At 47.6% G+C, this 144,179-nt stretch overlaps 1 protein-coding gene across 1 annotated transcript; it reads left to right on the forward strand.

Moving 5' to 3' along the window:
- The first annotated feature begins 26,433 nt into the window (after window positions 1–26,433).
- On the forward strand, window positions 26,434–117,426 carry LOC147711502 (phospholipase A2, membrane associated-like). Its single transcript, XM_086922193.1, has 4 exons — window positions 26,434–26,589; window positions 94,626–94,770; window positions 109,826–109,932; window positions 117,193–117,426. Exons 1-4 carry the CDS (start codon window positions 26,550–26,552, stop codon window positions 117,336–117,338), a joined length of 438 nt encoding a protein of 145 aa, XP_086778319.1. The 5' UTR covers window positions 26,434–26,549; the 3' UTR covers window positions 117,339–117,426.
- The last annotated feature ends 26,753 nt before the right edge of the window (window positions 117,427–144,179 follow it).

Raw genomic sequence — 144,179 nt, forward strand, 5'->3', positions numbered from 1 at the left:
TTTGTTCCTGATCATTCCCCGCTGGGTGTCACAGGCAAATGACTCTGGGCAAATGACTGATTCCCTGTGGGGTACTCTGTGAAGTGTCACCACCAGGGGATAGAAGTGTTTTACTCCAGCAGGATGTGGCAAAATCTCCACGGTTGATGTATTTTACTGCTGGGTGGAATTATGAGGGCCTGCGTTTATAACAGATTACAGTAGTTGAGGGTGTATAATGTCTTGCACTGTAATTGATTTAGCATCACTGACTTCCTGCCCCTCAAGAGCTTTGTCCTCCAGCAACCCTAGGTCTACCCTAAATTCAGGTTTGTGTGAATCCTGTGCAATATTAGCTAGTTTGGTCTCCCTTGACTCCTTCTTGCCCTATCCTGAGTCCAGAGAGGGTTGAACTGATGCAGTTGTATACAAAAAGAAAGATGTAATAAGACAGTCTCTGGCTGGTGACGAGAACCCCCCATCTGTTTCTAAATTGGAGAAAGCCTTACTTCTGGTGACAATCTTTGAGCACCATGAGGGCTTGATGAGTCTCAAGGTTCTTACATGGGTCATTGTTCACCAAAAAAGAAACAATATAGGAAAAAAGTGAAAAACAGAAAAAATAGAAATGAAATAAATATTGCCTTTGCTCACCAGTGGCCACCTCCACCCGCAGTCTTGGGCATGGTTCAGAAGTTATGAGATAGTAATCATGATGGTATTGTTAGTTGGGACTGTGCAATATTGTCCATCAGTTCTCATATGAGTCTAGCTGGTGGACCTCTTCTGTAATGAGTATCAGCTTTCTGGTCACTGATAATAATCCTCTGTTCCACAGAACAAACTACTCTGCACCTCGAAGCCCCTTCGCCATCTTGTTGCATACCCCAACCAAGCCGGGCTAACCGAGCCTGAGAAGAACAGTGACATAAATAACTAAATATGGTGAAGACTCCTAAGGCCTAAGGCCTGGAGGTCTGAAAGCCAGCAAACTACATAGTGCCGATATAGACAACACTGCCTATGCATGATGAACATAGCCTGCACTGCAATAAATAACCACACAAAACCAGGTTTGTTGGAAAACAGTTTGCTGCAGGTTTATTTCATACAAGAAATATGCCAATGTTGTGGGTTAACTTACAGGCAATCCAAGAGCAAGCAGCGGTTACTGACCTAAGCAGTCCTGCCCGCCTGATGAGCTAAACTGCACCTAGTCCAGCCCATATGTGCTACTATCTACCTGGGGAATTTTGCAGCATTCATTACTATGGACCCCCAGTCCATGACCTTACTCATGCCTTTTTAGGGGCAGAGCATTGCAAGGCAAGCCGCCGTTTGCAAAGGCTTACAACTGCCCTAAGAACTAGCGGGGTGCACATGTTTTCATCCAGGGTCCTGCCGTAAAGACTCCTGGGGTTTGTCATAACTGCCAGTTGTGCTCCTGAAGAGGATACTCTTATGTACCAATTAGTCTCCGGATTGCCCTGTAAGTCCACCTGCAACACAAATTAGCATGTGAACATGTTTCCTACCTGACCGCACCCTCCTGCCAGTACAACGGGTATGCGGTAGGGAGGTAGATGGCGTGACCAAGAGGGACAAAGAGGAAGGCCTGTGGATGGCGGCAGGTATAAGTACCTCACCCTGACCCTCTGAGCGCCGGAAGTGACTCTGGGGGACTCTCCGGGGTCCCCACAACTAGAGCGTGGTGATGTGCTGCATGCGGCACAAAGGTGGGCACCCTTTAAAGTGATTGGGGGTAAATGTTTTGATTTGTTCTGCATTTCCGTCCATCAATTGTGTGTCTTTTGCTTTCTCGCCCTAAGTGTGCCGGGTATGCCCAGACGTGGGTCTCGGGCTTTCTGTGCCACTGGATTCAAGCTATCGTGGCTGATGAGCAGTGAAACCTCGAAACCGATCCTAGGATGCTTGTCTCTGGTCCAGGGAGGACCTGGCTTGGGAGTTCGGGCTGGACTGTTCCCATCAGGCACAGGGTCAAAACTGATTTGCATATGGCCAGATCTAAACTGGGGTGGTATGGTGAGCAAAAGATTGATGGATTTAACCCAGATATCTTAACTGGGGGTGAATGATTTGATTTGTTCTGCATTCCAGCCATCAATTGTATGTCTTTTGCTTGCTCACCCTGATTGTGCCAGGTATGCCCAGACGTGGGTCCCGAGCTCACTGTGCCAATGGATTCAAGCTATCCTGGCTGATGAGGGTTGAAACCCTGAAACCAGTCCTAGGATGCTTGTTTCCAGTCCAGGGAGAACCTAGCTTGGCAGTTCAGGCTGGACCATTCCCATGAGGCACAGGGTCAAGACTGATTTGCATATGGCCAGGTCTAAACTGGGGTGAAATGGTGAGCAAAAGATTGATGGATTTAACCCCGATCTCTTGACTGGGGGTGAATGTTTTGATTGGTTCTGCATTCCGTCCATCACATGTGTGTCTTTTGCCCTTTTAAGTGGGCACACTGCCCCATTGGGGGCAGCCTCATAGTGCCATTATAGGTAACCCTCCACAAGCATGAGGAACATATCATGCACTGCAATAAATAACCACACAATACCAGGCTTGCTGCAGGCCTATTCATGCAAGAAGTATACCAACGTGGGGGTTAACTAACCAGCGATCCAAGAGTGGGCATCTGTGACTGACCTAAGATGCCCTGATGAGCCAAACTGCACTTTGGCCAACCCACTATGTGCTACCATCTACCTGGGGGATTTTGCCCCATTAATTACCATGGACCCCCAGTCCATGACCTTTCTCATGCCATTTTAGGGGTGGAGCATTGCCAGGCAAGCTCCCGGTTGCTCAGGCTTACAACCGACCTAAGGACTAGCGGGGCACCGACGTTTTTAGCCAGGGTACTGCCATAAAGACTCCTGGAGTTTAACATAGGGCACCCCTATTTTGCTCCTGAAGAGGGTATCCCTTTGTACCAATCAGCCTCCGGATCACCCTTTAACTCTGTCTTTGCTCTGGATGTGGCAGCCGTCACATCCAGGGCTCCCGCACCAAGGCAGGCAACTTTCTTCACTTACAACCCGCAGTCACGGCTTCGCCCAAGTCCAACAAGAACAAGTCAAAGCCCACCTTTGACAGGTGTACCCCGTCTTCCTTAAAATACCCCTTGGTGTTGGCATCAATCAGTCCATGCCTTATGCAACCAAAACCCCTCTGCTCCATGAACTTGCGCATGTCGCCGTTTACCCTTATGCTGGAATGTTCGATGGCCTACAGGACTTCAAAGAGCCACACACACTGGGGCGAGAAGCAAGAAGGAGAATCAGTGCCTCAAGTAAAGCCAAGTCCAGAATGACCCAAATGCGCCAAGAGCGCTGCCCTAAGACAACGGAGTAGCCCCGTTGCAAAACTAGGGCAATTGAAATGCTGAAAATACAACCAAAGAATATGCTACAAAAAAAGTTACCAAGAAAAGCTGGCGGATAAATTTCCCACAGGCCACCATCAACTGACAATGGTGCTTACTCATCCCAGATGGATCCTTGTTACACGCTTCCATTATCTCAACGCTCAATTCTGGTGTTCATGCCAGCGCAACGTTCCAGCTGTCAAGAAGTTTAGTGGGTATGGGGACTGTAGGAAGGGGGAGTCTCTAGTTGGCGCAGTGCAACACTAGCGACAAGCAGGGACTCTCCTCTTCCTCGTCAGGGCTGAGGGTTACCTTCCAGACAACCTCTGCTTACCCTCTAGGTAGTGTGGCTTAAGCAGTCGCAGGCTAATCTTTGGGGCATATAGGTTAAACACTTGCGATAGTACACCTTTACAACCAACCCACCACACAACGAGACCAGACTGTATTCTGTAAAAATATATATCTTTATATAGATTTTAAGCAGTCTTGTGAATACAGTCAACGTACTTTATGATAACGGTTGCAAATTACTCCGTTCAGGTTACCACAGTTCTTATAGCAGTTCTCTTTGGGCCCGTAGGCCGGTGTTAACCAAAGTTCTTGTGGAACCGGTGGCTTCCAGGGGATCTGTCCCACGTCGCGTTGCCTTCCCGGGGTCGCTGATCGTTGCGGCTCTTCAGCCGAGCAGGTCACTGGTCATCCAGGGCGGCGGTGTTCTGTGGCGGCAGGGTCCTCTCCTCGTCGTCCGCTCCGACCCTGGAGGCGGCGGCTGTGCGGTGGTGGCAAGTGGCAGTACGGTCCCCAAGTGCAGGACGTACCCAGCCAAATGCCGGTGCAGCTGTGGGCTCACAGCTGGGCTGTCGGGCAGGCTACCGACCTTGCGGATCCTCACAGGGCAACTGTCCGTCTTTGCAGGTGAGTGGCTGCGCGTTATGCAGTCACCTCGAGAGCTCGGACCGGACGGGTCCTCCTTCGCTTTGCTCTCGGGCTCCCGGTGCAGTTGCGGTCACGGTGTTCGGGCCAGCGGCGGCTGGTCCTTACTTTGTTCTCGCTGTTGCTTTGGGCCCCGGTCACGGTGGTCAGGTGGATGTCGTTGCCTTGGAGGAGATCCCTCCGTCGGTGCTGCGGCGAAGGTCAGCACCCGCAGTCGCTTTCTTCCAAGGGGGTAGCGTCCACTGGTCCTGGGACGCTGGTCAGGGCGCAAGTTCAGTTGCAAGCCCTTGGAGATCTCTTTAGCAGAGTTTGGCACGAAGTAAAGCAAAAGTCTTCTCGTAGTCTTTTCTACTTCCTCTCCTTCGGCAGCAAGGCACCAGACACAGGCAAGAGTCAGCACCCTTCCTTGTCTCTCACGGTCCTTCTCGTCGGGCAGAGTCCTTCTGTGGCCCAAACCGGATCTAGTTTTCAAGGAGCAGGGCTCCTTCTTTTATAGGCCAATTCTTTTGTTCTTGCAGGCCAGGGGGGCCTTTGCATAGCCACTGTCAGTCCTTGAGTACCCCGGCGGGTGTATTCCGGCTTCTGCTTTCAGTGTGAGGGGCAGGCGCATCAGACGCCCCACATGGGGTGGAGCCAGCATTGTGCGGACAGGGGCGGCCAGAGTACCTTGTTGATGGGGGCTTCGCCCTTCCTGGGCCAGGTGCCGGCAGAGTCATCCGCCGCTCCCCCGGAGGGTGGAGCCCGCATTGTGGTGGCCAGGCACAGCTACAGTTCGAGTCAAGAGGCACTCCTACCTCCCACTAAGGTGTAATCTGCGCATTCACCACCCGTCATCCCTCCAGCCCTGTCACTCACACATCCCAGACAGTCAGATACACATACCAGCAGAGGCGGGCTGAAATGGTTAAGCAAGCAAATGCTAACTTTCTAAAAGTAGCATTTGCAAACCCAGGACACTAAAATAAACTTGACTACAAGAAATATTTTATCATCCTGAGTTCAGGCATACTAAACGTGACTCGCTACCATGCTCCTTGAGCCTGCGGGAATTATAGGGTGTAATAATTCCAGCAGCTCAGTCTGGCCTAATGGAGCAGGTAGCCTTCAATAGTGAAATACGGTCTTGGTTGTAAGTCACTACTAGGACATGCCACACACATCAGGGCTTGTCCCACCTTACACCTACAACGCACCCTGCCCGCAGGCCTACCATAGGGGTGACTAATATGTAGTCAAGGGAAGGGTCGAGGCTGGCAAGTGGGTGCACTTGCCCAGCTAGCGTGACAGTACGAGACCGCACGCGGGTTCTGCGGTCGCAGTTCCCAGACACAACTTTACGGCTGCTTCGGTGGGTGGCGCAACCAGCGCTGCAGGCCCACCAGCAGTATTGGCATCTACAAGCCCCGGCACTCTCTAGTGCGCTTTACTAGGGACTGACAGTAAATCCAATGCACCAATCATGGATACCAATCGTATGTACAGTTTTTACAGTAGGGAGCACTTGCACTGCGGCACGGATCAGCCGTGGCGCAGTGCCCTGAGTATCGGAAAACCAGCAAAACATCGGAGGCACATCAGCAAAAAGTGGAAGGGAGACTCACGCCAAGGTGCCAGGTCTAACATGTGTCCCCTCCAGCTGAAATGTGGGGGGAACTACCCTTCCCCAGGGAGTTCCACATCACTAAGGCGGAAAAATCTGGACAGACCGTCAGCGTTGGCGTGATCGGTGCCAGGGCGGTGTTCCACCGTAAAGTCCATACTCTGTAGAGAAATGGACCACCTCAACAGTTTCGGGTTCTCACCCCTCATTTGCATCAACCATCTGAGGGGCCTGTGGTACGTCTGAACTCGGAAGTGAGACCCAAACAAGTAGGGTCTTAGCTTCTTCAGTGCCCAGACCACAGCAAATGCTTCACGCTCTATTGCACTCCACCTACTTTCCCGTGGAAGTAACCTCCTACTTATGAAGGCTACGGGTTGGTCAAAGCCCTCCTCAGTCATCTGTGAAAGAACAGCCCCTACACCATGCTCTGAAGCGTCTGTTTGCACAATGAACTCCTTGGAGAAATCAGGGGCCAGGAGCACGGGCGCCGTGCACATGGCAGTCTTCAGGGTGTCAAAAGTCTTCTGACAGGTGTCAGTCCAAATCACATTCCTGGGCTGCTTCTTCGAAGTCAGCTCTGTCAAGGGGGTCACGATCGTGCCATAGCCCTTGACAAACCTCCTGTAATACCCAGTGAGCCCCAGGAAGGCTCTCACTGCAGTCTGGGTCTTGGGGGGTTCCCAAGCCAGGATGGTCTCGATTTTGGGCTGCAAGGGGGCTACCTTGCCACTCCCAACTTGGTGTCCCAAGTACACCACGGAACCCTGCCCAATCTGGCACTTGCTTGCCTTGATTGTGAGGCCTTCTCTGCGCAGGGCCATCAACACTTCCCAGAGGGGTCGCAGGTGTTCGGGCCAGGTACCGCTGAACACTGCAATGTCATCCAGGTAGGCGGCACTGAACTCGTCCAGTCCAGCCAACACCTGGTTGACCAATCTCTGAAAGGTGGCAGGGGCATTCTTCATTCCAAATGGCATAACCCGGAACTGGAAATGCCCATCTGGTGTAGAGAATGCCGACCTCTCCTTTGCCCCATCGGTCAAGGCGATCTGCCAGTACCCAGACGTTAGATCAAACGTGCTGAGGAACCGGGCAGCCCCTAGCCGATCAATGAGCTCGTCAGCTCTGGGGATGGGGTGCGCGTCAGTCTTCGTGACTGAATTGAGTCCTCTGTAGTCCACACAGAACCGGAGTTCGGGTGTGGCTCCCGGCGCAGCAGCCTTCGGAACCAAGACCACGGGGCTGGACCAAGGACTGCTGGAAGACTCAACCACCCCGAGGGCAAGCATCTTGGAGACCTCCTCCTTGATGCAGGCCCGGACCCTGTCAGTCACCCTGTAAGCCTTATGCTTCACTGGTAAGCTGTCTCCAGTGTCCACATCATGGACGCACCAATCTGTGACACTCGGAACCAGGGAGAACAGGTCTGGAAACTGCCCCAGCAACTGGCGGCAGTCCTCCTGTTGTTCGGCGGTCAGGGTGGGTGAGAGGTTAACTCCATCCACTGACCCATCATTCTCACAGGCCACCAAGAGGTCAGAAAGAGGCTCCGACTCCTCCTCCATTCCGTCATCGGTTGCCAACAACATGCCCACTTCGGACCTTCGCAAGTGGGGCTTGAGGCGGTTGACATGCAGGACCCGCAAAGGGTTCCTGGGCGTCTTCATGTCCACCAAGTATGTCACGGGGCTCTTGCGCTCCACAACCTCAAATGGTCCTGTCCACTTATCCTGAAGGGCACAGGGCTCCACTGGGGCCAGGACATACACCTCTTGTCCAGGCTGAAGCTCAACCAGAGTGGCATTCTGATCGTACCACCGCTTCATTTCCTCCTGGCTCGCTTCCAGATTTGCCTCGGCAAGTTGTCTGAAGCGTCTGGTCTGGTTTCTGAAGGCCAGCATGTAGCTATATACATTCTGGGGAGGTTTCCTGGGAGATTGCTCCCAGCCTTCCTTTACCAAACTCAGCGGTCCTCTCACGGGGTGACCGTACAGTAGTTCAAAGGGGCTGAACCCTAGGGACTTCTGTGGCACCTCGCGATATGCAAAGAGCAGGCATGGTAAGAGGACGTCCCACTTACGCCTCATCGGACCTTCCAGGCCCATGATCATGCCTTTGAGGGTTCGGTTGAATCTTTCAAAAAACCCGTTACCTTGGGGATGGTAGGGCGTGGTGAACTTATACGTTACGCCACACTCCTGCCAAAGGGACTTCATATACTTCGATATGAAATTGATCCCCCTGTCGCTCACCACCTCTAGAGGGAATCCTACTCGAGAGAAAATTCCCATCAGTGCACGCCCCACCACGGGAGCCGTCACTGTCCTCAGAGGGATGGCTTCAGGGTACCGGGTGGCATGGTCCACCAAGACCAGGATGAACCTGTTGCCCATGGCTGTCTTGGGGTCCAGAGGCCCAACGATGTCAATACCCACTCGCTGGAATGGCGTACCGACCACAGGGAAGGGTTGGAGGGGAGCCTTGTTCTTCCCTCCCGTCTTCCCACTTGCCTGGCAAGTCGGACAGGTTCTGCAATACGCATCTGAACTCTTATGCATTTGGGGCCAGTAAAAGTGGGTGACAAGCCTGTCATAGGTCTTGTCCATCCCCAAATGTCCTGCTAAAGGCACATCATGAGCCAGACCCAGTAGGAAGGCTCTGAACTTCTGGGGTACCACCAGCACACGGGCTGACCCAGGTTCAGCAGCCTTAGGCTCCGAATACAGGAGGTCGTTCTCCCAGTACACGTAATGTGTTTTGGCCTGAACACCATTGGCCTGGTCTGCAGCCTGCTGCCGCATACCCGAGAGAGAAGGGCATTCTTTCTGCTCCTTGCAGAATTCCTCCCTGGAGGGTCCTCCTTCTTGCTGCCAATGGGTCAGCTCAGGCAGGTCCCCCAGTTCGGCGATCTGTTCCCCTGTAGGCTCCAGGGCATCCCCCTCGAGGTCTGCTTCCTCCTGGACCGTGGGAACTTCAGGAGCCGGTTTCCCGCGCCCCCTGCGCCTTCTCCCTAAGGCCGGTTCCTGGGCCTCTCCTTCAGGCCCCAGGACCTCTTGATCACCCCTACTGGCTGCGATTGACCGGGTGGTCACGCACGCCCAGTCAGGCAGACCCACCATCCGCAGGTGAGTCGTCTTCTCCACCTTTTCCCAAGGGGAGTGCTCCAAGTCGTTCCCTAGCAAACAGTCAACAGGCATGGTTTTTCTCACACAGACCTGCAGAGTACCAGAGACCCCCCCCCACTCGAAGGGAACTTGAGCCATCGGACACTGACTCTCTGAATTATCAGCGTTGATAACCCTACAGTAGGCATGGGGTACAACCTGCTCTTGAGACACCAGGTGCTGCCTCACTGCAGTCACACTGGCTCCTGTGTCTCTAAGAGCCTCAGCTTCCTTACCATTGATGATCACCACCTGCCCATATTTCTTAGTGTTAGAGGGCAGGTAGTTCGTAGGGATCATCTCGCTGTCTCCTAGTGAGACCAGGGTCATGTGAACGGGATCTCCACCCACCGGGACCATCATTTCTTCTCCCAGGTGAACGCTAGTCACTTGTCGGGGCGGAGCACCAGTGGGTGCGGGTTGTCCAAACAGGCGACACTTGGGGTCACTGGATATGTGCCCAGGCTCGCCACATTTGAAACAATTGAAGGGCCCCTTTGGAACAGGTTTACCTGTCGGGGCCCCATTCTGCTTCGGAGGTGGGGGAGGCTGAGAACCCTGCTGCGGGCTCCCTTGGGAACTACTTTGGGGGCCTTTTTGGAACCCTTTCTGTTTTCCCCCCTTGTCCCCCCCACTCTTCTGCTGGGGACCCTGCCCACTCTTGGCGGAGTCTCCCACTGGACCCTTGTGGACCCTGGTGCTGAGCCAGCGGTCCGCCTCCTCAGCAAGCTTCCTCGGGTTGGACAGCTTGCTATCGATCAGGTGTTGGAGTAACTCAGGAAAACAGTGATCAGACAAGTGCTCCCATGCAATTAAATCAAAGAGACCTTGAAAATCATTAACTTTGTTACCTTTCACCCAACCATCCAGTGCTCTGCAAAAGTAAGTCACATACTCCACATACGTATTCCCAGGCCGCTTAGTACATCCCCTAAACTTCTGTCTATACATTTCAGGGGTAAGCCCGTACCTGTTCATTAAAGCTTCTTTCATGTGGGCATAGGATCTCTGATTTTCAACGGGCAAATCTAGCAAGGTATCTCTCCCTTCGCTAAGGAACCTTCCCCACAACCCCGCTCCCCAATCCTTGTCAGGGACCCGGTGGGAGGACATGGCTACTTCGTATGCCCTAAACCACTGTCCTATGTCATCCCCCTTAAAGAACTCCTTAACTACGTCCTTCGGGATGTGCACTCTTGACTCTACCTGCACTGGCGATGCGCTGCCACCAGAGGGAGGACGATCCAAGTCTCTCTCCTTGAGACTTATCTCCCTCATTTTTACTTCATAATCCATTTGGTGCTTTCGCTCTTCCAGCGCCATTCTTTTCGTTTCAAGCTCCAGTTGGATTTTCAATTCTGCCAACTTTCTTTCGTGATTCCTCGTTTCCTTCCTGTCCGCCAGCTCCTCTGGCGACAGGCCTTTACCAAAGCTGTGCTCGCTGTCTTGCCTCTCGAGGTCGATCAGATCCCCAAGTGCATTCTGCTCCTCCGTTGCATTCTGCTCGGCGAGGGCGTCTTGATCCTCCGGGGTCTTTCGGGACTCTATCCAGGCTTTCAGGGCCTTGGAGAGCTGTGTCTTGTTTTTGCAGCCAGCGTGCGGGACCTTGAGTTTCTTGCAAAAGAACTTCAGTTCGTCCTTGGAATATTTATCCACTTTGGCGGGGTCCCACTCCACCTCCAACACCTCGGAGCTCGTGGACTCTGCTCCATCCAGGCTCTTTGTGCCCGGCATGGTTTCTGCACTCGGAATCTTTCTTTCGGCAAAATTCAAAAGCAAAGTCTGTGGCTACGTAACTGGACCGTAATCCTTGTGTAGTGGTCAGAAGCTCAGGTATAGATATCGCAAGTGTAAATTCGAAAATCCTCACCGCTGCGTCCAATGTAGGAAGGGGGAGTCTCTAGTTGGCGCAGTGCAACACTAGCGACAAGCAGGGACTCTCCTCTTCCTCGTCAGGGCTGAGGGTTACCTTCCAGACAACCTCTGCTTACCCTCTAGGTAGTGTGGCTTAAGCAGTCGCAAGCTAATCTTTGGGGCATATAGGTTAAACACTTGCGATAGTACACCTTTACAACCAACCCACCACACAACGAGACCAGACTGTATTCTGTAAAAATATATATCTTTATATAGATTTTAAGCAGGCTTGTGAATACAGTCAACGTACTTTATGATAACGGTTGCAAATTACTCAGTTCAGGTTACCACAGTTCTTATAGCAGTTCTCTTTGGGCCCGTAGGCCGGTGTTAACCAAAGTTCTTGTGGAACCGGCGGCTTCCAGGGGATCTGTCCCACGTCGCGTTGCCTTCCCGGGGTCGCTGATCGTTGTGGCTCTTCAGCCGAGCAGGTCACTGGTCATCCGGGGCGGCGGTGTTCTGTGGCGGCAGGGTCCTCTCCTCGTCGTCCGCTCCGACCCTGGAGGCGGCGGCTGTGCGGTGGTGGCAAGTGGCAGTACGGTCCTCAAGTGCAGGACGTACCCAGCCAAATGCCGGTGCAGCTGTGGGCTCACAGCTGGGCTGTCGGGCAGGCTACCGACCTTGCGGATCCTCACAGGGCAACTGTCCGTCTTTGCAGGTGAGTGGCTGCGCGTTATGCAGTCACCTCGAGAGCTCGGACCGGACGGGTCCTCCTTCGCTTTGCTCTCGGGCTCCCGGTGCAGTTGCGGTCACGGTGTTCGGGCCAGCGGCGGCTGGTCCTTACTTTGTTCTCGCTGTTGCTTTGGGCCCCGGTCACGGTGGTCAGGTGGATGTCGTTGCCTTGGAGGAGATCCCTCCGTCGGTGCTGCGGCGAAGGTCAGCACCCGCAGTCGCTTTCTTCCAAGGGGGTAGCGTCCACTGGTCCTGGGACGCTGGTCAGGGGGCAAGTTCAGTTGCAAGCCCTTGGAGATCTCTTTAGCAGAGTTTGGCACAAAGTAAAGCAAAAGTCTTCTCGTAGTCTTTTCTCCTTCCTCTCCTTCGGCAGCAAGGCACCAGACACAGGCAAGAGTCAGCACCCTTCCTTGTCTCTCACGGTCCTTCTCGTCGGGCAGAGTCCTTCTGTGGCCCAAACCGGATCTAGTTTTCAAGGAGCAGGGCTCCTTCTTTTATAGGCCAATTCTTTTGTTCTCGCAGGCCAGGGGGGCCTTTGCATAGCCACTCTCAGTCCTTGAGTACCCCGGCGGGTGTATTCCGGCTTCTGCTTTCAGTGTGAGGGGCAGGCGCATCAGACGCCCCACATGGGGTGGAGCCAGCATTGTGCGGACAGGGGCGGCCAGAGTACCTTGTTGATGGGGGCTTCGCCCTTCCTGGGCCAGGTGCCGGCAGAGTCATCCGCCGCTCCCCAGGAGGGTGGAGCCCGCATTGTGGTGGCCGAGCACAGCTACAGTTCGAGTCAAGAGGCACTCCTACCTCCCACTAAGGTGTAATCTGCGCATTCACCACCCGTCATCCCTCCAGCCCTGTCACTCACACATCCCAGACAGTCAGATACACATACCAGCAGAGGCGGGCTGAAATGGTTAAGCAAGCAAATGCTAACTTTCTAAAAGTAGCATTTGCAAACCCAGGACACTAAAATAAACTTGACTACAAGAAATATTTTATCATCCTGAGTTCAGGCATACTAAACGTGACTCGCTACCGTGCTCCTTGAGCCTGCGGGAATTATAGGGTGTAATAATTCCAGCAGCTCAGTCTGGCCTAATGGAGCAGGTAGCCTTCAATAGTGAAATACGGTCTTGGTTGTAAGTCACTACTAGGACATGCCACACACATCAGGGCTTGTCCTACCTTACACCTACAACGCACCCTGCCCGCAGGCCTACCATAGGGGTGACTAATATGTAGTCAAGGGAAGGGTCGAGGCTGGCAAGTGGGTGCACTTGCCCAGCTAGCGTGACAGTACGAGACCGCACGCGGGTTCTGCGGTCGCAGTTCCCAGACACAACTTTACGGCTGCTTCGGTGGGTGGCGCAACCAGCGCTGCAGGCCCACCAGCAGTATTGGCATCTACAAGCCCCGGCACTCTCTAGTGCGCGTTACTAGGGACTGACAGTAAATCCAATGCACCAATCATGGATACCAATCGTATGTACAGTTTTTACAGTAGGGAGCACTTGCACTGCGGCACGGATCAGCCGTGGCGCAGTGCCCTGAGTATCGGAAAACCAGCAAAACATCGGAGGCACATCAGCAAAAAGTGGAAGGGAGACTCACGCCAAGGTGCCAGGTCTAACAGGGACTCTCTTGCCACAGTTCATCGTTCGAGCGGATTGTTTGCAGCGCTTTGGAAATGGTCCTTAGAACTCACGTTGCTTGAGCGGATTGTGTCCAGCGTATTGAATTTGGACCTTTGAACCTACATCTCGCGGAAGCCGCTTCGCGGGTCCCGCATCGCCTGCATTGTTCCTTGGCACCTGGAAACTGCTGTGGGCGTGGTCAGAAGCACAGGGCTGCGAGCAACGGGTCCGGGACTCTGTTTCCCAGGAGCCCCGGTAAACCCGCGCCCGACCCACCTGGGCTGCTCTCCCTGACTGCCCCGCCCACTGATTAGAGCTGCAATAAACCACCTGGGCTTTTACAACTGTGTGGGACTCTCTTGCCACAGTTCATCGTTCGAGCGGATTGTTTGCAGCGCTTTGGAATTGGTCCTTAGAACTCACGTTGCTTGAGCGGATTGTGTCCAGCGTATTGAATTTGGACCTTTGAACCTACATCTCGCGGGACCCGCTTTGCGGGTCCCGCATCGCCTGCATTGTTCCTTGAGACCCGGAAACTGCTGTGGGCGTGGTCAGAAGCACAGGGCTGCGAGCAACGGGTCCGGGACTCTGTTTCCCAGGAGCCCCGGTAAACACGCGCCCAACCCACCTGGGCTGCTCTCCCTGACTGCCCCGCCCACTGATTAGAGCTGCAATAAAGCACCTGGGCTTTTACAACTGTGTGGGACTCTCTTGCCACAGTTCATAGTTCGAGCGGATTGTTTGCAGCGCTTTGGAATTGGTCCTTAGAACTCACGTTGCTTGAGCGGATTGCGTCCAGCGTATTGAATTTGGACCTTTGAACCTACATCTCGCGGAACCCGCTTCGCGGGTCCCGCATCACCTGCATTGTTCCTTGGCACCTGGAAACTGCTGTGGGCGTGGTCAGAAGCACAGGGCTGCGAGCAACGGGTCCGGGACTCTGCTTCCCAGGAGCCCCGGTAAACCCGCGCCCGACCCACCTGGGCTGCTCTCCCTGACTGCCCCGCCCTTTTCTCCAACTAAAACCAGCCCTATATAATTAAGCAGCATTCACCGCTGCGCGGTAGCGGGTGGGAGCGCCCGGGGCTAAGCCCGGGCAAAGGGCGGGCCCTCTGAGGCCCTCAGAGGCACGAGAAGGCTAGGCTAGGCCAGTCCCCCAACTTCCCAACACAACATATCTATCTCATATAGCGGGACATACGGTATTCATAAATTATTTGTCCATAGCCCCCCTGCCCCTCCCCTTTCCCGGTATCCAGACGGGGGTCAGCTGGTGGTGGTACACCAGCCGCCGTTGAATCGCCCAGGTCCCTGGGAAGGGGAAGTAACTCTGAGGAGGTTTTACTACTGTTGCTTCCTTCCACGAAGCTTTTGGAGGGGAATTAGGGTCGTTCCTGACTTTGCTCTTTATGGGCGTTGGGAAGGGGCCCTCTTCTTCATCTCCTATGCCCTCTATGGGCAAAGAATAAGGGGGATCACGATCCCTATATGTGTTGTGTTGATATAGTCTGATTGTTTTTTATTTTCCTTTGTTCTCATTTTAACCAAATGATCAAAGAGGTAGTATTGTACTTTTTGCATGTTGAATAGTACGTTTCCTTAATTATTTTGAATTATTTCCATTGAGTGAGATGATGGCAAATAAATTAAGGTCTGGGAGAATATTAGTAGGAAGGTCATGTTCAAAAACCAAATCTAACCCCCTTCGAAATAAGACTAGCCAGGCTGCCCATTTGAAAGGCACTTGTCAGCTTTTTAACCTTTGGGAAAGGGGTAAGAATAAAGCCATAATGGTGGATACCATATCTGAGGATATTAAGGCTTCTGAGGCAAATCATTCAGATATGCTATCTAATACAAAGGGAGCGGTGCCTATAAACAGAAAGGAAAACGTGGATAATTGTTTAGTCGCAGTAAGAGCAGAGCCTACACCCCCTGAGTATAGTTTTTCGCCTCCTCTGTTCTCCACAAAGGACAAAAATATTGCTCTAGTTCCAGAAGTTATTATAAAAACAAGGAAAGAGATAGAACATGATCTTTTGCACAATGTGATAATCCCCCATGATGACAACCACCCCTCATTGAATGCCTCACCATTGAGAGGCTCTCTCAATAATGGCCTGTCTCCTATGGTCCTAGATAAGGAACTCTGTCGAAGATACATAGATACTGATCTAGACAAGGTTCAGATTGACCTAAAAACACTGGCAACATCAACCCAGGCAGGCCTCCATCTTTATAGTAGTACCCCCTCTAAGACCTCACACTCAAATTTTTCAATGAGTCCCAACCTAAATCTAACTGGGATAAACGCACTTCAACCCCGTGGGATGGACAAACCTATCTCTGATGCTTTTTCTTCATTAGAATACTTATTGTCGTCTATTTTGCAATTATTAGAAAAATTTGTGGGGGGCTCCGACTGTGTATTAGAAACAGTGACCCAAATTCTGAAAGTTTTGTTGGGCAATCGACATGAGAAGGACATTGTCCAGGACGTAGTCCCAAAGGAGCAGACCCCTATGGCACTAGATGATGTAGCTCCAAAGGATCTGTTTCCTATAGCCAAAGATGAGCCAAAAATGGTAAAAGAGGAAGCCAACTCAAGTTCTATCCACCCAACTCCTACCTCGAGAGCTCCTTCATTAAATTGCTCAATAGATATTGATTCTGAAATAAAGTTCTTAGGGGAGTCCCCTCCAAAAACTGGGAATGATCTCTTTCCGATCTTTAAGAGGCAACAAGGAGAGGGAGATAGGGAGACAGTTGTCTTAGAGGAGAATAGTAACAAAGGGAATCTAGAGAAACCTAAAAAGAAAGGGAGGAATAAGAGGAAATTAATAAGACGGATAGAAAAAAATAGGCGGAGGAAAATCCTTTTTGGAAAACATCTTAATTCCTCTACGAATAAAGAGGTACGCCAAATACCCCAGGCGGCAACTGAAAATGATACCAATTCTGAAAATAAGAACATAATGGAAAACATCATTTCCCCGCCCTCGGCTGCACCTCTAGCAGTTACTCCGTTTCCCTTCCTTCCCATAACAACTGTCACAAATCACCTTTGCCAACCAGTTAATTTTAATAGGGATACAATTGGAACTATTAACTCGATACCTCTGGGACAGGAGCTTAACCCCCCCGGACATGTAATTCCATTTCTCAATCCCTTAGCAACATCCTTTGCGGGAGCAGTTACACGAGGCATTTCGTTAAAAGAAACTAAGGAGAAAAGCATTGACACCATGTGGTTAGAATTCTCCCCCCTTTTTGATGCTGAATGCACTTTGTATAGATCTCTTTTACTCAAATACTTCCAAGAATCGGCTAATTTAACACTAATACAATCTGCTGATTTAGACAGGGTATTGATATTAAAGTCCAAGATAGGGATGATAACTAGGGTGAAGTTCCAGTGTAAACTAGTAGCAAATTTAATCCTGCAACGCTCTGAAGATCTCCAGAGCAGAGGGATAGACGTAATCCCCTTGCTAGGGTACACTGGACAAAATAGAGTCTCTAAACCTTTAATCCCTTCAAGGTCCCCTTTCTCAATGTTGCAAGGAGCAACAGGTAGCACAAAACAGGCAGGTGATCTTGCGGATTTAAAAATATGCAAGTCTAAGGACCTCCGTCTAGTGTCCTATGTTAATCCGCCTTTGCTATCTCGCCAACCTGATTCCGGAGATGAAAGCCATCAATGGAACTGGCTACCTGGAGTTCTTGCAGGAAAACCCCTAAACAACCAAACGTCTAATCCGCATCTTTAGCGACAAGATGTCTATAATATCTTGGAACACAGCTGGTTTAAAAAATAGTCCGGAAAAAATGCAATTCCTCCTGTCTCTGGAGGCAAATATAATATGCCTCCAGGAGACATGGTGCCCAGATAAAATTCAGGTAGGGAAAGATTATTTTGTATTGGAAGGCAGTGCCACCATTAATAAGAGAGGTCATGCCAGTGGGGGGACAGCTTGTCTTTTATCGAACCAACTAAATTGGAATTATGCCCACTATATGGACCCCTGCAATCTTTTTCAAGCAGTAACTCTATTCAGTCGTGGCAACACTGAAGCTTTTAAACCCTTAGTTTTGATCAATGCCTACATTCCACCGGAAGCTGGCTTTAATGTAACTTTGAAAAAGGTTTTCTCTTACGTTCAGAGTATCAGGGAGAAAGACCCCACGATTGCCATAACTCTAGTAGGGGACTTAAATTGCAAAATCTCCAATTTAAGCATGAATTTATTTCGCGATAAATTCAAAGAAGAAACTCTCCATATTCCTCCGGCATCATTCCCTGAAAACATTAAAACAAATAAACGAGGGAAGTTACTCCTAAATGAGCTGGCAGATATGGATGGAATTATTGTAAATGGGAGACTCCCCTCGGATTCCCCTGCCAACTTCACGCATAAATCCTATCAGGGTGATTCGATTTTGGACTATGTAATAGTGGGGACTCACTCATTTGAGCTACTGAAGGATCTCAGCATTATTGAAACGCCGCTCAGTGACCACAAAATACTCTTTATCTCTGTGAATGTAAAGCCCCCTAAATGTGATCAGTGGTCTTTAAATAGTGAGTGGATAAACTTTGGCGTTAAATCAGGAAGGTGTCATTGGAATGCAAGAGCACAACGAAATCTGGAGGGAATGCTCGATGTAGCAATAAATGATCTTCCTTCCTGGTACGGTTTGGAAATTGAAAACTTTTCTTTGTTTATGAAGGCAGTAATAGCGGCGGCTAAAAACTCTAATAAGAAAAAGCCTGCTAGAATACTTCCAAGCCCCCTGAGATTGCTCAATATAGAAATCAACAAATTAATAAGGGCTCAATATTTAGTTAGGTCTGCTGATACAGCACGAACAATATCATCGATAAAAAGGAAAAGGAGAAGGTTATTGTCCACAATACGTAAAGAAAAAGAGGATTCCATTTGGATAAAAATAAGAGAAGCCTCTATTAACGGTGAAATGAGGCAGTTTTGGTCCCTTATAGGCGAGGGGTGTGGATTGAGAACAAGACCTCTTCCCATCCCAATTGAGGAACAAATATGGGTGGGCTTTGTTTCTTCCCTCTATGCAAGTAATAGCTCTGTGGCCCCACAAGCATGGCCAAAGGAGAATAGTCTGCCCTTGGTACCATTCTCAGAAAAAGATATAGACCTAGCCATCAGAGAAATGCGGCGCTCTGGGGCAATGTGTGGTAAATAAAATATTACCCTGTCATAATTTCTATACTTAAATGAAAGTTCATGCATTAAAATGAGAGGCAGAGTCCGTGGTGTCCGATTCAAAAGGGCTTTATTTACAATAACCCGGGTTAGCGGAGAATCTGTTCCATCACCACTAAGGTTCAGGAAGGGTCTTCCGAACTTTATTCACAGAGTACAATATTTATACATTGAATCTCGTACATAGAGAAGGAGGAGCGCTCCAGGCAGAGCAAGAGAAAGAGAGAGATAAGAAACATGTGGGCGTACATGTGGGTGTTCACTTGAGGAGTCATAAGTGAGTCATAGGTGGGTGGATACATGGAGGGGGTCTGCATGGCCAGCTGGAACCTCTGCCCTACTTGTGTGCGCAACTTGATAATGACGTGTGATTGACGTGTAACTGGGGAGGACTGGGGGAAGCTAACTTTCGTGCTAGAAGGGAAGTCTTCGGTGTCAGAACGACCTGTACATCTAGTAATATCTGATATCTTGGGTCCGGGGATGTTTTATCTGAAGTAAAGGTCACTCAAGCAAAGGTTGCTCATCTCCAAGAGCCAGTGCGGGCATACATTTCTTCGTACATTACATGGGGCCATGGGCTTTCTATGGACGTGAGCTGTGCAAATCACTTAAACGGAGACAGAAAGACTGGGCTCTATCTCTGCAAACGGGCTCTGTTTACCTTTCTTCACTAAGCAGGAATGTGATTCTGTAGGGCAGGCAGATAACTGTGTGCAAAATACTGTCTTGGCACCCTCGTGCGGGGCCTCCTTGGCTGGCTGAAAGTATGCGAGAGGTCAGGGATGCGGAGCTGCAGCCCTCAGAGTGTCTGGAGGCATGAAAAACCTTAATTCGGATCAGGGCTCGAGCTGAGCCACAGAATGGGTTCATCTTGACTTTAAAAACGTGCACAATGCAATTACATTGGCAACATAGGCCTCATAGCAGAAATATCGTTTCTTTCATGGAGGGCCTGGTAACTGACATGTTAACGTTGGACGCAAATGCATAGGCGTCATCATTTCGGCCATAGAGGGAAAATGCATGGATGTCATGCACATACACTAAACGTTGGGGTAGCGCAGGGGACATATAGGCCATATAAAATTTCATTTTCCTCAAATGGGCCCCGATGAATTGCCCATTTCTAAACTAAAGCAAAGTGGGGCCAAATGGAGTAAATTACTCTGTCCCGTATTTAATATCTGCCTACTGAGAGGCAAGGTTCTACCTTCCTGGAAGGGAAGTATCCTGGTTCCATTGTTTAAGAAGGGTGATCGCTTGTCCCCTCAAAACTATCGCCAGGATGCAATCGGCAAGGTCTTTACAAGATGTTTGCTGAAGCGAATAAATGATTGGGTGGATCATTCAAACATACTCCCACTCGAACAGACTGGTTTTAGGAAGAACCACTGTACTATGGATAATTTAACAGCCCTCCAGGTAATAACCGATAAATATATTAGAGCCAGAAAAGGGAGAGTCTATGCGGCTTTTATAGATTTTTCCACAGCCTTCGATAAGGTCGACCGACCACTGCTGTGGAAAAAACTATCTGCTCTCGGTATGCCACCCAGGCTTTTAGACTTGGTACAGGACTTGCATGACAATACCTGGTGTAGAGTATTATTGGGGGGAGAAAGGGGTCTATCCCAGCCCATCCCCTCTGCCAATGGTCTCAAACAGGGCTGTCTATTAGCTCCCCTTTTGTTTTCTCTTTATGTTAGTGACCTTCCCCGCACTATATCCCTCTGTGAAGGAATTGCTCCGCGCTTGGGAGACACATACATTTCTTGTTTAATGTATGCAGATGGCATACTAGTCTTAGACCTTACCCCAAAAGGCCTTAATACCCGTCTGCATGCCCTACACGTATTCTCCGAAGCACACTATCTGAAAATAAATATTTCTAAGAGCAAGGTAATGTGTATGGAGGGGAGGGAAAAACCGAAATTGGGTCACATTAGTTGGGAGCTGGGAGGTCAAAAATTGGAAAGGGTACAATCATATGTATTTTTAGGTAAAATAGTTAGTAGCAATTTGAGTAACAAACCCCATATAGATAACAGTTCCCGCAAAGCAAAGTCGCAGGGAAATGGGCTGAGAGCCTTATATAAATCAACCGGTAAAAGACATTTCGTGCATCTTTCAGAGGCATTCCGGGCAAAAATCCCTGCAACCATGCTCTACGGTATAGAACTCATTGATATAGGTGAATGGGGTTTTTTGGACACTACTGAGGGTTCCCTCTTGAGAAATCTAACATCAGTCAATAACAGTTGCACTGTAGCATCCCTTCGATTAGAATTTGGCTTAAGAAGTAGCTGGGTACAGGGTTTGGCAGGAGTGATTCGCTGGGTTGCCTGTTTGATTAAAGGAAATCCAGCCACACTAAGATCTCTCATTAAAAAAGAGTTAATGGGCCCCCTAAAAGAGTACTCGTTACTCATAAAAAACTTTAGGAAGGCTATTACACTCTTGGATCTGGAGGAAGCAACCCTTTTTGACCTTTCTGCGCAACAGCTAAAAACGACATTAAAACAGGCAACATGGAAGTTAAGCTTCGAAAGGGATCGCAACTCTACCATTTTAAAGAAGGGGGTTACTCAAGTTGTTAATTCATATCTATTTAGACAGTTACAACCTTATGCCTCTTGGAACATGCCCCATGGTTTGCGACGTTTTTGGCTACTCTTAAGGCAGGATCTCCATCCTTTGAATAAGTTTTGGCCAAATGGTACGGTATCTCCAACATATGCAGTTTTTGTAATAATTCGGTCCAAGATACTGTACATGTTTTGTTTGTTTGTCCTGCCCTAATGGCTTATCGTCGTTCGTGGGTGAGACCAGTATGCATACAATTGGGCATTTTATCGGCAAGGTCTTTCATTGATGCTATTTACTGTCCTCCCAATGAAATTTTCTGCAATAGAATTTTTAATTTTTTTTAATGCTTTTTAGAATTGTATTAAATGATTTGCATGAAAATTTGTTATATCATGTCAGTAATAAGTTGGTTTAATATGTTGTTTTATTTGTATACTGCTCTTTTGTCACTTTGTTATATGTGGATCTCTATGGAGTTCCAAATCATATACTCAATAAAATTGAAATAAAATAGTGGGTATGGGTGCAGCTGCCTTCCTGATTCACCCACCTGCCTTCCAGGATGTGATTCCAGCATTGAAGCCAGCGTGGTGTCGGAGTCGACAAGAAGAGTGGAGACTCAACAGCAAGCTGGTGTCCACCCCCACCCACCTCGCCGGACACACACTCGACGCCGTCTTCTCATCCAGCACAGACATCGACTTCAGCCACGCCACAGAGCTTCAATGGACGGACCACAGCTGCGTCCACTTCACCTTCAAGAGAACGACGACCCACCAACACCAGCAACACACCGCCCGCAGAAGCTGGAACAAGATCACAGCAGACCAGCTCGCCACCTCCCTGAGCCAACACCCTCCTGCCAGCTCAGCGAACCCCAGCCAGGCCGCCGAGAACATCACGAAGTGGATCAGCAACTGCGCGGACGAACTCGCCCCGCTGAGGACCCCGCCTAGCAGACCCGGCAGCAGGAAGGCCCCATGGTTCACCGACGAACTCAAGAGCTCCAAGAAGAACTGCCGAGCCCTCGAGAAAGTCTGGAAAAGGGAACCGACACCGGACAACAGGACCTCCTACAAACTTGCCACCCGGAAACACCACCAGCTGATCCGCGCCGCCAAGAAAACAGCATACAAGGACCGGTTGGACAACAACACACACAACAGCAAGGAACTCTTCAACATCGTGAAAGAGCTCTCCAACCCCAGCGCAGGAAACAACGACATCACCCCATCGCAAGACCTCTGCAACTCCCTCGCCTCATACTTCCACAACAAGATCACGGACATACACAGCAGTTTCAACAACCAACCAACGCACACCACGACCGACCAGCCACCCCCCCCCACCACCACCCTCCACGCCTGGACCCCGATCAGCACCGAAGACACCATCCGCACGATGAACTCCATCCACTCCGGATCACCGACCGACCCCTGCCCTCACCACGTCTTCAACAAGGCCGACACTGTCATCGCACCCCACCTGCGAGAAATCATCAACACATCCTTCGACACCGCCATCTTCCCCGAAAGCTGGAAACACGCCGAACTCAGCGCTCTACTCAAGAAACCAACAGCGGACCCCACCGACCTCAAGAATTACCGCCCCATCTCGCTTCTCCCGTTTCCAGCCAAAGTCATCGAGAAGACCGTCAACAAGCAGATGGCCGCCTTCCTCGAGACGAACGGATCCCTCGACCCCTCACAGTCCGGCTTCCGAGCCAAACACAGCACCGAGACCGCCCTCATCGCCGCCACCGATGACATCCGAGCCCTGATGGACAAGGGAGAAACAGCGGCCCTCATCCTCCTAGACCTCTCCGCGGCATTCGACACGGTCTGCCACCGCACCCTAATACAGCGCCTCAGCAACATCGGAATCCAGGACAAGGCGCTGGAATGGATCATCTCCTTCCTCGACGGAAGAACACAGCGAGTCCGCCTACCACCGTACAAGTCAGAGGCCTCCGAAGTCATCTGCGGCGTCCCCCAAGGATCATCCCTGAGCCCAACCCTCTTCAACGTCTACATGAGCCCCCTCGCGGCCATCGTACGCAAACACCACCTCAGCATCATCTCCTACGCCGACGACACCCAGCTGATCCTCTCCCTGACCAACGACCCCGCCGCCGCCAGAGCCAACCTGCACGAAGGGATGAGAGAGATAGCCGAGTGGATGACGACCAGCCGCCTGAAACTGAACTCGGACAAGACGGAGGTCCTCATCCTGGGCTCCTCACCCTCCGCCTGGGACGACTCCTGGTGGCCTCCCGCCCTGGGCACCGCACCCAAACCGACAGACCATGCACGAAACCTGGGCTTCATCCTGGACTCCTCCCTCTCCATGACCAGGCAAGTCAACAGCATCTCCTCGGCGTGCTTCAACATCCTACGCATGCTACGAAAGATCTTCTGGTGGATCCCCACAGAGACCAGGAAGACCGTCACCCAGGCCCTCGTCACCAGCCGACTGGACTACGGCAACGCCCTCTACGCCGGGACCACCGCCAAGCTCCAGAAGAGACTCCAGCGGATCCAAAACGCCTCAGCCAGACTCATCCTCGACATCCCACGATCCAGCCACATATCCGGACATCTGAGAGACCTTCACTGGCTCCCCATCAACAAGAGAATCACCTTCCGCCTCCTCACCCACGCACACAAAGCCCTACACGACCAAGGCCCGAGCTACCTCAACAGCCGAGTCAACTTCTACGCTCCCAAACGCCACCTCCGATCAGCCAACCACGCCCTCGCCGCCGTCCCCCGCATCCGAAGAGCGACTACAGGAGGAAGGTCCTTCTCCTACCTGGCCGCCAAGACCTGTAACTCCCTCCCGTCCGACCTACGCCTGACCCAAGACCACCTCTCCTTCAGGAAGAAGCTGAAGACCTGGCTGTTCGAGCAGTAGCGGCACCCCCCCCCCCAAGCGCCTTGAGACCCTACGGGTATGTAGCGCGCTTTACAAGTGTCACTGATTGATTGATTGATTGAAGCTATTCAGTGGCTAGGAGGACAAGTGTGGGACCTGTGGGCGGACATGAGCACGACTGTAGCAAATCTTCACTCATCCAATGATCCTTATTCACTGGAAGCATAAGCAGTTCATTAGCCACTGTCGACTCAACAGCTTCTCTAAGCCCACTATCAATAGATGTTTCCTTTTCCTGCAAACAATGTATCATAATCTTTCTTTTAACCAGTGTACCTCGTTCTTCCCATTGTTAGGATTCCCAGGTTACCCCTGGATACAGTGTTCTATTTGACATTCTATAAGTGTCCCCACCACAGTTTGTAACTTTGAGACCACATCTTCCCACTATTCCTCCAATACTTCAAAGCTCCGTACCATATGTTGGCCTCGTCCCCAGACACGTATCCTGCGTGGTAGGTTATATTTATAGATGATATTCAGTGACAGGTACAGAACCCAGAGCGTGGATGATGAGCTATTGAGTGCATGAATGGACGGATCAGTGACTGCATGGATGGAATCTCCAAGCATTTTAAGTTATAAGTCGAGGCCTATTGGATTTGGCAGTGGTTGTTTATAATATATTTGCTAAGCCAATGGGGATAATTTGACAAGCCCAGGGACAGCACCTCTAAAAAGAATGAGAAAGACTTACTTAAACGTGTCCAAGTTTTTGAATAATTAAGCAAATTTTAAGGTGACAAATATCAATCAATCAGGAGGTTCTAATAAAGTGTGACTTGTCACTCGGGGAGGGGTCTCTTCATGAATGCATTCTAATATTGATACAAGAGCACAGTGTAAATGTATATATTGACAAAAACATCATGTACTGATCTACTATCAGAACATGATAGCATTCATAAGAAAAACATTGAAATCCACCACTGATGTAATGCTGGTTCTGGTATAATAATTTATATATTGTGGGCTTTCTTAAATAGAGAGAACTAATGGCTTTGCCAACGCTTGTTCCAATAGCGGACAGAATGTTGGGCCTAGGAAAAAGGACGTTTTTTCCTGGCACTGGTATCAAATCACACCTGTGGATGAGAAGTTGAAGCCGCTTTGTACAACCTGGGTGACAGGCTTGCCAAGTGCAGGGATCAAAGCATTATGGCAAGCTTCTTAGAATCTTTTGCACACCACTGTGAAATCTGCACACGCGAATGGAACCTCTTTTCTGCCACCCACACGTGTTATTGGACCCCTTTCATGATGGCAAAGATGATGAAAAATGAGGCAAGCAGGTGCAAGAGGTGCAGTCCACCTGACACAAATTATATACATATGTTCTTGGACTGTCGAGCTTCGGGGTCCTTCTGGCAAGATGTGGGTACGGTACTGTCCTCTGTTCTGCATTCTGCCATCCTGGTGAGCCCCATCCTGCTTCTTTTTGGCATTAAAAACTGTAACAAAATGGAGGGGAATGTTGTGAATGCGGATTTGATAAGGTTGCTCTTTTACACGGAGTTGCTGTCTAGGAAGGAAATCTGTAGGAAGTGGTCACAAGCGGACCCTCCATGGATGACTCACTGTCTTGGAGCGGTTAAAGGTGTGTATGCTTTGAAGGAGGCAGGGGATGCAGGCAGGTCTCACAAGTGGTGGGTACCCTTTGAGAGATGGTTAAACGTTATGGAACCAGCTAATTGGGTCCAATGATTATACCTGGCTCCCATGAAATATACATTTGATGGAGATGAGAGCATGTGCAATGAGTACGTGGTGTATTAACAGTGGGTGGGGCTCCGTGGTAGATCCAGGGTAGGACGTCTCATGCGCTTTTGGTATTGGTGACACTTTCAGGGGGATGTGAGAACAATAAAAAAAATGCTGGTTCTAATAGCAGCGCTGCTTCTGGCCAAGCACAGATGTACGATAGGGAAAGTTGATTAACTGACGCTTCAGACTCCTGTGAAATGTAATAACTCGTGATAGGAATGTATTTGCATGGATTAGCAGTGGGTGTTGTAATACCGGGGCAAATACAGGAAATAGGCACTGGGAAAATCCCTGCCCAGGCCTTCAAGTATGTGAAGTGTCAACTCCACTTAACAAAAGAATTTTTAACGCTGTTGTGGTCCACCTGTCACCTCATCAAGTGGGCACTGGCAACGGTTATAGGTCACCCATCAGTGCCAACAAAGCCATCCTGGAACAGTACACAGGGCATGACATTTACTTTGGCATGGTCGGGTGAAGGGCCTAGCAGGATCCGGGTCTTTCGCTTCCTGGTCATACAGTCCTTCAAAGGGACCCTATACACCGCCTTGATGCCCGTATGTTCCTCCTCGGTGCCCGTTGTTTGCTCAGGGTCTCCGATAACGTTTTTAGATGACGCCGCCACAGACTGTATTTAAACCCGGGCAGCATCCGCTGGGTAGAGCACAGGCGGTCTTCACCGGTGAACAGAGAACTTGCTGTTGTCGCCGTCGACCCGGGGGCAGAGACTGTCTCACGATGAAGGCTGCCTTCCTATTGGCCGTGTTCACAAGCTGCCGTGAGTACAGTGCAGGCGGGCAGGACTGTGGGGACTGGGGAGGCTGCATTAGAGCTGCCAGATAAACGCACGAAGAGCATCAACCTTCATAGAGCAGTGCGTGGCAGGATGCGACGGTTCTGAAGAAATATCGGGCTCTCCAGATAAAGACGGTGGTGCTGAAGGTTAGGTCTCTACCAATATCCTGTGAAGTCCCACTCTGCTGCGGCAGGCTGGATTCGCAGTAGAGTGCTATGGGCCCTGCAGGGGCTGGTTCTGTAGGAGTGCAAAGGCTTCACAGGAGGCCACTTATCTGAGCTCGAAAGCAAAAATGTAAAAATGTAAATGTATTGGCATTTATATAGCGCACTACTTACCCGTAGGGTCCCAAGGCGCTTCGACCGCTGCGAAACCCTTCCTGGCTTCCCTGAGAGATGGTCCCTTAATGGGTATCTCCAGGGTGAGACCAGGCATCCCCGGCGGTCTGGTGGGGCCGTTAGTGAATATGAGGCAAGCTAATGCCCAGAGTTGCCGAGTGTGATCGCTGATCAGAGTGGGCACCGAGGCGAGAGAATTATCAAGTCCGCTGACCCTGGTCCAGAAACCTGCTGCGCCGGGAATCGAATCCTGGTCCCGGGCCGTCCTCGGGTCTGCCGCCTCTAACCAGTGAGCCACACTCATTCGAATGAGGAGGACAGGTCTCTTCTCTGTGCAGAATGAAAGGGGCCTCTGCAGGACGCCATGGCCGTCAGATGGGTCAGATGGTAGGAAACAGGTGTGTGCAGCATGGTGTGGGAGGGCGCGCATCTATCTCTGTAGAGACTCCTCGTCAGAATTCCTGTGGCTCTCTGGTGCTCTTCACATCTCCAAACAGCTGGAAATTTAAAACTTTTAAAATAGATTATCAAACTAATATTTTCAAAAATATTCTTTAGTTCCTCTGTTTTTCTGCTTTTATATTCCTTAACAGTGAATTCATCATTAACAGACAATCATTTTTGGGATATTTTCTTTTTTACATTTTCTGAAAAATTAGACTTACCCTTTTTCAAACCTCTCTTTCTGTACCTCACAATGCATACATACCCAATACCCACCAAGAGGACCCATGTCAAGTGTAATACCTTCCGCTAGCCCGGACTGTGAAGTTAACCACGCTTTGCGGCAAAAAAAACAACACCGGCACAGTGGTTGACTGTAAAGTGTGTACTGACATAAAATGAAATGACGAACATGGCACAGTGCCACTTGGTGGCCAGGGACCCTGCACCTCCTGCGATGGTCACTAGGCTCTGCGGACTCTCGAGTAGTGACCGTTGATTAAAACTTCTAGTTGTATTTGAGCTGGCTCTTGGGAGCTTGAAAGCAGAATCCAGGTTCATACCTCCACGAACATTGCTAAACTCAGCACAGGGCACCTTCAACCAGAGAGCTATGGCCAGTTCATGATCACTCTGGCCTTCCTCAAAGACCACAATGCAGAGTCCACAGAGCCAGGCTTAGGGTGCAGGCAACTGTGATAGCACAGAGACGGAGAGTGTAGTGCTGGAAATAAAAGTTTTTTCCCTCCTCCATTCTGAGCAAAGCTTCCAATCTCTCTCCCTACGCATGTTTGCAGACTCCATGTCCAGCCGGGCTTGAGCCCCCAAGCTTTGTGTCTCCCTGTGAGACAGAAGAAGCCGTGGCATGCCCATGGATTCCTAACATTTATTTATTTGTAGTAAAATGTTTTGCATTGTTTGCAAGTTTTTATCATTGGGCGTTCTATGATCTCTGCGCCGTGATCACATTTTGAAAATATCCCACAAGGACACCATTACGAATTCCCCGGTATCTCCACAGGGAGATAATTGGGCTGTGATACCTCGCGGTAACTACAGATGAGATCGCGGGGATTACGAGTTATTTCACCTGGAATGAGGACTCGGAGTAGCATGTGCACCCGATAATAATGGGGTCCAATTTCGCATGTTTCCCCCTTTCGGGGAAAATAATAGTCTCAGAGCTGCAAATACTCCCCAGCTGGGTGGAGCAAGTGGTAAATGTTATGGGACTTTTTTTGTCCCATGGGGAAGAGTTGGGCATGCAGCGGCAGGTGAAAAGATGATTTTTTCTTCGGCTAGGGGAGTTACTTTAGCCCCCCAGCCCAGCCCACCCATGCTGAAAGATGCAGTAAGACGGGGGCGGCACAACAGCTGCCTGCAGCCCCTACGGCTCCCCAGAGCCCAGTGACACTGGGAAACTTGTAGTTGCCCCCAGGGGACACTGCTCTGTGCAACTGGCAATGGGCCCCATAATCTATAGTCTTCAATAGGCTATGTTTACAATCAGCACATTTTTCTAGATGAGTAAATACTGCCTTGTGTTGGCTGTATGGTAAGTTTAGGGACGCCTGAACGACTTTAGGTCTCTAATGAAAGAAGAAATGCAGGTTGAGGCACCCAGAGCCTGAAAATCTTGAAGTACAACCAGATGAAAACAGAGAAAAATGTAATCCAAAGTTTCCAACCTTATTTTTTGGACTGCAGGTTATTTTTCTCGGGAGAAAAAAAACACAAGTGACAGGGGACCCATATAAGAATCCTCCCAGGACTTGGCCTTCAGGACTGGACTCCTCGTGAAGTATACCAGCATGGGCGTCCGCAGGGGGTGGGGGGCAAGGTGGGGCGCTTGCCCCCCCCCCTGGAGCGACCCTCCTTGCCCCCCCTGCGGACGCCCATGAAAACCGTGACTTCAAGACGGGGTTCTCACTCTCTTTCCTCTCCTTTCTTTTATTTGCTTCCCTGTAAAATGGATCCAAAAAAGAAAGACGCTTTAGCTGGAAATGCCATAGTTTTCTGACATTTTAATTCCAAAGTGCAGCATTGGGAATAAAAGGCTACAAATATGAAAAATAGATAAATAAGTAAATAAAGTAAGACAGAGTGGTAGCAAACTAGCCAAACTGATTTTGTTCACACTGAACACATTAATGCCACTTTTACAGAGTTTGCCAGTGAAGCGGTATTTTTGTTTTCTTGTCTTTGGGCCAGATTCACAGAACTAACTTAAGATACAATCCTAAACTTACTACTTTTGGTATTCACAGAAGTTAGGATTTTGTCTTAAGTTTGTCTTAAGACAGACTTAAGAAAGACTTAAGTTAGAATTTTGTCTTAAGTCTGTCTTAAGTCTGTTTTAAGACAAAATCCTAAATTCTCTGAATACCAAAAGTAGCAAGTTTAGGATTTTGTCTTAGGTTAGTTCTATGAATCGGGCCCTTTGTTTTCCCTGGACTTGGAACTAGTGCACCAATCCTGGAGGTACTGCAATGTGTGGATTGGAAAACAAAATGTGTGCTGCGGCTCTGCGCCAGGGATGTGATCTGGTTTTACCATACTGCTTATGTTTTGTAAGGATATAAGCAATGGCCATTGAAATGGGTCAATTCAGGGCCCTGTAGTCTTGTCCTTAACTTTTCAGGCAAAAACACTCACTGAATAGTGAGTGTAAAAGCATTAAGGTAACCTTGTTGTTCCTTCTTACATTTTCCATGGTTTGCTGAAATTTGCATTCCCTATAAGTGTTTGCTTTGTCCAGGATGGTGTTACTTTTTTTTTTTGGAGGCCGCATATTGCTCTTGTCTAGGCCGTAATTTAAATTGAAAACAAAACAGGTGATGGACCGAATGTGGATCAATGCCACACATTCATCCCAGTCAAAAGATATGGGCCCAAATCCATCGTTTTTTTGCACTCCACACCACCCTGGGTTAGACAATGGCGATATGCAAATCAGCTCTGACCCTGTGCCCCATGGGAACAGTCCAGTCCGAACTACAAAAGCCATGTCCTTCCCAGAACGGAATCAAGCATCCGAGGACCGGACCGGTTTCGAGGTAACACCTCTCATCAGCCCGGCTAGCTTGACTCCAGTGGTGTGGAGTGCCTGGGACCCACGTCTGAGCATCCCCAGCGCACTTATGGCGGTATTGCAAACAAAACAGGTGATGGACCGAATGTGGATCAATGCCACACATTCATCCCAGTCAAAAGATCTGGGCCCAAATCCATCGTTTTTTTGCACTCCACACCACCCTGGGTTAGACAATGGCGATATGCAAATCAGCTCTGACCCTGTGCCCCATGGGAACAGTCCAGTCCGAACTACAAAAGCCATGTCCTTCCCAGAACGGAATCAAGCATCTGAGGACCGGACCGGTTTCGAGGCACAGGGTCAGAGCTGATTTGCATTAAGCCATTATCTGACCCAGGGTGGTGTGGAGTGCAAAAAACGATGGATTTAGGCCCAGATCCTTGTACTGGGGTGAATGTAAGACATTGATCTACATTCTGTCCATCAAATTGTTTTTTGTAATTTTCTCCCTGAGTGTACTGGGGTAGCTCAGACGTGGGTCCCAGAGCCTCCACACCACTGGAGTCAAGCTAGCCGGGCTGATGAGAGGTGTTACCTCGAAACCGGTCCGGTCCTCGGATGCTTGATTCCGGTCTGGGAAAGATATAGCTGTTGTAGTTCGGACTGGACTGTTCCCATGGGGCACAGGGTCAGAGCTGATTTGCATTAAGCCATTATCTGACCCAGGGTGGTGTGGAGTGCAAAAAACGATGGATTTAGGCCCAGATCCTTGTACTGGGGTGAATGTAAGACATTGATCTACATTCTGTCCATCAAATTGTTTTTTGTAATTTTCTCCCTGAGTGTACTGGGGTAGCTCAGACGTGGGTCCCAGAGCCTCCACACCACTGGAGTCAAGCTAGCCGGGCTGATGAGAGGTGTTACCTCGAAACCGGTCCGGTCCTCGGATGCTTGATTCCGGTCTGGGAAAGATATGGCTGTTGTAGTTCGGACTGGACTGTTCCCATGGGGCACAGGGTCAGAGCTGATTTGCATTAAGCCATTATCTGACCCAGGGTGGTGTGGAGTGCAAAAAACAATGGATTTAGGCCCAGATCCTTGTACTGGGGTGAATGTAAGACATTGATCTACATTCTGTCCATCAAATTGTGTTTTGTAATTTAAATTGAGCCGCATCCAGGTGTTTATAACGGGTAACAATTCGGTTGTAGTTGAAGACAGTGGGAGTTTTTCTCAATGGGACAGTAGGGTGTTCAGTGGGGGAAGAGGATGTGGCACTATAGTCAGAGCTGCTGAATTAGGAACTGGGAACCAGGTTCTGCCTTAATAACCAGCCCACCAGACCACTCTCCTGCGAGAGCACAATCATGTGCTAGACCTTAGAAAGCTTCGCAACACCTTAGAAGTCCTGGTGTCTTCGCACCAGCAGGTGGACCCTAGCATGACAAGTGTAGGTTAACCTTCAAGGCTTGTCCACCACTATCCATACTGAAGTTCACCTCCAGTCTTGCGGGCAGGCCTATGAAGCAACACACACTAGAACAACAGTCACCAAGGTCACTGGACCCTTGAGAAGGGCCAGCTCTAGGGCGGTGCAACCAGTGTGACCGCACCGGGTGCTGACTTTAGGTGGAGGCATCATGTTTGCAAGTATATTATGGTTTTAAAAACGCTTGCTGCCTCCTTCCTGGCCTCCAGCAATTTTTGGCAACAATAAAAATGTCATGATGACTCTGGTGATTAGTGTTCTTCCTAGAGAGAGATCGGAATTTTGTCAAGTGGAAGTTTTGACTCATGGAAAGGTAGCTCAGAGGGTTTATGTATCGGCTTCAAAGAACATGCGATATGCAGATCACAAAGTGCACATAATGTAAATAGGTCAGTGGGCTACTGCTTTTGTCAGAGAGATCCTTTTATTACTTGCAGTTTATAAGTTAAAATCCTAACTTAGAACAGTGAGCTATTAAATGTCATCTAAGAGCTGCATACAAACTGCAAGGTATAAATTAGAGTGTTATGTTCCCCCCCCCCACAGTCTTTGACTATCCTAATGTCCCAAAAAGTGTTCTTTTGGACAGAAATCAATTCTGATTATTAAGGAGAACCCCCAACCATGGTATTACATTTTAAATTCCGCGTATTGTGTTTCTCCAGACCAATCACTATAAAACTTTACTGGCTACTAGTATGGTTGTCATGTGACTCCTACACCTTGTAGTCCTTAGTCTTATGTAACCTTTTCTATACAATGATTTACACACATGTTGATTGTCACTGTGTAATGTGTTTGATGTAAAGTGCTCTGACACCCTACAATGGTATGAGTGGCGCTGTAAATCAAATTAAATGCATCCGAGAGAGAGTGGTTATGGAGACTTGGGGGGGCACAGTTAAAGGGTGGTAGTGAGGGAATCCATGGCAGAGGTGGTCATTGGGGGGCACTAACAAACATTAATGCACAGGACAGCACCAGTGCTATGGCTGGCCCTGCCCTTGAGGCCAGTCTGCCTCACCCATAGGTACCTCCATTGGCCTTGTTTCAGCAGTAGTAGCTGCAACTCACCAGGGATTGACAATGCAGGATTTGCACGCACACCAAACTAAGTTCGTAAACTTCACAGTCTCCCTGCTTCATTTACTATCACTTTTAACATGTGCTGCCTGCTGTGGGGCCACTGGAATTAATTATGCAGCAAAGGATGACAAAATTATGCCGTAGTGTTGACTAAATTATGCATTAAAAAAAGGCTGCAGTGTAATGCAGTATATTTTCAGATATTTTATTATTTTGACATGTGTACACATGCTAACATGTACACATGCTAACAGTCTCTCGAAACATTTTGCCTTATTAGTACCAGTGTAACATACAAACACAGCAGTGAGAAAGCTGACCAGTCAACCTTTGCAATAGGCCATCCACTCCGCAGCAACACAAGTCACATTTTTTATTAACTTTTGATATGTCTGAGCTACAAACAATTTATTAGTTTAAATGATCAGAGCATGCAGCAGATCTTGCATTATGGGGCAACTATGGCAGAGCCATAATTTTAGAGAAAACATTTGCAAATTATGATATTTTGCCATTCATTGTTGAACTGCTGTTGTGGAAAAAGGGAGAAGAGCTGATGACAGAAACTCCATGGCTCGGAGACAAAGTGCTTGTTTTTCCACATTTTATCATATTTGGTACATTCTGTGATTAGAAGCGTATCCCACTTTGTGAATATATTTTAATGTCAATAACTCATTATAACCTTAAATAATCATGTGTATCCATTGGGTGATTAAACTGGGCAGTGAAATGCCAAACAAATACTAAAAATTGGGATGTCTGCGCATTCTGGCCACGCCTCCGGCTCCACCCACAGATCCAATCCTTGGGTTATTCCCGCCCTCTGATTCTCCGCCCACTGTTCCCCAACTTTTTTTCCCACACTTCGACCACTGTTTAGGACTAAGCATCCCTGGACCTGTGATGTGCCGCAGCTGCGGGCGCCGCATGTGCCACACGTTTACGGTGCAGGGCTTCCGCATAAGGGAGCTGGCCATTATTGTATCCCTAAACGTGCGCACGCTGTCAGTTTGACATTGACTACACGTAGAGGGACTCTACGTTTCTTTTAAAAAATATAGCTAACATTTGGAACTATACATTTTATTTTGTATAAATTAATTGAATGTGGTAAAATTTAGCAATGCCTGGGGAATTCTAGTAAAGGGAGCACCCCTTGGCGAATCAGTAGCGTGTATGATTGCTGCATTATTTATTACTGACTTTTTTGTTGTGCTTTAACTTTGGATAAAATTTATCAAGAATTCTAGCACCAAGAAGCCAATATTGGTAAATATGTGCGCTACAAATAATCTCTAACATACACTGTGCATACAGTATATTTAATCTGGTGCTTTAATCATGGGCTTTTTTAAAGTATTCGGTGCTGAAGACAGCCTTCATTGGTGTTGGATCGAGGACCCGAAAGTCTGCACACCTAGCAGACAAAGATAAAGAAGCTTGTCAGAAAGTTTAGCGTTTTCCCTACAGACAGTGTTTGTTGGCCTGTGGCAGGGTCAGTCACATGTCCTGGATTCCTGTCATTTAATTGAGTCTATTCTAGTTCTGCGCCCCAGTGTTTCTTGTGCCCCACCTGGCACACATCATGTCGGAGGATGGTGATGACGTTAACATTTTGCCCCCCCCCTGGAAAAATGTCTGCGGACGCCCATGTATACCAGTGAACTTGTTGTGACGCTCATGGACTCACATGTTGTAATACGTCTGCAGGAAGTCCACCTCCAGCACTGGCAATGGATCATGATGCTGAAACTCCACGATCACGTTGGCCTGAGAGGCGCAGAACAAATCTGAACCGGATGAAATGAGAGTGAAGCAAGCACTCAAACCCTAGGGTTTATTACCTGAATATCACTAAGACACTTATTCTAGAGAGGTGAAAAGTTCACTGTACTTCCTTACTTTTACTACTTTTGTATTTTGAGACTTCATTTGCATAATCATTCTATTTGTCTAAATTGTTTCTCTGACTGCACATTGAGTCCTTCTGTGTGTGATGATCCGTTGTGTTATACTGTACATGGTCTCAAGCTTTAAGTCTATGCTCGTTGCAGATAGATTTTGCTTGACCAACCTACCCTGGAAAACCAGGGTGTAGGGTCGGACTGGGAGCCAAAACCGGCCCTGGCAAAGTGCTGGTCGCCCCCCCCCCCCCCCCCCCCCCCGGGGTTGTGGGTGCCGCCGAGCTCTTTGCCGGCCGATTTTGTTACAGGGCCGAACGGCCCTGTGAAAAAAACGCCCCCTAGGGGCCCCAAACCGGCCCCCACCCGTGCGGCACACGGGGGATTACCCGGGGCCCGCTACGGCCAGTCCGGCCCTGTCTTAAGGGGCTTTACTTTCCATCCCAAACTACGTATCCATCTTCAGCAGGCTCACGCCTGATATTGCTCGGTGTTTCCAGCCATTTCTAGGATCTGGAGAAAAATAACTCCCTAGTAAGTGACACAAATAAGGAATACAGATCAAACATCACACCAAAATATTGGAAAACCCACTCCAGACAGACCTCAACATCTGCAGTCGTTCTGCAGACAGAATTTCATTCCACAACGAAGAATGCGTGGCGATTCTTTGTGTGTGAAAAACCATAAACAGTCACTTTTTGTGAGCCTGATCCTTGTTCAAGGTACTTGGGGTTTGTGGGCTAGCTTACTGTATATTCGGTGCATACCTACCACTGATCTAAACACCTCAAAACGTTTTGCCTTAATTTACACTTACAAATCACTTACACAACACATCTGCACGGAGTCACATTTACAGTCCTCATCTCGCCCTCATTTCCTCCTAAAGTAAAGAGGACACTTTGGTGCATTCCATCTCTTTGTCTCCCTCCCACTTCAGTATAGCATTATAGGGGCGACCTGGATTCCTCCAACACAGGCATAGGGGGTATTCACAAAGCTTCCTATGAACATGGGTCACATCCTGCACTACAATGTGGTGAATGCAATGTGGATGAGTTGATTAAAAAATATGCCCCATATCTCCGTGTTTAATGGGATCATAGAACCATCCCTTAGAACAGTCAATAGGAGCTGAATAACGTGAACTTCCAGATGAAAACTGACCAGTTACCCTTCCCTAGTCAGCAGGAACAGCTGCTTTAAGAAATCCTGGAAACAGAAGGAGAAACTAGCAGAAATGATTGCACAAGTTAGAGTCTTCTCCTTTTATGTCCCAGCCTGATTAGAGTATTGTCCTTTGCAGCTTTCCGTAGACGAGAGTGTCTGATCTGCTAACCTTGTAGTGCAAAGAAAGTTAACCTACCTGGTGGCCAGAAGGTGCAAGAACGTGCATTGATCGAACCCTTGTCTGCTAATATCTGATTCTATAAAAGGGACTCACTGACTCCCATAACACTCAACATTCCACATCCTGGCATAGAAGCATTGGTGCCCCATATAGAGCCAATTCTTTCCATGAATGTAAGGGAGGAACCTTCTTAGAAGACGGCAAAACGTGGCATCTGCATACTCATCTAAGGTCAGAACGAGCGGGTGGGTCCCGACCAATGTTTACATCAAGCTTCCAAAGGAGTAATGAGGAACCACTGTCAAATAAACTTTGGACCTACTTGATTGTTTCACCTATATACATTAAGTCACTGCCATAATGTGCCACGTGACTCTATCACCAGTTATATCCCATACCCCTAGGTCACACCATGTCATTCTGGCAATGGTATTATACTAAAAGTGTTGCTGTATCATGTTGCCACTGACTGCATGTCACTTTTGACTTAGTTATTTTACTGTACTAAGGCACTGCAGGCTCCCTCACCTCCCATGGATGGTGGTCTTTATCACACTGGTAATGTTCTGTCACCCACAGCAGCATCTGTTCCATTAGAGTCTTTGTTACAAACATAACGTTTTCCCTCCAGCTCCATGGCCTCGTTTTAAGTGCAGTGAAGGACACTGCAGAGGGAGCGAGCAATCACAGCCTGACCAGAGACAAGAGTTCACAGAAGCAGGACAAATCCTTAGCCTCACTTCCATGCTTTCCTTCTTTGGCACAAGCAATTCAGAGTTGTAGGGCCTTCTGCCACAGGCACAGGGGGCAGCCGAAACATTAGCCAGAGTGCAGCAAATAGTATGTAGTGACAAAGAACGTTACAGGATTAAGGACAGTGGTCAAAGCAGCCACCTACAGTGAGTGCGTGAATCCCTGTGGCGCAGCACAGTAGAGGTGCTAGGTGCCTATGCCGGTTTGACTGGTGGCTTGAAGGAGCAGTTTTGTTTCTGTAATTCAGCCAAATGTCTTATTCCCAGATTCATTGATTGTAGTTGCTCTAGGAAGAGAGTATTCTGTTTTTGACCCCTTCACTTCGTGTTTGCTGATCCAGCAGAATGCAGTGTGCAGTTTCCATCCCAACGAATGCTTCATCCTCTGATTTTAGTGCTAAAAGTTTGCAGAGGAGAGACAGAACAATCACGACTCTGATGGTGTGGAAAAGGCTGATTTAATGAGAAAGAGCTGAGCTACGAATAATCATGACCCAACAACGCCCTACTGTCTAAACCAAAGGCCTGCTAGTAAAACTGAAAAATGTAGCAACTGATCCAGCCCTTAAACAACTACCACATTCAAACCACCAAATGTAAGCTTATTTATCCTGTTGTAAGCCTCACTATCCTACCGTCCTTTTCCTCTAGTATGCCTTTGTCCCTTGTCTTTAACCTTTACGCTCATCGTCTTCAGGAATCCTTCCTCAAGACAGCATCACGGCTCAACTTCATGCCGCTGCTTCTGTCTTTGACTCCTCCAACTTCAAATTAATCCACATCCAGAGAAGCTCTTCCCCTGAGATATTTTCCTGCTGCTCCCATCTAAGAATGTCTTCTCCTTACTCCTAACCCCACAACAACTTTTAATTCCTTAGGAAAAACAAATGTAACTCATCTAACCCTAGCAACCCCTACGCCTTAAAGTCCAGAACCTAATTCTCTTTAACTCTTCCGACATAGAAAATGCTCTCCTCTGTGTTAAGCGTTCTCCCCAGTCTGCTGGTGGCTCCTACCTCCCTCTCGCCGTTTGCCCCACCACCAGCTCATTTCAAACAACGCACTTTCCTCCTTACTTCGGTTTATTCTCCCTCATATCCTGCATTATTGTTTCAATAGCATCATCAATCATCATTGCCAGCCCATTTTCATAAAAAGGAAGCACTTGCATATCAAGGCAACTCATAGCATTATCCAAACTCTGCCAATGTGAGTAATAAGTCCCTCCTTTCCCAACCCCTTTCGCTGTATTTCGTCCACCCTAAAACCCAACTGCCTCTAAAATAGTCTTCTCACTTACTTCCTGGCCGAGCACTTCATGAAAGAATAACCTTGGATCTTTCGTCTTTTCTTTCGAAATTGCCAGTCCCAGGATGCCATCTGCGTATATCATGCAATTTGAAGTGAGAAGGACATTAGCCTTGTTACTCCAGCACAAATACCAGACAATCATACTTCCGGTAGCATCTAAAATCTTCACCTGCATGTGTGAAAATCCTAGCTTGCTGCCTATACACACCTCACTCTCTCTCCTAGCTCTAATAAAATCCTCAAATGTTTGCTGCCTGCAAATGTTTCTGTCATCCATGCTCCTAAGGACCACGTCCTACCATAAACCAACCTGGGCTTTTTTTTACCGCCTCTTCACCAGCTTTTTGGCAAATCAATCCAATTCTTCTTAGTTTATGTCCTCACCCCTTTTGGATCCTATCGGCTCGGAAAACTTGAAGGGTCCAAAAAACATGATTGTCCCGTAAAACCTGAAAAACAAACCTGCCCTCTCTGGAAAAAACACCACACAGCTGTCCAAGCACCAGTTAAAAAAATGTTAGTATCATTAGTCTCCCCAACCCTCCCCTAGATCCTCTCCCTCCCTGTTCCAACCTTTTAACTTCCATCATCCCATTTCACCTGCCTAAAGTCAAATAAACGTACAAATACTTACCGTAAAAAGCTACCCAGCCAATTTTCCTTAAAATGTAATTCATTACAAACCTTAGACATGGCAAAATAAAACACCACATCCTTTCTAAGATTTTACTCCTTATAGTCCAAACACTGTGCCTTACTACTCCATTCTCCAGAAAAAACATCCACTCTTGATGGTGTGACTTTCTTGATGAATCTGTGAATAGTCCTTCAATGAATTGTACTATCTTCACCCTCCTAGCTCCTAAATCATGCTCAATTGGATCACTGACAGAGTATCAGAAGCAAAAATATCTTACGGACAGAATATCATGTCAAAAATATCGAGGAAAAAAATACTGACAAGGTAAGTCCAAATAGATACGTATAAATTTACTATTCTTAACTTCACATCTACGTAGCTTGAAAAATATATATTGTCAAGGTACATATATGTGGAGTTATATACAGTAAAACTTTGCTTACCTATAGAAACCTACCTTCACAATATTCTGTCTAAATACTGCATCTTCATTATGACAATATTTGCTTCTGGTTCCAGCCCACAGAACCTCTGCCACTGTGAGCGAGGCAATTCCTCCCTGATACCCTTTTTCTCCTGGGTGGTTGTTCCTCACGATAAAAGCAATGATGTGTTTTATACATCCCAACATGAATGTATGTGGAGAATGCAAACCATTTCATCCATTGATGCCTTCCTGCTCACCAGTGACACCACTGCCTCACCATCAGTGTTGAAAGTCAGCTTCTTGTTTGCTAAAATCCCCCTTCCCACAATACAAAAGCCATCACAAGTAGTAAAAAAAATCCCAAAAATCTACGTTCCTCTTCACGTGCAACTACTTCTGTAGCAATATTTCAGCAATCGACTACCCTTCCCAGTGTAGTGCAAAACCTGCTACAGCTACTACATCTGAAAATAACCAGACTAAATATTGAGTTTCATTCCCAGAGAACCACATAATCAATTCATCGAAACTCTTCAAAATTACTGATTTCTGTTTCACAACCATTCTCATATCAACCCTTTAATGTTGCAGCACTAGCCTCACAAAGCATAGCCTCATGTAAAATGTTTAGCCTGCTGATAAAATCCGATGCAAATGTAAAATGTCCCAGAGCACTCTGAACTTTCCTCAACTCAGCAGGTCCATAATCTGTATACGAATAATCAAAACTTTCTTTCGGGGGGGGGGGGGGGGGGGGGGGGGGGAGCGTGGGGGGAGGGGTGTTGAATGTAACCTTCAGTCACCATATCAAACAAAAGGAAATCTTGCAGGTAAACAAGCAGAGGACAAAACACTGGCTTAAGTTCTACTCTTCCATCTCTAACCCTGCACCAATAGTTTGCAATCTTAATAGCATCATTTGAATAATGAACTGTGTGGTTTTCCTCAGGAACAACTTCTTTAACTGACTGGTCCTCTGGCAAAGACAAGACACCCTATAGTCCACCTCAGACCTTTCTTGTAATCCAACTGAATGCTCGAGCTGGAATACATCTATGGGTCCGTCCTCTCTCTCTCCTTCTTCTTCTTTCTCCTCATAGCCAGCTAGACCAATGTATTCAAATTCTCTGCTGGGCACGTTTCTTTCACTTCTTAGTACTGCTGCCTAAACCAGCACCTGTGCCCCTCGTGTAAAACTGATGCTGCCCCCTATAGGAGCAAAGTTCCAACCAACATTCCAACGTCTCATCCTTAATTGGGGTACAAAGCTTCACTCATAACTAAAACTTTTTGTTCACTATGCCTGCTCTGCTTCCAAGCGCCTCATCCTTCCAGTTGGCCAGAAGGTTGGAAGACCGAGTTCCTCACACTGAACTTTGCTCATTAATTCCTGAATTTGGAATGCTTTGTTGCAAAACCCTAGGACACGCACAGAGGATGCACCAACCACGGGTCATCTTATAGCTCTCATATTCCAGATTGTTTGATGTGGCTCTGAAACTGCCAAACTGTAATTGGAGGGCCATTGTAGATGTTTGTCACGGGCTCCATGCTTGTTTACACCATTCATTTCAGACACACAGGACTGGATTGGCAATTATGCAATTGTGTTGGCTGGCTACAGACTAGGAGATTTCTTTCAGAGATGTAAAGCTTGCCATGACCCAACCGTGAAGCCCCCTTACTCTATGTAGTCACAGCTCCTGAAGTGTAGCTGGTCTAAAAAAGTTTGGCAGGGCTGCGTTTAGTTTCCCACAAGTCATGTTTTGTTTTACCCAGTTCACCTGATGATCACTTGCTGATCTTTATCCTTTCAAGATCTACCAGCCACATGCATCAAGCTAAAAAACGGTCGCAAATGGGCAGATTCTCAGAATCTGTCCCTTTGCGACCGGTATTTTTCCATTTGGGATGCATCATCCCAAATGCAAAAATTGCAATTTAAGGAATATCTAAATTGAGATTCCTTAAATTGCAATTGCATTTAAGGAATCCCAAATTGGGATTCCTTAAATGCAATGCATCAAAGTAAAAACATTAGCGATTTCGCTAATAGGAGTAGCAAATTACCATGAAGTTGAACTTCATGGTAATTTGCAAAAAGTTTGAAAAATGCACTATTCTGCATTTTTCAAAGTTTCATGTTGCGCACACACATGCCCTTAGGGCATGTGTGTGCGCAGCATATGTGCACAGATCAATTTCAGGGGTGCAACAGGGTGTCCTTTTGACACCCTGGCACCCTTGAAATTGCATTCTCAATTTGCGATTCTCTAATTGAGAATCGCAAATTGAGAATGTCTTCCCATTCATTCCTATGGGCCTCTAGGCCAATAGGAATGAATGGGGAGGTATTCCTTAATTGCGATTCGCAATTTGCGAGTCGCAATTAAGTAATGTTTAGAAATCGCTATTTTTTTAAGCGATTTCTACATGCATAGGCTTTTGCGATTCCTTAATTGCTATTCCTTAAAAATCACAATTCAGGAATCGCAAAAGGAAACATTGATACATGTGCCTGTAAATTCCTTTTCATTCTGCACTCAAGAAAACCAAGAAAATGCACTTGTTGGTTTGAAATCACATCATTGAATATATGCATGCTTGTGGTATTTGTACATATCAAATTAAGCCAAAATGTAGAAAACCACTGGGCAGGGTCAATGGCAAAGGTACAGTTAGAAAGTAATTGAAGTGGGGGCGTGGCTTGGATGGCAACGCAGGTGGTTGCCTAAGTTCGAGAGCTCCGTAACCCCGGGTAAACAAACAGCGAGCAGCATAGCGAAAAAAGCCCCATTCCGCGCACAAAGCAGAGCAGAAGACGTGTGAACATAAGGAGCAGAGGTCAAGCAACCCGGCGCCACCGCAGAAACACCACAGAAGGAAGAAACGGTCAGTTCCCCCGGAGAAGAGACTGAGGAAGAAGGCAGAACAAGATGGCGACGACGCACTAGGCTGTAGGACGGAGGGCTGATACCGCGACATCTTAGCCACCCAAGATCCCAACACCGGACGCGCCCGATCTCCTCAGAACGCTAGGATCAAGAGCGGAGGTAAGGGCAAGGCGGCCGAGAGCACGAAGGCAAAGTTCCGAAGCTCCGATACTGAAGAAAGCGAAACCGAATCCTATCAGCCTAGGGGCGGCCATCTAAAGCTGCAAGACCATAACAAGGCAGTGGCGTCAGGAAACGAAACAGACAAGGCGCGCAGACTCGAAGGGCCATCCCGAGTGGGTACACCAGCAAACACTTGAAGCTCCGACACTGGTGGTAGCGAAAGCGAATTCGACCAGACGAAAGCGGCCGTCTTAAGCGGTACGGCCATAAGAAGGCAGTGGCGGCAGGAACCGTAACATACAAGGCGCGCAGGCTCGAAGGGACAAAACCCCGCGTGGGTGCTCCGGCAATCAGAACCCAACCCCATCAGTCCGCGACACAAGCAAGGTAACCCAAGAACCCAGACCAACAGCCACATAACGCAGGTCGCAAGCAAAGGCGTTGGCCATCTTGAGAAGGGCGAACGGCTGCGAGTCGTAACAAGGGGTGTCAAACAAAAAAGAACAAGCAATGAGAGGCAGTCTGGTGGTTTGCCGCACCAAGAACTCAGTGACCAACAGCGGCCTTCACCGACCGAAGGTCGCTTAACTCCCGGCGCACAACGAAGCTGAACGAGTTTGGCGGCCATCTTGAGGTGGGCTCTAACCACTAAGAAAAACGGCCGAAGGAGCGCATAAGAGCGCAAGCGATACGAATGAAGCACAAATTCACAACAATCGCCAGACTATGACAGTGGCGTGATCGCTATAAAGAACGGGTGGAGACAAACGGGCACCAAGCGCTGAGGGTCAAGCAACATAGGAACAATCAGGAAAACGAGCGCGGTGCACAGCAACAACGGTCACCAGCAACCGCGCTGACACAGTCAACTCTGAAACAAGGGTAGGGGTGGCCAGACAAACCAGCAAAAAGGCCACTCGACTTGCCACAGGATCCCTGGCGTCCAGGAAAACAAGAACAAGGACGGTAAGGTGGCCCAGCAGGTTCACTTTCGGGGACACCACAAAGAGCACTGTAAAAGCCAAACACTTAAGCACCACAACCAACAGCCCACACTTGGAAATCCAGCAGGCAGACCAGCAAAAGAAGGACAGGCTGTCCATCTATCTAGAAAGAAGAGGTTTTGATAGAATGTCCGGCAGAGAAGACAAGCTGGGCAGCGACAACAAAAAAAATAAGAAAGACCTGGTAGACTCGCCAATCAAAACGAAGAACATCCACAATACTGAGGCAGCAATGGACGTGCTCGTCAAAAAGATAACAGAAGCCAACGACCTGGCCAAGGCCACCAAGACCTCTATGGACAACGTCCAACTAGAGCTCACTGCGATACGAGCAGACCAGAACAGAATCGCAAGCAGAGTGGGCAAGGCAGAGAGAAGAATAAGCGAAATAGAGGACAAAGCAGTCACCACAGACAGAGATGTACGCTATATCTCCAAGTTATCGAGCGATATGCAGAGAATGCTTGCAGAACAGGAAGACAGAAGCAGGAAGGGGAATTTCAGGATCCTGGGGGTGCCAGAAGACGAAGAAGTGGCGGCAGGGTCATGCGCAACCCTACTTGAAACCCTAATCCCCAAACTGACGGGCCTCAACTTCGAAAAAGCTTTCGAAATAGATAAAGCATACAGAGTTCCAGCCGTGAAGCAACAGCACATGAAAGGACCCAGAACGATCATCTGTAGACCCCTGAGAGCAAACCAAACCGACGCCATTTTCGCCTTTGCAAGGAGAAGCCAAACACTCAAATGGAACGGACAAAAAATAATCATCACCCAAGACTTTTCAAAGACGACGGTAGAAACCAGAAAGGGCTTCCTAGCACTGAGAGACACGCTGAAGAAGGCAAAGATGCAGCTTTTACAGGACCAGCAAGAATGAAGATAACTGACAGAAGAGGAACGCGCACCTTTGACGACCCGGCCGAGCTGCGCAGATACCTTCGAGCACCGGAGCCGGAGGAGATGGAACAAAACAGCCCTGGAACTGCAAAGAGAAGGGCATCATCGGATGGCTCAGAAACTGGAGAAAAAGGGGAAGCAGGAGGCCAAGGATAAACACGGCTCTAGCACGAATTCTAGCACAACGCCTACCTCAATACGGCCGCCTCAGTTTTTGCCATCACAGAAGGGCCCAGACAATCGAAGGAACTACATCCATCTACCTCAACGAACAATGTACTCTGTACTACCTTAGCATCCTTCTGTCTCCGAACTAAGTCCACCACTGACAGTATTTTGCAACTCTCAGGAAGAGCTATCACACAGACTGAGCCAGTGTTCTGCAAAGAATATCCTTTTAATGTATGCACAGCACGGAAAGGGGCGAGGAGGACTTAGGATACCCGGGGGGGCGGGAGGCGGAGAACCGTTGCTGTCGCACGTTTACAGTACATTAACAGGGGGGAGGGGGGTGGGGCGGGTGGGGGGGAGAGGGCCACCAGGGGGGTGGCCACGTAGCACGAACAATCAGATCATGGTGGAGTTACCTACTTTTCTTTTCCTACTTTCTCCTATCCCTGCACACATCCCCAGTCCTGATGATCACACCCCGGGGGGGGGCTCGTACACTGGAGGAGGAAACTATACCGGTGCCCCCGCAACTGGAACAGGGCATCAAATTAGATATCAGCTCAGGTAGCAGCGACACTACCACTGCACCATGACCACACCCAACACCCAAGGCCTAGCACAGATAGCCGCAAACCTTAAGATTGTATCCCTGAATGTCAAAGGCCTCATCCACCCCGCCAAGCGGCCGAAGACGCTAGAATACCTAAATAAGTTAAAAGCAGACATATACGTCCTCCAAGAAACCAGAGTCTCCGTAGAGGATGCAAACAGGCTCAAGGCCAACTGGATAAGCGAGGTAGTGTGCTCACCTGCAGTGAATAAGAAAGGGGGAGTGATCACTATCATCAGCAAGAAAGCAAAGTTCAGGGTCCACGAACACCACGCTGACACGGAAGGCAGAAGACTTCTCACATGCATCAAAAGGGGAGAAGAGACCATGCACATAGCAAACATTTACGGGCCCAACGCATCAGACAAAAAGTACTGCTAATCTTAGCTGGAGATATGAACTTAGCGATGGATAACACCACAGACAGACACCCACACAGACCCAGCCACGCCTCACAAGAACAGAACACACTCAAAAACCTATGCACCAAACTTGCACTGTCAGACCCGTGGAGACTACAGCATCCCAGCGCAAGAGAATACACATTCTACTCGCACCCACACTACTCATATAGCAGAATAGATTATATTCTCATGTCTGACACACACACACACCTAACTGAATGAACGGAAATAGGCCCCATAACAATTTCAGGCCACGCTCACATCTCCCTCTGCATAAGCGGGAAACACATCAAAATACCAAGCCGGAGATGGCGCCTAAATAGCGACATACTAGAGAACCCCACAAATGTCTCCGAAATAGAAGAGGCAATTAGAGAATATTTGACATTTAATGACACAAAAGACACCGATGTCACAACACTGTGGGATGCACTCAAAGCCACAATAAGAGGGAAACTCCTAAGCATCAAGGCAAGGATGAACAGAGGCAGGAATAAGAAAATCAGCGAACTGGAGGGGCAGATAAAGGAACTTGAAGGAAATCACACGGCTAATCTGTCAGACAGAAACACACTAACGACACTCACAAAGAAGAAGTACGAACTGAATAGGATATTGAGGGAGAGAGCCACCACATGGATTAACAAATACAAATACATAAACTTGTGCTCAGCAAACAAAGCAGGAAGGGCACTAGCAGGGTACCTAAAAGCTAAACAAAGGCAGCACTCAGTGGCAGCAATTACGGACAAAAACAACGCCACATACACGGCAAACAAACAAATTCTGGAAACCTTCAGGGGCTTCTATAAAGAACTGTACACAGCCGACACATCACTAGGCACAGACGGAGGGGCAAGCCTGCTAGATAAACTAGACCTGCCCAAACTCAGCAACGAACAGAGAGAGGCGCTAGAGGAAAACATAACCAGAGCAGAAGTGAGCATGGCTATAGACTCGCTGAAAGCCAACAAACCCCCAGGGCCAGACGGGTTCACCGCCATATTCTATAAACGGTTCCAACCACTGCTAAGGGACACATTGGTCAGAGTCTTCCAGACATGCGCGGAGATGGGCTGTAGGACCAACTCAATGGCGGAGGCAAACATTATTGTCATCCCCAAAGAGGGGAAAGACTCTCAGTTCCCGCAGAACTACCGGCCAATCTCACTAATTAACGTGGATTGTAAAATATACGCCAAAGTTATGGCCGCAAGGCTAAACACATACCTTCCCCTTCTTATACATAAAACGCAAGTGGGCTACCTAAAAAACAGACTCTCACAGGACAACACCAGACTACTATGCCACTTAATAAACCGTACCGCAAATAGCAAGGAGAAGGCTGTTATGATCGCACTAGACGCGGAAAAGGCCTTCGATAGAGTATACTGGCCATTCCTAAACCAATGTATGCGCAAATTTGGCCTAGGGGAGAAATACAGAGGCATGATCATGTCCCTATATAAAGAACCCCGCGCACGATTGGTGGTCAACGCAGCCATGTCAGAAGCCTTCACCCTAGGCAGTGGAACAAGGCAGGGGTACCCACTGTCACCGGGACTGTTCCTACTAGCACTTGAACCGCTCCTCCACATGATCAGGAACAACCCACGCATAACTGGAGTACAAGTAGGAGGGCTAGGCTTCAAGCTGGCGGCACACGCCGACGACATACTGATCACCACAAGCAACCCAGAGGAGGTGATAGAAGCCCTGGTACAAACAATAGAGGAATACCACATGTTTCGGGATATAAACTGAACAGGGATAAATCCGAATGCAAACCTATGAACTGCCATACCAGCAGGGCGGTACTAGGGACGTCCGGCCTGGCATGGCAAACAAAACCCCTGAAATATCTAGGCCTCCTTTTCGGTAGGGACCTTAGGTCCACCTTAGACCACAACGAAGAGGCTATGCTGAAAAAGATCAGGAACAAGCTAGACACATGGGGCCCCAAATTCATTAGCTGGTGGGGCAGAATCGAGACAGTCAAGATGATGGTCACACCAATGCTAAACTACTTGCTAAGCATGCTGCCACTTACCCTAACCACCGACTTCCACAAAAACATAGATAAAGCAATCAACACGTTCCTATGGGGGGGGAAAAAAAAACCTAGAATGAGTTTAGCTAAGCTCAGATTGAAAAAAGAACAAGGAGGTCTGAACCTCACGAACTACAAGGCCTTCCAAATGGCATGCCTTGCCAAACAAGGAATACACTGGATCGCCCCTACACCAGAGTACGTGCCGGTATGGCTGGACCTGGAAAGGAAATGAATGTGTGTGGGTACTGCACACTTTAGTCTATCTAATCAGTTTGTATGATTTGTGTGCAACCTTTGATTGGTGCCTGCTAACACCTTCAACATATGTATAGGGCCTGGCCCCTGCTGGCTGCCAGGACTCAAAAGTGCACTACTTGTAAAGAACAATTACTCCATTTTTTACATTTCGGTTTGTATTTAAACCATTAGTATTCAATTCATTTTACAATCAACATTTATCTAAGCGTATTCATCATAACATAATCGTAACATAATCAATGTCAATAACAAAATAACATAAATCAAATCATATTTAATACATCAACCCAATGCATTTCGGGGCTAAATAGCCCCTTCGTCAGGGGTCTGTTAAAGGAAAGAAAGGAAATCGTATTACTCTTGGTGCGTATAAGCTTCACAGTTGCTATTACTATTTAGCATCATTTAGTTGATTAGACTATTTAAGTCTTACCTCAAACTCTGAGATAAAGTTTTTTTCTTTTAACGAGATTGGTTGTATTGCGATCTGTATAAAGACATTGCAATTTAATTTATGGTACTTTTTTTATGGGATTTTTTTTATTATTTACATCATGAGTTATGGTATTTACCTGTTTCTTGATTAAAAAAAAATTGATCTGAAATGAATAAGGGTTTTTTTTTGTTTTAGTGTCATGTAGGTTATTTCCATGAATTATTAATATGAACCCAAAGGGTGTTTAACGCGCACCTGAGGGTATTATGATGTCGTTCTTATATATAGTAGTCTCCCTGTTTGTAACAAAAAAGGCTTTCTTGAAATGACTTTCCAATTCATGACTTAAATATATTTATTTCTTATGGATTTAATGAATGACCTGCGAGCCTAGGCATGTAGCATCGGTCTCGCTATCTGAAGCGGAATTATGTGATGCTGGAAAAAAGAAAACTGCATTTTAGAAGTACTTTAGTTGATTTACCATTATGGAGAAGCTAAAAATGACAACGGGTGTTTACCTTACGAGAATCAACTCGAAGACTCTGTTCTCGTCAGCTTTGTGCTTTTGCAGTATCCTACATAAAGATTTAAAAAATACAATTTCAATGTCCTATGGCTACTTGCAGAGTAAATGCAACGTGCCTTTGTGTACTCGCGTTTGAAATAATCACCTGCGGTCCAACGCTGCGAGGCTTCGGTCCCGCGGAGTCTGTAATGTTGCAGCTAACTGCAATATAAACAAAAAACGAAAGAGATTTTTAATATGGCGTTTGAACGCTATTATGGGGCTAAAGTTACTTTTCCACTGCGTTGCGCTAGGCTTTTCTCATCTTACCGAGTAATCTTTGTTAGCTTGCCGAACGAGGTTTCTCCGTGTTGTTTATGTTCGCGTTAGAAGTTTTGAGTCCCTTATTTATGTTTTGTTAATTTCGACCAGCAATATAGTTGAAGGACTAAGAATTGTTTGAGACAAGGTTATAGAGAAAGGCTTAAGCTTTTTGAAACGGCGGCCATTATTAAGAGGTCTGGAGAATATTATTGGTGAAACTTACTCAGATAATCAAATACCTTTTGAAAATGCCCTAGTTTTTTGGTAGAAGACTTCAGTTTTTCAATACAATAGCCATTATCAAAAGGACCTCACTAAAAAATTGAGGAGTTATTAATGAAGTGACTTTTAAAAGTGCCCCGGTGTATTACAATCATTACAGAAACCATAAAATAATAATATGATCAACAGTACATTATTAGGGTTGTATGACATCAAATAAACATTTTGCACAGCCTACATTTCTGGTTTGCTAGGTACATATTTGTTTCTCATTACTGAATGCTGCTCGACTGCTTATCTATTTACAAAATAAATTCTCAGTGAAGTTTAGGTATTTACAACCTATGTGTTCAGTGGGTGTCTTTTATTTGTAGTAAGTGTTTTTTTTTTATTTTTTGTATCTGGGTTGTATTTAGTACATCGCGGGTCTGAAGTCCGGGTGCTTAGGACTCTCCATCTTTCTTTCTGCTTATATGAAGCAGATCATCTCCATTTTGTCATTAAGTCCATAAGGGCCTAGTGTCTGTAATCTCCGTATCCAGTAGGCTTCCCTTTGGAGAAGGGTCTTAGCATTGTCTACACCATGGGTACTCACAAACTTTCTCTCGGGGGCCAAATTTACAGTGTGGTTTGTGTCCGAGGGCCGCACCGGTGGGGGCGGGGTCAGTGGGGGTGGGGCGGGGCTAGAGCAACAAAAAAAAACTGTGACCATGAGGTTGAACACAGGTCCCTGCAGCAGACGCCTTCCTCCACTGAGCTACAAGACCCGGCATACACACCTCTCTCTCTCTCTCTCTCTCTCTCTCTCTCTCTCTCTCTCCCTCTCCATCCCTCTATCTCTCTCTCTCTCTGCCTCCCTCCCTCCATCCCTCTATTTCCCTCTCTGCCTCCCCGGTCTCCCTCTGTCTCACTCACTCTGACTGTATCACTCCCTCTCCCTATCTCCTTCCCTCCCTCCCTCCCTCTCCCTTCCACCCTCTCCCTTCCTCTCCCTTCCCTCCCTCACCCTCACTCCCCTTCCCCCTATTCCCTCTCCCTCCCTCACTCCCCTTTCCTCGCCCTCACTCCCTCCCCTCACTCCCCTTCCCTCCCTCACTCCCCTTCCCTCGCTCACTCCCCTTCCCTCCCTCACTCCCCTTCCTTCCCTCCCTTCTTCCCCTTCCCTCACTACCCTTCCCTCACTCCCTTCCCTTCCCTCACTCCCCTTCCCTCATTACCTCCCCTCATTACCTCCCCTCACTCCCTTCCCTCACTCCCTTCCCCCTCCTCTTCCCTGCCTCCCCTTCCCTCCCTTCCCTTCCTCACTCCCCTTCCTCACCCCCTCCCCTCACTCCCCTTCCCTCACCCATTTTCCCTCCTTTGCCTCCCCTTCCTCACTCCCCTTCCCTCACTCCCCTTCCCTCACTCCCCTTCCCTCACTCACTCCCCTTCCCTCACTCACTCCCCTTCCCTCACTCACTCCCCTTCCCTCACTCACTCCCCTTCCCTCACTCACTCCCCTCACTCACTCCCCTTCCCTCACTCACTCCCCTCCCCTTCCCTCACTCCCTTCCCTCACTCACTCCCTTCCCTCACTCACTCCCTTCCCTCACTCACTCCCTTCCCTCACTCACTCCCTTCCCTTCCCTCACTCACTCCCTTCCCTCACTCACTCCCCTTCCTTCACTCCCCTTCCCTCACTCCCCTTCCCTCACTCCCCTTCCCTCACTCCCCTTCCCTCACCCCCCTTCCCTCACTCCCTTCCCCCCTCACTTCCCTCCCTCCCTTCCCCCCCTACTTCCCTCCCTCCCTTCCCTTCCCTCACTCCCTCCCCTTCCCTCACTCCCTTCACTCCCTCCCTTTCCCTCACTCCCTTCCCTCAATCCCTTCCCTTCCCTCCCTCACTCCCTTCCCTCACTCCCTTCCCTCACTCCCTTCCCTCACTCCCTTCCCTCACTCCCTTCCCTCACTCCCTTCCCTCCCTCCCTTCCCTCACTCCCTTCCCTCCCTTCCCTTCCCTCACTCCCTCCCCTTCCCTCACTCCCTCCCCTTCCCTCACTCCCTTCCCTCACTCTCTCCCCTTCCCTCACTCCCCTTCCTCACATGTTTTGAGATCTACTACTTAGATGTAATCGGAAGCGGGTACAAAATCGCCTCTGTACATTTGAGCTATAGTTCCCAGTGGCTGCTGGCATCTACCGGGCAGGGGAGGTGGGCAAATAAAATAATTTATGCATGCAGCATGTTAGCAGTGCCCTGAATGGAGGGAGTGACTCACTCGGCGCTCCACAGCTGCCTAGAGGCGTGTACTTACACTCAGCCCAGCTACCTTAATGCAGCTGGGTTGAGAGGTTTAAAGTGCGCATGTCTGGCTGGCTGTAGCATGATGGCCAGTCTAAAAGACATGTGCACTTTGAACAGTGCATAGGCAACTTTCTGCCCACCACTCCTCCCTGCTGTCACTCAGCAGGTCCTGTGCTGTCCTAACGCTTTGTTCATCACAGGACAATGAAAAATAAAATGGTAATGAATTTCCATTTTATTTTTTATCAGGGGGATCTTGGCGGGCATTTAAGTGGGGTGACGCTCCTACACTCCAATGGAGGAGCACCCCCTGAAAGTTCCCCGTTCTGAAAATCCAATACTATACCATCAGCTACTCACCGGTCATAAATTATGTCTTTAGTGGTTCAGAGCTAGAGCAGAATGAAGAACCAGCAATCAGGGACATATTTTCCACTCTTTATGAACCTCTCTCTGGTGTTACCAGGAGATGCGGTGGGAACACCTGAAGCCATCGTGGTATCATGGCAAGCAGCCCAGTACTTTTGGGAGATATCGTGCAGCATTTTGCGGTCAGGATGCGCCTCTCGAGGAGAGTGCCCTGATTGTTTTTCTCGGCTCCAAAACTCATCTGCCGAGTGGACAAGATTACCTGTGAAATCATGCCTCAAACATTTGTATATTCTCATATTCAGCAAGAAATCTGTGTGCTTGGACTCTTAATGATCAAGAGAATAGATTGGCTCTTTAAATCCCCTTCCAGGCCTGCAGCCGGTGGCAGGCAGCGCTGCAGCTATTCACTGAAAGCGCTATTCCGAACTGCGCTCTGCGATAAATATTTGGAATTGGGTTGGAATGTAATGGGCTGCCACTCCTGCGCCACTCACCCTGCCTGTGTGCCCTCCTCCCCCCCCCTCCCCCTCCCAGGCTGTGACAGCTTCCAGGCGCGCGCAAACAGCCGCACCCAAGCATTTCACAGGTCTTTAAAAGACCATTATCATGTTAATGAGGCTATTTTCACCTCTCAGCGCCCCTGCAGCCCCACTCTGACTACGGCGGAAATCGCCCGGCCCCCACAGAGCAGCAGAGTCTCGGAGTCGAGCTCTGGTTGCAGGCAGCCTTTAAAAATAAAAATAAAACTCGGGTACGATGTCTGAAAGGTCCGCGGGCCGCCAGGGAAGGCTTGCCGGGCCGCCACTGGCCCGCGGGCCGTACTATGAGTACCCCTGGTCTACACCTAATCTCTGTGGAACCTGTTCGACTATTTGGATTCTTAACTGCGCTATTGAATGTCTCAATTCTATCCAGTGTTGAGCAAATGGTGATGTCGCACTTTTGTTCCTTTGCCGACTCTTGTGTTCAGATAGTCGTATTTTCATTTTACTGTCTGTTTTTCCTACATATAGTAGTCCACAAGGGCACTTGATAGTATATACCACATGCTCTGAATTACAAGTCGTGTTGTGTTTGAGTGGAATTATCTCCCCTGTTCTTGGATGCAATATTATATTCCCAGGTATTATATTATTGCAGTTTTTGCAATTGTGACATTTTGTTGTTCCTTTGAAAGTTTTTGACTCTTCAATGATGCCCATAGATTTATTGGGTTTGTTCAGTAGTTCTTTCAAATTTTTGACCCTTTTATAGGCAAACAATGGTTGTTCAAGAAATAGTGAACCAAAGTATTTCTCAGTCTGGAGGATATCCCATGGTTTTTTAAATATTTTCTTTATATCCAAAGATGCTGTAGAATATTTAGATACGAACACCATTCTTTTATTTATTTTGTTAGGTTTTTTTTGTAGAAGTTCATTCCTAGGGATAGTTTTAATCTTCTCGATTTGTGCCTCAAGTAGTTTCTTTGGGTATCCTCTATCCAAATATTTTTGTTTTTGCTCTTCCAGAGTTCTTTCGCAAGTCACTGGGTCAGATGAAATTCTCTTTATCCGCATAAATTGGGACACTGGCAGATTACTAATCAAGTTTGCAGGATGAAAGCTTCCGAAAAATAGTGCAGTATTCTTATCAGTTGGTTTTTTGTATACACTTGTGTGTATAGACTTGTCTTTAATTTCTACCATCACATCTAGGAACGGCAGAGCTTCTGTGTGCATATTGTATTTAAATTTAATACGAGGGTTCGCCATATTCAAACTTTGGATGTTTTGTACTAGTGTTGCCGGTGACTTTTTCCAAATTAAAAAGATATCATCTATATATCTTTGGTAGTACCCAATGCCTTCTTGCCATGTGGGATCTTGCAGGATGTAATCTTGTTCGAATTTAGCCATAAAAATATTGGCATAGATGCAAGCTCCGGGAAATCCCATCGCTGTGCCATTTAGTTGAATGTAAAATTCATTCTGCCATGTGAAATAACTGTTTTCTAAACAGAATTCCAATAATTGAATTATCATACATTTAACTTCTTCTGGTTTGTCGCCTTTCATCAATGCCCATTCCATTGCCTCAAGTCCTTGTTTGTGTGGTATGGATGTGTACAATGATGTAACATCAATTGTGCAGATAGTCCATTCAGCAATCGATTCCATGTCAATAATTGTTAGGCTTCTTAGGAAGTCTGATGTATCTTCCAGATATGTGGGCCATTGGTGTACGAATGATTGCATATGACTGTCTATGAATATGCCAAGGTTTTCAAAAATTGAAGAACATCCGGATACTATTGGTCTAAACGGTGGATTTTTGAGGTCTTTGTGGATCTTTGGCAAAAAATATATCCTTGGTCTTCTCGGGTATAATTGCCTCTAATAGCGTTTAGTTGTAATGTTGATCCAGTTTAATTCTTCCGCTCTATCCAAGATTCTATCCAAAGTTTGAGTGATTTCAATTGTCGGGTCTCTGTCCAATTTTGCATAAGTATTTACATCGCTAACATGTTCTGTGCCTTTTTGTAAGTAAAAGGTAGAGTCCATTATGGTTAGACCCCCTCCTTTATCCGCCTTTTGGATTACAATTGTTGGATTTTTCGCTAGTGATTGTAGTGCACTATGTTCAGCTTTTGTTAGATTGTTCAATTTTCTTTTAAATTGAATTTTGCTTAAATCCGCCTTGACTAAGGTTTCAAAAGTATCCAATGTCTTGTGTGAGATTGGAGCTAAAAACGTGCTCTTGGGTTTGAATTTAACATCCTCATTTTCATCTGTTTGGACTGGGTTCACAATTTTGAAAAAATGCTTGACCCTTAGTAATCGCATAAATTTGAAGAATGCCACTTCTGTTTCGAGTTCATTGGTTTGATAAGTGCTTACAAACGTTGTTCCTTTATTCAGCAGATGCTCCTCAAATTTTGTTAGGGGATAGTTTGAAATATTTATCACGAGGTTTTGGTCTGGCTCCGTAGGCCTGTTTTCCTTTCCCTTTCTTTTTCCTTTTCCTCTTCGCGTTTTTTGTCTGTTTGTTGTGATGTTGATTGATCCGGTGGTTTGCTGAACGGTTGGCCCTTCTCTAAAAAAGGATTAGGAGTTGGTGTTATGGTTGTTTCTCCTTCTGCTGAAGTTGAGAGAGCACTTTGTTTTTTACTCAGAGGTTGCCTCGATGTGTTAGTGTCGCTGTCGGATACTCCACTCTCATCCGATGATGTAGGTTGTTGCTTTTTATTCGTATATCTCCTTTTGGCATAGACTTCGGCCCAAGTATAGGCTTCATTGAGCTTATAATCAATCATGTCGCGCTTAAATTTGCGCAATTTAGTTTCTTGTAGCTCTTTGCCATATTTGTCAAGCTTTATATCCAAGTCCTCTAGAAATTTGTTCCATGGTTCGTCTTCCAATCAAAATCCTTTTTAACATTGAATATTTCCTCCTCGAGTTCTTTTATGGTTTTTGAGAGTTCTTCTATTAGTAGTAGTATTAAATCAAGTGAGCATTTATTTAGAATGCAATACCATTTCTCCATAAATTTCGGATTATTGTTCAATCTATATAGCATGGGTCGGATGGCTAGTCTGAGGCCTCTCGGAATTCGTCTGACGCGATGGTACTGTATTAACGTTGAGGCGTGTAGTCGTTGATTTAGTTCTCGTTTAGTTAAGTATTCGAGTTGCTTGAGTTGTTGCGCAACTGATCCGCCTTTAGCATCAAAAGTTTTGGTTTCCTTTATGAGGTTATAAATTTGGTCAGCTTCCTCAGTGGTATAAATTTTAATGTTGGCTCTGTTGTCCGTAATTCCAGATATTGAGTCAAAAGACATGTTTCTTTGGTGCTAGTTCCCACTGTTTGCAGTATGTGAAAATAAATGAATGTGTGTGGGTACTGCACACTTTAGTCTATCTAATCCGTTTGTATGATTTGTGTGCAACCTTTGATTGGTGCCTGCTAACACCTTCAACATATGTATAGGGCCTGGCCCCTGCTGGCTGCCAGGACTCAAAAGTGCACTACTTGTAAAGAACAATTACTCCATTTTTTACATTTCGGTTTGTATTTAAACCATTAGTATTCAATTCATTTTACAATCAACATTTATCTTTGCGTATTCATCATAACATAATCGTAACATAATCAATGTCAATAACAAAATAACATAAATCAAATCATATTTAATACATCAACCCAATGCATTTCGGGGCTAAATAGCCCCTTCGTCAGGGGTCTGTTAAAGGAAAGAAAGGAAATCGTATTACTCTTGGTGCTTATAAGCTTCACAGTTGCTATTACTATTTAGCATCATTTAGTTGATAGACAGTCATATGCAATCATTCATACACCAATGGCCCACATATCTGGACATCGTCATATCTGGGCATATACACATCCTGTACATCGTCCTTGGTCTTCCCTTTCCCCACACTACCTAATGAATTGTGTAGTCTTGTCTTGTGTATGTTTATAAAGTACACTTCTTTGTTGTCCATTCAATGTTGTGTGTTCCTTCACCAATGCTTTGAGTAAGAATTTGATTTATTTGAACACTAAATGTGAAAGATATTTGACCCAGTCAGAGTTACTTATATGTTGCTAGGGTTTTTAGAAAAAAAAAACCAAAAATAATTTTGATAAAGTTTAAAAATTAAAAATAAAAAATATGAAAGAAGAAAAAACAAAATAAATTAAACATGATTGATAAGTCAGACTGAAAGAGTGGTCTTTGTAATTGAGGAATCTGAACTCAATTATTGTCAGCTTTAATTCAACGTGCAGTACTGGCATTTTGTTTGTTGAATATAGATTTGGCGCAGCCTTACTGCGCTTTAGCCAAAACCCTTACTGGTTCTCACAGTCAGTTTGAAAGCAGGCCGAGGTGAAATCTTTGTTACACAAGTGTAAATTGGCTTAACTGATGAGCTTAGAGTTTCACTTTTTTTGCAAAAGTACATTTTTTTTGCATTTCAGTTTTATTGCAGAATTTTCTTCTGGGGGAGACTGGTTTGTATAGAAAATACCTCGTGTGAATCTGTTGTGTGATCCTTGCCGCGGTATCTTATGTGATTTTATTTAGAATTGCCTACAACTTTCAAGCAGCAAACTTGCCAATAACATTTTGCGTAATTTCCCATTTTTGTTTAGAATTATCCGTGTCACAGGAGGGAAGCCTTTCCAAATTTTACTACCCTGTCTGAAGGGGAGGGGCTCGGGCCTGAGTGCGTGGGGAGCCATCTGCACATGCACAGCTCAGACCAGGGTGAATTTGAGAAACAATTCAGACGTGTATGGGGGAAGATGGACTTGTGGGGGAGAGCTCGGCCTGAGCGGACGCAGATGAGTCTGCAAACAGAGATTCCCAGCCCAGTCTGTTAAGGACGAGGTTGGCTGGGGAGGGTCTGAGAGGCAGTGCTTGGACCTGTGTAAATGGAAAAAAAAGGGTTTACGTGGTCAGAACTTTAGCCAATATGTCTGTAAGTGGGGTCTACGTATGACCTGTTGCTTGGAAGGCACAGCGGGGGTGGCAGAGGATGAGCCTGGAGGGATAGCGAGGGTCAATAGAGGAGATCTTCAGCATGGATTGGGGCACAGAGAGGAGGTGTTGGAGAGTTCAAGGACAAAAGAAGGGAGAAGATTGTGCTGAGGGAGACCTCAGGCCTGGCTAAATGTAGAGAGGAAACCCCTGTTTGGATGAAGATATAAAGGTCTGCGGAGGCAAGACAGAATAGGGTCAATGATGGCCTGGAGGGAGGTACAGAGGACACAGTCTCCCCTCAGGTGGTTAGTGCAGCAACGTGGAAAACATTTATCGGAGAAGCAAGTGGCTTTGAGAAGAGTAGTGGCAAGGAGTGACAACAGTCACAAGCAACACCTAGGTGAAGACCTGAAGAATATAACAACATCACCTCCTTTAATTATTTACTTATTTAAGACTGCATATGTTTACTGGTATTCATAGAGTACATTCCTACCTACAGGTCCAGCAGGGCTTTCTTTTCAGAAAACAAGTTGAATACAGTATAGTGTTGTATTCTCTCCACTTATGTTTTGCTCTATCACTTTAAGTTTGACATTCCATTTTCCTGATGTCATTTTCCACTGTGTTCTGCCCAGTCAGTTAGCTCTCTGCTTTCTGATGGGATCACCAGCTTTTCTCTGTAGTGCATAATAAATGCCTTATAACCTTTCATTGGCCTTCTAACTTCATTTACATCACATGGCGACGATCAGCGGAGAAGCTAAACAACTACAGAGGGAGTGAAACTCTTCTGGTGAGAAAAGAACCACGCGAATAATTTTATTTTGGACTGCACTTTTAAAAAAAAGGAAATTCAGATTGAAGAAGGAAGCTCATTCTGAAAGAAACTCACTGAAGATATTGTCAGGAAGACAATTGTATTAATGTATTACTAAGATACAAAATTATTAATGAACAGCTACTCGCATTCCAAGTAATCAACAACTCATGAGAACTCTACTCTTCACAACCTGAAAACAAAGAACCACATCTCCGTGTGCAAATTCAAAGAATCACTGTTCAAGCGCAAGTTAACTCTAGTTCAAAAGAAAAAGAAATCTTCACTCCAGCTATACATGCGGTGAGTGTGTTTGTGAGACTTCTCATTTTTAGTTTAAAAAGGGTGAATGTCTATTTTTGTTTTCAATTTCTGATCGATCGTTTACCTGAGATCGATTTTGGGACTTCGTTTTACTAACTCATCAAATATCTCGGAAAAAACTGTATTGATTAACTTGTTCCATTTTTTGAACAAGCGCAGAGCATTTTTTGAAAGCCTGCACGAGCTAGACAACACGAGCTGCATCGTAAAAGAAAGGACTTACTTCAGAGCGTCCTTCTTTGCCGAACAGAGTCTTTATCATGTCACACAGGAAGGTGAGCAAGCGTCAGGCGCCAGGCAGCGCCAATCATACAAGCGGTAGCGGAGATGACGCAATTACGCTACGTAAACACCAGGCGCCATCTTTGATTCAACACTTGTTACTAGGCAACCCAGGTAACACGTTACAAGACATTGCTAACGCTAACGCTGACTACTCTTCCCAAAGAATTACCGCGTTTTCTTTTTAATTAACTTAGCGTTACACATTTTCAACGCTGTGTGTTGCCTTATTCTCACAGATCAAACCTGTGGACGAACAGTTTACTGCTCAAGCTCAACTCAAGTAAAAACGAACACGGTAAGCTTTTTTTCACAACAAGCAGTGGCTAGTGCAATTGATATTATTAAAAAAAAGAGACTACTCCAGTTATGTGAACTGAAGCATTAAGACATTGAGAGGAGCAGTGTAATTGACATTATTAAAAAGAGAGAGTGCAAAGAGAGAGTTACTTTGGCCATTCTTAAGTGGAAGATTAAGACATTGTGAAGAGCATTTCAGTTGAATATACATAACATATAGAATACAGTGCATACAAGGCTAATTAAAATAAGATGGAGAATCTAAATGTTATAGTACCTCCCTTGTTTCTACAAACAACTGGGGATCCACCCATCGAGTGGGATGAATGGATAGACATTTTTGAGAACTATATAGAAGCACTTGATGGAAAGGATTTTAGTGCAACTAGAAAGAAAGCCCTGTTGTTAAGCGCTCTAGGCAAGGAAGGCCAGCGTTCCTTTAAATATCTTCCAGTAGGATTAAGTCAAGATGGGAGAGCAATAACCAATGTGTATACTGAAGCAAAAGCTCGCATGAAGAAGCAATATGCAAAGGAAGTAAATATTGTTATGGCCAGGCATAAATTTTACACTCAACCCCAGAGGAACGATGAATCAGTAGACCAATTCGTAGCTAGGTTACGAGAACTGTCCATCAAATGTAGTTTCGGAGAGATAAGAGATGAAATGATACGTGACCAGCTGATAGTTCAATGTCGCAATAAAAAGATGCAGGAAAAACTGTGGGCCGCAAAAAATCCGACCCTACAAATGGCCATTGATATAGCGAAGGTAGTTGAGGAATCGAATGCATGTATGAGGGAGATGGAAAAGAGAGATAATGGAAAGGAAAATATTCAAGGGAATGGTGTTTCTTGTGTTGAGCAAGATGAAGTTGCCGCTGTGAACAGGAAAAGTGTAGATTTGAGCGAAAGAGGTCCGAAGAAATACAACAATGGCTTTCCAGGAAGTGACAGGAACAGATATCAAGGAAGGATGTGTAGTAGGTGTGGGAGCACTTTTCATAACTCAGATTTTAGGAGATGTTTTGCTATTGACAAGGTCTGTAGGAAGTGTGGGAGGAAGGGACATTTCTCCAAGATGTGCAGGGGAGGAAATGCAGATAAAGTAGCTGTTGTAGAAAACAGGGAAATAGTGAGAGACGTTGTTGGTGTTGAGGGAGCCAACAAAATATTGTGCTTAGGTGAGGAAGAGGTCAGTGAAGGTGAGCCCGGTAGAAGGTTCAGGCCCAAAGCTCAATTTCTTATTGATGAGATAGAGACCCAGCTGATGGTCGATCCAGGGTCATTGTGGACAATCATTCCCAAGGATATGTATTTAGAAAATTGGAAAGACGTGCAACTATTACCTAGTTGAGGTAATATAGATTTTTGGTCAAGTTATGTTCCCTAGCGCGTACCCCACCGACTCCATGTACGAGGTTAAAGTGCATGTAACTTCCCTCCTGTGCCAGCTATGAAGACGCAAATACATTTGCGTCCAACGTTAACATGTCCTCTTTCAGACCCACCATGAATGGGTTCAATAGTCCGTTCCTAAGTATGCCTTGCCAACGTCTTTTTGAGGTGTACCTTACACGTTTTGCAGCTCTGGCAAAGTAGGCCTGAATTTCTGCCATCGAGCCTTTCTGTTTTCTGACTCTGAAAGCTTCAGCCCAGGCTGCCCCCCGTACCCGTGAACTCTGACTTACTTCTAGCGCGGCCCTCCGTGCTCAGCTCAGCCTGCTGCCTGCCAAGATTGACTTCAACCTTCGAGTTATCTGTTTCCCTTCCCGAAGATGCATTCCTGCCTACTAGCTTAAGTAAACATTCCCCAGCTGCAGAGCCAAAGGGCCGGCCACGCTGTCTTTATGCAAGTAATTCATAGCTCCTGTTACCATGCTACCCTGGAAGGCCCAGGCCCCCACGCTTCTCATGCAGACACTCCGGCGCTTATACACGCACTCACAGTCAGTATAGAATAGCTTCTGCCCTAGAGACCTTTCCGTCCAGATAGCTCAGTTCCTAAACATCAGATATCAGATATGATAGAAGTACAAGTTGATCTGACATGCCAGACTTCTGTCTCTTTCCGTCAGTGTAAATGTCAAGTCCCCATGCACCCTCTAGTCTCACGTGCATCACACGTCATGCAGCTGCGCGCGCATCCAAGCCTCAGATTTCTGCTGACATTGCAACATTTCAGTTTAGTGCCACCCACATGTGTCACCTACTTGTGACGTTTCTAGAACACACCTCCAGTTACGCCTAGTCCACGCCTTCTGATTACGCACTAGTAACATGTGGATGCTGTTATCTTGTCTCCTCTCAGCTGTTACGCCTACTGCATTACTTCCAATGTTGTAAAATAAGTATATAAGCTATGTAATGTTAATAAATGATTGCTCTATCCCTTCTGACACCCCTGTGGTGGTCAGAACATGATATCCTGGTCTAGACCATTCCTTTTTAAGGAATAAAACCCCTAAGAACTCTAACACCACGGACTCTGTCTTTTTTCTTCCGATCTGAGTTATTATTGATTAAGTACTTACCTTGCATAGAAATTAAGTTAGTAAATTATATATTTACGTCATTTTGGCGCCCGAACAGGGACCCCTTCCCCACCTTACGCGCCGGTTGGTGCGTTGCACGCTCCGTCCCCTGCCATCAGTTAGATGGAACTACGCGTACCGGCAGGATTTCCTGTATCTCCCTCTGGCCCACGGAGGTGACGAAGATTGCGATCAGTACCCAGACGAGGCGGTAAGGAGTGCGGAGGATCCCGACCAGAGCCTAGCCGAAAGAAGCAAGGTCCGAGGTGTCAAGAGGCCCACCAGTTGTCCGAAGTTTTCCGAAGTATCCACGTGTCGAGTCGAGGCGAGTCCAGTCCAGTCGAGTTTTCCGAGGCCTTCTGTTTTCCGTGCTTCCCGGTGAGTACCATTGCTGGGACGTATCTAGACGGGTTTGGGTACACAAGTCCGGTCTGCACTGTTTTTAGACAGTGTATCTGTACTGTTTAGCAGTATATCCGATATAGGGGGTAGTCATATATATGTCGCAAATGTTTTCATGTGATTAATGTCGTTGTATGAGTGACTGTTTTAATGTGTATTATTGTGTTCTTGTGTAACTAGTTGTGTCTAGATTTAAGCAGTAAGACGTGAACGTTCAGTACTAAGTAAAGCAAAATGCCGTTTTTCAACAAGTTAAAGCAGATAGGAACTAGGAAAGGGATGCTAGAGGAAGAAATTCCTATCCCCCCTAGGGACACTCCAGGTAACTTTATGTATAACAAGCATGGCATAGATGCCATATTGTATCTAGAATTATGGGCCGATTATACGAAACATCTAGACGAGAGACACAGATGGCCAGTTAACGGAACATGGGATGCCGAGTGCATCATGAAGGTAGAAGAAGCATTATGGAAAAAGAAAGCCAGACAATCTCAGAAAGACGCCATAGAATTTTGGCGTAAGGAATCACACAAACGTACTGAAAAAGCACTCCGTAGAGAAGACAGACTAAAAGAATCAGATAAAGCCCAAGAAAAAGAATTAGTTACTGAAGGAATCCGAGTAAAAACAGAACAAATAGATCGCATCCGAAATAGCCAAGTAAACGGCATGTATCTTATGGCTGAGGGTACACCTGACGCCATTTCAGAAATACCGAAAAATCTGCCGCCACCACTGGTGCCAACTAAAGTAAAGCACAGGACCACTAAGGATATATTCCTGAATTCCTATCTAGAAGATGTAGCTCCCGCTTACACCAATCTGCCTGTCCGCGCCCTGCCTACAGACAGGGACGGGGGCGGAAACCCGCCCCAAGACCATATTCCGCCAGTACCACGACCGACTTCCCCTGTTCCGCCAGCCCCGCCACTTCCCGCACCTAAAATTGACCTACCAAAACCACTTCTACCAGATCCTACTATAAGACGAACTCAAGTCCAGATACAGACTCCACACAAAGATAATGCCCAAGCTTCCGCCTCAGGAGGTGCTACAGGGGGTCTCCGGACCCCGCCATTAACGCACAGGTTATCCCTAGGGGACTTGCGGAGTCCCACCATGTACAAATCACCCCGTCTTGACATACTTAAAGAAAACCTTTCAGTTTGCAGATATGATCCAGTACCCGGAAAAGAGGATAGAATGATGATGCCATCACTGCGGTTATGTGCCGCTACTGATTTTCTGTTAATGTTTCCGGGAATGAAAGAGCACCTAGACAGAATATACCGGTTTATACAGACTGGAAAAGATCCTGAAAGCATTAAGGATGCCATGGAGCATCAGAAAGTTGACACTCAAGCATACATATTACGTTTTTTCATAAATTGCTTAATAAGAGAACGAGACAGGCCTGAGACAGATCAGGTTGAATTAGAAGCACTCCACAAGTGGGGTCAAAATATATCGGAAAGAAAACATGATAGACAGAATTGCATAGCTAGTATGTACAAGAAAATAAGAAAAACAGTAATAGAGATACACGAAAAAGAGAAAGACAAAGCTTCCTCCGAGGAGGAAGAAGAAAGTGAAGAACCAGAAAAGACTACAGATACTATAGCATATGTAGGTAAGGGAACTTACCTTAGGAAGGGCATTCGTCCAGAGAGCAAGAGAGTTTTCTTCTCTGCCTTAACAAACCCGAATTCTGCCGAACACCAGTTTCAGGAAACTGATAGAAGACTCCGAGACCGAATGGGGTACCATGCACTCAATTCTATGGATGAACAAGAACTAGCTCGGTCCGCCATATTATGGGCCGAAAATCCAGACATATATAATGATGACACCGTAGCACAGACGTTTCTGAACCTTTCTCCAGACGAGCAAAAATTAGCAGGTGTTTACATGATTCAGCACCTCCTCACTAAATACAGAAATCAGCATTCTGATCCAGGTCCCTTACACGAAACATTAGAAGCACTACTTACAGATAGATGGAGAGGTTTAAGCACCAAGTTAATTCAAATAATTCTAGAACAGCGACACAGATCTAATACTTTTGTAAACTCTGAATATGTTCCCGCCCCGCCCCCAGAAAGGAAAATGTATCACATGCAACGCCTGAGTGGCATTGAAAGTCAGAACCCCTTACGAGAAGTACACCCTGTTATGGGTGAAGATCATGTCTTGAAACGCGTGTATGTTCACACGCCTCTGACTAAGTTAGAACTGTTAGAAATGAAGAAACTAGTCCCGTGTCATGATAAAGACCCTGCAGGTTTTCACAGAGAGCTTAAAGACATGTTACTAATGGGGGATTACACGTATGAGGATATCATGAAAATGTTGAAAGTACTGTTGCCCACGGGCATCTACGAGAAATTAAAGGAAAAGGAATGGGAGGTGGGAGACAAAAAGATTGCATGGGCAGAAATAGAAGACGAAGAGAGTAAACGTGTCCCAGGGGTAGGCCTTGGGGAGAAAACTAAAGCATTACCCAGTTTGATAGTACAGGTCCTGCCAAGATTATTGACGACTAGAAAGGAGGATTGGGACGCCATCTCGTCCTGTAAACAGAAACATGATGAAGATACTAGTGATTTCTATTCAAGATTTGAGAAATGTTTCATTATTAATAGTGGCTTAAAACCAAGTAGCGAGTCATATCCGCACCTTTTTGTATCAAAACTGGTCGAGAATTCCCTACCGTTAGTTAAAAACCGAGTATACAAGGTCGAAAGTACTTGGCAGGCAAATACGCCATCACAGATGTTACAAATGTTACAATATCATCAGAACAGAATTAGAGAAGAACAAGATCAGGAACAGAAACGCATGAAAGACACAAAGATGAAAATGTTAGTAGCCCAGACGGTCCCAGCCGACGGTCAGAGAAAGGGTGGGACCCAGACAAGTCACACTGCAGCTCCCGTTAAAGGGACATGCAATTATTGCAAGCAGCCAGGTCATTATGTACATGAATGCCCAGTTCTGAAACATAACATAGCAACAGGTAAAACTAAAGAAAGACCGCATCCACCTAGACAAGACCATAACCAGCATCAGTCTTCACAGAACGAACAGCATATCCAGAATCCACAGCCCATGCATGCTCCATCACACACAGCACAGACAGTAGCGGTACCACAGCCACAGCCCATTGCCGCAACTCAGCAAGTTTCGCAATAGATGTACCAGTATGCCCAGTCTGCATACCCAGATTATCCCCGATATACATGAAACAGCCTAGAGAGGGAAGGTGGCTTGCCTCTTATTGAAATTCCTGTAGATCAAGAAGGTCCTTATGTACACAGTCAAGTATTAGGAAAAGACAGAAAATTCTTAATTGACACAGGGGCAAGTCGCACAACAATCAGCCATGATGAAGTTCCAGGGGCACCCCTCTCAGGCTCACAGAATGTTTCCCTTGGTTTTTCAGGACAACCTATTGTAAATGAGGTATTGCAACCAGTTCCCCTGGCTGTGGGTCCGTTATCATGTGTTACAGACCTGTTACTTACGAAATCATGTCCAGAAAATCTGTTAGGAATTAAAACATTGAAGGCTCTAGGAGCTATAATATGCTGTTCCCCGGAGGGAGTCAGACTCTTTCTACGGGATTTCAAGGGTCATTATATGTTACGTGAGTTTGATGTCAGATTGAAAAATGTACCAGATCACTTGTGGGCAAAAGGCCCAACTGATGTAGGTTGTATGCACATTACACCATACCGTGTCACACTCAAAGCAGGTGTAGTTTTACCCAGAATCAGACAATACAAGTTACCACCCGATGCTGTAGTGGCTTTACTGAAAATCATTGAAGAGCTCATAGCCCAAGGAGTGGTTGTAGAAACCGACTCCAATATCTGTAATTCACCCATCATTCCGATTCTTAAACGTACTGATCCCAATGCACCGCCAGTATATCGGCTGGTGATTGATTTAAGAGAACTGAATAAATGCATTGTTCCACAGTATCCTGTGGTCCCCGATATCTCAGCCTTATTGACTGCTATTGATTCTGAAGCGACGTTCTTTACTGTAATTGACCTCAAGAACGCCTTCTTCAGTGTACCTATTGACCCAGAAAGCCAATATCTATTCGGATTCAGTTTAAATGGACGAAGTTTCAAATTTTCACGCGCACCTCAAGGATTCACAGAAAGCCCCAGCATCTATAGTCAAGCATTGAAAAGGCAACTCGATTGTATCACCATGCCAGTTAACACCGCTTTACTGCAATACGTCGATGATCTGCTGATCACCGCACGAAGTGAGCCCGAATGTGAACAAGCATCACTGACAGTTTTACATTTTCTGGCCGACAAGGGGCACAAGGTGTCCCCTTCGAAGCTACAATTCTGTGTTCAGCAAGTTGTGTACTTGGGTCACTTGCTGTCCAAAGTGGGGAGACAGCTCACTCCCGATCGTATTCAGTTAATTATAAATATGCCGCAACCCCAGACACAAAAGGAAGTGCGGGCCTTCATAGGCCTCACCTCGTACTGCAGACAATGGATTCCCCAGTATGCATTTCTAGCCAAGCCACTCATTCAGTTAACAACGCAGGAGGCAGCAACTTCGACTGTCCTCCCTTGGACTCAAGAACATACACAGGCTTTTGAAGAATTAAAGAAAGCTTTATGCCAAGCACCAGTTTTAGTGACACCATGTTACAGCAAACCGTTTACACTTTTTGTTACAGAACGTGATGGTACAGCATTGTCTGTCCTCACTCAAGATCAAGCAGGTTCACATAAGCCTTGCGCTTATTTTTCTAGTACATTGGATTCAGTAGCTCAGGCACTTCCTGCGTGCTTGAAGTCAGTAGCAGCAACAGCACTAGCCATCAGACAAAGCGATTCGATTGTTTTAGGCCATCAATTAACAGTTCAAGTTCCACATTCTGTAGAGGTTCTGTTAAACAGAACCCAGACGCAACACTTGACTATAGCACGACTGACAGGTTATGAATTAACACTATTCCAGCCACACATAGAAATCAGACGCTGTAGCATCCTGAACCCCGCAACATTGTTACCTACAATTATGACAGATCCAGCCCCGCATGATTGCATAGAGATCATTAACGCAGTGACAAAACCTCGACGAGACTTAACAGATGTCCCACTGACAAATCCAGACCTGACACTTTATGTGGACGGTTCATGCATGAGAACAAGTACAGGAGAATTAGTGGCCGCGTATGCCGTGACCACTGAAACTGAAGTTAAAGAAACACATCGTATTGATACACTGTCTGCTCAAGCGGCAGAGCTCATCGCTCTGACCCGAGCTTGTATTCTAGCCAAGAACAGAAATGTTAACATATACACAGATTCCCGTTATGCATTCGGAGTTGTACACGACTTCGGAGTCCTCTGGCAAGAACGATGTTTCTTGACCTCTCATGGGGCCAAGATCCAGCACGGTCCCCTCATTCAAGCACTGTTAGAAGCAATACATTTGCCCTCGGGCATATCAGTCATGAAGTGTAAAGCACATACTAAAGTTACCGATTCTGTTTCCCAGGGTAACGACCTGGCAGACCAGACAGCAAAACATACAGCATTGACTCACACCCAGACTACTGATGTGACAAAGACAATAGTACCAACACAGTGTATGTCAGTTAGAGATCCCGCTCTAGTTGTAATTGATATCCAGACACATGCAACTCCAGACGAAATAAAGAAATGGACTGAACTAGGAGGGATCCAGACAGATCAAGGTTGGATGACGAAGGGAAAATCTACATGGTTTCTCCCTGACTCTATGGTTCAAGTCATGATAAATACAGCACATAGTCCTGCACATCTAGGAGAGAAAGCGATGTTAGACAGTTTACAAAATCTCTGGTACAACAAACACTTACGAGCAGCAGCAAAACAGAAAGTGCGTACTTGCATGATCTGTTGTCAGTTCAATCCAGGTAAAAGCGTCCCTGTAGAGCAAGGTGGATTTCATCCTCCCGATCACCCTTTTGAAGTCCTCCAGATGGATTATATCCAGATGGACCGATGTCGAGGATTCAAATATGTCCTTGTAGTTGTTTGTGCACTTTCCCGTTGGACCGAAGCATACCCAGTCTCAGACTATACTGCTCCGACCACTGCCAAACAATTGGTTCGTGAATTCTTCCCACGGTACGGTTTACCCCGTGTCGTGTACTCAGATAACGGACAGCCATTCTCATCCGAGTTGATGAAACAGGTTTCCCTTCTGCTAGGATATCAGTGGAGGTTCCATTGTGTCCGACACCCCGAAGCTGCAGGCCTTGTAGAAAGGCATAACCAGACATTAAAGACCCGCCTTGCTAAAATATGTCAGGAGAAAGGGGTCGACTGGATAGTCGCCCTGCCAGTTGCACTGTTCTACATGAGAATGGTTGCACACTCGAGATCAGGGCTATCTCCGTACGAAGTGGTCTTTGGCAGACCACCGAATATGTGGGGGACGCCCATTCCAAAGAAAATCACTGATGTTGATTGTAATATGTTGACAGATTACCTTGCCTCCTTGATGTCTGCACTCCAATCATGTCGTTCACAGGTTGCCGCAGCCTTCCCCGACAACACTGATGTAAAGCCGCACGAGGTCCGTCCTGGGGATCTAGTCTTGGTGCGCAATTTCGACAGGAAGAGTCCGCTGGAGCCCCGTTGGAAATCTCCGAAGACCGTCCTTCTCACCACGAGGACCGCAGTAAAGATTGAAGGGAGAAAGGGGTGGGTCCATATGAGTCATGTGAAGAAATTCCCTGAACTGAAACCAGACCGAGACTCGTCCACCCCCATCAAAGACTGTGTTGAGCCGAAAGACTTTAAAGTATCCGAACGAGAGAAAACTCCCCAAGAGGAGTACAGGTCGAAACTCCGATCTAGCAAGTCAGACAGTTTAATTGTTTAAGTCCTCCCCTAGGTGAATCGGTTAAATAGTTTCTGACATGTATCCCCTAGATCGAGATAGAGAGAGAGAGAGACAAGTCAAAAGAAATACATACTGCAAATCACTGCGTAGTCACTGTATAGTGACATTGTTGATAATGTTTTTTCTAAGTGTTCTAATTATTATTGCCAGTATACTGCTTCCTATATACTGTCCTATCTTCAAGCATGAACAATCTGTCTACAATGTCTCTGCTGAACATTCTTTTAGTGAGTTACCACCACATGAACTCTCCTACAGACTCGCGCTGCGCAACAACACATTCATTAGTATGCTGCATCATTCCCATCAGACTAATAACGCTACAAACTGCTGGATATGTGGCCGACTCCCTCCCTACCTGAACTACAAGGGAGCTCTGCCCCTCTTTCCGTACCCGTTCACTCACAATGGCTCCTGTGGTGCATGGTTTAAAATAATTAATTCCTTAGATCCTGATATTGCTGTTTTCGATGGGAGCTGGGTTTGGGGAAACCTGAACTTAGTTCTGCTCAACGTCTGTTACCCTGATAAGGAGGGACTCCCCATTAGAATAGGAACTGATCTAGAAAATGAAGTATATGGGTTAGGTAATTACACAATTAGCCTTATGATTCTTACTGTAGAATCCGAAGCCGCACCAGTCCTGTCCGCTATGTCAGTATTACCAGTCACTGGTGAATTATGTGTTAGCAAGAAAGGTTCAGTACACTTAGGTCATAGTAAATGCACTACTGTGGTCGAATTCAGTGATCATGGTAAATCGTCCTTTAAAGCTACCCGTCATTCTTATTTTGTTTGTGGTCATACCGCATACATACTTTTGCCTCCAGATTGGGATGGTACCTGTTACATTGCATTCCTTCTGCCACCTGTTTTTCTAGCCCCTCCAGATTATCACAGAAATACAAATCTAGTAAAGAGTAGACTCAGAAGAAATCTCCAGATTGTCGACTATACTGAAACGGCAGGGGAGCAATACACAGATTTCAATAAAGGATTCTTCTTCTTTATAGGCCCCGTCCAAAACAGTAAATTAATACGTAGATTAACCAGAACACTTGAAGCAGTAGTACAAGAAACTGCCTCCGCTCTAGGTAACTTAACAGAGGAACAGTCTGCTATACGGATTGTTGTCCTTCAGAACCGTCTTGTTATTGACGTCATCTTGGCAGATAGAGGTGGAGCCTGTAAGGTCATCGGGTCAAGTTGCTGTGTTTTCATTCCACAAAACGCACCATCTGTATACAAAGCTATTACACGTCTTCATAAAATTGCAAGTCTGATACATCAGGATCCAGGCACCTGGACTTGGTCCGGTTGGTTCTGGACAACGTTATCCGCTTGGGGATGGAAGATCCTATCCTTCCTAGGCATTGGCCTTGTCATAGTATTCAGTTGCTGCCTGTGCCTACAGTGTGGGCCAGCGATTTGTGGACTGTGTGCCACGTCCTGCATTGAACATTCCAGTTCTCTCTTGAACAGTCAAAGAAAGAAAGATGAACAAATAATGTTACAAGAACAGACTGATCGATTCATGAGGATTGATATATCATGAAGGGTCCGTAGGGAACAAGGAGGGAATGAGGTAATATAGATTTTTGGTCAAGTTATGTTCCCTAGCGCGTACCCCACCGACTCCATGTACGAGGTTAAAGTGCATGTAACTTCCCTCCTGTGCCAGCTATGAAGACGCAAATACATTTGCGTCCAACGTTAACATGTCCTCTTTCAGACCCACCATGAATGGGTTCAATAGTCCGTTCCTAAGTATGCCTTGCCAACGTCTTTTTGAGGTGTACCTTACACGTTTTGCAGCTCTGGCAAAGTAGGCCTGAATTTCTGCCATCGAGCCTTTCTGTTTTCTGACTCTGAAAGCTTCAGCCCAGGCTGCCCCCCGTACCCGTGAACTCTGACTTACTTCTAGCGCGGCCCTCCGTGCTCAGCTCAGCCTGCTGCCTGCCAAGATTGACTTCAACCTTCGAGTTATCTGTTTCCCTTCCCGAAGATGCATTCCTGCCTACTAGCTTAAGTAAACATTCCCCAGCTGCAGAGCCAAAGGGCCGGCCACGCTGTCTTTATGCAAGTAATTCATAGCTCCTGTTACCATGCTACCCTGGAAGGCCCAGGCCCCCACGCTTCTCATGCAGACACTCCGGCGCTTATACACGCACTCACAGTCAGTATAGAATAGCTTCTGCCCTAGAGACCTTTCCGTCCAGATAGCTCAGTTCCTAAACATCAGATATCAGATATGATAGAAGTACAAGTTGATCTGACATGCCAGACTTCTGTCTCTTTCCGTCAGTGTAAATGTCAAGTCCCCATGCACCCTCTAGTCTCACGTGCATCACACGTCATGCAGCTGCGCACGCATCCAAGCCTCAGATTTCTGCTGACATTGCAACATTTCAGTTTAGTGCCACCCACATGTGTCACCTACTTGTGACGTTTCTAGAACACACCTCCAGTTACTCCTAGTCCACGCCTTCTGATTACGCACTAGTAACACGTGGATGATCTTGTCTCCTCTCAGCTGTTACGCCTACTGCATTACTTCCAATGTTGTAAAATAAGTATATAAGCTATGTAATGTTAATAAATGATTGCTCTATCCCTTCTGACACCCCTGTGGTGGTCAGAACATGATATCCTGGTCTAGACCATTCCTTTTTAAGGAATAAAACCCCTAAGAACTCTAACACCACGGACTCTGTCTTTTTTCTTCCGATCTGAGTTATTATTGATTAAGTACTTACCTTGCATAGAAATTAAGTTAGTAAATTATATATTTACGTCATAGTGATATTAGTCCTTGTGGTTACCAAGGTGAGAGCATAGATGTAATTGGGTTCATGGTATGTGTGATATCATTTAAGGATCGTTCCGTCAAAGGGAAGGTGTATATATCTAGATCAGGCCCAGCAATTTTGGGATGGGGCAACAGTATGACCTTGGTATAATCATTAATCCCAGGGCAGCACAACAGGTGATGGTTGTGGATAGCATAACTACGGATTCAATTGTTGAAGGGATGCATTGTTTGTTTGATGAACACATTGGAGAGTTGAGAGGTTATGTGCATAAGATTGTATTGCGTGAGGATGCCATGCCTATGCAACACAGGGTGAGGAAGGTTCCATTCATTGCACGTGAGGAAGTGAAAAAGATGTTGAAGGAAATGTTGGATCAGGGAGTGATAGAACAAATAGAAACATCACCCTGGATTTCTCCCGTAGTTATTACAACCAAATCTGATGGAAAATTTCGTTTCTGTGTGGACCTTCGCACCCTGAACCAGAACATTGTAGTAGATAACTTCCCGCTACCAAACATCAACGAGTTGGTTCTGTCACTAAAAGGGGGGAAGTACTTCTCTAAGCTGGATCTCCGCAGCGCTTATCATCAGATAAAGTTACATCAAGACTCCAAGGCTTTGACAGCTTTTATAACGACCGAGGGGATTTACCAATTCACACGTATGCCTTTCGGACTTGCCTCTGCAGCCGGAGTGTTTCAGAGAATGATGGGGGCTGTACTGAAGGGAGTGAACAACGTAGTGTATTTCCAAGACGACGTTCTAATATTTGGTGAGACTGTAGAGGAACACAATCTGATCTTAAAAACTGTTTTAGAAAGGATGGAACAAGCTGGATTAACTCTTAAGAAAGAGAAATGTAAATTTGCAGTGGAGGAAGTTGAATACCTTGGTTATACCCTATCTGTCGATGGTGTGAAACCCAAGCGAGACTTATTAGACTCCATCAGGAATGCACCAGCTCCGAGCGACAAAGATCAGTTGAGGTCGTTTCTCGGCCTCATTGAATATTATGCCAAATTCGTAAGGGACTTTGCTGAGAAGACTGAAAATATTAAGGTGTTGTTGAGGAAAGGATGCAAGTTTGTGTGGGGTGTGGAGCAAGAAGAATGTTTCAAAAAAATCAAAGATGAGATTTGTGACGCAGGCATCCTTACACCATTTGATACCAATGTAGTGTAGTTCCTAGTTTCCCACTAGGCCCTGCGCATTGGAATAACATAAACAGTAGTATCGACGTGGAACTGGCTATATTCCAGGCCTCCACTGACTATGCTAAACTTAATTGGGTTGTGTTACCAACTAGCTCAGAGGTCACTGGAAACTTTCTTCTCTGCATAGGAAGTGATCAGCTTCCTTGGCACAGACAAGAAGGGATTCAGTTTTCCAACAACCGTGCAACATGACAACTTTGCTCCTCAGATCAAGAGTCGATCTCTAGGGTCGTGTGAAACAATAGACATAGATTTCACTCAGTCAGTCTGGTGCAGTTTACTTTCACAATATGTAGAGAATAGAGAGACGGGCGTTTATCAATAAAGGGTTAACATTTATTGAACAGTCTTTCTTCTCGTACAAGAGAAATGTATTGCCACAATTGCAATAACTGTTATTATAAAAAGTACGTACAGTAAGATAAGAATAGCGAAATAGAACTGTAAAAGCATTGATATGGTTTCTTAGCCATACAATGGTTTAAAAGTAATAAAACATATATACAGTCATATATACATTAGGCTAACATACTCAACTGGTGCTTCTAACTAAGCCTACCCCGGTGTGCCTGACCTAAGCCTAACACGTGAGAAGGGGGAGTAAGTAAGTAGCTTAAGTTAAGTTGGTTTTGCCAAGGTTTGTTTCAAGAATTCTCTTCTAAGGGTTTAGTCAACACCATACCTCTGAATAGAATGATGGAGGATTGGTATCTCCTTCAGGGGTCTCTCTCGATATCCCAGTCACCTGCGAGGGTGAACCGGAAGCGCCGGGACTGGATTTCTCTGCACGAGAAAGGCAGCGGCTTCTCTCAGCGCGTCTGGAGGAAGGAGGGGTGACAGCGTCCGCGGGCAGCTGGGCTGGATGTCTTCGCAGAGGACGGCTGCACGGCTCCCCAAGCGTACTGAACCACAGTTCGCGCTGTAGCGGCGATAATGGTAATCAGTAGCTTCACCACCACGGGATAGCAGGCTGCAGCGACAGAGTGCTAGTTTTTACCAACACTGGTCATGCAGGCAGCTGGCATCAGCAACAGGCAACGCACCGCTCAACAGCAGCTAGCTTCGGTCTTTGCTTAAGGCAACGTTGGTAATATTTATACCTGACAGGTGCCGGGTTTGACGCAAGTTTGCTGGACATAAGACGTCAATAAAAGATGTCACTAGGAAGTGGCAGCTATCAGTTGCTCATTAGAGTTCTATTACTAATCAAAACATAGCAAGCGGGGATTTCCAGGTTTGCTAAGTTTTTATCTTGTTGAAGAACTCGGAGTGTTATCTAGGAATATCAGATAGTGACTGCTGCTCTGTCATTGCACTAATTGGTCGCAAAGGAAGTAGCAGAGAGTCATGCTGGAATGTGGCTTTGTGGCTCTGCTCGTGTGAGGCCAGAGATGACTTTACAGAAAATCGCACTTGAACGGTTATGCCAATATAGGGAATAAATGGATTTATAGCCGAATAGGGGCATAAGGTCACAGTATCGATCAGGAACCTAGATAAGCACATGACACCCACTCCACGAATTCATGTCCATCAAAGTTACTAAAACTAAGCAATTAGATGCATGTGTAACATTGTGTTAACATAGCCCACCCCAAAATACATAAATGCTTTCGAAATAGGCGTACTTGTAATACATGGAATTTAGGTACTGTACGTAGTTTAAAGCATAGTAATCATTCAAAAAATCATTGCATATGAAATCAATGAACGATTATGCATCAAGAATTACACATGAAGTATCTCTGACAGAAGAAATGCGAGATAAATCATCACATAAAAATGCATTGTAATAATATGTGTGCTAGAGGCTGGTGTTATGTTGTTATGTCTCTAGATGTGTTTAGAAATAGAAGTGTGAAGCTTCTGTTCTCTAAGAATAGTTTTTACGTTAAGCAAAGAATTGTTCGTGCCAAAAAAGAAAAGGGTCAATATTTGAAAAATTGTCCAATTCAAAGAAAAATCAGTTTTACCAAAGCTCCTGGCAGTTTTTTGTTGATCAAAACTGAAGGCCGAATCCAGAGTTCATAGGAACGCTGTGTGTCGGAAAGCTTTTCAAAAGTTATTGTTTCTCTATGGGTGAGAACATCGTATCAGACAGGCTCGCAAAGAATTGGTCTACAAAATCAGGTGATAGTTCAACCAAATTAGATAGCGCTGAAACTTGGCAGGTGTGAGAATGATTGCTGTCATCATATTCGGGAGCAGCAATGCTCACAGCTCGCTGTACCTGGGTGATGTTGCTTTTGTCACTCGCTCCACTGTTACCACTTGGCTGTAGTACAGGAGTCTCCACAAATGCCGTCATCAGGATTGGTAGCCGCTGGGGACAACACAATGCGTGAGCCGTTATTGGACTTAGCAAAGTATCGACGTCCATTGGTACTGCTGATGGAAGTGAAAGACAGATGTCCAACACGCATTCCTCGCCGCAAAGCATACACCGTAGCACAGGTAAAATGCAATTTTGCCATATCGGTCTGAATGAAAGGAACCAGGTCATGTTTAGATCTCTCAGCCTGGCCAATCCGAGGACGTTAGTTATCCTGTCCCTGTAGCGCATTGCTAGGATTGTCTCTTCCATTCCCATGGGAGCTATGTCTGAGCCGAGGCTTGCCATAACGTAGCAGGAGGGTCAAAAATAGAATCCCTGCGATGAGTCCAAAAAATAGTGGAATACCACCAAAGATGGAGTGCACAAAATTAGGAAAGATTCCCAAAATTGCCTGGAAGGGTGTTAGCAGTCCTGTAAAGACTGTCTTAAATATGCCTGGGATGCTCGTGGCACTAGACATGTTAAGGAGTTGCTCGAGCATTTGTACGAAATGCACGGGGCAATTTGTTGATAAAAGGTCATGAACCTCAGTAGCCGTCCTTGCGACTAGAAGATCATACGTCTCTTTAGATGACGTTATAGGCACTGTTGTCTGTAAAAGCACAGATTTCATTTTGCTTAATGTATCAATTCGTATAGAATAGAGATTCAGACGAGGCCAGAGGGGAGTCACTATGTCTGGAGGCCCGCTCGGGAACAATGCTTGCATACAGTATTTGACCATGGACGTTACTTCTACTAGATAACTTAGTCCGGGCGCGAGGCCACAGCACCTGTGATCCGTTCTTAGAATGTAACTCCCGTTTGCGAGTTGCATAAAGAAGGGCTCTATCTGAGTTGCAGGTGTGACTAGCTGGTGGCATGAAAGGTTGTTTGAATTTCCATCACATGCTCCGTGTAAATTAATACCCTGACACAAAAGTATACCGCTTAGTGAGTGTTTACAGTTGTCACCACTAAGAAATACATTTTTGTCGCTGTCACTATAGCAAGAATGAGTGTATGGTAATTTCCATTCGGATTTTACATATCCCTTACCCAATTGTTCATACTGGCCAGCAGGTATGTATTCAAGGCATTTATGAAATCGGAAAGTTGTTATCGGAATTGTGATAATTCAGTGTATTATCCATTCAATGACAGGACTCTCTGACATTGTCAATGGTAATCGCTCGAGTTTCTCGATGCTCAAGATTGTATAGTCTGCTCCTTTCTGTGCCAAACTGATCTGTTTATCAGTAAGGTTAAAAATGGAAAACAATGACGTTGTTTTAATTAAACGCCAAGGCACATAGCCTGAACGAAGATTTTGCAGCGTCCAGCCTAGTTCTATAATAGAGCGTAATTGAGATTGGCCATGTTGTAACATTAGCAAATCTCTGTCTATCACATCAAAGGCAGAGGATACAATATTGTCCAAAGAATATATTCTGGAAGACAGAGTCATTAACCCATTGTCTACCACAGAAAGTGATTTCTCCAAATTAATACGATCAATTTCTCGTATCTTTTCAGCAGTTTCAATTTGCTTTACTTTCCAAGCCTCGTTGTAAGCAGCATAGATGCTGGTCGCTATGAAACGCTTTTGACGCTGTTTGCGTGGTCCAAGAATGAAATCGCGCAAATCAGCACCATCTTTTAATAAAGACAAGTGTTGCTTAATTTCAGCCAGTGTGGATGTAGTTAGCCATTCTAGGCAGAGTTTACCTACACTGTATGTTGTTATTATTCCTGGATGTTGTCTCTGGGAATATCTAGAGTCTAATCTGGTCATTTTTAAACCCTGTGTTTTATTCAGGAATCTATCTTGACAGTTATTTGTGTCTGTAGGCCAGATTAACCACTTTTTCCAATCAGGATGTGTTCTGTTGAAATGTAAAATGTGTGACACGTCTAACTCATTATCTGCAGTTGCATTTTCAGCTATTGGCTTTGGTATAGACGGTGTTTTCATTTCTTTGTTCTTAGCTAGGCCAAGACAAGATGTTTGGTGTACAGTGTCATTTAAAAATAACATTTGTTCTGGTATCATGCAGGTTCTAAATAGTGCTTCTAAGCCTTGCACCTGCCAATCTTTTGTACCCCAAATTGTTTTCGTTTCAATATTATTTTTCCAATAATCAAAACCAAATGTCATCATTTTGTCATAAAATGCTTCTGAATATATCAATTTAGAATTTGTCAGCATTGTTTTCATTCCTGTTTTATCTAACAGTTTGAAATAAAACGTTTCTGCATCACTGGTGTTAAAACCTGAAAAGTATTTGAATTTCTCAAAAAATGCTCTAGAACTGCTTTTAGGTGGTGTAGCACAATGTTCCCATTGGTTATACATAAAAACATTTCTAGGCTGTGCAGATTTATGCAAGTAATGATCCCCATAGTGGGTGTAACAGAATAACTGCTCATAACTAGATGAACCTTGTAAATAATCATGATCTGTGAATCTAGCTGACATTACTAAATCAGACATCATGTCATTAATACTGTTAAAGTCCCAATCATCAGAGAATGTACTAGGTGTAACAAAGTCACTTAAGGAAACCTTTAGTTGATGAGGATACTTCAGGATTTCGACCGGACCATAGATCTCATAGTCTGTTTTCTCCCATACTACCCCACCAGGTATTGGAATTGCTGTGACATTTACTGTTGACAGTTCTCTTTTCTTCACGTGGGATGATCTGTGTGGTTTCAGGACTATGTTGATGTTCTGACTTGCTGTGTCCATTCAATTGTAATGAACTTCCCTAAAATTAAAACTAAAATTAGGCATAGTAGGAGTATGAATACCCCTGTGATAATCCAATGCTCAATCAACGGTGAATCCAGATATAGTTCTTTGATTTGTTGAAGGAGTCCTGTTGTATTTTCTTTAGAATACTTTTTTGTTTCTGGCATCACTTCGGGGTCGTTAAAATCTTCAGAGAAGTTGTCGAAGTTGATGAAATAACCAGAGGCAGTTCTGTCAATTGATGGGATTGTTCTTTCAATCTGTCTCTCGGTAGCACATTCTGATGCCACATCATTGTAGACTGGTGTTGTTTCTTGACGAACTGTTTCAATCTGTGTTTCAAGAGGCACGAGTTCCATGGCATTATTGCATAGTCCTTCATTGTGCACTGCAGGCTGATCGAATGTGATGAGTCTTTCAGTTTGAACCTCTTGGATTGTTGCAAGTTTGGGTATTCTGTTGTTTCTTGGGAGTCCACTGGGCCTACTGTTGATTATAGGCCACATGCTTGTGGTTTTACCAGATCGATGGATACGATTCTGTTCTCCTTTTTACCAGCAAGGGGCGGTAGCACAACTGATCTTGTTCCGGTGACTGCCAAGACAGGTACTGCTTTTCTGTAAGAAGGCCCAAATTCCTTCTTCACCGCGATCTTTTCTCTGACTAGATCCCCAATCTTTGGAATCCAGACAGGCCTTGCTGGGGCTGTTGCGGGTGGTGCCTCGTCAGTGGTACTTGGCTGTTGCTTTAACTTTATGTTGCTTAATGATTTTCTTGTTTCATTCAGTTCCTGTAAAACAGCCAAACGGTCTTTTACTTCAAACTGCTTTGTTTCTTTTTGTACCACTGACATCTGACTATCGAGGTCCTGAACGTTCATTCTTATTCCGAACAATAGTTCGTATGGGCTGAAACCTTTCAGAGAATTTCTTGGCATGTTGTTAAGACTAGTCTGGACACTTATTAAATGTTTGACCCACCCAGCGCCTGAACCTAATGCCTTCGCTGTTATAGATTGCTTTATGTCCCGGTTTTTTTCTTTCTACCACACTTGTGCGACGGACAAGAATACCGCAACCCAATTCCCATGCTAGCCATGGCCCTCTTATAGGCTCGAGAGCTTGAAGCAGGACCCTGGTCAGAATGGAACGTGGTAATTGCGTATATGCCGATATGGACTCGCTAATCTTTTATAACAGTTCTAGGCGTCAGCCGAGTGCTGGTGGCCTCATTTTTTAAGTGCTTTTCGTCTTAACTATTAATAGGACGCAGGATGGGGTGTAGGCAGCGTTACGCTCTTTCTGATTGGTAGCCGGTAGCAAGGTTCGCCACTGCGATCCCTATTACAGTCTTCACAGTTGTTTGCATATATTTGGTGTTCTACACTCATTCCCGGCCACCAGAATACTGATTGTAATTCAGTCAGTGATTCCTTAATCTTTCTGTGCCTAAGACCCAAACCCATATGTGCGTCTGCTATTAAAAATATTCTCCTGTTCGTGTTTGGAATTACTCTATCCCCCACTCCAGGGATTCGAGCAAACGGAACGGAGTTTGCATCGATTATGTATGCATAATTGAGTGGATAGTTTACGGGTAGTGCTGCACAGTCGCCTTTTACGGTCGTTCTTACTGCCAGCATGGTTTCCCCGTCTATATACTTATCTGTACGCTTTTTTGTGGCTACGGAAGCCGGGTTAGTTGCTTCCGCGGTGGCTGTATTAGCCAATGAATTCCCTGCAACGTGAACGCCATCACGTTGAAGACTCTGTGCGTGAATCACGTGAGTCATTTGTAGTTCTTTGTGTAAAAGAGCTACCTCGTTCCAGAGCTTTTTATGCTTTATTGTGGCACCTGTGTCATCTTTGTAGTCGTTTTCGATCCAACTCTGCAGTTTTTTTATTGAAAGAATTGACGCAAAAATGAGAATCGCACACTATAAGTGTGGGGAATTCGCGTTCTGCATTTTCGAGCGCCATCTTTAAAGATCTGATTTCAGTTCTTTGAGCCGAACAGTACTTAACTGATTCAGTTTTTGTTATTTTCGGTTTGATTTTACCGCACAGCCAACGACATTTAATGATCGCACATGCTGCATCGTAGGATTTTCTCTCTACGTTGAAATGCTGTACAAAGCTATCTGTGTAGATTATACAGGCGTATTGTGGGAGAGGCAGGATTTCGATTGGCAGAGGATATTCTTCTTCATATTCTAAATCATTCAGTTCTTTGTATTGCGGGGCGAAATAGTATTTCACATCTTCCGCTCCTAGAGAATCTATACACTGTATCCATTTCGGATCCAGTGACACTGTAGGCAGGTTTACTGGGCTGAATAGCGCTTCGAAGGCGGATTCCGCTGTAAGGATATTAATCCGTTTGCCGTGTGCTAGTTCTCTTTCATTTGCTAATGCTATTTGTACTGCGTTCACAGTTCTTTCTGTGCGACTGAATGTTTTTTCTGCTTGTGTGTACAAGTGAGACTTAATTGAAATTGGTACCTTTTCTCCCTCATTAGAGGTCAGGTACGTGAATCCGCATCTTCCTGGGATGACTCGGATTACAAGATCGCGTGTGTTGTCACGTGTCTCTAATTTTGTTTTTGCTAACATGTCTGTTTGCAGTGATCTCAAAATTTCTGTGTGTTTTTGAGTCCAATTGATTTGTTTTAAATCAGGTTTAATTAGTTCGTAGAGAGGTTTAACCCTCTCTGCGTAATTTAGGATGTAAGTTCTTCCGAAATTCAGAAAACCTAGTATTGATTGTAAATTCTTCAGCGTTTTTGGAGCTTGGAGTACAGCGCACTTCTCTAAGAAGTTGTCCGCTAGGCTTTTCCCTTCACTTGATAATTCGTACCCTAAAAACAGTACTGTCAGATGGGCAATTCGGGACTTTTTAAAGTTGAATTTGTAACCCTCTGCTGCGAACCCAAGTATAATGGTGTTCACTCTTTTCAAGTGAGTATCCAAGTCGTCGTCTGTGAGATAAATATCATCTACGTAAGATAATGCTTCATCATCATAGATTTGTAGTAACTCTGTTACCCTAGCTGAGAATAGTCCTGGGCTGTTCTTGAACCCCTGTGGGAGTCGACAGAATTTTTTCTGCGACCCAAATGCGGAGAAAGCGGTCAAGTATCTGCTTTCTGGTGCAATGTTTTGACAAAAGAAACCATTAGAAATGTCTAATGTTGTTTTGTATTTTTTCCTAACTATGTTATTCATTAGGGCTGCACTATGCGAGTTTTGTACTGCAAAAGTTTTGCAACATGTATTAAGGTGTCTGTAGTCCAAAACTAGACGATATGAATTGTCTGGCTTGGAAACAGGAAACAAAGGATTGTTCATTTGAGAGGTGCATGTTTCAATCACCCCCTGGTATTCAAGTTGATCTAAGATCTCCCTGACCTGTTTTTTAGCTTCTTGCTTTATGGGATACTGCCGTTGGGCAGTTGGTTCACTTTTTAGCTGGATTTTGTGAGGCGGTGAATCCTCATCCCATCCTACATGATTTTTATACAATGCAGGTGCCTGGGCTACTGCCCATTTCCTTGCATATGTATATTTTTTATGAATCGGTATGTGATTCGAGAAGGCAGGCATAATTACCTCTTCGCCACGAGGGCACTCCCTGACAAACTCCGGGGGCCAATCTTTTTCAGCTAACAGAATATCATAGCCTTTTGAGAGCTTATCCCAAAATAGACCCTTAATTTTCCTAGTCTTATCACCCTCCATACGCAATGTTATTTCGTATATTTTATGGGGCTCGCTAAGTCTGGCGTCGGCAGTTTCAACCTGAATGTATTCATTCGTGTCCACTGTCTCCAGATGACTCATCAAGTTCTTGCGCGCTATACTGATTTCTGCTGCACTGTCCAACATTGTCAATGCCCACTCCCCGTTTTTCAACTGTGTCCTCAGTATTCTCGGCATGGTTGATTACTCTAATACTGGCTACCTTCTTTTTCTGAAATTGAGATTTCTTATTTTGAGCAGGTTCCTTGTCTTTGGACTTGGTGTGCTCTCCTGGGTCTGACCGTCCTCTTCTTTCCGAATTCTGTGGAAGAGATCGAGAGGGACGTGTATCAATACTTTGATATCTATCAGGTCTTTTTATATTATCCCTATTTCTAAGGTTATATCTTTTCTCAGAGGGCTCCCGTTGGGGAGACTGGCGTTCTCGAGTCGGAGTTCTTTCCCTCCGTCGAGGAGACCTTCCTCTGGACTGGAAAACTTTTTCCTTGGGAGTGGATTGTTTATTTCCATCCCAGCTCTTTTTAGGAGTATTTAAATTATTTTTAATAAATAATTTTTCAGGATTTTCGAGCAGTTGGGGTTTAACTGGTTTTCCACCCAAGCTGTCTCTACCTAATTCTTCATAGCATTTTTCTATGATTTTTGCAAGCTCAACAGGATCTTTTATATCTGTTTCCCTCAACTTCTGGCGAATCGCCACAGATGCTGCTTCTCCCTTTACATTGGCTAATAATATAGCCGTGACCTGCTTGAAGTCTTTCAGTAATTTCATACCTAGATTTAAAGCTGGCTCTGGACCGAATTCATTTTGAATCTGTTTTAGCACGTCTGGTATTACCGCCATAGACGGAACACCGTGTGTTTTTGTGTAAATGGAAGCAAAGACTGTACCCCAAGTGTCGCAGTCCTCCACGTGTGGTGCGATTCCCATAGGAAGGCAGATGGTCAAGATTCTGTGTTTCTCAATAGGGGTAGTATCAGGAAATACTGCCTCTATTTGAGTGATTTTCTGGGCTAACCAGAAAGGAATTTGTTCCCGTTTTACGGGTGTTTTACCAAGACATGACTGTATGTTCTGTGGTGTAATTTTATTTGTGTTCCCCTGATGAGGGGTCAGCTGGTGTGAATTAACAGCTGGCTGGACTGTTGCAGTCCGTATTACATATTGGACTAATTGCCTATGTATTTTTATTAATGTGTTTAGCTGTGCTAACAGCTCTTCTCTAGACATTCTTATAATGTCAGGATGTGGTGTGTAGCTGGCTAGAACCGGCCACGTGGCTCCTGGTCTACCTAGTGGACCGAGCCTAGTTATGTGATCATTATGTTTTAGGGCGCCATTAAACCAGAGCAGGTGCTCTTGAAATTTAAGTGGAATTTCAACCTCCTCGAAGGGGGCGTACTCATCCGGAGGTTCCTCTATTTTGTAATAGTGAAACTCTTGTGTTATAGCGTTTACCGCTGGAAAGTTTATCCATGAATAGAATACCTCTGTCTGCCGATACTCGTGAGCCTCTATCACGAAAATTACTGTACCACCTTGAGGTGGCAGTCCGTTTTCTATAAGTTTTAAAGTTATAGATCTTCTTAACTGGACCGGGATGATAATAGCACCCGGGTCTGTGTATTCGGGACCTTGCTGAGTCGCATCTACTGCGGCCCCAGTGGTGCCGTTGTTTTCTACTGACATTGTATAAATGCAGTTTTTGCAGAGTGGGTCTCCAAGGAGACAAAGATTAGATGCACAATATTTTGGAACACTGTATCCTTCAACGTTGAATAAACCAGAGCTTTACATAGGAATCTCTTCCTACTAAGGTCGGGCGGATTTTAACCTTTCACCCACTCCAGACGTCTATTGGAGTATTTACGGGAGAAAGGGGTGTGAAATATGCACGACTGAGTTACTCTACAAGTCTTACGTTAGTTTATCGCCTTACCAAACGTTGGGCGCCATGTAGTGTAGTTCCTAGTTTCCCACTAGGCCCTGCGCATTGGAATAACATAAACAGTAGTATCGACGTGGAACTGGCTATATTCCAGGCCTCCACTGACTATGCTAAACTTAATTGGGTTGTGTTACCAACTAGCTCAGAGGTCACTGGAAACTTTCTTCTCTGCATAGGAAGTGATCAGCTTCCTTGGCACAGACAAGAAGGGATTCAGTTTTCCAACAACCGTGCAACATGACAACTTTGCTCCTCAGATCAAGAGTCGATCTCTAGGGTCGTGTGAAACAATAGACATAGATTTCACTCAGTCAGTCTGGTGCAGTTTACTTTCACAATATGTAGAGAATAGAGAGACGGGCGTTTATCAATAAAGGGTTAACATTTATTGAACAGTCTTTCTTCTCGTACAAGAGAAATGTATTGCCACAATTGCAATAACTGTTATTATAAAAAGTACGTACAGTAAGATAAGAATAGCGAAATAGAACTGTAAAAGCATTGATATGGTTTCTTAGCCATACAATGGTTTAAAAGTAATAAAACATATATACAGTCATATATACATTAGGCTAACATACTCAACTGGTGCTTCTAACTAAGCCTACCCCGGTGTGCCTGACCTAAGCCTAACACGTGAGAAGGGGGAGTAAGTAAGTAGCTTAAGTTAAGTTGGTTTTGCCAAGGTTTGTTTCAAGAATTCTCTTCTAAGGGTTTAGTCAACACCATACCTCTGAATAGAATGATGGAGGATTGGTATCTCCTTCAGGGGTCTCTCTCGATATCCCAGTCACCTGCGAGGGTGAACCGGAAGCGCCGGGACTGGATTTCTCTGCACGAGAAAGGCAGCGGCTTCTCTCAGCGCGTCTGGAGGAAGGAGGGGTGACAGCGTCCGCGGGCAGCTGGGCTGGATGTCTTCGCAGAGGACGGCTGCACGGCTCCCCAAGCGTACTGAACCACAGTTCGCGCTGTAGCGGCGATAATGGTAATCAGTAGCTTCACCACCACGGGATAGCAGGCTGCAGCGACAGAGTGCTAGTTTTTACCAACACTGGTCATGCAGGCAGCTGGCATCAGCAACAGGCAACGCACCGCTCAACAGCAGCTAGCTTCGGTCTTTGCTTAAGGCAACGTTGGTAATATTTATACCTGACAGGTGCCGGGTTTGACGCAAGTTTGCTGGACATAAGACGTCAATAAAAGATGTCACTAGGAAGTGGCAGCTATCAGTTGCTCATTAGAGTTCTATTACTAATCAAAACATAGCAAGCGGGGATTTCCAGGTTTGCTAAGTTTTTATCTTGTTGAAGAACTCGGAGTGTTATCTAGGAATATCAGATAGTGACTGCTGCTCTGTCATTGCACTAATTGGTCGCAAAGGAAGTAGCAGAGAGTCATGCTGGAATGTGGCTTTGTGGCTCTGCTCGTGTGAGGCCAGAGATGACTTTACAGAAAATCGCACTTGAACGGTTATGCCAATATAGGGAATAAATGGATTTATAGCCGAATAGGGGCATAAGGTCACAGTATCGATCAGGAACCTAGATAAGCACATGACAGTAGGTCAGTCTTGACTGTGGATGCCAGTGCTGTGGGTGTTGGTGCGGTTTTGGCTCAAGTACATGAGTCTGGGATCAAGACTGTGGCTTTCGCTTCAAGGACGCTCACAACAGCTGAGAGGAACTACTCTATTATTGAGCGTGAAGCTTTAGCCGCAGCGTGGGGTTGCGAGTATTACAGGATGTATTTGTGGGGGTTTAAGTTTACGCTCTTGACAGACCACAAACCTTTGGTTAAAATTCTGTCACCTGGTGGGGCCGGCAAGGGTTCTGCGAGGTTAGCTAGACTCGCTGCTAGGATTCAAGAATATCTGTATACAGTTGAGTACATCCCAGGTTGGAGGAATTGCCAAGGCCGAATGTAGCCGTGATGTTCCTTCTAAGGAGACCAATGTCGGTAGAGTTCAGAGGGTTAGAAGACCTCCAGGTTACTTGCATGATTTTGTTTGCAAATAAGACTTCTCCCTGTAACGGTGAGCATGTGCTTGTATTTTGTTTTGTTTTTTTTCTTCTGCTTTTTCCATACGAAGGGAAGAGGATATGTTGTATTCTCTCCACTTATGTTTTGCTCTATCACTTTAAGTTTGACATTCCATTTTCCTGATGTCATTTTCCACTGTGTTCTGCCCAGTCAGTTAGCTCTCTCCTTTCTGATGGGATCACCAGCTTTTCTCTGTAGTGCATAATAAATGCCTTATAACCTTTCATTGGCCTTCTAACTTCATTTACATCATATAGCAACATATAACAGCCAAACAACATGTATTTGTTATTCCCCATCAACCCTCATCCTGCTGCATCTGCATTGGCTCCGCTTGCTGGCTTGCACCTTCTCCAAAATCAGCTGCATCATTTATAAGACCCACAAGCTCACCGTCTCCAGTGGCTGTTGTCACTTTCACAGCCAATGCACCATCAGATTGGAGGCTAAAAGGTGTAATAAAAAAAAACAATCCAACAGGTCTCCTCCGTCTAATCATGCAAGATCTGAAACACTTTCCATGTGCCCATCTGGACTGCCCCAACCATGTTCCTATTTTGGAATGAATGAGTTGAAGAGACCTTTTTAAAGAACACTACATCACAATGTAGTTCTACTTTTGCTCACAGATTACAAGCACTTCAATTACTTTCTTTTTTTTTATTTCAAAATATTTTTATTGAAAATAAATTTCCATATACAGAAAAATAAACAGGCCGTTTGACAAATTTCTTGGCAGTTCCGACAATTGTGTGCTGTTGGCTCAGTGGAGCCCCCGAGAGAGAAGAGAAGAGAGAGAAGAAGAAGGGGGGGGTGGTGTGCAGACTGTCTACTGCCTCAGGTGGTCAGGTGGGTATCAAGAGCTTCCCACATGTCGTCCCTTGCAGTGTGGTTCGCCGCCTGGTGTGTAGCGGTGATGTTGTCTGCCCCCCGTAGGAATGTTACCCAGTTGAACCAGCGTTTGAAGGTGGCTTTGCTCGTGTTTTTCCAGTTCCCCAGGACTGTTTTGACGGCTGCTGTGAGCAGAACGTTGACTAGTTCGCGTTTTTCTTTGGAGTCAAGCTAGGGAGCTAGGAGGGCTGTGGCTATACTTCCTAGGCCTCGCTGTGTCTGTCAACCTGTGATCGTGTCTATGAAGTCGTGGACTTTGTTCCAAATTTTTTTTACCTTGGTACAGTCATATAGCATGTAAGCTAAGTCTCCCCTTGCTTTGTGACAGTTCCAGCAAGTGCTGCTTTCGCTTGCCCCCACTGTTTCTAGCTTGGCTGGAGTCCAGTCTAGCCTGTGTAGTATCCAGTATTTCGTTTGTGCAAGTTGTGGGGTTACTTTGTTTTTGGACGCCGATGCCCATAGTCTAGCCCTCTCGTCTTCGTTTAGCGGTCTCTGTATTGTTTCTTCCCAGAAAGCTGTTGTTTTGTTGTTTAGAGTAGTGGTGCGTGGTGTGATTAGTTTATAAATCTGCGCAGTTTGGTGGCCTATCTTGTTCAAATTTTGCAGGTACTGTATAATGGTGGGTTTGTGTTTCGCAAGGTTAGCTTTGGTGATGGCTGCTTTGATTTTTAGGAATTCGTAGAATTCCTTGTTTGGTAGTTTGTACATCTGCTGTAGTGCGTTGTAAGTGAGTGCGTTGGCTCCTGCTTCTAGTTGTGCCGGCACTGTGATGCCTCTGCTGTACCACTCTTTGTTGTCTAGAGTCTTCCCTTTGTATGTTACTCTGGGGTTGTGCCATATCGACTCCCATTTGGAACCTCTGATGCTGACTTCTAGTTCTCTTTCTACTCTTAGTAGCGCCGTTTTTGTGTTCCGGAGAATTGCATTTTTTGCGTCTGGGTGCCTGTTGGCCGTTATTGCCATGATCGGATCCGATCCCCCCAGGATGCCCCTTTCCAGGTCCATATGTATAGGGCCTGGCCCCTGCTGGCTGCCAGGACTCAAAAGTGCACTACTTGCAAAGAACAGTTACTCCATTTTTTACATGAGTTATTGTATTCAACTGTTTCTTGATTAAAAAAAAAATTGATCTGAAATGAATAAGGTTTTTTTTTGTTTTAGTATCATTTAGGTTATTTCCATGAATTATTATTATGAACCCAAAGGGTGTTTAACGCTCACCTGAGGGTATTATGATGACGTTCTTATATATAGTAGTCTCCCTGTTTGTAACAAAAAAAGCTTTATTGAAATGACTTTCCAATTCATGACTTAAATATATTTATTTCTTATGGATTAAATGAATTACCTGCGAGCCTAGGCATGTAGCGTCGGTCTCACTATCTGAAGCGGAATTATGTGATGCTGGAAAAAAGAAAACTGAATTTTAGAAGTACTTTCGTTGATTTACCTTTAAGGAGAAGCTAAAAATGACAACGGGTGTTTACCTTACGAGAATCAACTCGAAGACTCTGTTCTCGTCAGCTTCGTGCTTTTACAGTATCCTACATAAAGATTTAAAAAATACAATTTCAATGTCCTATGGCTACTTGCAGAGTAAATGCAACGTGCCTTTGTGTACTCGCGTTCGAAATAATCACCTGCGGTCCTACGCTGTGAGGCTTCGGTCCCGCGGTATCTGTAATGTTGCAGCTAACTGCAATATAAACAAAAAACGAAAGAGATTTTTAATATGGCGTTTGAACGCTATTTTGGGGCTAAAGTTACTTTTCCACCGCGTTGCGCTAGGCTTTTCTCATCTTACCGAGTAATCTTTGTTAGCTTGCCGAACGAGGTTTCTCTGTGTTGTTTATGCTCGCGTTAGAAGTTTTGAGTCCCTTATTTATGTTTTTTTAATTTCGACCAGCAATATAGTTGAAGGACTAAGAATTGTTTGAGACAAGGTTATAGAGAAAGGCTTAAGCTTTTTGACACGGCGGCCATTATTAAGAGGTCTGGAGAATATTATTAGTGAAACTTACTCAGATAATGAAATACCTTTTGAAAATGCCCTAGTTTTTTGGTAGAAGACTTCAGTTTTTCAATACAATAGCCATTATCAAAAGGACCTCACTAAAAAATTGAGGAGTAATTAACGAAGTGACTTTTAAAAGTGCCCCGGTGTATTACAATCATTACAGAAACCATAAAATAATAATAGATCAACAGTACATTATTAGGGTTGTATGACATCAAATAAACATTTTGCACAGCCTACATTTCTGGTTTGCTAGGTACATATTTGTTTCTCATTACTGAATGCTGCTCGACTGCTTACCTATTTACAATATAAATTCTCAGTGTAGTTTAGGTATTTACAACCTATGTGTTCAGTGGGTGTCTTGTATTTGTAGTAAGTGGGTTTTTTTGAATTTTTTGTATCTGGGTTGTATTTAGTACATCGCGGGTCTGAAGTCCGGGTGCTTAGGACTCTCCATCTTTCTTTCTGCTTATATGAAGCAGATCATCTCCATTTTGTCATTAAGTCCATAAGGGACTAGTGTCTGTAATCTCCGTATCCAGTAGGCTTCCCTTTGGAGAAGGGTCTTAGCATTGTCTACACCTAACCTCTGTGGAACCTGTTCGACTATTTGGAATCTTAACTGCGCTATTGAATGTCTCAATTCTATCCAGTGTTGAGCCAATGGTGATGTCACACTTTTGTTCCTTATCCGACTCTTGTGTTCAGATAGTCGTATTTTCATTTTTCTGTCTGTTTTTCCTACATATAGTAGTCCACAAGGGCACTTGATAGTATATACCACATGCTCTGAATTACAAGTCGTGTTGTGTTTGAGTGGAATTTTTTCACCTGTTCTTGGATGCAATATTATATTCCCAGGTATTATATTATTGCAGTTTTTGCAATTGTGACATTTTGTTGTTCCTTTGAAAGTTTTTGACTCTTCAATGATGCCCATAGATTTATTGGGTTTGTTCAGTAGTTCTTTCAAATTTTGGGCCCTTTTATAGGCAAACAATGGTTGTTCAAGAAATAGTGAACCAAAGTCTTTCTCAGTCTGGAGGATATCCCATCGTTTTTTAATTATTTTCTTTATATCCCAAGATGCTGTAGAATATTTAGATACGAACACCATTCTTTTATTTATTTTCTTAGGTTTTTTTTGTAGAAGTTCATTCCTAGGGATAGTTTTAATCTTCTCGATTTGTGCCTCAAGTAGTTTCTTTGGGTATCCTCTATCCAAATATTTTTGTTTTTGCTCTTCCAGAGTTCTTTCGCAAGTCACTGGGTCAGATGAAATTCTCTTTATCCGCATGAATTGGGACACTGGCAGATTATTTATCAAGTTTGCAGGATGAAAGCTTCCGAAAAATAGTGCAGTATTCTTATCAGTTGGTTTTTTGTTTACACTTGTGTGTATAGACTTGTCTTTAATTTCTACCATCACATCTAGGAACGGCAGAGCTTCTGTGTGCATATTGTATGTAAATTGAATACGAGTGTTCGCCATATTCAAACTTTGGATGTTTTGTACTAGTGTTGCCGGTGACTTTTTCCAAATTAAAAAGATATCATCTATATATCTTTGGTAGTACACAATGCCTTCTTGCCATGTGGGATCTTGCAGGATGTAATCTTGTTCGAATTTAGCCATAAAAATATTGGCATAGATGCAAGCTCCGGGAAATCCCATCGCTGTGCCATTTAGTTGAATGTAAAATTCATTCTGCCATGTGAAATAACTGTTTTCTAAACAGAATTCCAATAATTGAATTATCATACATTTAACTTCTTCTGGTTTGTCGCCTTTCATCAATGCCCATTCCATTGCCTCAAGTCCTTGTTTGTGTGGTATGGATGTGTACAATGATGTAACATCAATTGTGCAGATAGTCCATTCAGCAATCGATTCCATGTCAATAATTGTTAGGCTTCTTAGGAAGTCTGACGTATCTGGAAGATACGTGGGCAGAAGGTAGATTTTTTCTTTAATCCAGTGGTTTCTGTTTGGGATATCATCTCTTTGTCTGAAAAAAATGAAATCAATCGGATTTTCCTACAGAACTCAATGAATTCCAGTTTCATTCTGACGAAGTCCGTAGATTTTGAAGGGACAAAGGTCAATCCTTTATCCAAAACACTTATTTCTGGCCACCAGCTTTTAAAGTTCCAAAGGAAGTGATCTACTTTGAGAAAACAGTCTTGTCGGCAATAGCGTCTCAAGAAAAAAAGAAGAATTACTATGTCAAATCCAACTTGTCTAAAGAAGAAAATGAAGCGCTCTATTCTCTCAAAAATGATGAGAATATTATAGTAAAACAAGCCGATAAAGGCGGCTCCATTGTCATCTGGGGAACAAATGAATATATAGCAGAAGCTAATCGACAATTACTTGACACTGAGTGCAACCGGAAAACACGAGTTGATCCAACTATAGAACTCCAAAATGAATTAGGTAAAATCTTGAACAGAGGCTTTGAACAAGGTTTCTTAGGCAAACAAGAATTCAATTATTTGGTCAATAAACATCCACATACACCTCTGTTCTATGTACTGCCAAAGGTACATAAGAATGCAAAATCACCGCCAGGCCGTCCAATCATTTCTGGGTGTGATTCGCTATTCGAGCCAATTTCAAAGTTCCATGAATTTTTTCTAAAGCCTTTCACGGAGACAGTCAAATCCTTCCTGAGAGATACAACAGATTTTCTCAATAAATTAAAGGACTTACCTTTCACTGAAGACAAAGACTTTCTAGTGAGCATGGACATAGTTTCACTATATACCCAAATTCCTCAAGACCAGGCACTAGAGGTTGTTGAAATCTTCTTGGATAAAAGAGACCGTCCATTCAAAATACCAACTGAATTCATACTCGAGCTAGCAAAGATGGCCTTGACTAAAAATTATTTCAAGTTCCATGATGATTTCTTCTTCCAGATAAAAGGAGTAGCCATGGGCTGTCCTTTCGCCCCGGAGCTTGCTATCTTGTTTATGAGCCAATACGAGGATAGATATGTCCATAATAACAATCCATTCCAACAGTGGATTGGCGGCTGGGTGCGTTTTATTGACGACATCTTCTTCACATGGTCTGGCACAAGCGAACAACTTTCTGATTTTCACGAATGGCTAAACAACCGTACAAGAGACATAAAATTCAGTATCCAATCATCACAAACAAGACTCTCCTTTTTAGATGTTGAAGTTTACTGCACCAATGGCCAATTAGTCACCACACTTTTCAGGAAAGAAACTGATCGCAATAAAGCTCTACATTATTCGAGCAATCATCCACGAAGTTTAAAACAAAATCTACCAATCGGCCAGTTCCTTCGAATACGAAGAAATTGTACATTTAAGGATGAATACATGCATCATGCGAATGTTTTAAAAGAGAGACTAATGGACCGCGGGTACCCATCTAAATTGGTTAAACAAGCCATTAAACGAGCGTGGTGGACACCACGTGAAGAACTTCTTAAAAAGAAAGAAAAGAAAAATCTGGAGCGCACAGTCTGCGTATCAACTTTTTGTCCATCATCGAATTTTCTTAAAAAAGTCATCCGCCAGAACTGGCACCTGATTAAAGATATAGATGTACAGTTGATGTCTACACCACTTTTTGCTTTCAAGAAAGACAAGAGTATTGCCAACCAAATCGTGCGAGCAGCAGTTCCAGGAACAAAAGTTCCCACATTACAAGAATATGTTAACCTTCCTCCAGTTACAGGACATAAAAAATGTGGCACCTGCCTATGCTGTAACTCCACAATTGAAGGAAGTGTATTCCAACATGAAGGAATCTCGTGGAAACATAAAATCTTCACAAATTGTAAATCGCGAAACCTGGTCTAGGCCATCCTTTGCCCATGTAACAAATTGTACATAGGAAAAACAAATCAGGAAGTGAGACAGAGAATATCACAACATAAATCAAGGCTAAAGAGAAAAATTGTTACAGCCCCATTAGTACAACATTGGATTGACGAATCACATGGTGATCTGGACTTAAGATGGACAGTGATCTCCAAAGTGGAGCATGATCGGAGAGGCGCAGACCTAGAGGCCAAATTAAGACAGCGAGAAGTTATGCTCATCTTGAAATTCAAATCTGCCACCCGAGGCCTAAATGAAATGTCTGAATTATATAATCTGTGACACATAAACAATAGGATTTTCCAATACTTCTGAACACTAAAATCTGTCTGGACCACATTTCCCAGAATCCCGCTGACCAGGAACTAATCTCTACAATAACCGGTTCAACCGGAACCATTGCAAGGCGTTCCGACAGAGGATTGAGACGCCGGTGGAGGACACCTGATGTCTAACTAAGGTAAGACTCGCCAAATAAACAAGTTGAGCGCTTAAACATTCGATATAACTTATGCGCCAAGATGATTGTTTGAAGGAAGGAAAGCGTAACTAAGCATACAGCGTCAAGCACAAAGCAAGCGAGACTTCACGGACTCGCATAAATGGCTTCAACAAGTGTCCGCAGACGGTAACACTCCGGTAAAACTAGAGCATGCGTCTATGTATTATTACGAACACGATCGTAAACAAGATTTAAATACCACAGTACCATCCGATTAAATACGAGGAGCGCGACCCTAAACAGACCGCTCGCGCCATCCCTTGGAATTTCATTTCACATCACGGCTCCAGCAGAAGTTTGTATCTTTCAACCTCCCAAACAATTATGTGCTGAAACGGGAGTATGCTAGAGACGTACTTACAGCAGCTAATTTCATTTTAATGGATGCATTTGGCCAAAATGTGTGCTAAATATAATGTACAATTTCACATGGATCATCCAACTTTATTGTTCCCTTGCAGAACAACAAAAAACATTGCATAAGGATCCATTCGAACCAACTTTTTGGAATAAAACAAAATCAACGGAGGATTTTTGAAGGATAATTCCACTACAATACATCTAAGTGAGTATCATGATTATGTTGATGCTCACAAAAAACACTTTTTTATGACATGTACTTATGAACTCCTCCCCCCCTTTAAATTACAGCCTATCCTCCTCCTACCTCCAGAGATTGATCACTACTCACGAAGGTTCAGGTATGAGCTGAGTGTTCAGGACTGAATGTAAAGTCGAGAGTTGCTATTCAGTATGACTTACAGTATGTTTTTTAATTTATTTTTCCAGACTCAGTCCACATGGTCCTGATGAGAATCCCATCATCAAAGGGGATTCGAAACGCGTCGACCTCCTTTTCAGATTATATAGACCAATCTCTGTTTATTGTAATATAAAAATTGAAGTTTTTTGATGGTCTATTGTTTTGACAAAAATTTAACAGTGTGTTTCCATCTAGTGGAGGTGTTATCACCTGCTCTCAAAAATAGGAGTAACGCAGGGCATATACACATCCTGTACATCGTCCTTGGTCTTCCCTTTTCCCACACTACCTAATGAATTGTGTAGTCTTGTCTTGTGTATGTTTATAAAGTGCACTTCTTTGTTGTCCATTCAATGTTGTGTGTTCCTTCACCAATGTTTTGAGTAAGAATTTGATTTATTTGTACACTAATTGTGAAAGATATTTGACCCAGTCGGAGTTACTTATATGTTGCTAGGTTTTTTAGAAAAAAACCCCAAAAAACAATTTTGATAAAGTTTAAAAATTAAAAATAAAAAATATGAAAGAAGAAAAAACTAAATAAATGAAACATGATTGATAAGTCAGACTGAAAGAGTGGTCTTTGTAATTGAGGAATCTGAACTCAATTATTGTCAGCTTTAATTCAACGCGCAGTACTGGCATTTTGTTTGATGAATTCAAACTGACTGTGTCATCTTCGTTTCTTTGCAGTTTGTCTTGTGGCTCACGGAGCTCTTTGGAACTTTGCTGACATGATTAAAAAAGTTACTGGGAAGAATGCAGTCCCTGATTACTCTACCTACGGGTGTTTCTGTGGCCTGGGAGGAACTGGAAAACCGGTGGATGGAACAGACTGGTGAGTAACCGCAGCACTTTCAAATATGGTATTTTCATGAACTGAAAACAACCTAAAGTTACTCCATGAGAAGGACAATGGGTCAAATCCTTTGGAGATCATCAGATACCGCATTTCTTGTTATTGGGTGCACAGTCCTGGTCTAAACCTGGCTCTCTTAAAGTCATAAAAAAATCACAGTGCAGAGGACGGAGGCTTTTAGGACTCCATGTGATGTTGACACGAATGAACACCCAATCATCACATTGCTTCTCACATTCAGTTCTTTATCTCCTATGTGAGTTTTCTAAAGAAAGCAATAATTTATCTGTTTTGTGTCCCAGTAACAGCAAGGCCAACAGGGCAGGACTTCTCTTTGATAAATACCATTTGTGCATGCCATGCATGAAAATGTCATTTATGAACGCCTGTGTTTGCATGCATTTGCACACTAAAAGCCAGACCTAGTGACATAACTAATGCTTGTTCGAGAATGCAAGGTACAACAGCCAAGCTATACAAGTGGCCAGTTTCAATACTGTATCCCAGACAGAAGCGTCGTTGGAAACAGTAGCTTCATATATATGGGATGATTTGATTGGAGAACAAACTTTTAGTGACTTCGACCATGAATGTCAAGGTAGTGATAGGGTGATAATTGCTCAGTTTAGCAGTTTCAGGTGAGGATTGTTTTCAGAAAGTAGACTAACAGGCCATTTTCCTGGTAGAATTGAACTCCCCTTTTAGTGATTTTATTTACTTAAGTCAGTAGACAATTCTAACTGTAAAAAATGTACACACTCCACCAGTGACCTATTATCTAGTATAATACCGGTGTCAATTATTAAACTGCTTAAAAGCATACATACATTTATCCATCACATACGTACTTGATGTGGAAAAGGTGTTTAATTAATCAATTAATTCTCTTACTGATTCCAGACAAAAAGAGAAAGAAAATGATTACATATTACATAATCATTGTCCACATCATTTTGTGATAATCAGCCTTAAATAGGCAGCTAATTGTGCTCTTTGTTTTCCTGACGTGAAATTGTTTAATCAGTGCAGTAATTCCACATACCTCGGACTTTAGTTCCAAACCGTAGAAAAAGGATCTCCGAGGATCATAGACCCCTAGCAAAAATCATACGCTTAACTGCTCTAATTGTTCTACACAGAGTCAACATGGTGTCAAGTTCTCAAAAGACCCTTCCCACCTGCTGTTCAAACTCGAAGAGGAAGTTGTCCAAGCTATGACAGAAGAAACATATGCTTGTCATCAATCAATGACCGATCGCTGATGTCATCATTTTTAAGTGTTCTTTCAAGCCCTACATACTGCGGTTAGTCAGGTCTATCGCCTTACTCAAAATGGTGAGGGACTGCTTCACTACACCTTAACGTGGGGCTTGAAAACTTTCTTCAGTTCTGCTTCACTCTGGGAATCCATAAACATACTGTTGGAACCGGCCTCTTGGCGTGGCCCCACTCCACCTGCATGGCGGGCCCTGGACGACATCGACCCCTGCCCCTCGGGCTGAAGATACCCCCTCTGACATTCTTGAGCTCCGCCACCTCTGGCAACCCCCGGCTCTCCCCCACCCGAACATGGCGACCCCTACTCGCCCCACGCTGCTGACCCGGTCCCTATCCCGGGCTACCCTCTCAGGCCCGACGCCATCTTGGGCCTTCCCCGTCAGGGCCCCGTGGCCTCGGCCCGACCTCGGCCACGGCCCCAGCCAACCCCGACATCGAGGCACCAAGATCCGACCAGGGGGTAAAACTGCCACTTGACGGATCAAGGAGGAGAGGAGTTTCGATGGCCCTGCAGCCGTCCCCGGACGCCTGGTTTCGATCGCCCTCCGGCCTCCCTGTGCACTGGCTCCACCCTCCTGCTGGGTGTCTGGACACTCTCACCCCGGCCCCTCTGACCCCCAGGTGCGAGGGTCCGGACATCAAAGGACTCCAGACCTATATCTGGGGCAGCCCTGGAATGGGTTGGGAGTTGTATCCTGGAGTCGAGAGATCGTACAGAGAGGGACTCGCCCACTACTGACAGAAACACACTGCGAACATGACTACCAAGGAAACCAGATCGACCGCAGAGTTCCAGATGGAACGGCTGGAAGACTATAACCACAAAGAACTGAAACAATTCTGCAAAGACCTGGGTATCGCGACCACTGGGCTAAACACTAAGGACGATTTCAAGCAGGCCCTGCAAACATGGGTAGAGACAGGAGCGACGCCACCCCAAAACGAAGACCTCACGATCCCAGATATGCATCCGGAAACCATCCCAACCACAGCGGAGGAAAGAAACACGGGCCTCTCCCACGAAGACGCCCGAGAACGAGAAAAGAGCCGGCTCCACGAATTGGAGTTGGCCCGACTCCACCTGGATGGAGAACTACAACTGGCCGAGAAAAAGATAGCCCTTGAGCAACTACGGCTGCAAGGAGATCTGGAGGAGAAACGAAGGCAGAGGGATTTAGAGGAGAAGAAACTCACCTACGAGCACGAGCATGGTTTAAAGGAACTGGAGATCAAGGCCAAAAACGGGGAGGCCGGCGCCTCCTAGAACCGGAGCCCACCTCCTCCTGCGGACACGAAGGTCCACATCCCCAAAGATGTCGTCAGAGAATACTATAAAAACGACGACATCCAACAATGGTTTAAGGCCTACGAGGTAGCCATGACCTCGTACCGGGTGCCGCAAAAAGACTGGGGTGCCGGGTTGTGGGGGAGGTTCGTCAACGAGGGGAGAGACGCCCTACTACAGCTCCCCGATGCCGAGATGACCTCTTACGAACACATGAAAGCCGCCCTCCTTACTCGCTATGGACTCACACCCGAGATGTACCGGCAGCGGTTCCGAGACTGCAAGAAGATCCCCGGTACTACCTGGGTGGAGTATGTGAAATTCTATAGTAGAGCCTTGAAGGGGTGGATCAAAGGCAGCCAAGTCACCCCTATGAGCAGCTGTTCAACCTCATTGTATGGGCACACCTCTCCAACAACTGTTTTGTCGAAATCAGGCAGCACCTCCTCGACAGCAAACTGACCGAGCCACGTAAACTCGCCATCGAAGCCGATCGATGGGAAAGCACCCGGGTCCCCCGGAACTCGGTGCGAGACCAAGGCCGAGCTCACCAGAGGTCCCACCATCAGCGAGGCGGCGGAGGAGGCCAGAGCCGGAACAGGGACGACCCCGCTGGGCCTCCCCCGACCAGCACTTCGCCGTCCCTGTTCTGAAGAGGAGCCCCCCCAGCACGGCCAGGACCCTGCTTGAACGTTGTCTGCCACAAATGCCAGCGACCCGGTCACTATGCCAATGACCCCAACTGCCCAATGAACCAGCGACCCAGCACCACTGGTCCGCCAAACCGCCAGATCGCCGCCGCCTCCCTTGGAGAAGAGAGGGGCGAAGAAGAGGACTATGACCAGGACCAGACCGAGTGGGAGCCCGCCGCCATGTCCCTGGTATGTCTGGGCGAAAGAGACATGGTCCCCCGGGCCCCAATCCCGGCCAACACTCAGAAGTACAGCCAGTGGGTCACCATTAACGGACACCGGGCCGAAGCCCTCCGCGACACGGGAGCCAGCGTGATGGCCGTCAGGGTCCACCTGGTGACCCCGGACCAAATCCTGCCCAATGTACTGTGCCCAGTGCGGTCCGCGGACAATTCCGAGAGCCTGTGCCAGATGGCCCGCATCCTCTTTGAGTGGGGGGGATTGTCGGGCATGCTGAAGGTGACCGTCCGGGATGATGCCCCGGTAGACTGCCTCCTCGGGAACGACCTGGAGAGTTCCCCCTGGGCCGACGTCGAGCGGAGAGAACATCTGGGGATGCTGGGACTCCCTGAGTGGGTCTGCGCGACAACCCGATCCATGGCCGCCCGAGCCGCCACCCCAAACGAAGAACCAGAGTGGCCCGTCACCTCCGAAGACACCGACCCTGAGCCCGGGCCACCGAGACCCGACTGGGAAGAAATTGCCCCACTCAGCGACCTCCCAGAACTGGCCCAATGGCGCCAAGAAGGTGGCCCCACACGAGAGCAGTTCCGTCAAGAACAAAAAACGTGTCCCTCCCTCGAGGGGATCCGACGACAAGCCGCCGCTCAAAGCACCAGAGACACCTCGGGGGCCCACTGGGTCTATTGGGACCATGATCTCCTTTATAGTGAACAAAAGATTGCCGAGCTGGGGGCCAGCCGAGTACTGGTGGTCCCCCTCCGGTTCAGAGACTTCCTCCTGAATCTGGCACACGATGTGCCCCTCGCCGGGCACCTGGGGCAGGACAAGATGTACAGCCGCCTGGTGACCCATTTCTACTGGCCCAAGATGAGGAACGATGTAAGCAATCAAAGCCAGACTTGCCCCACCTGCCAAGCCAGTGGGAAGAGCGGCGGAAAGCTCAAGGTCCCCCTACAACCATTCCCAGTCGTCACCACTCCCTTCGAGCGGGTGGGGATCGACATCGTGGGACCACTGGAGCCCCGAACATCTCAAGGTCACCGGTTCATCCTCGTCCTGGTGGACCATGCCACCCGTTATCCCGAAGCCATCCCTCTCCGGACCGTGATGGCTCCCGTGGTAGGCCGGGCGCTGATGGGGATCTTCTCAAGGGTGGGATTCCCCCGAGAGGTCGTCAGTGACTGGGGTACGAACTTCATTTCCCACTACATGAAGTCCCTGTGGCAACAATGTGGGGTCACGTACAAATTTATGACCCCCTATCACCCCCAAGGGAACGGACTGGTGGAACGCTTCAATCGAACCCTCAAAGGGATGATCATGGGCCTGGAAGAGACCTTACAACGCCAGTGGGACGTGTTGCTGCCCTGCCTCCTCTTCACCTATCGGAAAGTCCCTCCGAAGTCCCTGGGGTTCAGCCCATTCGAGCTATTGTACGGGCACCCCATCCGGAGTCCCCTAAGCCTGGTCAAAGAAGGCTGGGAGGTGGCCGCCCAAGATGCTCCCCCCGATGTATACCGATACCTCCTAACCCTTCGAAACCAGACTCGGCGGTTCCGAGAACTTGCCAAACACAACCTCGAGGCCAGCCAAGAAGAAATGAAACGCTGGTATGATCAAAACGCCTCTTCCATTGAGTTCGAGCCGGGCCAACAGGTCTGGGTCATGTCCCCGGTTGAACCATGTGCCCTCCAGGACAAGTGGACGGGGCCCTTCAAAGTGGTGGAGCGCAAGAGCCCCTTCACATACCTGGTGGACCTGGAGTCCTCCAGGAACCCCCTCCGGGTCCTCCACGCCAACCGGCTCAAACCTTACTTTGTCCGATCGGAACTTAGCCTCCTGATGGCTACAGACAGTGGGGCCGAAGATGACTCCGAGCCCCTACCGGACCTCCTGAACGCCTCCGAGAAAGACGGCTCCGTGGAGGGAGTCAACCTCTCGTCCGTCCAGACCCCAGAACAACGCCGAGACTGCCAAGAGCTGTTGGGACAATTTGCAGACTTATTTTCCCTCACCCCCGGAGTCACCCCGTGGTGCGTCCACGATGTTGACACCGGGGACAGCCCGCCTGTGTGGCAGCGGGCCTACCGAGTTCCCGATCGAGTTCGGACCTGCATTCAATCCGAAGTGTCCAAGATGCTGGCTCTGGGGGTGGTCGAACCCTCTGACAGTCCGTGGGCCAGCCCTGTCGTCCTGGTCCCCAAGGCCGCCGCCCCTGGTACTGCCCCCGAACTAAGCTTTTGTGTCGAATACCGGGGATTGAACGCCGTCACCCGGACGGACGCCCACCCCATTCCCCGGGCTGATGAATTGATCAACCACCTGGGGGCGGCCCGCTACCTAAGCACCTTTGACCTAACCTCCGGATACTGGCAGATCGGACTCACACCAGGCGCCCAAGAGCGCTCCGCTTTCTCAACCCCCGATGGCCACTACCACTTCAGGGTGATGCCCTTCGGGATGAAAAACGCCCCCGTAACGTTCCAGAGACTGGTGAATAAGGTGCTGGCGGGGCTAGAAGAGTTCAGCGCCGCATATCTGGACGATATCGCGGTGCACAGCCTCCACTGGCCTGATCACCTCCAACACCTCCGGGAGGTCTTGGCGGCCCTCCACCGGGCCGGATTGACAATAAAAGCAAGCAAGTGCCAGATCGGCCAAGGTTCCGTGACCTATCTGGGACACCAAGCGGGGAGCGGCCAGGTGGCCTCTCTCCAACCCAAGATCAACGCCATCCTGGCCTGGGAGCCCCCGGTCACCTAGACAGCGGTCCGCGCCTTTCTGGGGCTCACCGGGTACTACCGGCGCTTTGTAAAGAATTATGGCAGCATTGTGGGCCCCCTCACTGAACTCACTTCTAAAAAGCAGCCACAGAAAGTACATTGGACACCCGAGTGTCAGACCGCGGTTGAGACCCTAAAGACAGCGATGTGTACCGCCCCCGGGCTCCAAGCCCCCGATTACAGCCGGGAATTCGTAGTCCAGACAGATGCCTCCGAGCATGGTGTCGGGGCAGTCCTGTCCCAGATCAACGCCGAAGGAATTGATCAACCGGTGGCCTTCATCAGCCAGCGCCTGCTGGCCCGAGAGCAGCGCTGGAGCATCATTGAACGAGAAGCCTTCGCCGTGGTGTGGGCCCTCAAGAAACTACGACCTTACCTCTTCGGCACCCATTTCCGGGTGCAAACCGACCACCGACCCCTGCGGTGGCTGATGCAGATGCGAGGGGAGAACCCGAAGCTGCTACGATGGTCCATCTCCTTACAAGGGATGGACTTCACTGTGGAACATCGTCCCGGCAGCGACCATGCCAACGCTGACGGCCTGTCCCGCTTCTTCCGCCTCGGCGAGGAGAACCCCCAAGAAGATGGGTGACTCTCCCTGCCTTCAGCTGGGGGGGACGTGTGTTGGAACCGGCCTCGTGGCGTGGCCCCACTCCACCTGCATGGCGGGCCCTGGATGACATCGACCCCTGCCCCTCGGGCTGAAGATACCCCCTCTGACATTCTCGAGCTCCGCCACCTCTGGCAATCCGGCTCTCCCCCACCCGAACATGGCGACCCCTACTCGCCCCACGCTGCTGGCCCGGTTCCTATCCCGGGCTACCCTCTCAGGCCCCGACGCCATCTTGGGCCTTCCCCGTCCAGGCCCCGTGGCCTCGGCCCGACCTCGGCCACGGCCCCAGCCAAGCCAAGATCCGACTAGGGGGTAAAACGGCCACTTGACAGATCAAGGAGGAGAGGAGTTTCGTTGGCCCTGCAGCCGTCCCCGGATGCCTGGTTTCGATCGCCCTCCGGCCTCCCTGTGCGCTGGCTCCACCCTCCTGCTGGGTGTCTGGACACTCTCACCCCGGCCCCTCTGACCCCCAGGTGCGAGGGTCCGGACATCAAAGGACTCCAGACCTATATCTGGGGCAGCCCTGGAATGGGTCGGGAGTTGTATCCTGGAGTCGAGAGACCCCGAGAAGAACTCACCTGCTTGGAACCTGAAACTATCTTTGGAGCTCTGCTGGCGCTGCCGCGGCCCAACCTCGCTGAAACTACCTTTGGAGCCCTGCTGGCGCTGCCGCGGCCCAACCTCGCTGAAACCACCTTTGGGGCCCTGCTGGCGCTGCAGTGGCCCAACCTCGCTGAAACCATCTTTGGAGCCCTGCTGGCGCTGCCGCAGCCCAACCTCGCTGAAACCACCTTTGGAGCCCTTCTGGCGCTGCCGCGGCCCAACCTCGCTGAAATCATCTTTGGGGCCCTGCTGGCGCTGCCGCGGCCCAACCTTGCTGAAACCACCTTTGGAGCCCTGCTGGTGCTGCCGCGGCCCAACCTCGCTGAACCATCTTGGGAGCCCTGCTGGCACTGCCGCGGCCCAACCTCGCTAAAACCTTCTTTGGAGCCCTGCTGGCGCTGCCGCGGCCCGACCCTGAGGAACCCCCCAGCTCGAGGATTGAGAGCTGAGCGGAGGGTGTCCCTGTACCAGGCTGGTACCAAGACTGTCCCGCTACCTCCTTCCCGCAGCTGCAAAGACCTATAGGATACCTTGATCCCTTCGTACCTGTACTGTAAAGATAACCTGCTTGATTACCGATAAAGAAACATTAAGAATCTATCCTTGTGTGGTGTCCATCTGTGGTGGTGTGATTGCTCGCCTGTACGATCTTGGGAGAGGGACCTCGCCAGGAGGCCTCTCGACTTCGCTCGGCCAGTTCTAGACGGAGAGGTGGGTCCCGGGGTGGTCGGCCCGACGGCCTCGGCTTCCCCCCTAAGATCCTCTTTCTAACACATACAAATACAAAGTTCATAACCCAGCTATCTATACAAAGCACCATCGATTTAGGGATTAGACTCAACACAGTTCTGGAGCTTGCAGTTTTATGATGTTAATTTAGTACTATGGATTGGGCGTCCATTATAATATTAACTCTTGGTCTAGTTCCTGAGTAGGCATTGAATTACAAAGACCCAGAGCCTCTTTCCATATTGGACTTGATCAAGATTAGTTTTCATATGGCCACCACATTTGAGCCCAGTATGTCACAAGAGACATTAACTTTAAGAGTCAGGATATTTTAAAAAGGCATACTGTCAAGTGAGATGGTTCCAGTCCTTGTCCTCAGCAGGGCCGACAACGGCATACATTCTGTTACGACTATTCAATTCACTAAAACACTATTGATTCTACTCTACAATTCAATGCAGTTGTGTATAAAATTAAGATTATTATCTGTAGGTAAACCTAAATATTTCTCTGTTTCACCTCTTCAAGCTGAGAACTTTCTGTGGTTCTTAGTACTGGAAAAGTCCATGCATTTATTTAGGTCTGGATAAATTAACAAACACAGTACCAAAAAGTTCTTGGGGTGTTGTGGAGGAATAATCAGTGACATCCTATTACTTCGTCATGAATTCTCAATCAATTTCAAACAAACCTTAATTTCTGCAAATTCATTTGCCATTTGTTTTAGAAACAAATTAGTTTTTTCAATTACATCTTTACAAAAGTCACTTATAATTATACTTTATATGAAATTTATGAGGCATTTAGTCATAAAAGATTTCAATCTATAACTGCTAATGCGCTGCATATAAGATGGAAATGGTGTGGGTTAGTTGGATATGCCATTGATAGCAATTTCTTGTATCAGATGGTTTCAAAATGTCCTTTATAGACAAGGTGCTTTCTGGTTTATGTTTGCTTTTGTTTATAAAACAGCCAACATGTATTCTATGAATGGCGTCCTCCACTTCTTCAGCGCTGCACAGATTTTATTGTAGTGGAAACAAATCAACAAAACAGGTGTAAAGCAGACAACAAGAAAATAAGAGAAATGAGGCACAGTCCTGCCCCGCTAACTCCATCCAGCACCACAAGGGAGCGGACAAGTGTTCCTCCAAAAAAGCCACAGCCTTTTCACCCAGTATGTCCTACTCCATGCCACATCAGTTCTGTCATATATTTACCACCTGCTCAAGCAAGTGGTAAATATCAGCTTTAAATTCCCCGAAATTGGGAGAAAATTTGGTAATTTTGGGTCAGACAGGTTACTCCCTATTCCATACATAGAATCCCTAACTCCACGCCCACTCTCGCCCCACGGAGTAAAAAGGCAATTTAGAATGGGAGCCTTAAAAGAGTTCATGCATTTGGTCAGCTTCTCAAGATCAACATCATTATGGAGCTCTGCATTGTTACTGATTTATTAAATTAAAAAGTTGCTGCACATTTTTTGACTAGTTATTCCAAGACATGTTTCTCATTGCTTTCAGGTAAGCCACACCCTTTGCCATTAGTGTGAGTATTACTAATGGTGATTGATTAGCAAACTGCAGTCATATATTTCACTTCAGGGCAACAAACCTATTTTTCTTTTTACAGTACATTTTTAATTGTGTGTTCAGTCTTCTCATATGTTGCATTGGGCCCAGAGAGGCATATTTTAAGAGGAACAATGGTGTTAAAAATTGGGTCTCTAGTTGGCAGAGGTATGCATCCTGTCCAAGTAGGGACCGCAATCCTAGTCAGGGTAACCTAGATACAAATTTTAAATTAATCTGTGCTCGCCCTCTGGTAGCTTGGCACAGAGCAGGCAGGCTTAACTTAAGAGGCAATGTCTGAAGTATGTGTGCAACACACACAGTAACACAATGAAAATACCACAAAAAGCCTGGACACATGTTTTAAAAAATGGAGAATATTTTTCTGATTAAAACAAGACTAAAACGACAAAGGTCCAATCAGTAGAAGAAAAGATGTGAATTTTTATAGAATACATGTAAAAATAGTGCTTAGACGTCACTAGCAGTCAAAAGGCTATTTGAGATTGTGAGAGACCGGTACAAATCCAAAGTTCAAGCTGACTACAATGGAGGGCAGGGCGGCTACAGGACCCATACAGGTCCTGCTGAAAAAATGCCTTTGCTGGAGCAAGTGTCCAGAGCCTACTGCATCGTTGTAGAGCCATGAAAAGGGGTCTAGCATCATCATCCAGCTCTATTGAAGTGAATGCAATGCGTCGCCGCTGAGCCGCACAGAGTGTCATCATCAAGCTGCCCAGGCTGTGGATCCGCTATCACTGAACAGTCTCTGCACCAGTATCACAAGGCGCTGCAAGGGAAATTCTTACACAGTCTGGCTATGCGTTGTTTTTTGCAGAAACCAGCTGGGGAACCCACTTTGAGGCACAGGACTGGAGGGGGCACTTCAGGCAAGGGTAGGCATCACAGATGACAGAGTCCATCAGCACCAGCAGGATTACAGGAAGTCTTTTGGGTCCCTGAAACTTCAGAAGATAGGAAGTAAGCCAGAATGCCATTGGAGTCACTCTGGGTTCAAGTGAGATGGGTCCAGGCCTTGTCCTCAGTGGGGCAGATATCAGCAGGGAAACTCAGCAAAGCAGAGAAGCAGTTCCCCAGAGCTGTCAGTCAAGTCAAAGTGGCAGTCCTTAGAGTACAGCAGTCTATACTCCAGCAGACTTCTTCACAGGTCCATGAGTGTACTGATTTGGTAGGGTCAGAACTCCAGTACTTATACCCAAAAGTGCCTTTGAATTGGGGGTGACTCCAAAGGAGCTCTCTGAAGTGGACTAAGATCCCTTTCAACACAGTCCTGTCTGCCAGGCTATATGTGGGGGGTAAAGCAGTGCTTTGTGTGAGGACAGGTCACTACCTATTGAAGTGTAAGTATCATCCCCTCCTATTCCTCCTTGCCCAGGAGGATCCATCAGAATGCAGATGAGTGCTCAGAATGAAATGCAAATGAGCCTCACCTTCCTGTGTTTATGGTTGTCTAGAGGAAATGCACAACGTGCCGCTGTCACCCCAGCCCAGACGTGTATTGGGGACAGTCTGCAGGCACACAGAGCGAAGTTAAGAGCAGAGAAATGTCCACTTTCTAAAAGTGGCATTTCTAGAATAGTAATGTCAAATACAACTTTACCACTAAAGAGGATTGATCATTACCACACTAAAGTTTTGAAACATGATTTATCTACTCGTTTCTAATCAGGAATTACAACTTTAAGGTATTTAAAGGAATTCTCAATGCTTCCGTATGAGCAGAGTAGGCCTCACAGTAGTAAAACATTTTTTAGCTATTTGCCACTACCAGGACACGATAAACTTAAAAGAACATATCCCACTTTTTAGTTACACAGCACCCTGCTCCAAGGGCTCCCTAGGGCCTACCTTAGGGGTGACCTAAGTGTAATGAAAAGGGCAGCTTAAGACTTTGCAAGTGGTTTTAAATGCCAAGTCTATGTGGCAGTAAACTGCACACACAAGCCCTGCAATGGCAGCCCTGAGACAAGTTTGAAAGGCCAGTTGTGTGGGTGGCAAAATCAGTTCTGAAGGCCCACCAGGAACATTTAGATTAGAGGCCCTATGTATATGGTATACTACTTAAAAAAGAACATACTAGTAAACTAAATATACAATCAGGTATATACCAATGTCACCATGTTTTAGGGGCGATACACATGCACCTTAACACTGGTCAGCAGTGGTAAAGTGCTCAGAACCCTAAAAGCAGGTAACAAGTTTGGGGAAAATCACCCTAAGGATGGCAGGTCTAACAAGGGGGATGTAGTTCTACATTGGATTTCTGACTCCTTGGACTATGGGTGTTGGAGCATAAATTCTGATTCCTCTCCAAATGGGAGTTATGTTAGCTCTCCTAATTATGAGTAATGTGGTCATTACAGTACAACCCACAATTTTGCGCAGGTACATTTTGGCAGGTTAGTCCTGCTGAAATGCACTGCAGGAAAATGTGCGTTAAATCTTGATGCAGGTCATCTTTGGTCTGCAAAATACACAGATTCCACTTGTAATTATTTTTTTCTAATGAAAAACCTGGAATATGAGGTATTTGTCCACCCATCAAATACTTCCCCCTGCATATTAGCATTTACTGGATTGAGTAAAAAGCCCTCCTTTTACCCCTCAAGATTTAGTCAGGGCCGAAATGCATACTTCCCTCTCAAACCTTTATTAAATACAACCATACACACTGTAAAGAGGAAATGCTCCTGGGATGGAAAAAAAACACAAGAATAGAGAGGAAAACCATTGAACATGGAACAGCGGACTGAGGTAGACAAGAAAGCCAACCAATCTTGAGTAAGGTTCTGACCCAAAGCCCACTCAGTGCCTTGTATTGTAGATAATGCACCCATTTCACAAAGGAAAATATTCATGTATATATCATGTGTATAATTATTCCTACTCCTAGATGTATTGCGCCACTTTTCTGGTATGCACTAATTTCTATTCGAGATTTATACCAAGGTGTAGACTTACATGTGCTCACCCCATCAAGTGAGGGAGTGGAGCTTCTTGCAACAGAATTTACAAATGTAAAGCTACCACTATTGACCCTTCGCCTATTGGTGAAAATCTCCGTAACTGAGGTGGGGATCTCCCTATAGGAAATTATAAGGAAAACTACTAAAGGTTATAATTTTTTTTTTTAAATTAAAGTATTCTAATTTATAATATTGATGTGCCTCATTTAATATATTTATTATAAATACACAAATAATAAAATAAAACTCTGCAGCTCTTTAAATCACAAGTTTAAATATGTATTCTACAATAAAACAATTTAAACATATACATTTAATTTAGACACATATATTTTAAAACAATAATTCAAAAACCAAATACTCACCCTTAAAATCTGCATTAACTGCTGACCAGTACTCACATGAGATTGATATTCTCATTGTGACATTACTGATTAATTGTATTATTAATATATTACATTGGTATATTTGGATGTGTTTTCTATTTTACATTGACTTCAATTCTGTTAATACTGTATCTATATATTATAAACATGAGAGAGTAATAAAAGGTTGTGCAAACAAAACGTTTGTTGGACAGTCGTACTTTGTTGTGATTGTAGCTGATGTGTTGCCTTATAACTAGAGCAATCCCATCTTTAGCCTCAGCCTCTTTGCCCACATCTGCCCAGGAACTGAAGGATGCCAAAGTGAGATGCACTAAATATTGAGGTCTAATCACCTTGACCACAAATTTCCAAAGATCCTAAGAGTTCTTGCTGTAAGCGAGCCACATGGCCCCTGTAATTGTTCTGTCCGGGACATACAGCCTGTTAGTACCTCCAGTAGCGGACATAGGGTTATGTAAGGTGATTTCTTCCTACTGGTCTACATTTGGAATTTTGCATACTTCTTAAAATAGAAGGTTTGTTAAAATGTTTAGTCTATACTAGTGTACCAGATTTAGCTGAGAAGTGTGTATACCGGGCAGGAGCATCTTCCTTTATGCTGCAGTTCAATATTTTTTAAATCTATGATGCAGTTAAAATCATTGTATTTGGTTATTTACCTATACTGGAAATGACTTGCAAGGCCCACAAAAGGGCATTGAGCTCTCATTGCCCCACCCCAAGGGGCACTGAGAGATCCAATGTAATCAACATACCCATGCACATTTGTTGCCCTTTTGTGCCTTGTGCTAAGGTAAGTGTAGCTCTTCTAACCGATAAGGGTATGCTGGTGTTGGCGACCCATGTTACACGCCTAGCGAAATTGACTTCAGCCCGCGGTGAACGCGATCGCCCCCGCCTCGCTTCGGCTCAAATCCCTGCCGCCGTTTGCTGCCGCTCCTGGACCTTTAAGCGGCTCGCATTTACACCGTGGCGTGGCTCACTGAAGCCCGCGGTATACATTCCCGCTTCCGATCCGGTTTTGAAATTCTAACCTGGACTGTATGCTACCCCTCCTTTGTGACAGAGATTCCTACAAATTTGATGTACTTCAGTTAATACTTGAATGAGTCCCACAAGTCTTCATGGACCCACGCCTGCATTGACATCTTTTGCAGACTTCATCCACTGTCTGCATTGAATTTATCGTCACACTCAGATTTGACGATCTGGTCCTGATGAGAATCGGACAAAGGGTCCGATTCGAAACGCGTCGACCTTTGACCTTTTCATTTGTGTATCTTATGTTTGCCCTTGGGTCTAAATAATTGCAACCTTCGGTTTAATTGTTTGATATTTAGTATTGTGTTACAATACCTGTGTTTCTAACATTGTGATTGGTTCTGCATTGTTGCCAGTGACCCACCCTTTATTTCTTTAGCTGTTGTCTTGTGCCTTATGTTTTTTCGTTTTATGGAATTGAAGGAGTGTGAATGTGTATGAAGAATGGTTGTGTCTTGATTGAAATGTGTGCATCTTTTGTCTTATGTCTAAAAATGGTGTCTGGTTTATTGTAAATCTTTTTCTGTCACATATGTATATATAATACAAGGTTTATAAATTGTTTGTTGTGTTTCCTAAAAATAATTTTCTACCAAAAATAAAATAAATAATGATGGATTAATTCCAGTTATCGGCTGATAATTCAATATTTTTTGGCTTTGGATACAATTGTTATTGTGTAATAAGACTCAGTACTAGCACTTTTTTGTTTATTTGATTCTCAGACTCTGCTTTACTGTAGGTGAGTCTAAGCCCTTCTTTGTTGTACTCGGTGTTAGGTTCAGGCCATCAGTTTCAGTATGGAGTGTATGGATATCTATGATAATCTGATTATTGTGCTCAAGTGGTCATTCTTTGAGTTTTCTTTTCCAAGGTGCTGTCAAAAACACGACTGCTGCTATCTAAAATTAGAGAGAAGAAGATGTAAACCAAAGACCGACAGCTACAAATTCAGCATGAGCGGTGGGAACGTAGCATGTGGTGAGATCTTGTGTTTATTCATATCCCTCTAACATGAGGAGTTATGGGATGCTGAGCAAGTGCATGTTTAGCTGTAAAGAGTTGCAGGAACAGTAAAAGCTTGATATAGAAAGGATTGACTGGTTCACAGGGCGGGCCTCTGAGGATGTGTCTCATTGCTTTGTAGTCATATATATTGACTACAAAATATCAACCTAAAAAGATACAGAGGAGAAAATGTCTACTGCCAAAATATCGATTTTCCATACTGATAATTAAAAACCCAGAATCATCTACTACCAAAATACTGACACATATATAGAATTAAAATATATATTTTAACATAATATTGTATGCAACAATATAGACAATCAAAATGAATATTCAACAACCAATATACTAACTACAAAAATAAGGTGTACCATAATGTAGATAAAAAAAATAATATATTATAATTGATACAAATTAAACGTATTACTCATTTTTCATAATTGAAAAAAGACCTAAACCTCTAATATACTTCTACCTAAACATAAAATAAATTAATCTATTTGTATTTTTTGGAAGCAAAAAATAATTCAAATTATATTTTCAAAACTATATCAAAACTATATTAAGAACATCTATCAATCAATCAATCAGGGATTTGTGAAGCGTGCTACTCATCCGTGAGGTTCTCCAGGTGCCGGGGGGTGAAGCTCTGAGTCAGCCGAAGAGCCAGGTCTTGAGGCTCTTCCTGAAGTTGTGCAGAGTGGTGGAGCGTCTGATGATGATCCAGAGCACGTTGCTGTGATGTAGGAGAAGGCTCTTCCACCCGCTCTGGCTTTGCGGATGTACGGGAAAGGAGATTCTTTCATTGAGGTATTGGGGTCCACTGTTGTGGAGGGATTTGTAGGCGTGAGTGAGTAGCTTGAAGGAAACTCCCTTCTTGACGGGGAGCCAGTGGAGGTCTTGCAAGTGCTGGGTAATGTGTTCATGTCATGGGATGCCGAGGACGAGTCTGGCCGTGGTGTTCTGGATAGTCTAGAGTTTGCAGAGCAGGGATTTGGTGATTCCAGCATAGAGGGCTTTTATGTAGTCCAGTCTGCTTATTATGAGTGCGTGGGTGACAGTCTTTTCTGGATTCGGGGGGGATCCATTTGAAGGTCTTGCGAAGGATGTGGAGGGTGTTGAAGCAAGTGAAGGGATGGCGTTGATCTGTCGGGTCATGGTGAGGGAGGAGTTGAGTATGACGCTGAGGTTCCGGGCGTGGTCCGTGGTAGTAGGGGGGTTGCCAAAGGCGGTGGGCCACGAGGTGTTGTCCCATGCTGAGTGGGTGGGTCTGAGTATGAGGGCTTCTGTCTTCTCCGAGTTGGGCTTCAGACAGCTGCTGCACATCCAGGATGCAACATCTTTCATTCCTTCCTGGAAGCTAAGTCTGGTGGTGTGAGGATCCTTCATATGGGAGAAGATGAGATGGGTGTTGTCGGCGTAGGATACTATGCTGAGTCCATGTTGTCTGGCGATGGCAGCAAGGTGGGGCATGTAGATGTTGAAGAGGGTGGGGCTGAGCGACAATCCTTGGGGTTCTGCACAGTTGATCACTTTAGGTTCGGAGAGGAAGGGCGGGAGTCTGATTCTTTGGGTTCGACTGGTGAGGAAGGAGTGGATCCAGTCAAGGGCGGTTCCCTGTACGCCGGCATCATGGAGTCTTGTGGTGAGAGTACGGTGGGAGACAGTGTTAAAGGCTGCAGAGAGGTCTAGTAGGATGAGGGCCGCAGTGTGGCCCTGGTTGAGGAGAGTGCGGACGTTGTCTTTGGCGGGAAGGAGAGCGGTCTCAGTGCTATGGTTGCTGCGGAATCCGGATTGGGAAGGGTCGAGGATGGAGTTGTCTGTGATGAAGTTTGTTAGCTGGATGTTGACGATCTTCTCGGTGACTTTGGACGCGAATGGAAGGACAGATATAGGTCGGTAGTTTTTGAGGTCTGTCTGGTCTGCAGAGGGCTTTGAGGAGGGGCTTGACTTCTGCATGTTTCCAGTCAGGGAATATGCTGAATTTTAAGGGGGCGTTGATGGTGCGTCGTAGCTTGGGTGCTCTGGCGGTAGCAGCGGCTATTTAGAAGATGAGCAGGGGACAGGGGTCCGTGGGGGTTCCTGAGTGAATGCTTTTCATGGTCGTTGGCAGAGTCTTCAGTGGTGACCAGGGTCCAGGAGAAGATGGTAGGCTGGCTGTCATTGCCGGAGGAGGGAATTTTTTCGATGTCTAGTGTCTGTTAGTTGAAGTTGTTGTAGAGGGACTTGATTTTCAGATGGAAGTAGGAGCCGAGTTTGTTGCAGAGACCCTGGGAGTGTGTGATGTCCGTGGCTTCTCTGGGGTGTTTAGTGAATTCCTGAATGATGCGAGTTCCTTCGAGTTGCTGAAGTTGGCGAGTATTTTGTTCTGGATGAAGGTCCTTTTGGTGGATCTGATGCATTGGTGGTATTCTGACATGCATTCTTGTAGGTGTAAAACAAAGTTAGGGACTGATTTCGATTTTGGTGGACATGGGACTCCATCACAATAGTTATCCCCTCCGCCGAAATATAAATACCATAATATCCTATGGGATTTATATTTTGGTGTATGGGATATCATCACGGGTGTGACAGAGTAATCCGTCTGCCAGAATGTGAATCAGCCCCTTAATCTTTTAATAAGTTTATCGATCCAGCAAAATAAATAGAATTCATTATATTCGCAAATAAAGTATATTGTTCATAAAAAAAATATTATTATGTGTTAAAGAAATATGAAAAATGCATAACTATTTATTTTGATCAAGGATATATTTTATAGCAAAATTCATATAACTCAAACACGTACCTAATATTCACTCATTAGACAATCATTTAATAAATATTAACATTTTACATTATTTAATTCATAACACAAGCATTATATATATATATATATATATATATATATATATATATATATATATATATATATATATATTCGTTCCAAGAAACTTCAAAATTATGAAGAAAACAAGACACCCAGTGCTCCAGTTTGAGGATTTATTTGGCAGATGAACAAATCTCCACAACGCGTTTCGCCATTACGGCTTGGTCAAGCTCATCTCGTGGTATTGGTAGCCATTTTTTAAACACAACACCCCAGTGCACTTAGTTTCTATCACGGTAAAGGTGGCGGCCATCTTGTAACATGGTAATAGATATGACAAATCATAAACTTTGATGACATTATACACATTTTTAACCAAAAAAATACCAAAAGGTTAAAAAGACATTTATGTCTGATATTACCCCATTCATATGGAATAGATCTACATCCCTTCGTTCATTATGGGTAATATACCTAATTACTCAGTGCAATGCAAATATTAATACACAATTAATGATATGTATCATTAAGCACATTGTTATCATTATATCGATAAAATATATGAAAAACGTCATCATCGAAAAGTTCAACCTTCTGTTTGGATATTACCAAACAAGCTTGTATCTGATTGGTTGCAGTGTCGTTGCCAGGAAACGTACACAGTCACACCTTCATTGTTACTTGTTTTCGTACAATCTAGTCTTTTTTGTAAAAAGATTCACATTGATGTTCACAGTAGTTTTAGCCCCCATCGGCAATGATTATACATATTTCTTGGTCTTGCCCCAGTGGGCGATTCTGCGTGTTATTGTTAGACAGTATCACATTTTTAAGTTTCCAAATGGTACATTTGCCCCAGTGGGCATATTGTCTATGAGTCTCAGGTTTACCCTAGTGGGCTCGTGGGTAATCATAAACCATAGAGGCTTGTTGTATATATTCTGCAGGCTAGATCAAAGCGTAAACGACAATGCATATATTTCTGCTTACAAATCTATGTTCTTCCGCTACCCCGTGATATGTGAAATCTAAAAATAAAATTATTAACATTAAAATCAAGAAACCGCGGACAATGTTATCAAGTCAATATTCATTCATATAAGTGAATTGACAATTCTTCTGTATTATTTAAACCTTTTGGTGTTAAACATTCAAAATCAACAATGTATTTAGACTCTAATTTTCTGAGGGACAGTTCTCGATTGCCTCCTCTTACTCCAAGATCAACACTATCAATTACTACCAACTGCTCCAGTTGTTCATTTTGCATATGCATGGCTGAGAAGTGTCTAGCAACCGGGTATTGTCTATTGTTGTTATGCATAGCACGTAAGTGTTCTAACACCCTTTTCTTTGCTGTGTGTTTGGTACTGCCCACGTACCATTTGTTGTAAGGACAAATCAATATGTATATGCTGTATGGAGTATTGCATGTCAGCCGTTTACGAATTGTAAATACTCTCTTAGTATTTTGAACAGTCAGAGTTTTACAGTCTTTACTGAACTTACAGGCCTTGTACTTGCGGCAGCATCTGAAACCCATATCTTCTTCCTTCTTTGAGCCTGTTGTGGAGGTTATATAGTTATGGCTAAGTTCATCTCTTAATGATTTCCCTTTCCGAAATGTGATTTTGGGATTGTCATTGAGGTATTTTTTAAGATGGCTGTCCCTTTGTAGGACATGCCAATGCTTTTTAAAGATCTTACGCACCTCATGTGCTTGCCCAGAGAAAGTGGTTATGAATCTCACATTGTCAGTTTCTTCTGTCTCATTGTGAGGGTTAAGTAGTTCTTCCCTATTCTTAACAGCCACTCGTTCTTTGGCAGTGTTTATCATTTTTTGAATGTAGCCTCTATTTCGGAATCTGTCACACATAACCCTTTCCTCATCCTGATATGATTCTTGTGTGCTGCAATTACGTTTAGCACGTAGTAATTCCCCATAAGGTATACTACACACTAAGCTGCGGGGATGACAACTGTTAGCATTCAAAATACTATTACCCGCCGTCTTTTTGCGAAATAGTTTGGTGTTCAATTGACTATTTGTCACTTCCACAATTACATCCAGGAATTCGATCATTCGATCGCTGATATGTCCTGTCAGTTTTAGATTCAGGTGGTTGTGATTCAGTTTGTCAATGAATGATTGCACTGACACCTCATCTCCACACCAAATGAAAAAAATATCATCTATGTATCTCAGCCACAAAAGAACAAAGAACATAAAATCGAGCTAAAACCTAAAGCACAGTCTTTGATCTACGCATACCGGCAATTACAAAAAATATTATTATGTGTTAAAGAAATATGAAAAATGCATAACTATTTATTTTGATCAAGGATATATTTTATAGCAAAATTCATATAACTCAAACACGTACCTAATATTCACTCATTAGACAATCATTTAATAAATATTAACATTTTGCATTATTTAATTCATAACACAAGCATTATATATGTATATATATATATATATATATATATATATATATATATATATATATATATATATATATATATATATATATATATATATATATATATATATATATATATATATATATATATATATATATATATATATATATATATATATATATATATAAAGTAATGGCTCAATAAAAGTGAGCTCTTAATTATGAAGGGCCAGCTTAACTGTGAGATTCTATGGTTGCAAGCCCTGCAAGTCACAAAATCACAGGGCTAGCTTCCAGTAAAGTCCCCTTTTGGTATGTAGTCCCCATATCTTGCAATATGGAAAATAAATCAGAATCGCAAAGGGGAATGAAATTGACAATCCTTCCAAATTGTGAGCTGTTTTGGTTTGAATCAAGGGTTTGCGACCACAATTCCAGTCTCAAACTATTGATCAATGACAAATTCCAAAGTTGGGATGGTACCTGATTTGCAAAGGAGAAGGGGTCCTTTTTTTATCAATTCCCCTTTGTGGATCGGGGTGGTAGCCTTGGTGTGAGTATGTAGTAGTCTAGGGGAACACTGCCTGCTCCTCCTCAAGTTTTTCAGACTTGAAAAGTTTTTTTTAAACCACCCAGGTTTCTTTAAGTAGCATTGTCAGCTTTAAAAAAAAGAAATTTTCTGTTGTGGAATGTAATCACAGGGGTCGTAGTCTGCTGTCTTTTGCAACCAACCATTCTTGTGATTGCAGTCAGTCACAGGGGAAGGCAAATGGTGAATTGTCTTAAGAATATTGGCTATACAGGTCATTCTGCGACCCAGTGCAATGTCTTATTTTGTACACTGATCTACTAGTACAAAGGGTGTTTGCAAAATCTGATTTGATCTGCAAAAATTCAGTGCATAAAATGTGACAGCTTCGTGCAAATGGAACCTTAGTACATATGGCCCTAAGCCTTTTCCAATCCTGTTTTTCCATTCTATAGATAATTCTAGCCAGCTTAACTGCTAAGTAGAATTTTGCCAGGAGCGCGGGCTGTTATAAGAAAGATATGTTTTTTAAACTGACAAATTCTAAGTAAACCTTCTTTGCGTCTCAAGGTGTATTTCTATCTTAAGCCAGTGTTACTGCTATCCATACTTTATGTAGATGTTTACATTAACTGTGCTAATGTGACCCCAAGGAGAAGCTGCAGATGTATTGTAGCACTCACTTTTTCCCTTTCTTTTTATGAGTATGTTTAAACTGAGGGCTCGATTTGTGAGTGGTTTGTGTCACATTAGCACGTGCAACATGTTGCATGGACAAAGCAAACCCTAAATGCAATTTCTCAAGCCACGTAAGGCCACTTTGCGTGGCCCTGTGTGTCTTAAGAAATGAGAAGTAAAGCAAAGCAGCGCAGATCACTGCATTGCGGTTCTCTGCCCTGGAAAGGCATTCCATGAGCGTTGTGTGGGTGTTACCAAGCAACTCAAATGAATTTTAACACATTCATAGATTTTCCATCATTGGTAGACCTGGGAATGTGCTAAAAGATACACCTTCCTGGGGAGCCATAAGGAGGGGAAATATCTTAATTTCTCCTTGCTACTTCCTCCTTCTATGTGTGCTGTATTGTGCAGCACAAATAGAAAGAGAACTATGCCTCTGAGGATTGTTTTTGTGCAGGAAGAGGCCCCTTCCTTCACAAAACAATCCTGCATGCAACAGAGGTGCAAGGGTGCCTGCAGTGGAGCTAGGCAGCCCATTGTGCCCCAGCGGTGGGGAAAGGACAGGAATGCTCCGTATTGCAATAAATATAATGAATTCTTGCCCTTTAACGCAGCGCAGCAAGGTGACTTGCTGTGCTGTAATATTCTTTTATGAATAGGCCCCTCAGTGTATAACTGTCTCCTTAGGGGCTGCATGGTGGCTTATTTGCTGATGTTTACAATGACTTGAACTTTCACAGCAAAGTTCTGGAATAATTTCATGTTGTTGTTTTTCTTTGCTGCAGGAGGCTCCTCAAACAATTGCGGACGACTTGCTTGTGAATGTGACAAGAGAGCTTCACTTTGCTTCAAGGCAAACAGGAACAGCTACAATTGGAAATACACATTCAAGCCAAATTTAACTTGCAGGGGGAGCAAGCCTGCCTGTTGAATTGCGACTTTTACTATTAATCAGCATTGCAATGAACAAGGATAATCAACAGTAATCAAAGGACCTAAATAAAAAGAAGTCAAGCATATAGTTCTGCCAGACTTTTTATTCTGTAAGTCTTTGTCAGAGATATACATGATTCATCTTGTATGATGTACGCCGCAAGGTTGTATGAAAGAGGTCAAACCACGAATGTGTCTTAACCATGCATTTCTTTACCAAGGTATGCCTTTGCCACACAATTGTTTAGTATAGGCATGAATGGTAAAGGGGTGTGTGTGGCTAAGGTTGCCACTACTCATACCCCTGAAACCCATGACCGCCCCTACCGCATGCTGACCCTAAAACCCTGGCCCTTTCCAAACATTACCCTGATCACCCCACCCCTGCACTGTTACTAAAACTACCCCGTCAACCCATTCCCCTCCCCCTGCATTAGGCATAAAACCCTGCCCTTTTTCTTACACTAGCCTGACCCCACCACCCAGGCACTGTCCCTTAAACTACACCAACCCCTTCCACTGCCCTGAGAACTCCCCTGGCCTACCCCAAACCTAAAAACTACCCCGACTACCCATTCCCCTCCCCTGCCTTAAAGCCTAAAACCCTGTCCCTTTACATATACTACCCCTCCACCGCCCTGTCCCTAAAACTACTCCAACCCCTTCCACTGTCCTGAAACCTACTGACCCCTGCAGCCCTAAAAACTACCCGGACTACACATTCCCTTTAACTGCCCTAAGGCTTAAAGCCCTGCCCATTTACATACACTACCCCAAACCACCCCCACCCCCGACTCTGTCCCTAAAATTACCCGACCCTCCCAGACCCACTATCCCTGAAAACTAACCCCAGCCCCATTCACCTCACTGCGTCTCTTCCTGGCGTCTTCCTGCTTGCTTCTGCCTTCACCACAGTAGCAGCAGCTAGACATCTCACTGCCTTAACCATGCATATACCAGTTTAAGGCATATGCATGTTAAGTCAAGCGTAGTTGAGCTAGCGTAGTATGAACCCCCGTGGTTAAGACCGCAGTGTTCCGACTGTTTCCAGGGCTGCAAGGCAGGAAGGTGGATATAAGCTTTGAAAAGGACATCAAATGTTGCCTTTACCAGTCTGCACCCTTCCTAGAGGATACCACATTTTCTCATGCACCTCCTGTACTTGGATGAGTATCCCACTCTCACACCTACATCTCACAATTCCTCGGTGACTCCTAACTGCATCTTATTGTATTATTCCTTTCCTGGCCATGTGAGCATAGGCTGAGACATTCCCACTGACAACTATGAACCACAAAGGATAAGGCAGAATATAACACGAAAAAATCTAACAGCTGGTATAACACAGGGATACATCCATAGTCAATATCTCCCAAGAAAGCTTTTTCAATAAAAAATCTGAATATTTCTTCCCTCACTCCACTAATAGACTCATATATTTAGTCAGAAAACAATGAAATAACGTACTAGAAAATATACTAGCACACAACAAAATTGTAATGGTCCACTGAAATCCCCTTGTATGAGAATATTTTAGATGTGCCAATCACTTCCCCACAGACACCATGGGGGCAGTTTGTCATGAATAGTATGTTTTTCTCTCAAACATCACACACATTATTTTACAAGAAGTGCATTATCAACGTTTACTAGCTGCTTTGACACTATTGGGAAGAATTGTGTCTGTTGTCTTTATTGCTGTTGTGTTACATTGGCGATCCAGAGATACTCCTAACTATCCACACCAATTACAATGTATTAACAGATATATGAAGACCTGAGGCAAGTATAAACTATATAAAATGTTAAGCAATTCAGGACATTACCCAGTTTTAAATATATCTATGTGTGATGGTGTCAGGATAGTGTCTGAAGATACGTTCTTCTCTCCAGGATTGCTGTGGCAGCATGGACCATTCGATCCTTTGTGCCAATACAACCCCCAGCAGAACCATAGACACACAGTGAATAAGCAGACGGGGAAAGGGGTCCTGACTAAATATGACTCTAATATAGGACAATAAATTATATAGGAAACAAATTGCACGTCTCACTGTGGAAGAAGAATAGATGCTGTACTTCTCTATTTCAGTGAGTCATTCCCGATTTTTAGGTCTCGCTTTGCATAGGAGGGGACCTCATGTAATCGATTTGCTTTTTGGGCCAACAACGTGCACGCATTGCATTGCCGTCAGTGGCAATGAGTGCACGAGAGGCGATCTACTTACGGGACCGCGCGCCGCCAAATGACAGCAATTATCACTCCCGTAAGTGCAGGCCCTCACCTCCCCCCTGCTGCTGAGCCTCCTCCTCCACCTGCTGCCACGCGAGAGTTTATGCTCTGAAATCGTTGCAGTTCAGACACGAATCACAAGCATCCACAGGCGTTTCCTAATACAGCAAATTCCTGGACAGATTATGCCTCCGTTAAAATGATATGATTACTTACATTGACATTCCTCTGGCCCTGGGTCTGAAGGCTGTGGATGTATTGCGATCCCTCAGGACCCCACCCATTACATGACAGATGCTGACACTGTTCATAGTACCTGGGAGCTGTTTATCAAGGAAAGCCTTAGAACAGATATTAATGCGCCTTTCTCCTTTTCGCACTCCCCGTCTCCTGATAATTTACACAAGACTCGAGGCTGAGGCTTGTGTTTAGGCCGTCTCAGGCAGGATGCGCAGTGGTCAAAAAAGTTTGTGATCCACAGTGCATTTTAGTGGCTGCAATCCTGCTTCCCTTTTAAATTTATATTTTGTTTGAAAATGAAAATAAGTAGGCAGAGACGCGCACCCACGCATCCAACAACTCCTTATCTTCGAAAGAGGCTATTCAAGACGAAGGCACTCTTGATGCATTTGAGCTTGTAATTGGCCATCGTATTTAATTTGTTATTACCACCATCGATCTCGTCACATTATTGTACAGCTTACTCAAATCAAGGCTTTATTTTACTGGCCTCTGAGCTTAATGAGCATTTAGGAAGAGCGATCATCTGCTGATTTAATCAATGCCATGACCCCGGCTCCGAGCGGCGCATTACGTGACCTCACGCTGCTATTATGGTGGCCTACCAGCGTGACACACACAAACAACCCCCACACACACATAACCCCACACACACAACCCCCTCACACACACACACAACCCGCACACACAACCACCCCACACACACAACCACACACACACACACACACAACAACACACACAACCCCACAAACAACCCCACACACACAACACCCCACACACACACAACCACACAACCCCAACGCAACCCCACACACACAACCCTACACAAACACAACCCCCCACACACACAACCCCCCACACACACAACCCCACACAAACAACACACCCACATACAACACTCCCACACACAACCACACACAACCCCACACATACCCACACACAACCCCACACACAACCCCACATACACAACCCCACACCCACAACCCCCACACACAACCCCAAACCCCACAACCCCCACACACACACAACCCCACACACAACCCCACACATCTAACCCCACCCACACAACCCCACACACACATAACCCCCCCACACACAACCACACATAACCACACACACAACCCCCCCACACACACACACAACCTCACACAAACACACAACCCCACACACACACACAACCCCACACCCACAACCCCACATTTTACTGGCCTCTGAGCTTAATGAGCATTTAGGAGGAGAGATCATCTGCTAATTTAATCAATGCCATGACCCCGGCTCCGAGCGGCGCATTACGTGACCTCACGGTACTATTATGGTGGCCTACTGGTGTGACACACACAAACAACCCCCACACACACACAACCCCACACACACAACTTCCACCCCACACACACACACACAACCCGCACACACAACCACCCCACACACACAACCACACACACACACACACACAACACCTCGCACAACCCCACAAACAACCCCACACACACAACACCCCACACACACACAACCACACAACCCCCACACAACCCCACACACAACCCTACACAAACACAACCCCACCCACACAACCTCACACACACACACAACTCCACACAAACAACACACCCACATACAGCACTCCCACACACAACCACACACAACCACACACACCCACACACAACCCCACACACAACCCCACATACACAACCCCACACCCACAACCCCCACACACAACCCCAAACCCCCACAACCCCCACACACACAACCCCACACACACAACCCCACACACACACAACCCCACACACAACCCCACACATCTAACCCCACCCACACAACCCACGCACACAATAAAACCCCCCACCCACACAACCACACATACCCACACACACACACACAACCCCCCCCACACACACAACCTCACACAAACACACAACCCCCCCACACACACACAACCCCACAACCCCAAGCACACAAACCACCACACACACAACCCCACATACACAACCCCATATGCACAAAATCCGACACACACACAACCCCACACACAATCCCCCACACACAACCACAAACACACAACCACACAACCCCACACACACAACCCCACACACACAATCCCCCCACACATGCACCCACACACACCCACACACAACAACACACACCACACACAACCCCACACACGACCCCACACACAAACACACCACAAACACACACAACCCCATACACACCACACACAACCCCCACACAACCCCCCCACACATACCCCACACACACACCACACACACACTCTGTTAGACGGGGACCCAGAGGGTCGGCCGAGTACAGGGGGAGAGGCCTCCAGTGAGGGCCGTCTCCGGCGATCGTACAGACAAGTAACTTCCCCCCCGACAGATGGACACCACACAAGGATAAGTTCACCACACTTTATACAAGAATCTTGAGGCAAAGTGATAAACGGTACAGCGGGGGCAGGACACGAGGATCCTCCAAATTCTAGTCTCTGTAAGGGAAAGGGGTAGCGGGACAGTCTCAGTACCAGTCCGGTACGGGAGCAGCACGAGGGAAGCTCACAATCCTCGAGCTTGGGGGTCCGTAGAGATGGGCCGCAGCAGCGCTGGCAGGCCAAGGTAATGGTTCACATTGCAGAGGGCCGCGGCAGCGCCAGCAGGCTTCGGAGATGGTGCACGACGAGGAAGGCCGCGGCAGCGCCAGAAGGCCTGGACGATGGTTCACCACGACGAGGGCCGCGGCAGCGCCAGCAGGCCTGGACGATGGTTCACGATGACGAAGGCCGCGGCAGCGCCAGCAGGCCAAGACGGTAGTTCACGTTGCAGAGGGCCGCGGCAGCGCCAGCAGGCTTCGGAGATGGTTCACAAGAAAGGGCCACGGCAGTGCCAGCAGGCCTCCAAGGATGAGTTTGTCTCGGTGTCTCTCGACTTCAGGATACAACTGCCTTCCTGCTCTGGAGCTGCCCCTGTTATAGTTCTGGCACCCTTTGATGTCCGGACCCTCGCACTTGGAGGTCGGGAGGTCCGGGATGAGGGAGTCCAGACACCCAGCAGGGGTGTGGAGCCAGCGCCCGGGGAGGCCGGGGGCGATCGACACCTGGCGGAGGAGAGCCGTTGATACTCCCTTTCCCATTGACCTCCCAAGTGGTCTCTTCACCTCCTGGGTGGATGGTGGTGCCTCGATGTCGGGGCCTGGCCAGGCCCAGGGTTGGGGTCGAGCCGAGGCCACGCGGCCTAGTTATGAAGTGTCCAAAGATGGCGGCTGGGCCGGGGCAGTGGTGCTGACGGGGGCCCGGGCCAGCCGATACTGGGGTGTTCGGGGGCTGGAGTTCCCGTTGTGGACGGGTCGGGGGTTGCCCTGGTGGGTTGCCGGGATGGTTCTTGTCGGGGATACAGGGAGAGCAGGGGTCTGGGCCCCGCCATGCGGGGAGGGAGCGGGCCTTCCACGAGGCCTGTTCAACATGCGTCCCCCCCAGCTGAAGGCAGGGAGAGTCACCCATCCCCTTGGGTACTCTCCTCGCCGAGGCGGAAGAAGCGTGACAGGCCGTCTGCGTTGGCGTGGTCCTGGCCTGGACGATGCTCCACAGTGAAGTCCATCCCCTGCAGGGAGATGGACCATCGCAACAGTTTTGGGTTTTCTCCCCGCATCTGCATCAGCCATTGCAGGGGTTGGTGATCTGTTTGTACCCGGAAATGGGTACCGAAGAGGTAGGGCCGAAGTTTCTTGAGGGCCCATACCACGGCGAAGGCCTCCCGTTCAATGGTACTCCAGCGCTGTTCTCGGGCCAGCAGGCGTCGGCTGATGAAGGCCACTGGTTGATCGACTCCCTCGGAGTTGAGTTGAGAGAGGACAGCCCCAATGCCATGATCTGAGGCGTCTGTCTGCACTATGAATTCCCGGCTGTAGTCGGGGGCCTGGAGCACGGGGGCGGTGCACATGGCGGCCTTCAATTTCTCAAAGGCCGCTTGACAGTCCGGAGTCCAGTTGACTGTTTTGGGGTTTTTCTTGGATGTGAGTTCCGTGAGGGGCCCCAGAATGCTGCCGTAGTCCTTTACAAACCGCCGGTAGTACCCGGTGAGCCCCAGGAAGGCTCGGACCTCGGTTTGGGTGGTAGGGGGTTGCCAGGTCTGGATGGCAGCGATTTTGAGCTTGAGGGGGGCCACCAGACCACTCCCCACTTGGTGTCCCAGGTAGATCACGGATCCTTGGCCAATCTGGCATTTGCTGGCTTTGATGGTGAGCCCGGCCTGCCGGAGGGCGTGCAGGACCTCCCGGAGGTGGAGGAGGTGGTCCTCCCAGTGGCGACTGTACACAGCAATATCGTCCAGATAGGCGGCGCTGAATTCTTCAAGGCCCGCCAGTACTTGGTTCACGAGTCTCTGGAAAGTGGCGGAAGCGTTTTTCATGCCGAGTGGCATCACCTTGAAGTGGTAGTGGCCATCCCGGGTAGAGAAGGCGGATCGCTCCTGGGCCCCCGGGGTGAGGCCGATCTACCAGTAGCCCGCTGTTAGATCGAAGATGCTCAGGTAGCGTGCGGCCCCCATGCGGTCAACCAGCTCATCCGCCCGGGGGATAGGGTGAGCGTCGGTTCTGGTAACGGCGTTCAGGCCCCGATAGTCCACACAGAACCGGAGCTCGGGGGCAACGCCCGGGGCGGCAGCCTTGGGGACCAGTATGACTGGGCTGGCCCAGGGGCTGTCAGATGGCTCGATCACTCCCAGAGCCAGCATTTTGGAGACTTCGTTCTGGATGCAAGTGCGCACTCGATCCGGCACTCGGTACGCCCGGTGGCGAATAGGAGGACTATCCCCGGTGTCCTCATCGTGAAGGCACCAGGGGGTGACCCCGGGGATGAGGGAAAACAGGTCGGCGAATTGGAGCAGAAGGTCTCGGCAGTCTTGGCGCTGCTCTAGGGATAAGGCATCGGAGAGTCTGACCCCTTCCACAGAGCCGTCCTTCTCGAGCGTCCTCAGCAGGTCAGGAAGGGGTTCGGAGTCTTCTTCAGTCCCACTATCGGTGGCCATCAGGAGGCTGAGCTCTGAGCGTATGAAGTGGGGTTTGAGTCTGTTGGCGTGGAGGACCCTGAGGGGGTTACGGGGGGACTCCATGTCGATCAGGTAGGTGACGGGACCCTTGCGCTCTACCACCTTGAAGGGCCCCGTCCATTTGTCCTGAAGGGCGTAGGGTTCAATCGGGGACATCACCCAGACCTGTTGTCCCGGCTCGAACTCGATGGAGGAGGCATGCTGATCATACCATTTCTTCATGTCGTCCTGACTGGCTTCAAGGTTGGCTTTGGCGAGTTCCCTGAATCGCCGGATCTGGTTACGGAGGGTCAGGAGATACTTGTAAACGTCCGGCGGAGCCTTCTGGGGGGCCACCTCCCACCCTTCTTTGATCAGGCTGAGGGGGCCCCGGACGGGGTGTCCATACAGGAGCTCGAATGGGCTGAAGCCCAGGGATTTCTGGGGGACTTCTCGGTAGGCGAACAAGAGGCACGGGAGCAGCACATCCCATTGGCGGCGTAGGGGCTCTTCCAGGCCCATGATCATCCCCTTGAGGGTGCGGTTAAACCGCTCGACCAGTCCATTTCCTTGCGGGTGATAGGGGGTCGTGAATTTGTAGGTGACCCCGCACTGTTGCCAGAGGGACTTCATGTATTTAGAGATAAAGTTCGTGCCCCGGTCGCTGACGACTTCCCGGGGAAAGCCCACCCGTGAGAAGATCCCCATCAGGGCTTGGCCTACCACGGGCGCCGTCACGGTCCGAAGAGGAATGGCCTCGGGATAGCGGGTGGCGTGGTCCACCAGGACCAGGATGAACCGGTGTCCTTGTGCTGTTCTGGGCTCTAGGGGCCCCACGATATCTATTCCCACCCGTTCAAACGGGGTGGTGACGATGGGGAAAGGCTGCAAGGGTGCTTTGATCTTTCGGCGGCTCTTTCCACTGGATTGGCAGGTTGGGCAGGCCCGGCAGTGGTTTGTCACGTCATTCCGCATCTTGGGCCAGTAGAAGTGGGTCACCAGGCGGCTGTACGTTTTGTCTTGTCCCAGGTGTCCGGCAAGTGGCACATCGTGTGCTAGGTTCAAGAGAAAGTCTCTGAAGCGGAGGGGGACTACCAGCACCCGACTGGCCCCCAGCTCAGCAATCTTTTGCTCACTGTAGAGCAGGTCATTGTCCCAATAAATCCAGTGGGCCCCCGAGGTGTCTCCTGTACTCTGGGCGAGGGCTTGCTGCCGGAGTCCCTCGAGGGAGGGACATGTTCTTTGCTCCTGTCGGAATTGTTCCTGAGTGGGGCCACCCTCTTGACGCCACTGGGCCAGTTCGGGAAGGTCCCGGAGTCGATTGAGTCCTTCTTCTCTGTGCCCCGGAGAACTGGCTTCCAGGGTGGCTCCCTCTTGGACGATCGGGGGAGGGGGCTCTGGCCATTCGGGTTCTTCGGGACTGGGGATGGCGCAGGCGGCCATGAACCGGGTCGTTACGCAGACCCATTCAGGGAGGCCCAGCATCCCCAGGTGCTCTCTTCTCTCGACAGCTGACCAGGGAGAACTTTCAAGGTCATTCCCCAGGAGGCAGTCCACGGGGGCATCGTCGCAGACAGCCACTTTCAGCATTCCGGATACTCCTCCCCACTCGAAGAGGACGCAGGCCATCAGACACAGGCTTTCGGAGTTGTCGGCCGACCGTACTGGGCAAAGGACGTTTGGTAAGATCTGGTCCAGGGTCACCAGATGACAGCGGACTGCGGTCACACTGGCCCCGGTGTCGCGGAGGGCTTTGGCCCGGTGCCCATTAATGTTGACCCACTGGCTGTACTTCTGCGTGTTGGCGGGAAGGGGTGCCCGTGGGATCAGGTCTCTTTCCCCTAGGCAGACCAAGGACATGGCGGCTGGTTCCCACTCGGGCTGGTCTGGCTCGTACTCTTCAGTCTCTTCCTGGGTTTGTTCCTCTCCCAGAGCGGCGGCAGCGACCTGGCGGGCATAGGGCTCTGGTTTTTAGGGCAGTTGGGATCATTGGCGTAGTGGCCGGGTCGCTGGCATCGATGGCAAGTAACGTTGGCGTGAAAACCTGGTCGCATCGGGGGCGTCCCTCTTCTGGCCGGGGGTGGTGTGTTGCTGGCGGGAGCCACCGGGATGGTGTCTCGGCCCGACCCTGTCCTCCTCCTCCCCCTCGGGGGCGATGGGGCCCTGGGGAGGCTCGGTTCTGTTCGCTGGGCCAGTTTCGGGGCACTCGGGTGCTCTCCCATCGGTCAGCCTTGATGGCGAGTTGCCGAGGTTCAGTCAGTTTACTGTCGAGGAGGTGCTGCCTGAGCTCAACGAAGTAGTTGTTGGAGAGGTGCTACCATACAATAAGATCAAAAAGCTGCTCGTAAGTGGTCACCTTTCTGCCCTTGATCCACCCCTCGAATGCTCGACTAAAGAAGTTCACGTACTCCACCCAAGTCATACCCGGGATCCGCTTGCAGTCGCGGAACCTCTGGCGGTACATCTCGGGCGTGAGTCCATATCGAGTGAGGATGGCGGCTTTCATGTGGTTGTAGGATGTCATCTGATGGTCCGGGAGTTGCAGCAGGGCGTCTCGCCCTTCGTTAACAAACCTCCCCCATAACCCGGCTCCCCAGTCGCTCCGGGGAATCCGATGGGAGGTCATGGCCACTTCGTAGGCTTTGAACCATTGCTGGATATCATCGTTCCGGTAATATTCTCTGACGACATCCTTGGGGATGTGGACCTTGGGGTCCGTAGTGACAGGGGGGCTCGGGTGCCCGGGGACCCTGAGATCTTTGTTCTGCCTTCGGATCTCTAGTTCCTTCAGGTTGCGCTCATGCTCGTAGGCTAGTTTTTTCTCTTCCAGTTCTCTCTGCCTTTGTTTCTCTTCTCGCTCCTCTCGGAGCCGTAAGTGTTCTAAGGTTATTTTTTGTTCTGCCAACTTAAGTTCTCCATCTAAGCGGAGACGAGCCAGTTCCAATTCGTGGAGCCTGCTCTTCTCCCGTTCCTGGGCCTCCTCCGGCGAGAGACCCGGTCTTCTTTCTTCTGTTGGAGCAGTGTTTGTTTCCGTTGTCTCGAGGCTTTGGTTTTGGGGTACAGCCGTACCCGTCTCCACCCACGATTCCAGGGCGTGTTTGAAGTCCTCTTTCGTGCTCAGTCCTGTGGTAGCAATGCCTAGTTCTATGCAGAATTGTTTTAATTCTCTGTGGCTGTATTCTTCTAGTTTTTCCATCTGGAATTTTTCCGTTGCTCCACTCTCTTTTGTCGTCATGGTGTTGGTGTGTCGTGGGGTGAGTTGCTTTCGGTACGATTATGCGTTGGCTCGGATCACGCGCTGGCCACCAGTGTTAGACGGGGACCCGGAGAGTCGGCCGAGTACAGGGGGAGAGGCCTCCAGTGAGGGCCGTCTCCGGCGATCGTACAGACAAGTAACTTCCCCCCCCCACAGATGGACACCACACAAGGATAAGTTCACCACACTTTATATAAGAATCTTGAGGCAAAGTGATAAACGGTACAGCGGGGGCAGGACACAAGGATCCTCCAAATTCTAGTCTATGTAAGGGAAAGGGGTAGTGGGACAGTCTCAGTACCGGTCCGGTACGGGAGCAGCACGAGGGAAGCTCACAATCCTCAAGCTTGGGGGTCCGTAGAGATGGGCCGCAGCAGCGCTGGCAGGCCAAGGCGATGGTTCACGTTGCAGAGGGCCGCGGCAGCGCCAGCAGGCTTCGGAGATGGTGCACAACGAGGAAGGCCGCGGCAGCGCCAGCAGGCCTGGACGATGGTTCACGACGACGAGGGCCGCGGCAGCGCCAGCAGGCCTGGACGATGGTTCACGATGACGAAGGCCGCGGCAGCGCCAGCAGGCCAAGACGGTAGTTCACGTTGCAGAGGGCCGCGGCAGCGCCAGCAGGCTTCGGAGATGGTTCACAAGAAAGGGCCGCGGCAGCGCCAGCAGGCCTCCAAGGATGAGTTTGTCTCTGTGTCTCTCGACTCCAGGATACAACTGCCTTCCTGCTCTGGAGCTGCCCCTGTTATAGGTCTGGCACCCTTTGATGTCGGGACCCTCGCACTTGGAGGTCGGGAGGTCCGGGATGAGGGAGTCCAGACACCCAGCAGGGGTGTGGAGCCAGCGCCCGGGGAGGCCGGGGGCGATCGACACCTGGCAGAGGGGAGCCGTTGATACTCCCTCTCCCATTGACCTCCCAAGTGGTCTCTTCACCTCCTGGGTGGATGGTGGTGCCTCGATGTCGGGGCCTGGCCAGGCCCAGGGTTGGGGTCGAGCCGAGGCCACGCCGCCTAGTTATGAAGTGTCCAAAGATGGCGGCTGGGCCGGGGCAGTGGTGCTGACGGGGGCCCGGGCCAGCCGATACTGGGGTGTTCGGGGGCTGGAGTTCCGTTGTGGACGGGTCGGGGGTTGCCCCGGTGGGTTGCCGGGATGGTTCTTGTCGGGGATACAGGGAGAGCAGGGGTCCGGGCCCCGCCATGCGGGGAGGGAGCGGGCCTTCCACGAGGCCTGTCCAACACACTCCACACACACAACCCCCCCACACACAACCCCCCCACACACACAACCCCCACACACAAAACCACACACACAACCCCACACACAAACAATCCCCTCCACATACACAACCCCACACACACAACCCCCCCCACACACAACACCACACACACACACACAACCCCCACACACAACCCCACCACAAACAGCCACACACACACAACCCCCCACACACACAACACCACACACACAACCACCCCCACCCCCCACAACCCCACACACACATAACCCCACATACACACAACCCCACAACCCCAGACACAACCCCACACACACAACTCCACACACAACCCCCTCTACACACAACCCCCCCCACACACACAACCCCACACACACAACCCCCCACACACACAACCCCCCCCACACACAACCCCAAAAACGCACAACCCCACATACACTGCCCCACACACAACCCCACACACACATAACCACACAACCCAACACACAACCCCACACACACAACCACACCCACACAACCCCACACACACAAAACCCCAAACACACAACCACACAACGCCACACACATAACCCCACACACACAACCACACACACAAAACCCCCCACACACACCACACCCACCCCCACCTACCCACACACACACACCACACACAACCCCCCCACACACCACAAACAAACACAACGCCACACACACCACACCCAACCCTCCCACACACAACACACACCACACCCACACCATGACCCCCGTGCCGAGTGGCACATTATGTGACCTCATGGTGCTCTTATGGTGGCCTACTGGTGTGACACAAACAAATAACCCCCACACACACACAACCCCACACACACACACACACACAACCCCACATACAACAACACACACACAACCACACAACCCACACACAACCCCACACACAACACCCCCACACACAACCCCACATACACAACCCCACACCCACAAACCCCCACTCACAACCCCAAACACCCACAACCCCCCACACACACAACCCCACACACACACACAACCCCACACATCCAACCCCACCCACACAACCCCCCACACTCAAAAGACCCCACACACACAACCATACATAACCACATACACACACAGCCCCCCCCACACACAACCCCCCCACACACACAACCCGCCCCCACACACACAACCACACACAACCCCGGCACACACACAACCCCCCACACACACAACCACACACAACCCCACACACACAACCCCGCATGCACAAAATCCCACAAACACACAACCATACACACACAACCCCCCACACACAACACCTCACACACAACCCCCACACACAACCCTCCACACACACACAACCCCCCACACATACACTAAACACACACACAACCACATACAACCACCCACACCCCCCACACACACAACCCCACACACACATAACCCCACACACACAACAACACAACACCAGACACAACCCCACACACACAACTTCCCTCTACACACAGCCCCCTCACACACACACAACCGCACACACAACCCCCAGCACACACAACCCCCCCACACACACACAAAACCCATCTGTTCCCACTGTTTTAAGCCATCTGCCTCCTTCCCCCCTCCCTCTCAGTAGGTTATGCTGTGGTTTCTCAGCGCCGGGATGCCTCGTTGCTGGGGCAGCTGTCGCACTCTAACAAACTCATAACATAACATAACCACACATAACCCCCCACACACACAACCCCACACACACTACCCCACACACAACCCCACACACACACAACTACACAACCCAACACACAACCCCACATACACAGCCCCACACACACACAACCCCACACACAACCCCACATATATAACCCCACCCACAAAACCCCCCACACACTTAAAAACCCCCACACACACAACCACACATAACCACACACACACACAACCCCCCACATACACACACAACCTCACATAAACACACAACCCCACACACACACACAACCCCACACACACAACCCACCCCCACACACAACCCCACATACACAACCCCACATGCACAAAATCCCACACACACACAACCCCACACACACAATCCCCCACACACAACCACAAACACACAACCACACAACCCCACACACACAACCACACACACACAACCCCACACACACAACCCCACACACACAATCTCCCCACACACACACCCACACACAACAACACACACCACACACAACCCCACACACAACCCCACACACACACTCACCACAAAAACACACAACCTCATACACACCACACACAACCCCCCACACACACCCCACACACACCACACACACACACACACACACACCACACACACAACCCCCCCCACACACAACCCCACACACACAACCCCCCACACAAAATCACACACACACACACATCCCCACACACACAACCCCACACACAAACAATCCCCCCACACACACAACCCAAAACACACAACCACCCCACACACAACACCACACACACACACAACCCCCCCACACAACCCCACCACAAACAGCCCCACACACACAACCCCCCCCACACACACAACACCACACACACAACCACCCACAACCCCCCCACACAACCCCACACACACATAACCCACATACACACAACCCCAGACACAACCCCACACACACAACTCCACACACACTACACCCTCTACACACAGCCCCCCCATGCACACACAACCCCCCACACACACAACCCCACACACACACACAACCACACACAACCCCACACACACACAACCCCACATACACTACCCCACACACATATAACCACACAACCCAACACACAACCCCACACACACACAACCCAACCCACACAACCCCACACACACAACCCCCCCACACACACACAACTCCACACACACACAACCACACACAACTACACACACCCACACACAACCCCACACACACAATCTCCCCACACAAAACCCCCCACACACAACCCCACACACAAAACCCCCCACACACACCACACCCACACACAGACCCACACACACACAACCTCACACAAACACACAACCCCCCCACACACACACAACCCCACACCCACAACCCCACACACACAAACCGCCACCACACACAACCCCACATACACAACCCCACATGCACAAAATCCCACACACACAACCCCACACACAATCCCCCACACACAACCACAAACACACAACCACACAACCCCACACACACAACCACACACACACAACCCCACACACACCACCCCACACACACAACCCCACACACACAACCCCACACACACAATCCCCCCACACACACACCCACACACAACAACACACACCACACACAACCCCACACACAACCCCACACACAAACACACCACAAACACACACAACCCCATACACACCACACACAACCCCCACTCAACCCCCGCACACACCCCACACACACACCACACACACACTCCACACACACAACCCCCCACACACAACCCCACACACACACAACCCCCCACACACAAAACCACAAACACAACCCCACACACAAACAATCCCCCCCCACATACACAACCCCACACACACAACCCCCCCAACACACAACACCACACACACACACACAACCCCACACACAACCTGTAGGAAATGGGACCCCCGGCCGGCCAGGGCTTGCGCCACAGCCAGTCAAAGACCGCCACTCCTATGTCAAGACAACTCCTGCTCACCCTCTAGGTAACGCGGCGCGAGCAGCCAAGCCTATCTCGGAGGTCATGTGTGAAGCATTTGCGCACGCACCCACCAACAACAACATCCAGGGTCTCCCACAAAAGAAACTCCACACCAAGTATATATGAAAATAGTCTTTGTATTAAGAAGGACACATAGGAGCACACACTTTACAAGGTGCCAGAGGCACAGGCGGGGTTTACAAGGGAAAAGGTACAGGGCAGGGCCAAGGGGCCCCTGCCAGGGGTATGCACATGATGGATCTGGCATTAGAACATATATCAACTGGGAGCTTCCTAGAACTAGCAGTAGAACTCACTCTGACCAGGAATCACATACAGGGGACATCAGGTATTCAGGAGGGAAGGGAGGACAAGGTACATAACATAACAGGAGCACTCTTAGAGATGCAACACAGAATACTCGCAGGGATCACATAAACCTTCTCAAATAACTGTCAACAGGCCCGCTGGCCGTTCTGGGGCTAGGACGCCCCAAAGTCTCAATGTCAGGAAGGGCTGCAGGTAGCCCGGAACAACCTACACGTGGCAGCTGCCCACGAAGTGCTGGGCAGCTGAGGGACATCGTGGGAGCGTCACAGGCTCGGGGGAATAATGGCGCCATGAGGGAGCCTCTAGGACTCCAGGACAAAGATGCTGGGCGGAGCCTCGCCGGCCCGAGGGAACAGGGGGCAATGGTGGAGCCTCTCGGGGCTCAGAAACGAAGCTGTGGGCAGGCGGGGTCCCCCCTCGGGGGTCCCGGCATCACTGGGGGACCCCATGGGCCTCCGAGCACAACAGGAGGATCATTCGCGGGCAGGGGCGGGCACCGGCAATGTGCCCCGACGCCCCCTCCCGTGTGCAGCACTCACCGGGTCTGCGGCGCCGGTCTCTCCTCGCTCTCCGGGGCTCCCTCTCGCTCCTGGGGGCCCTGGGGGGGGAAGCGTCAGTTCTTCTGGGGGGAAGCAGGGGCGCGGAGTAGGCTCCCGCCGCTCCCTGCATTCGCTCTCTCTCTCCTCGCCCCCTAAGCTCCTCGGGCCGCTGTCCAATCACAGCGCGGCCCGGGGAAACGTCAGCAGCAAGTCCCGGGTCAGCAGCCAATCCCAGCGCGGCCCGGGACGGACAACACGAAGGAACCCGGCCCGGTGGTGGTGAACTCGGGGAAAATGGCGAGGGCTAGGCTCCCTCGAGGAAGAAGGGCAGTTAGCGAGGTAGGCACTCGCTGGGGGTGTAGAACCCCCACAGATCAGGACAAGGGCCGGGTGGCACCAGCTTGAGTAAACAGCGCCCCCAGGCGCTAGGACAGCGTTACGACGCTCTGCAGGGGAAGTAGAGTACTCCCAGCGTGGGTAACATCAATAAGGGGCTCCAGGCGCTCGAGGGCAGAAAGCAGCGCCTCCAGGCGCTAAGTAGGAAGAACAGCGCTTCCCAAGCGCTGGGGATTCAGAGAAAAGCGCTCCCAAGCGCTGGAGGAAGAGTAGCAGTCCATGAAGAGTCCAGGACCTCTGGTGGAGCACAGCAGCTCCTAGAAAGGAAAAGGCCATCAGCAGTCCAGGAGTAGGGCAGGGCCCAGGGAGGCAAGCCAACCCTGAGCCCAAGCAGCAGCAGCCCCTGGTAGATTCAAGTTGAGAACAAGAACATTTTCAGAGTGTCCCAGCACCCTTTTTATACACACATCCTTGGTCTGAAGGGGCAGGCAGGGAGAGAACCAGCTGGAACTGGTTATGGGGGATTCTTTTCACTGGCCAGGCTAGGGACACCAGATGCACCCCAGGGGGTGGAGCCAGCATTGTGTGGGGGAAACCCAGCCTCATTCAGGACACTCAAACCAGACAGTCAATCCACAAGCAGACCCAGGCTCACTCCTCCCCTCACATCAGCATGCTAAACACTCCATTCACCACCGGGGCAGACCCTCCCAGATTCTGGGAGCCAGGCTCACCAGCCAGCCTCAGCCAATCATACGCCAGGCACACATTCCACAAATATGCCAACTTCTAAAAGGGAACTTCTACACTAGACACACTCAGGCCGCATATACCGTTGCGCAGCATTCAATCTCACGAGTTCATACATACCAGACTTGACCCTACACACCCTACGCATCGGGAACTACCAGGGACACATACATTCCCCATGCATTCCTATGGAAGGGCAGGTCTCTTTCTCTTCACACACACTCAGAGGGGGAATCACCATCCCCAGGTTACATATAACACCAAAAACTTCAGGGGTGGACCTGCCATAAGGGCCAAGTCCAACACATGCCCCTCCCAGCCCAAACGCAGGGTAGACCAATCACCACCGTGATGGACTTCCCTGCTGCAGGTCGATAGAACATGGACGCGGGCCCGTACTGCAGGGACACCCTCCAGTTCTACGCCACATTGACCTATAGACACACAGACTAAAAATAAAAAAATAAAAAATAATAAAGACTTAGGCCCAACCAGGCTACCCCCCTGGTACTCCTTAGTTGTCCATGACTAGGACCAGGCCCTAGGCCACCCATATACCACTGGTCCCTGCTAATCCGAAGTGGGGGGTGGTAACCCCTGGCCCACAATAGCCATTCTCCACTCCCTTTCTCAGTGTAGCCACGACTACCACTGTTCCTTCCACCTAGGGTCCGCACCCTCAGGCTTGCCAGAGGCCACGTGCAAGAATGCCCCACTCTACCTCTACTTCTGAGGTTCCGCTCTCTCCCAGGAGAAACACCCTCAGAACACACTCTCCTACCAGTCTTGGAACTTCCTTCCTCCACTGGTCTTCCACCTGGGAACTAAGTGTTCAGCTCTCCCCAAGGCATGCCGCGGCCGAGCCAGCAGGTCTTCCTTGTCCGGGATACAACTTAACATATATTTGACAAGATGAGTCGCGGCAGCGCCAGCAGGTCTCAGTGTTCAGCTCTCCCCAAGGCAAGCCGCGGCAGCGCCAGCAGGTCTCAGTGTTCAGCTCTCCCCAAGGCAAGCTGCAGCAGCGCCAGCAGGTCTTCCTTATCCGGGATACAACTTAACATACATTCAACAGGATGAGCCGCGGCAGCGCCAGCAGGTCTCAGTGTTCAGCTCTCCCCAAGGCAAGCAGCGGCAGCACCAGCAGGTCTTCCTTGTCCGGGATACAACTTAACATATATTCAACAAGATGAGCCGCAGCAGCGCCAGCAGGCCCCAGTGTTCAGCTCTCCCCTAAGGCAAGCCGCGGCCGAGCCAGCAGGTCTTCCTTGACCGGGATACAACTTAACATACATTCAGCCAGGGCGACACCTAAATGTAAATGTAAATTGATACTTGTATAGCGCACTACTCACCCGCAAGGGTCTCAAGGCGCTTGTACAGATACTGCTGTGGAACCCATCCTGGCTTTCCCTGTGAGGCGTCCACTCCTGGGCACCCCCAAGGTGGAGGCCAGGCATCCTTAGCGTTGTGGGGGCCGTTGTGGAGATTAAGCAAGCTAATGCCCAGAGTTGCAGAGTGGGACTCCATGATTAGAATAGGCACCGAGGCGAGAATTATCAGGTCCATGGAATTTTGAGCCCAAGACCCGCCTAGGCGGGGAATTGAACCCTGGTCCCGGGCTAGACCTCTGCATCAGGGTCTGCCGCTCTAACCATTGAGCCACACTTCTCCACCTGACGCCTAAAACACATTCAGCGGTGTACGGAACACATGATGCGTCAAACACATTCAGCGGGGTAAGGAAGGACACCTGACGCATAAAACACATTCAGCGGTGTACGGAACACATGACGCATCAAATACATTCAGCGGGTGTTAGACGGGGACCCGGAGGGTCGGCCGAGTACAGGGGGGAGAGGCCTCCGGTGAGGGCCCTCTCCGGTAATCGTACAGACGAGTAACTTCCCCCCCACAGATAGACACCACACAGAGATGAGTTCTACACACTTTTTATATAAATCTTCAGGCAAGGTAACGGGCGATACAGCAGGACCAGGATACGAGGATCCCGTCAATTCTAGTCTCTTTGGGGAAGGGGGTAGCGGGACAGTCTGAGTACCGGACCGGTACAGAAGCAGCAGAGGGGGAGCTCACAATCCTCGAGCTGGAGGGTCCGTAAGGAGGGGCCGCGGCAGCGCCAGCAGGCCTTGTAGGTAGTTCACGACGAGGAGGGCCGCGGCAGCACCAGCAGGCCTTGAAGATGGTTCACGACGAGGAGGGCCGCAGCAGCACCAGCAGGCCTTGGAGATGGTTCACGACGAGGAGGGCCGCACCAACGCCAGCAGGCCTTGAAGATGGTTCACGACGAGGAGGGCCGCGGCAGCGCCAGCAGGCCTTGAAGATGATTCACGACGAGGAGGGCCGCGGCAGCGCCAGCAGGCCTTGGAGATGATTCACGACGAGGATGAGCCGCGGCAGCGCCAGCAGGCCTTCAAAGGTGGTTCACGAAGAGGAGCTGCGGCAGCGCCAGCAGGCCTCCCAGGATGAGTTTGTCTCGGTGTCTCTCGACTCCAGGATACAACTGCCCTCCTGCTCTGCAGCTGCCTCAGTTATAGGTCTGGCGCCCTTTGATGTCCGGACCCTCGCACTTGGAGGTCGGGAGGTCCGGGATGAGGGAGTCCAGACACCCAGCAGGGGGGTGGAGCCAGCGCCCAGGGAGGCTGGGGGCGATCGACACCTGGCGGAGGGGAGCCATCGACACTCCTTCTCCCATTGACCTGCCAAGTGGTCTCTTCACCCCCTGGGTGGACGGTGGTGCCTCGATGTCGGGGCCTGGTTGGGCCCGAGGCCGAGGTCGACCCGAGGCCACGAGGCCTGGTCGTGTATTGTCCAAAATGGCGGCTGGTCCGGGGACAGGGGTTCTGGAAGGGACCAGGGCCAGCCGATACGGTGGTGTTCAGGAGCCATGGTTCTGTCGGGGAAGGGCCGGAGGTGGCCCTTGCGGGTTGCAGGGGGGGTTCTTGTCCGGGGGACCGGAGGAGCAGGGGTCCGCGACCCATCATGCGGGGAGGGGACGGGCCAGTCACGAGGCCTGTCCAACAGCGGGGTAGGTAAGGACAGGATTATCGTTGATTCAGCAAGCTCCCCATCCCAGAGAACTTACACTCCATTACTCAACACACATCAACATTCATCCACACACCATCCCCTAGACTGGTAAGACAGTTTTCTACCGCCCCTGATTCCTCAACCTGACCCTTGTGGCCCAGGTACCATTACTCTAGGGAAGGGACATACACATTTGAACACAATTACGCTGCCACCACTGGATCCCACCCTTCTGGTGAATCCAGAAAACCACATCGCACTAGGGAGATGATTCACCCTCCCAAGCTAGGGACACCTAACTCACAGTGTACACGCACGCATTTTCCACAGAACAGACATTTAAGTAACCTTTAAAACTTTCCACAGAACAGGTATTTCTATTAATCTTCGAAAATTTCCACAGAACAGACATTTTTAGCAACCTGACCTGACCCCATGTGGCACAGGTACCATTACTCCAGGGAAGGGACAGGGACCATACACATTGAACACAATTACGCTGCCACCATTGGTTCCCACCCTTCTGGTGAATCCAGACAAACACATTGCTCTAGGGAGTTGATCTACCCTCCCGAGCTAAGGCCACCTAACTCATAGTGTACAAGGACACATTTTCCACAGAACAGACATTTAAGTAACCTTTTAAAAACAATAATTGTTAGACGGACCGGGAGGGTCGGCCGAGGATAAGGGGAGAGGTCTCCGGGGAGAGCCGTCTCCAGCGATCGTACAGACGAGTAACTTCCCCCCGACAGATGTACACCACACAAGGATAAGGTTTAACATTCTTTATAAGCAATTCTTTTAAGTACGGTGAAATGGTACAAGGAGGTCTGGACTCAGGGGTCCCCTCGATTCTAGTCTCTTGGTTGGGAAAAGGGGTAGCGGGACAGTCTTGTTACCAATCTGGTAGATGCGGTGATAGATGGATAGCTCACAATCCTCGAGCTCGGCGTTCTAGATGATCGGGCCGCGGCGGAGCCAGCAGGTCCCGAGATGGTTGAAGGTAGCGACGGTCCGCGGCGGAGCCAGCAGGTCCCGATGAAGGTGGTTGTTCCAAACGGTCCGCGGCCACGCCAGCAGGTCCCGACAACGATGAAGGTTTCAGAAGGTTGCGGCAGCGCCAGCAGGCAGGACGATAGTTCGCAAGGCAGGGCTACGGCAGCGCCAGTAGTCCGTCAAGGATGAGTTCTTCACTGCGTCTCTCGACTCCAGGATACAACTGCCTTCCTGCTCTGGAGCTGCCCCAGTTATAGGTCTGGCCCCCTTTGATGTCCGGACCCTCGCTCTTGGAGGTCGGGAGGTCCGGGATGAGGGAGTCCAGACACCCAGCAGGGGGGTGGAGCCAGCGCCCGGGGGAGCTGGGGGCGATCGGCACCTGGCGGGGGAGAGCCATCGACACCTCTTTCTCCCATTGACCTGCCAAGTAGTCCGCTCACCTCCTGGGTGGATGGTGGTACCGGGATGTCGGGGCCTGGCCAGGCCCAGGGTTAGGGTCGATCGGAGGCCACGCGGCCTCGTGGTGCTGTGTCCAAGATGGCGCCCAAGCCGGGCGAGGGGGCCGGTAGTGATTCGGGCCCCTGATGTGGAGATGTCCAGGGGCAGGGGTCCAATATGAGACGGGAAACGGGTGGTTGTTGCGGGTCACACCTGGAGAGCCGGGCTCGGGCCTGGTCGTGCGGGGAGGGAGCAAGCCTCTCACGTGGCCTGTCCAACAATAATCTCCTTTCTTTGTGACCATTTACAATGCAGAGTTTTGTAGGGAGGCCAGTTATCGTTGTGGTACTGCGCAAACACAAGTCCGGATCCCACCGCTAGCCGCCAGTGTAGGAAATGGGACCCCCTGCCGGCCAGGGCTTGCGCCACAGCCAGTCAGAGACCGCCACTCCTATGTCAAGACAACTCCTGCTCACCCTCTAGGTAACGCAAGGGGCCCCTGCCAGGGGTATGCACATGATGGATCTGGCATTAGAACATATATCAACTGGGAGCTTCCTAGAACTAGCAGTAGAACTCACTCTGACCAGAAATCACATACAGGGGACATCGGGTATTCAGGAGGGAAGGGAGGACAAGGTACATAACATAACAGGAGCACTCTTAGAGATGCAACACAGAATACTCGCAGGGATCACATAAACCTTCTCAAATAACTGTCAACAGGCCCGCTGGCCGTTCTGGGGCTAGGACGCCCCAAAGTCTCAATGTCAGGAAGGGCTGCAGGTAGCCCGGAACAACCTACACGTGGCAGCTGCCCACGAAGTGCTGGGCAGCTGAGGGACATCGTGGGAGCGTCACAGGCTCGGGGGAATAATGGCGCCATGAGGGAGCCTCTAGGACTCCAGGACAAAGATGCTGGGCGGAGCCTCGCCGGCCCGAGGGAACAGGGGGCAATGGTGGAGCCTCTCGGGGCTCAGAAACAAAGCTGTGGGCAGGCGGGGTCCCCCCTCGGGGGTCCCGGCATCACTGGGGGACCCCACGGGCCTCCGAGCACAACAGGAGGATCATTCGCGGGGAGGGGCGAGCACCGGCAATGTGCCCCGACGCCCCCTCCCGTGTGCAGCACTCACCGGGTCTGCGGCGCCGGTCTCTCCTCGCTCTCCGGGGCTCCCTCTCGCTCCTGGGGGCCCCGGGGGGGAAGCGTCAGTTCTCCTGGGGGGAAGCAGGGGCGCGGAGTAGGCTCCCGCCGCTCCCTGCATTCGCTCTCTCTCTCCTCGCCCCCTAAGCTCCTCGGGCCGCCATCCAATCACAGCGCGGCCTGGTGAAACGTCAGCAGCAAGTCCCGGGTCAGCAGCCAATCCCAGCGCGGCCCGGGACGGACAACACAAAGGAACCCGGGCAGGTGGTGGTGAACTCGGGGAAAATGGCGAGGGCTAGGCTCCCTCGAGGAAGAAGGGCAGTTAGCGAGGTAGGCACTCGCTGGGGGTGTAGAACCCCCACAGAACAGGACAAGGGCCGGGTGGCACCGGCTTGAGTAAACAGAGCCCCCAGGCGCTAGGACAGCGTTACGGTGCTCTGCAGGGGAAGTAGAGTACTCCCAGCGCGGGTAACATCAATAAGGGGCTCCAGGCGCTCAAGGGCAGAAAGCAGCGCTTCCAGGCGCTGGAGGAAGAGTAGCAGTCCATGAAGAGTCCAGGACCTCCGGTGGAGCACAGCAGCTCCTAGAAAGGAAAAGGCCATCAGCAGTCCAGGAGTAGGGCAGGGCCCAGGGAGGCAAGCCAACTCTGAGCCCAAGCAGCAGCAGCCCCTGGTAGATTCAAGTTGAGAACAAGAACATTTTCAGAGTGTCCCAGCACCCTTTTTATACACACATCCTAGGTCTGAAGGGGCAGGCAGGGAGAGAACCAGCTGGAACTGGTTATGGGGGATTCTTTTCACTGGCCAGGCTAGGGACATCAGACGCACCCCAGGGGGTGGAGCCAGCATTGTGTGGGGGAAACCCAGCCTCATTCAGGACACTCAAACCAGACAGTCAATCCACAAGCAGACCCAGGCTCACTCCTCCCCTCACATCAGCATGCTAAACACTCCATTCACCACCGGGGCAGACCCTCCCAGATTCTGGGAGCCAGGCTCACCAGCCAGCCTCAGCCAATCATACGCCAGGCACATATTCCACAAATATGCCAACTTCTAAAAGGGGGACTTCTACACTAGACACACTCAGGCCGCATATACCGTTGCACAGCATTCAATCTCACGAGTTCATACATACCAGACTTGACCCTGCACACCCTACGCATCGGGAACTACCAGGGACACATACATTCCCCATGCATTCCTATAGAAGGGCAGGTCTCTTTCTCTTCACATGCACTCAGAGGGGGAATCACCATCCCCAGGTTACATATAACACCAAAAACTTCAGGGGTGGACCTGCCAGAAGGGCCAAGTCCAACACAACCCCACCACAAACAGCCCCACACACACAACTCCCGCACACACATCACCACACACACATAACCCCACATACACACAACCACACAACCCCAGACACAACCCCACACACACAACTCCACACACAACCCCCTCTACACACAACCCCCACACACACACAACCCCACACACACAACCCCCCACACACACAACCCCACACACACACAAAACCCCAAACACGCACAACCCCACATACACTGCCCCACACACAACCCCACACACACATAACCACACAACCCAACACACAACCCCACACACACAACCACACCCACACAACCCCACACACACACAACCACACACAACTACACACACCCACACACAACCCCACACACACAATCTCCCCACACAACCCCAAACACACAACCACACAATCCCACACACAAAACCCCACCCACACACCACACCCACCCCCACCCACACACACACACAGAAAAACACCACACACAACCCCCCCACACACCACAAACAAACACAACTCCACACACACCACACCCAACCCTCCCACACACAACACACACCACACCCACACCATGACCCCCGTGCCGAGTGGCGCATTATGTGACCTCACGGTGCTCTTATGGTGGCCTACCGGTGTGACACACACAAATAACCCCCACACACACACAACCCCACACACACACACACCCCGCACACACACACAACCCCACACACAACCGCCCACACAACCCCACATACAACACCACACACACAACCACAAACCCCCACACACAACCCCACACACATCCCCACACACACACAACCCCACACACACACAACCCCCCACACACACAACCCCACACGCACAACACACCCACACACAACACCCCCACACACAACCCCACATACACAACCCCACACCCACAAACCCCCACTCAAAACCCCAAACACCCACAACCCCCCACACACACAACCCCACACACACACACAACCCCACACATCCAACCCCACCCACACAACCCCCCCACACACAAAAGACCCCACACACACAACCATACATAACCACACACACACACAGCCCCACACACACAGCCCCCCACACACAACACCACACACACACACAACCCCACACACACAACCCGCCCCCACACACACAACCACACACAACCCCCGCACACAAACAACCCCACACACACAACCCCGCATGCACAAAATCCCACGAACACACAACCATACACACACAACCCCCCACACACAACACCTCATACACAACCCCCACACAAAACCCTCCACACACACACAACCCCCCCACACACACTAAACACACACACAACCACATACAACCACCCACACCCCCCACACACACAACCCCACACACACATAACCCCACACACACAACAACACAACACCAGACACAACCCCACACACACAACTTCCCTCCACACACAGCCCCCTCACACACACACACAACCACACACACAACCCCCAGCACACACATCCCCACACACACACACAAAACCCATCTGTTCCCACTGTCTTAAGCCATCTGCCTCCTTCCCCCCTCCCTCTAAGTAGGTTATGCTGTGGTTTCTCAGCGCCGGGACGCCTCGTTGCTGGGGCAGCTGTCGCGCTCTAACAAATTCATAACATAACATAACCAGACATAACCCCCCACACACACAACCCCACACACACTACCCCACACACAACCCCACACACACACAACCACACAACCCAACACACAACCCCACACACACAACCCCACACACACACAACCCCACACACAACCCCACATATCTAACCCCACCCACAAACCCCCCACACACATAAAACCTCCCACACACACAACCACACATAACCACACACCCACACAATCCCCCCACATACACACACAACCTCACATAAACACACAACCCCCCACACACACAACCCCACACACACAACCCGCCCCCACACACAACCCCACATACACAACCCCACATGCACAAAATCCCACACACACACAACCCCACACACACAATCCCCCACACACAACCACAAACACACAACCACACAAACACAACCACACACACAACCCCACACACACCACCCCACACACACAACCCCACACACAACCCCACACACACAATCCCCCCACACACACACCCACACACAACAACACACACCACACACAACCCCACACACAACCCCACACACACACTCACCACAAACACACACAACCCCATACACACCACACACAACCCCCCCCCCACACAACCCCCCCACACACCCCACACGCACACCACACACACACCACACACACAACCCCCACACAGAACC

The sequence above is a fragment of the Lissotriton vulgaris genome, chromosome 5, assembly GCF_964263255.1.
Source record: "Lissotriton vulgaris chromosome 5, aLisVul1.2, whole genome shotgun sequence".
Taxonomy (NCBI): Eukaryota; Metazoa; Chordata; class Amphibia; order Caudata; family Salamandridae; genus Lissotriton; species Lissotriton vulgaris.

What these genes read in the sequence shown, in the direction of transcription:
- LOC147711502 (XM_086922193.1), top strand. Translation starts at nt 26,550, where the DNA reads ATGAAGGCTGCCTTCCTATTGGCCGTGTTCACAAGCTGCC. An exon ending in CCGGTGGATGGAACAGACTG is followed by an intron (nt 94,771 to 109,825) that starts GTGAGTAACCGC and finishes TTCTTTTCCAAG; the next exon opens with GTGCTGTCAAAAACACGACT. An exon ending in CGGTGGGAACGTAGCATGTG is followed by an intron (nt 109,933 to 117,192) that starts GTGAGATCTTGT and finishes TCTTTGCTGCAG; the next exon opens with GAGGCTCCTCAAACAATTGC.